Source organism: Microcebus murinus, chromosome 32 (genome assembly GCF_040939455.1).
Source record: "Microcebus murinus isolate Inina chromosome 32, M.murinus_Inina_mat1.0, whole genome shotgun sequence".
NCBI classification, from domain to species: Eukaryota; Metazoa; Chordata; class Mammalia; order Primates; family Cheirogaleidae; genus Microcebus; species Microcebus murinus.
Window position 1 is genome coordinate 236,102 of NC_134135.1, and position 138,792 is coordinate 374,893.

A 138,792-nucleotide genomic window follows, 5' to 3' on the forward strand; every position below is an offset into this window, starting at 1 on the left:
CTGCACAGGTCTCTCGCGCTCTGTGTCCAGAGTGCAGAGCCCGCCTGGCAGAAGATACCCACGAAGGAAGCTGCCCTTAGCTGCTATAAGGCAGAGAGTCTTTACATCTACCACCGTCCTGTTTCTTGTGGCTGAGCCTTGGCTCTAAAGTTTCTGCCCCCCCCCCCCCCCCCCGCATTGGGGGTGGAGCTGAGATCAGAACTGTTCTCATTCCTGCCACTTATCTCCACCTGGGTAATTAAAGAGACAAAAGGCAGGGATAGGTGGGTTCCATTGACTGCCTGCCTGCTTCTGGTCAGTCTTTGCGCTCTGTGTCCAGAGTACGGAGCCCGCCTGGGCAGAGCTTCGCCTCGCGGGAGATTCTCTTTAGTGGCTATAAGGCAGAGAGACTTTATGTCCACCACGCTCCAGTGTCTTGTGGCTGAGCCTTTGGCTCCAAAGTTTCTGTCCCCGCCTTGGGGGCAGAGCTGAGATAGGAACTGTTCCCATTCCTACCGCTTATCTCCACCTGTGCAATTAAAGAGACAGAAGAAGGGGTTCCCTGGGATTGGCTACCGGCCTGCCGGCTTCAGGCCAATCTCTATCTGCACAGGTCTTCTGCGCTTGGTGTCCAGGCCCTGGAGTTTGCCTGGGCAGAGCCGAGCCTTGTAGGAAGCAGCCTTTGGTGAATACAAAACAGAGAGACATTACAACCCACACACCCTGGTGACTTGGAGCTGGGCCTTCGGGTCCAAAGTCTCTAGCCCCGCCTCGGGGGTGGAGCTGAGAGAGGAACTGCTCCAGTTCCCGCCATCTATTTCCACCTGTGTAATTAAGGAGACCAGCAGGAAGGGTAGGGTAATTAGCTGTTTCCCCTCCGCTACATCTCTGACTGCTGGCTCCCCAGTGGGTTGAGAGACCTGCAGACACCACCCCAGCGAAGGCTGCTGACAGAGAGCAACTCCACCTACTGGCTCAGAAACTAAACAAGACGTGTGAATACCCAAACGAAAACCTAAAGGAAAGAAACAACAACCGAGCAAAATGGGAAGAAATCAGCAAAGGAACTCCGGAAATATGAAGAAACAAACGGAAAACACACCCCCAAAGAGGAGCACCAGCCCTTTAGAAACAGACAACAACCAAAACCTGGCAACTAAAATGACAGAAGAGGAATTTCGAATGTGGATCATAAGAACACTCACTGACCTGCAACAACAACTCAATAATCAACACAAAGAAACCACAAAAAGCCTCCAGGAAATGGAACAAAGGTTCAACAAAGAGATTGACACAGTGAAGAAAACTTTAACCGAAGTCCTGGAGATGAAGAATCAACTCAGGGAACTACAAAATACTGTGGAAAGTCTCAAGAACAGGGTAGATCAAGCAGAAGAAAGAATCTCAGAGATTGAAGATATCACCTTCCAATTAAATAAATCAGTCACAGAAATACAGCAGAGAAACAAGAGAAAAGACCAAAGCCTACAAGAGCTGTGGGATTATGTGAAAAAACCTAACGTGAGGGTCATAGGGTTAGCAGAAGGGGAGGAAGACAACACTCAAGGGCTGGACAAGCTTTATGAAGACATAATAGAGGAAAATTTCCCAGGCCTTGCTCAAAATCTCGATATACAAGTTCAAGAAGCCCAGAGGACCCCTGGGAGATTCAATGCAAACAGGAAGACGTCACGTCATGCAGTCATCAGACTGACCAAAGTATCAACTAAAGAGGCCCTTCTAAGAGCTGTAAGACAAAAGAAGCAAGTGACATACAAGGGAAAGCCAATCCGAATAACATCAGACTTCTCTAATGAGACTTTACAAGCAAGGAAAGACTGGGGGCCCATTCTCACTCTTCTGAAACAAAACAATGCCCAGCCTAGAATCCTATTCCCTGCAATACTAAGCTTCATATATGAAGGGGAAATAAAGACATTCCCAGATAAGCAAAGCCTCAGAGAATTCACCAAGACAAGACCAGCCCTACAAGAAGTTCTCAAAACAGTGTTACACATGGAACACCATAATAGAAACTCACGAATATATAAAAAAAAAAAAAGCACCCAAAGATTAAAGGCCAGACATCTCTATGGATCAAGAGAGAAATCAAAACAACAACATCCAACCCAACAGAATGAACAGTAATCTACCTTACCTATCAGTTCTCTCAATAAATGTGAATGGCTTAAACTCTCCACTCAAGAGACATAGGCTGGTTAAATGGATAAGAAAATACAGGCCAAGTCTATGCTGTCTTCAGGAAACACATCTAACTTGCAAGGATGCATATAGACTAAAAGTAAAAGGGTGGAGATCAATATTGCAAGCAAATAGAAGCCAAAAGAAGGCTGGTGTGGCAATTCTAATTTCAGACGATTTAGTTTTTAAACCAACAAAAGTAGTGAAAGACAAAGAGGGTCATTATATAATGGTGAAGGGCACGCTTCAACAAGAAGAGATAACAATTTTAAATATATATGCACCCGACTTAGGTGCACCCAGATTCATAAAGCAAACCTTACTGGATCTAAACAAATGGATTAATAGCAACTCCATAATCACCGGAGATTTCAACACCCCACTGACGGCTCAAGACAGATCCTCCAAACAGAAAATTAATAAAGAAATAATGGACTTAAACAAAACTCTAGAACAATTGGGTCTGACTGACATCTACAGGACATTCTACCCCAAATCCACTGAATATACGTTCTTCTCATCAGCTCACGGGACATTCTCTAAGATTGACCATATCCTAGGACACAAAGTAAACCTCAAGAAATTAAAAAAAAATAGAAATCATACCATGTATCTTCTCAGATCACAATGGAATAAGTGTAGAAATCAACCCTAACAGAAACTCACATTTCTACACAAAAACATGGAAATTAAACAATCTTCTACTAAATGATTACTTCATAAATGAAGAAATCAAGACAGAAATAAAAAAATTCTATGAAGAAAATGACAATGGAGAGACAAGTTATCAACTCCTCTGGGACACAGCTAAAGCAGTTCTGAGAGGAAAGTTTATCTCCATAAATGCCTATAACCAAAAGTCAAAAAGATCACAAATAGACAATCTAATGAAACGACTCAAAGAGCTGGAAAAAGAAGAACAGACCAGCCCCAAACCCAGCAGAAGGAGTGAAATCAACAAGATCAAATCAGAACTAAATGAAATTGAAAATAGGGAAGCTATTCAGGAGATTAACAAAACAAAAGGTTGGTTCTTTCAAAAAATAAACAAAATTGACACGCCACTGGCTAAGCTAACAAAAAGCAGAAAAGAGAAATCTCTAATAAGCTCCATCAGGAATAAAAAAGGAGATATCACAACTGATCCCAAAGAGATACAAGATATAATTTATGAGTACTACAAAGATATTTATTCACACAAACTGGAAAATGTGGAGGAAATGGACAAATTTCTAGAAACACACAGCCTCCCTAGGCTCAACCAGGAAGAAATAGATTCCCTGAACAGACCAATCTCAACAGCTGAAATAGAAACAGCAATTAAAAATCTCCCTAAAAAGAAAAGTCCCGGTCCAGATGGCTTCACACCCGAATTTTACCACACTTACAAAGAAGAACTAATACCTATCTTGCAGAAACTATTCCACAACATCGAGAAGAATGGTAACCTCCCTGACACCTTTTATGAAGCGAATATTACTCTGATACCAAAACCAGGAAAGAATCCAACAAAAAAAGAAAACTACAGACCAATATCCCTAATGAATATAGATGCAAAAATTTTCAACAAAATCTTAGCTAACCGAATCCAGACGCTTATCAAAAAAATAATCCATCATGACCAAGTGGGCTTCATCCCAGGGATGCAGGGATGGTTCAATATACGCAAATCTATAAATACAATTCACCACATAAACAGAAGCAAAAACAAAGACCACATGATTCTCTCAAAGATGCAGAAAAAGCTTTTGACAAAATTCAACACCCTTTCATGATACGAACACTCAAGAAAATAGGCATAGAAGGGACATACCTAAAAATGATACAAGCCATTTATGACAGACCCATAGCCAACATCATACTGAATGGGGAAAAACTGAAAGCATTCCCACTTAGAACCGGAACCAGACAAGGCTGCCCACTATCTCCACTTCTATTCAACATAGTACTGGAAGTCCTGGCTACAGCAATCAGAGAGGAAAGTGGAATTAAAGGTATCCAAATAGGGGCAGAAGAGATCAAACTTTCACTGTTTGCTGATGATATGATATTATATTTAGAAAACCCCAAAGATTCAACCAGGAAACTCCTGGAACTGATAAATGGATTTAGCAAAGTCTCAGGATACAAAATAAATACACAGAAATCAGAGGCATTCGTATATGCCAACAACAATCAAATCGAAAACCAAATTAAAGACTAAATACCCTTCACAATAGCAACAAAGAAATTAAAGTACCTAGGAATATACTTAACCAAGGAGGTAAAAGACCTCTACAGGGAAAACTATGAAACACTGAGGAAGGAAATAGCAGAGGATGTAAACAGATGGAAATCCATTCCATGCTTGTGGATCGGCAGACTCAACATCATTAAAATGTCTATACTACCCAAACTGATCTACAGATTCAATGCAATACCTATTAAAATCCCATCAGCATTATTCACAGATATAGAAAAAATAATTTTACGCTTCGTATGGAACCAAAGAAGACCCCGAATATCAAGAGCAATCCTAGGCAACAAAAACAAATTGGGAGGTATTAATATGCCAGATATCAAACTATACTACAAAGCTGTTGTAATTAAAACAATCTGGTATTGGCACAAAAATAGGATTATTGACCAGCGGAACAGATGTGAGAATCCTGATATAAAACCATCCTCATATAGCCATCTAATCTTTGACAAAGCAGACAAAAACATACGCTGGGGAAAAGAATCCCTTTTCAATAAATGGTGCTGGGAAAACTGGATAGCCACTTGTAGAAGGTTAAAACAGGACCCACACCTTTCCCCTCTTACAAAAATCAACTCACGCTGGATAACAGACTTAAATCTCAGGTATGAAAGCATTAGAATTCTAGAGGAAAATGTTGGAAACACTCTCCTAGACATCGGCCTAGGCAAAGAGTTTATGAAGAAATCCCCAAAGGCAATCAAAGCAGCACCAAAAATAAATTAATGGGACATGATGAAACTACAAAGCTTCTGCACAGCCAAAGAAACAGTCATGAAAGTAAACAGACAACCTACAGAATGGGAGAAAATTTTTGCATCCTACGTATCCGATAAAGGGCTGAAACTAGAATATACTTAGAACCCACGAAAATCAGCAAGAAAAAATCAAATAACCCTATTAAAAAGTGGGCAAAGGACTTGAACAGAAACTTTTCTAAAGAAGACAGAAGAATGGCCAACAAACATATGAAAAAATGCTCACCATCCCTAATCATCAGGGAAATGCAAATCAAAACTACAATGAGATATCACTTAACTCCAGTGAGAATGGCCTTTATCAAAAAGTCTCCAAATAACAAATGCTGGTGTGGATGTGGAGAGAGAGGAACACTCCTACACTGCTGGTGGGACTGCAAACTAGTTCAACCTCTGTGGAAAGCAATATGGAGATACCTTAAAGCGATACAAGTGAATCTACCATTTGATCCAGCAATCCCATTGCTGGGCATCTACCCAAAGATCCAATGACACTCTACAAAAAAGACACCTGCACTCGAATGTTTATAGCAGCACAATTCATAATCGCAAGGCTGTGGAAACAGCCCAAATGCCCATCAATCCAAGAATGGATTAATAAAATGTGGTATATGTATACCATGGAGTACTATTCAGCTCTAAGAAACAACAGTGATATAGCACATCTTATATTTTCCTGGTTAGAGCTGGAACCCATACTACTAAGTGAAGTTTCCCAAGAATGGAAAAACAAGCACCAGATATATTCTCCAGCAAACTGGTATTAACTGAGTAGCACCTAAGTGGACACATAGGTACTACAGTAATAGGGTATTGGGCAAGGGGGGGAGGGGGGGTGGGTATATACATACATAATGAGTGAGATGTGCACCATCTGGGGGATGGTCATGATGGAGACTCAGATGTGTGGGGGAGGGGGGGAATGGGCATTTATTGAAACCTTAAAATCTGTACCCCCATAATATGCCGAAATAAAAAAAAATGCCTAATATCAAAACATCATGCTATAAACCTTAAATATATGCAATAAACAAAAACAAGAAGAAACATTTCACATCCATTAGTACAGATACCATAAAAACTAATAAATGACAAATGTTGACATGGATATGGAGAAATTAGAACTCTTGTGAGTTGCTGGTAAGAACAGAAAATAGTGCACCTGCTACAGAAAACGCTACAGTGGTCCTTCAAAAAATTAAAAATAGAAGATGATATCACCCAGCAACTCCGTTTCTAGGTATAGACCCAAGAGGAAGGAAACAGCGACTTGTGCAGATTCTCATGCACCCATGTCAAAACAGCATTATTCAACATAACTAAAATGTAGAAGCAGCCCAAGTGTCCATCTACAGATGAATGTATAATCAAAAAATGTGTTATGTTATATTATTGAACCTTAATAAGGAAGGAAATTTTGACACATGTTGAAACATACATGAACCTTGAAGACATTAGCTAAACAAAATTAGCCATTCACAAAAGTACAAACAGTGTATGATTCCTCTTTTCTGAGGATCTAGAATAGGCACATTCATAGACAAAGACAGTAGAAGGCTGGTTGCTATGGGCTGGGGTCAGGATGGAACAGGGAGTTATCATTTAACGGTACAGAGGTTCACTTTGGGAAGATGAGGAAATTTCTGGAGACCAATGGTGGTGATGGTTGCATAGCAATGTGAATGTACTTAATGCCACTCACCTGTATACTCAAAAATGGTTAAAATGGTAAATTTTTGTCATGTATATTTTCCTATAAATTAAAAAAGCAGCCAAAGATTTTATCAGCCACCTCACCAAAGAAGAAAGATGGATGGCAAAAATCACACGAAGACATTTTCAACATTATTTGCTATAATGAAATTACTGATTAGAACCAGAATAAGGTAGCAGTTCCTACCTACCAGAATGGCTAAAGAAGAAAAAATGAACAAAAAGAAATTTTTTAAAATCCTTATAATATCAAATGCTAATGAAGATGTGAAGTAACCGGAATTTATATCTGTTGCTTGGCGGGAATACAAAATAATGCACATACTTTGGAGAACGATTTGGCAATTTCATGTAAATTTAAGCTTACACTTACCATATGACCGAGCAGCCTCACTCCCAGGTATTTGCCCAAGAGAAATGAAAACCTATGTTCTCACACTCAGAAATCTGCATGTGATTATTTATAGCAGCTTTATTTCATATTCACCAGTACCTGGAAAGAATCCAAGTGTTCCCAGCTGATAAATGTACACAAAACAGGGTCCATTGAAACTTTACCATACCAGTCAACAGTTAAAGGAAACAAAGTATCGATACATATGCCCAATGGCAAGGATGACCCTCAGTTGCATATGCTGAGTGAGTGAATCCAGAAATTAAAAGCTACACTGCGTATGACTCCATTTATACAGCACTCAGTAAAAGCCATATAAATAGGGAGGGGAGAAGACATCAGCATTTTTTTCAGAGACGAAGTGTGGAGGGAGGGTTTGACTACCAAGGCAAGGCAGGAGGGAACGTTTTGGGTAACCACACTTGTCAGTGTCTCAGCTGTGCTTGTGAGTATATAGCTGTGAATATCTGTCAAACCTCACAGAATTGTATACGATGAAAAGTGAATTCAGTGGTATCTAACCTTAAATGAATTAAAAATCTAAAAATCATAAGATGCCACTACAAAAATACCTCCTTTCCACGCTACAGGGAAGTGAAGCATTAATGGGGAAGAAGTTTCTTCTGCGAACCTGTGATCGCCCTTTTGTTTTGCCTGAACTTGCTGCCTGGTTCTCACTTTGGAGATGTCAGTGAGACTTTGCAAATCAGTGCACCGGAGGCCGTGGAAAAACTCCACATGCACATTTCTTACAGAACACCGTGCTGCCACGACACGGGGCAGCCCCACCAGTGTCCCCAGCCCTGAGGCCGGATGCCACGTGTGTGGTGAGGACCTGAGCTGTGGATGAGGCTGTGGATGGGGGCACCTCAGGGGCAGGGACCAGGTCGGTGGTGTTTCTTTTTGTCTCCAGCCCCACAGACACACGCATGCTTAGTGTGTGGGGAATAAATGAATGAATGAATGGCTTTCACCTTCACTGTTCCTAGGAACCCTCTTCATTTCTTCACCCCAGACACTCACACAGGCCCTACAGAATCCTACATCCTGCAGAACCCACCGCTCCATGGGACTAGAGGAGGCTGGGACTCTGGGACCGGGCCAGGAGGGACCAGCTCCCTGGTGGAAACTGGCGCACAGAAAAGCACCGTGGGGTGGAGGACCTCAGACCCTCACGGGTGCCCCTCGCCGCAGATGTCCCCAGAGGTCCTGGTCCAGGTTCTGCTCTGGTGCTCGATGGAAGCTTCCAAGACGGGAGGCAGGACACAGATTGCGCTGCTTCTCCGTTCCTTCCTGGGCGGGTCTCTGGGGTCTCTGGGACCCGGGGTTTCCGTAGCTCTGTGCACAGGTCATGAGCTCTGACCACTTGTGGTCCGAGTTTCCTCTTCTTTGAACCGCCGAGGTCTTGTGCTCCTCCGCAGCTACACGCAGGTCCAGCAGCGCCTGCCTTCCCCTTCTCTGCGGGCACAGACAGCCCGGGAACCCTCCGCCTCAGAGATGCTGCCCCGCCTGCTGCTGCTCGTGCTGTGCGCAGGTGAGTGGCCGCGGGGAGAGGGGCCGCGGGGCTGGCCCGGGCTGACCCTTGTTTCCCCACAGGGGCCCGGGCTGACCCTTGTTTCCCCACAGGGGCCCTGGCTCAGGATGCGAGACTCCGGCTGGAGGCGCCCGAGTCGGTGGCGGTGCAGGAGGGCCTGTGCGTCTTTGTGCCCTGCTCGGTCTCCTACCTCCAGTACGGCCGGACTGACTCTGCCCCAGCTCGTGGCTCCTGGTTCTGGGAAGGGGCTGATATACACCGGGACGCTCCAGTGGCCACAAACGACCCAGCTAGGAAAGTGCAGGAGGAGACCCAGGGCCGATTCCACCTCCTGGGGGATCCGGGGAGGAACAACTGCTCCTTCAGCATCAGAGACGCCAGGAGGAGGGACAATGGGTCGTACTTTTTTCAGGTGGAGCGAGGAAGGATGAAGTGGAGCTACGTAGAAAACAAGCTCTCTGTGCATGTCACCGGTAAGGTTTGGGCTCCAGGAGCAGCCACAGGGGGAGGAGGTGGGAGCCGCAGGGCAGGGCAGGGCTGGGACCCCATCCTGGGAGGGGCTGGGGGTGAAGCCTGTCAGGGGAGGAGCTGGACCAGAGCCTGAGTCCTCTCAGGACCGCACCTCGGACCCTCCCTCCTGACCCTGCGTGTCCCCCTCTCCTCCCTAGCCCTGACCCACACGCCCGACATCCTCCTCCCGGGGACCCTGGAGTGCGGCCACCCCAGCACCCTGACCTGCTCTGTGCCCTGGGCCTGTGAGCAGGGGACGCCCCCCATCTTCTCCTGGATGTCAGCTGCCCCCACCTTCCTGGGCCCCAGGACCACCCACTCCTCGGTGCTCACTCTCACCCCACGGCCCCAGGACCACGGCACCAGCCTCACCTGCCAGGTGAAGTTCCCTGCAGCTGATGTGACCACGGAGAGAACCATCCAGCTCAACGTGTCCTGTGAGTGTTGGGCAGGACACCCTGGTCTCTGAGGGTGTGGGGAAGACAGCGGGGGCCAGGGCCAGGGACACTTGGCAGCTGTGATCTTGAGGCCTGGCTGAGTAGGGGACTTAGAAGGACACAGCTCAGACATTTCAGCGGCTTCTGGGGTAGAAGAAGAATGCCTCACACCCCTGTCATCTAAAAGGGAAATCCTTCTTCCTGCCCTAATATTCCAAAGAACCCAGTGATCAGTGAGACCCTAGGAGACGGCACGGGGGGAGGCAGGATGGAGCCCCTTTCCTGGGCTGTGGGAAGCAGGGCCTCTTCCAGCTCAGGGTAGGCCAGGTCCTTCTCACCCTGGACGCATCCTGGTGACCAGAGACCTCCTTATTGATTCACCAAATGGCCCCTCCCCATACTGAGCCCTATGACCCCCTGAGCATCAGTCCCCATAGCCCCTCCTTCCCCTCTGACTCCTCCACACACCCTCCTCTGTCCCCACAACAATCACAGGATAACATTCGCAAGCAAAACCATCCTTCGAGGGCCTGTATGATCTGTCTTCTGACAACTCCTCCAGCTTCTACTTCTTATTTTCCCCCAGTACTTTTACATACTTCTGAACACATGATACAGTCAACTAGGCAAAATTCAAAATGCACTGGGAGTCTGCCCTGCCCATCCTCCCCAGAACCAGCCAGTGTCCGTACGAGCTGCTCTGAGCCTCGTCTGTGCACCTGAAGGATGTCACATGTGGTGTGACATCAGTAGCCAGACTGTCCTCATTCCCCTCTGGGACCGTGTGGTGTTCCACTGAACGGATCAACCCCAATTCTGTATGCATTTTTTGAAATGGAAAATCATGGCATTAATTTTATTCTGGCAAGAGAAACATTGCCATGGATAATCTCATGTGTCCTTCTACAAGTGTACGGCTAAGTCTGCGGGATCAGCAGACTTTTATTTTCCTAAAAGCAAAATAGCTGGATCATATGTTACGATGTTGAGAAATACGGCTAAATTGTTCTCAGCCAAGGGTGAACATATTTATATTCCCAAAAGCAAGCGGTGACAGTGAGTGTTTTTCTCAACCCAGTGTGGAATGAAACCTTTTCATTTTTGCCAGTATCAGGTAAAAATTGGTATCTTCAGATAATTTTTTATTTATGCATATTTTTAGTTGAGATGAAATTCACATAACATTAAATTCACCATTTTAATAATTTTAAAGTGCATGATAAACATGGTTTTTAGCACATTTGCAAAATTGTGCTGTCATCCCACTGTCTAATTCAGAACATTTTCGTCATCCTAAAAAGAAAGCCTGTACCCATAATTCCATTGCCCCCATCTTCCCCTTGTCTGGCAAACACCGTATCTGTTTCTGCATCTATAGATTTGCCTATTCTGACATTTCCTGTAAATGGAATTGTGCCAAATGGGGCCTCTTGTGTCTTCTTTCACATAACATAATGTTGTCAGGGTTCATCTGTGTAGTATGTATGGGTACTTCATTCCACTTAAGTCTAAATAATATTTTATGGATAGACCATATTTTGCTCACTCATTCATCAGTTGATGGAAATTAGGGTTGTTTCTACTTTCTGGCTATTATGAATAATGCTATAGGGAACATTCCTATACAAATTTTCATTCATACCTATGTTTTCCTTCCTCCTGGGCATATACCTAGGAGCGGAATTGCTGGCTCATATTGTCATTCTGTGTTTAACTCTTTGAGGAAATGCCAGAGTGTTTTCCACAGTTGTTGGCACCATTTTGCATTTCACCAGCAATGTATGCAGATTGCAAATTCTCCACATTCTTTCCAATGTTCTCATTTTCCTTTTTAAAGAGAATTTTAACAGTATTGCTTTGTATTTTCAGTATGCATTAACATAATGATGAAGGATATTGAGCATAGCTTCATGGACATATTGATTATTTATATCTTTTTTTGGAGAAGTTTTTACTCAAGTCCTTTGTTCACTGGTTAATTGGGTTATTTGGGTTGTTTGCAATTTGAAGTGTGTTTTTTATATATGCTGCTTGCTTGACTCTTATTAGATATCTGACTTGCAAATATATTCTCCCATTCCATGGGTCTTTATTGATAGTGTCAGTTGATGAATAAAAGTCTTACATTTTGATAAAGTCCAAGTTAGATATCTTTTCTCTGTCTGGCCACTAAATATTAATAGTCAGGGCGTTGTTTGGGGGGAGGTCTGGGCTGATGTGGCCCCACTCTAGGGACACATGAGGGTCTGGGGAACCAACAGGGCGTTGGTCACTGGGAGAGGAAGGACACGGGACTGTGGTTTCCCAGGTGAGGCTGCCTCATGGCACTCTCCGGCTGGGCAGTTGGGGCCCGTGGCACAGGTGGGTCTGGTGGCCACTGGGACGGTGGCTGTGAAGATCCTGCTCCTCTGCGGCTGCCTCATCTTCCTCAGGTGAGCACTGCCACAGGGATCCAGGGGGCGGGTGGGCAGGGCAGGGCACATGATGCTGAATTCTGGAATCTCAATACTTGGGGTCCTCGAACAGTTTAAGGGGCCTAGAGCCAGGCAGGAGGCTGGTTTGCTGGTGAGGACTCTACCCAGGCCATTTGTGCAAAGCCTGTGTGGGTCCCAACCGTGGGCCTAATGCTGGGGTGGGGAGGTTCCTGCTGTCATGGAGGGGTCTTGGGGGCTAGACCTGCTCTCTCCTCCAGTCCCCTCCTGCCCCTGGCAGGGCCCAGGGAGGTGAGGCTGCTGCCCTCTGCACCCTGATCTGCCTCTGCTGACAGGCCCTGGTCTGTTCACGCAGGGTGAGGTCCCCCAGGAGGAATGTGGCACAGGCAGCAGTCATGGAGAATGTATACACTGTCATGAGCTAATCCCTCAGGTGAGTGACGTGGGCATCTCACCCTTCAACATCCCGCTGGACACCTCCCCCATGGTGTCCTCCAGGATTGCTCTGTTCAGTATGGCCAAGGCTGAGCCACCTGGCTCCTCCTTAAACTTGTTTCTCCTGCTGGGACCCCCCCCTCCCACTGATGGCAAGTGGCCCCATCTCTGTAGCCAGAATGTGGGTGAGGTGCCCCACCTTGACCCCCCTCCCCCACATCCATGAGTCACTCACTGTTGTCCCTCCTTCTCCTGAGCACGGCTCATCCCATGCCCTTTTCTCCACCCACGCCTCCGTCTCTCCCCAGCACAGGCCTCCAGACTGGGCCTCCAGATGTGTCCTTGTCCTGCCCCGCGCAGTGTGAACGGCCATGCCTCCCCCATTGCTGGAGAATGAGCTGCAAACACCACGGCCGGGACTGGGTCCTCGCAGGGTCTGTCCCCTGCTGGACTGTCCTCCTGATCCCTCCCTTCCCTGCATCTCCCAACGTGTCCCCACAACCCACTGGGCCAAGTCCTCTGCGATCTGACACTTTGCATGTGCAGTTCCTCCTCCTGAAACGCCCTTCCCTCCCCACCCCTATCTCTGCCAGCCCTGGTCACCTGCAGGCCCCGTCTCCACTGCCATCCAGGTGTGTGTGTGTGTGTGTGTGTGTGTGTGTGTGTGTGTTGTATGATACAAAGTGGAGGGTGACATCCCTTCATTCATTTATAGATTTTTTTGTTAACTATTACTGATCACCTACTATGTGCCAGCATTATTGTACATGCAGGGGGTTCACCAGTAGATACAGTGTCACAAATCTCTGTCATCATAAGCTGTTGTTCTGGAGACTGGAAGGATAAGAATAAAATTGAATAAATAAAGAATATTTGACCATGTTTGATGACAATATACTTTTAGAGAAAAATAATGCATAAGAAGGAGAGCATGACACAGTGGGGACAGTTTCCGTGTGACGGTGTGAGGAGGTGGTGTCTGGGCACAGCGTGAGGGCGGTGAGGAGTCAGGCTCTGCCTGTGAGTCAGGAACAGCGTCACAGGAGGAGGGAAGAGGGAGCAGCGAGCGCAGTGCTCAGAGGCAGCGGCAGGCCGGGTGCTGGGGACTCTCCAGGGCCCGTGTGTGACAGCAGAGGAGGCAGGAGTGGGGAGCAGGGGGAGGACGGGGCTGACACCCAGGAACCCGGAGCCTTTGGGGACAGCAGGGACAGGACTGCACTTGCACCGTGACAGGACCTCGGCTGCCCTGGTCAGGGAGACTGGGAAGGCGCCATCATGGGGAGGGACGGTGGCTGCAGCAGGGGGGCGGGGCCGGGGTGAGCACGTGATTTGGGACGTGTGGAAGGTCAAGTTCACAGGGTTTCTGATGGTGGGCGTGGTCAGTGAGGGGACGGGAAGACTCAGATGATGCCAGAATTGTCCCCTGAGCTCCTAGAAATAAGCAGTTGTGTTCCATGCAGGTCTGCAGGGAGGAGATATTTGAGGGGCAGCGTTAATTTTGAGGTGTCACTTGCTATGCAAATGGGGACGTCAGAAGGACGACTGGATGCAGTGCAACACATGTGCCTGGAGTGGGAGCCTGCCGCTCTGTAAAAGACATCGTGAAGACAGCCAAAGGAAAAGTTACAGATTGGGAGAAAATATGTGGAAACAGGTATCTGATAAATGACTTGTATCCAGACTATGTCAAAGACTCTCAAAATAAAACAATCAATGAACAACAACAATAACAAAAACCCAGTTTCATAAAAACAAAGAAAGCAGCCACTCAGCAACCAAAACACAAAAGACTTTTAAAATGGACAAAGGGTGTGTATGACATTCCTAGAAAAATACACAAATGGCTGATAAGCATATGAGAAGATGTTTAACGTCACAAGTCGCTAGGGAAATGCAAATCAAAACCACAATATCGAACATCAAGTTGTACGCCTTGGACATGTACAACGGAAAAACAACAATTAAGAAACAACCACAGTGAGAAACTATTTCACACCAATTCTAGCAATTTCATATAAATATAAACTTACACATAGCCTGTAGACAAACACCTGACTCCTAGGTATTTTCCAAAGAGAAACAAAAACTTGGGTTCACACACAGAAACCTCTGTGTGCATATTTATAGCACCTAAAACTTGGACACAAGTTATTTCATCGTCACCTAAACTTGGACACAAAATTAATGTTCTTCCGTTGTTAAATGTGTACAAAATGGGGATCTATGGAAACAATAGAGTACTAGTCATCAATAAAAAGGAACAAACTAATGATTCATACACTCGATCTCATGGATGACCCTCGAAGGCATTATTCCAAGAGAATGAATCGGAATTTAGGCTGCATTTTTTAGTGATTCCACTTATATGATATTCTGTGAAAGGCATATCAGCAGGGATGGAGAAGTGATCAGCATTTTTTCAGAGATTGAGTGTGGAGGGTGGTTGACCACCAAGAGCCAGCAGCGGGGATGTTTTGGCTAACAGCACTCTGCAGCATCCTGACTCTGGGTCTATAGCTGTGTACACCTGTCAGACCACATAGCACTCCATCGATAAAGAGCGAAATTGACAGTACCTAAAATTTAAATGCACTAAAATTAAAAAAAATATGAAATGCCACTACATTCTCACTACAAATGATAAAATATAAATGACTGACGATAGCAAGAGTTGATGAGGTTGTGGAGCTACTGGAATTCTGGGGCATGGCTGGGAGGAGTGGTAAAAGTCCAAACCATGTGAACAATAGGTTGGTAATTCCCACTAAAGTTAAACATACAGGCAGCCTTTGATCTAAGGATTCCTCTTCTTGTGTATACTCATGAGGATAAAAACATGTCTGTAAAAAAAAAAGACTTGTACTTGAATACCTATAGCAAAAACTGGAAAATCCCAAATGTGTATCAATACTGAATAAATAGAAGACTATTGTACACCCATACAATGAAATACTACTTAGCAATAACACATGATTAACTACAGGCACATACAACTTGGTGCACTTTCAAAAATATGCTGAGTGACAGAATCCAAACACAAGTGAGTAAATCGTTAAAAAATTCTCAAATAGACTAAACTAATTCATCACGAGAGACAATAATCAGGAGTTTCCTGGTGCAGGAGGTGAGAAAGGTAAGCTGCAAAGAGGTTCAGAAAAGTCCTTGGCATGATGGAAACATTATATATCTGGACTGTGGTGGTCATAACAGGGCTGTATACACTTGTCAGATCTCATGGAAATATGCACTTCAAGTGGGTGCACATATAATTTATATATATTTACATATATTTTCATGTGAATTATATCTAATAAAGTTCATTATATAAACATAATGAGGCTCACATCTTCATATTTAACCTTCCAGTTCATGAACATGATAGGACTTTATGGTTAAAACTGAATATACTGGATTTTATATTATGCTCTACATTTCTAACACTTAAAAATAATTTACTAAAAAGTATATTTTACTTATTGAAGACTAAATTCCTTATCTATCAAGTGAGGATAAAAATAGCTCTCTATATTAGTAAGGATGAATGAGACACTACTATGTATCAAGGTTTTACCACCATATTCTGGAAAATACTATTATGTCTTAGGTATAAAGGATTTGTTAGATGCATACTGCATAGAGTGAGATGGAAAATCATGTGAGCTGAACCTACAATTTTAATTTCCTCTGTACGTTCCATTCATATTGTCAAGAAATACCATCTTATTTATGAGCCACACTTGACTGTGGAAAGCAGAGTTTTACAAGAAAGGCAGTGCTAATCTGTAGTATGATGATGCCCTTTAAAAAATCACTCCTGTCTACACTGTAGCAAATTGCAGCATTAATACAAAAAAAGTTTCTTCTGCACTGGTCCATGGAACCTGAGCTCTCCCATTATTTTACATGGAGATGCTGCACGGTTCTTATTTCAGAGATGTGTCTGGGACTTTGCAAATCAGGGCACTGGCTGCTAGGGAAAAAAAATTCCATATCCATATTTCTTAAAAATACATACGCTGCCATGACACAGGGCAACCCCACCAGTGTCCACAGCTCTGAGGCCAGAGGGCGCGTGTGAGGACGTGGTGAGGACGTGAGCTGTGGACGGGGGCACGTCAAGGGCAGGGACCAGGTCGGTGGTGGCTCTTTTTGTCTCCAGCCCCACAGACACACGCATGCTCACCATGTGTTTGGAGAATGAATGAATGAATGAATGGCTTCCACCTTCACTGTACCTAGAAGCCCTCTTCATTTCTTCACCCCAGACATTCAACAAGCCCTACAGAATCCTACATCACCCAGGGCCAACTGCCCCACAGGTCTACATGAGGCTGTGACTCTGGGAACGGCCAGCAATGACCAGCTCCTTGATGTAAACGGTGGTGCCCAGAAAAGCATCTCAGAGTAGGAGGACCTTAGACATTCACAGGTGTCCCATTCCTCAGATGTCCCCAGAGGTCGTTGTCAAGGCCCTGTTGTTAGAGAGAAGCTCCGGGATGGGACACAAGATGCAGCCTCTGCTCCTTCTCTGCTCCCCTCTGGGCTGGTGGCCGGGATCTCTGGCCCTGGGTTCCAGTCTGCTCTGCACAGAGGGCGAGAAGCTCCGGCCACACATGAGTCTGAGCTTCCTCTTCTGCCAAACTTTGGAGTCTCACTTCCTCCCCAGCTTCCCGTGGGTCCTGCTGCCCTTCCCCTCCACTGTCCTTCCCCTTCTCGGCTCGCACAGGGACCGCAGGAACCGTCCGCCTCAGAGATGCTGCTGCCGCTGCTGCTGTCCCTGCTGTGGACACGTGAGTGGTCTTGGGGAGACGGGCCGCGGGGGCTGAGCCAAGCTGACCTCTGTTTCCCCGCAGGGGCCCTGGCTCAGGATCTGAGATATCAACTAAAAGTGAAGGAGTCAGTCGGTGATGGTGCAGGAGGATCTGTGTGTCCTTGTGCCTTGCATATTTCTTTATCCCCCAAAGTCCCCCTACGGAATCAACTATGTTTATGGCTACTGGTTCTGGGAAGGAGCCAAAGAACCCCAGGATGCTCCTGTGGCCACAAACAACCCAGCTCGAAAAGTGCAGGAGGAGACCCAGGGCCGATTCCACCTCCTCGGGGATCCGGGGAGGAACAGCTGCTCCTGAGTATCACAGATGCCCGGAGGAAGGACAATGGGTCATACTTGTTTTGGGTAGAGAGGGGAACAACGAAATGGAGTTACAAATCTCCCCAGCTCTCTGTGGGTGTGACGGGTAAGCCTTGGGCTTCTGGGGTACCCACAGGGGAGGAGGTGGGGGGGCTGCAGGGCAGGGCTGGGCTGGGACCCCGTGCTGGGAGAGGCTGGGCGAGAAGCCTGTCAGGCTCAGGGGGAGGAGCTGGACCAGAGCCTGAGTCCTCTCGGACCCTCCCTCCTGACCCTGCGTGTCCCCTCTCCTCCCCAGCCCTGACCCACACGCCCGACATCCTCCTCCAGGAGACCCTGGAGTGCGGCCACCCCAGCACCCTGACCTGCTCTGTGCCCTGGGCCTGTGAGCAGGGGACGCGCCCCCCCCATCTTCTCCTGGATGTCGGCTGCCCCCACCTCCCTGGGCCCCAGGACCACCCGCTCCTCCGTGCTCACTCTCACCCCACGGCCCCAGGACCACGGCACCAGCCTCACCTGCCAGGTGAAGTTCCCTGCAGCTGATGTGACCACGGAGAGAACCATCCAGCTCAACGTGTTCTGTGAGTGTTGGGCAGGACACCCTGGTCTCTGAGGGTGTGGGGAAGACAGCGGGGGCAGGGCCAGGGACACTTGGCAGCTGTGATCTTGAGGCCTGGCTGAGTAGGGGACTTAGAGGGACACAAGCCCTGACCCTCATGCATTTCTCTGGCTTCCAGGGCAGGGCAGCAGTGCCTACCCTCATCTCCCTCCCCCTTCCCTCGCCCAACTAAAGAGGGAAATGCTCTCTTCCTGTCCCAGGTGGTCCACAGAGCCCACCAGTTGGTGTCTCCCTAGGAGACGGCCCAGGTAGCCTCTGTCGGGCTGTTACTGGTGTAGGGTCTGTGCTGGCTGTGGCCATGGCTGGGCTTTCCGAGTCAAATGGCTGCAGGACAGGCCTGCAGTTGGACACACAGGTAGCACCATCAGGTTTCTTGGTTACGGACATCTGGAGAGTGACCAGCAACTTCCTGTCTTCGTATCACGAGTGATGTTCTTCATTCCTCCCTTCGCTGAACAACTTGGGGGCATTTTGAAATTGACTACTTGTTAGAGCAGTTTTAGGTTCACAGAAAAATTTAGTGGAAGGTGAAGAGTTCCCGTATTCCTTCTGCCCCGACAATGTGCAGCCTCCCCATTATCAATATTCCCTGCCAGAGTGGGGCATTTGTTACGATCAGTGAACCTACATGGACACATCATTGTCACCTGAAGTCCACAGTTGGCGTTAGGGTTCACCTTTGATGTTGTATGTTCCTTCTCCCGTCATTCTACCCATCACAGGCCCTCAGCATGGAGGATTCCACGGGCTTTGACAAATGCATGACATGCATCCACCTCAGTAATATCATATACGAATAGTTTCATAGCCCGAAAAATCTCTTTGGGGCATCATTTTATCTAATGTTAATCCCTGAGCCCATAGCTCTGAGCTCTGCCCAAAGACCAGTGCTGTCTCCACTGCCTCTTCCCTTCGAGAACGTCATCCCGTCCCCTTGCTGGAGAGGTGGCACCATCAGGGCAGGGACAATTCCCAGGCCCCTGAGTAGTGCTCATCAAACTGTTGCCGTGTGGTGCTCAGAGACACATCCCCTGCTCTGGGTGTTGGGAGCTCAGGAGGCACAGCCAGGCAGGTCCAGGAGAGCTGCCCAGGTCTGACCGAACGCTCAGAGACCCACCTCCCTGCCCACCACACGTCCAGCCCCTCTGGAGTCACAAAGCCCCTCTGGAGGCACAAAGGGGTTAGGGGCTGTCTCTGGGTGTCTGGTGCCTGGCTCTGTGGTGGTCAGAGCAGGAGAACAGTGTCCTGCAGTGTAACAGCTCCGTGAAGGACAGGTTGGTGGCATGGGCTTTGGCTGGATTGGTTTGCTGCAGGTCGGTGGCGTGGGCTTTGGCTGGATTGGTTTGTGCAGGAAGGTGCGCGGTTGGCGCGTCCTCTGCCATTTCCAGATACCCGCCATCCCCTGGAGAGGCAGTCTCTGTAGGGTCAGCAAGACCCCAGCTGCCAAACCATCAGAAGCACACGGTTAACGCACCCCTAAATACGCTCCTCTTACTGGGTTACGCGTCTCACTGGTGGCACTCTTGTCCCCATTGCCCAACTTGAGACCTGCCCCATGCAGCCCAGTCCTCTGTCTCCTCTTCCTGTGCCATGTGCCACACGTGTGCCTGAGCTTCTCCTGAACACAGCCTGACACACCCTCCCTCTGAGCCAAGCCCCGTTTTACTCCTCATCCTGCTGCAGCCCCACCTCCCACCTCCCTCCCCAGCCCATGAGTGTCCCCTCCCTCACAGGTCATTGTCCCCTCACTCCGGAGATGCAATGCACTGCTTCTCCACACTGCTGGACCATGAGCACCCACACAGCTCGGTCCGGCAGTTGGAGCAGGAAATCCAGGGTCACCATCAATGCTGTGCCCCACACTCGCCTCTCAGCCACCTCAAGCAGAGCAAACTTTCTGCATCTCAGGGTCAGTGCTCAGCCGGCCCCACTCCTCATGTGACTACCTCCACCTGCCACACCCTGCTCGTCCTTCGAGCAAAGACTTTCGTGAACGTACTCAACTCTCACTATAGTGCACACCACCGTGAGGGTCTGGCTCAGCAATCACCTGTTCCTTCTGCAAATACCTATCTGCTGCCACTTGCCAATCATTCTAGGTGCTTGTGCCACTCCTGTATTTCTGAGAACACATATTTTACAAATGTAAAACATCCCAGCTATCAAGTTCTTACCTTTATTGGGGAGTGGGATGAAAATGGTGAACAAGTGAGTCGTGCAAATACAAAGGAAACAGGCAGGAAGTGAGTGCTATGGCAGGAAACGAAGTGGGAGAACAGGAGGGAAACTGGGGGCTGCAGAGGTGCCTTTGAGCAAACATCTGTAAGAAAAGAAAGAGCGCAGCGTGAGAACTGAGTCACTGAGGACTCCAAACACAGGGCAGTGCACGCCAGGGCCCTTGAACCAGAGCGCGTCTGACATGCAAAAGAAACAGAGCTTAGGACAGTGTGGATAGAGCAGAGTTGTGTGTGGGGTGGGGACTGAGTGACGGTGGGTAGGGAACGAACTTGCAGAGACTGGAGGCTGCAAATATTGCAGGGCCCTGCAGGCCACCATAGTCGTTTACACGTTTTAAACAGAAGAGTGACGCGAACTGGAACTCACTTCAATGCTGCAGTGGGAGAGGGCGTGTTGTAAGGCGTGCAGGAGAGCACAGACCAGGTGGAGGGACACCCAGAGATCAGAGAGGTGACAGACTTAGTCCTGGGCAAGTACGATGAATCTCCTGTGGAGAGCTTGGGCTCTGGATACACCTTGAAGATGAAGCCACCAGTATTTGCTAGAAGTGACAGTGCACGGGAGAAAGGAGCAAAGATGGCTCACGGCTTCTGCTTGATGGGTATCACAGAGGTCAGAGGTGGCTCCACAGGTGTCCCGGGATGTCATGGATGTTCGTGGATGTCCAAGATGACTCCACAGATGTCATAGACACCAGAGACGATGTGACTGTGGTTGCCCAAAATTCAAATTTAAGGAACTGATTCATCAATGACTATAATTGCCAACTGTGTAGCAGGAGTATATTTTCGAGAGTGGATCAAACGTCATTTTGGTTACTGTAAACTTGAAGGTGTTATGGGACATCTAAATGGAGATGGCAAGTAGAGGGCAAAAATGTGGCGTCCAGGAGAGGGGTCTGCGTAGGAGACTCCTTGCTGTGTGGGCAGTGCACTTCAAGGTCTGAAGGCGGATGAACCCACATAGGAGAGATGGGGTCCACATAGCCTTGGGACCTCCCAGCATTTAGCGTCAGGGAGATAAGTTGGAAACAGCAGGAAGCCTGAGAAGGAGTGGCCGTGCAGGAGGAAGGAATGACCAGGAGGGTGCAGGGTCGGGTCCTAGCGGCCAAGGGGAGGGTGCAGGGTCGGGTCCTAGCGGCCAAGGGGAGAAGGGGCTTCAAGAAGCAGAAACTGGTCATTTGTTTCATGTGCTGATTCTTCCAATAAGATAAGATATGAGAAATGACGGTTTGAACCTAATCAAGTGGTGTTATAGCTGATCTTGTCAAGAGCAGATATGTTTGCCTGGTGGGGGAAGATCTCTTAATTAGAGGGAGTTCAAGAAAGAACGGGAGGAGAGGCTGTGGAAACTGTGATGGCCAAGGACTCCTTTGACAAATGTTGCAGTGAATCTAGAGCCAATAAATGGGGCTGCAACGGGAAATGGTTGGGCTCTACATCTCCGCTGGTTCAGGCAGCGTCTGCACTGTCTCCCATCACATCATGTGCGTCGATTTCTACAGGGCATTTCACCTCTCGTGGTGACTGTGTCCCCACGGCTTCCTCACCACACTGGGAGCTCCGCAGGACAGGGTTGGATCTGTTAAGACCTTTGTTCTTCTACTCTGTACTGTTAACCTGCATGGTACGAAATTTTGCAGTTGCATGTTTATTACCAGTCTGCTTCTGTCTTCATCTCCTTCAGTGCTGGAGGTCACAGGGCCACCTCTGCTTTGCTCCCTGCCTGTGGATTTAGTTCCCAGCACATGGGAGGTCTCAGAGAGCTCTGGGGTTCAGTTCAATAAATGTGCTACCTTGGGAAGTACCTAACTTCCCTGAGACTTCCTTTCCCTGTCTGTAAAATGAGTAAAATAATAGTGTTTTCCACATGGGTCTGTGTGAGTGTTCAGGAGAATTGGAAATCCATCAATAAGTGCTCTGTGTGTTCGTTAACTGAATAACTGGGACCGTAAGAAAATGTTTGATGAAAGAATAGAAGAGTGAATAAAGGTCCTCTCAGAATCAAACTCATTTCATGGACCCTCTCTGCCTTCTCCTGGTCCACCTCCCTCTGCCCTTCTCTGTCCCCCTTCTCTCCTCTCCCACAGGAACACCAGAAGATGTCCAAGTGCCATGGCTCCACTAACGCATCAAGCTCTTTGGGGGCCGCCTCCACCGTGGGGATGGAGGAGGAGCTGTGGTTTGCCTCCCTCAGCTTCCTTGGGATGAATCCTTCAAAGGGCACCTCCAGCTGCTACTCAGAGATCAGAACTAGTGAGGAAGTGGCAGGAGCACTGGACTGAGCGAGAAGACCCACATCCTCCATGGGAAAGGCCAAAGACTGACTCTTGGAGATTTAACACCCTACATGAAATAACTTTATAGACTGCATGTGAGTTACCTGTTACATTGACATTACCTTAGATCTTGTTATCAGAGAGACTTGGGAACAAATCTGTGTTTTCTCATTTGCTAAGAGCACGACAACCGGTGAGCTACTTTCCCCTCTGTGTCTCAATTTCCTGCTCTGTAAAATGGGTGAACGATGTCCTGTCTCACAGGTTGCTATGAGGGCGAAATAGAGGTGCACATGGAAAACACCTGTCCTAGTGCATAGTGAGAGTGTCCTGCCTGCTGGTTACTTCTCCCTCGGACAGAAAGGAGTGAGTGACGCTTGGTTCAGAGGCCCAGTGTGGACAGTCACATTAACTGCACCAGCAACACGTCAGAGTCACTGGCTGCTCAAAGCCCCACCACTGATCACGTCCCGGACTTGGTCTCCAACACTGCCACGGTCCACTTCCGAACCTTCCCGTCTGATGCTGCCTGTCTCCTACCAGAATTTCAGCTTCCTTTATGTCCTCTCACAGGTAAAATCACATAATAGCATTTGGGGAATTTTCTAAAATGCAGAGCTGACCATAGTCAAAATACTGCCCTAATTCCTGAATCCAAAGAATAATTTGCAAGTTTCTCAACATGAGATTCTAGGTCAGAGAAGGGCAAACCTTATTTGTAAAGGGCCAGCGAGTAAATATTTTAGGCTTTGCAAGACACAGGTGTCTGTTGCAACTCTGAGACTCTGCTGCTGCAGTGCGAAAGCAGCCATAGACAATGGCAAATGGATTAATGACATTAATGGGCCATAGACAATGGCAAATGGATTAAAGACATGGCTGCTTTGCAACAAAATGTCATTTGCAAAACCAGGCAGCCCACAGGCTGTGGTGTGCTGACCTCTGTTCCAGGTTGGTCTGAATCTCACCCGTCTACTCCTCCATGGCCACCTCTGACCCTCAAGCCCTTCTCTGCGGACCCCGTTGTGACGCTTCCCTCCCCGTCCGTGCACCATGTCCCCCTCCAGGAAGGCTCACTACCGGGTCCTCATCAGGCTAAAACCTTCCCATCCTTCAAAATGAGCTCCAAGTGGAGGTGTAGGTTCAGCCAGCAGAGGGACATATGGGCTTATCATATTCTTGCTAAAAACCCTAATTAAATAACAAAACCAGTTTAAGCAACAACAGCCCCAAATTCACCAGCAGCACCCAAGCCATGACAGAAGTGAAAGCATTACGCCATAAGCTCGAAATGCCTTTAAACAAACACATGGAAGATTCTGGGGTTGCTTAAAAAATGCCTGATGCCTGAGCCCCACTTCCTTAACCACAGAAAGAGTGGTTGAGTGAGACTTCCGTCTGTGACAATGGCAGGCTCTGGTACGGATCAGCCTCCCTGATAAAACCTTAGACGTTGACCGTTAGACCTCTGATCCAGATGGGGTGGCATCGGCCCACTTTTCCCCCTGCGCCTTTCCTCCAAACACAACCATGCGCCCTGTCAACGGGCCCGGACACAACCACGGGAGAGCTCTGAGCAGTGGTTAGAGGGAGGAGAGCTGGTTTCACACCCCAGGACTGGAGGAACAACACAGAGACCATCATCCTGTCTCCCCTGACCCGCCACCCACCCACCCGAGGAAGGACACCCAGACCCACCACTTCCCAGCCCTGACTCAGCGACACGAGGCAGGTGGTCTCATTAGCCTCATTCCTGTCCTAATGGGGTGAATGGGGAGCCGCTCTGACAGCATCGCTGAGTCTCCCATCACTGGAAGGGGGATCAGTTGGAGCCAGAAATACGTGGCCATGAGGTGCTGTTCTTGCCTTTCAGGCCTGACACTGTCCTCTTCTGCCCAGGGACATTGAAACAGTGCATAGAGCTGGAGAAAGGGACCCTGTCACAGTGTCTAGATTCCTGACCCTTGGATTACTCCTCTGTCAGACCTGAAGTCTAGCCCCTCACTTTCAGGGTTTACTTTTATTCTTCTGTGAGGTTGCTGTGAAGCAAGACAGGTACAGAAGCAGCACAGAGACCAGTAAACAGAGAGTCTTAGCCAGCACATCCTCCTTCCCTGTGGCTCCGCCCGGTGGGGCAGACAGACAGTGTCCATAGGCGGGACATTGCCTATGAGTTGACAAGAGGAGGGAGGAAAGGAGCTGGAGAGACAGCCCAGCACCACCTACTGCTGCTGTCTGTTCCCGCCCTGACACCATCCATCCCTCTTCCGCTGGCCTGAACGTGTCCCACCCTGACCCTCCTGGGCTAGCAGTGGACCGGGAGCCTCTGAGGTCAGGCCCTCCTGCAGAGCTGGCAGGTACTTGAGCTCAAATTACAAACAGTGACAGCTCCCCTGCCTGGGTCTTCCCAGGGCCAGAGTGTGTCCTGGTGGGCGGAGCATCTTCCCTGGGGGTGGGGCAGAGCCTGGTCAGACTCAGTGTAGAGGCAGCAGGAGCCCAGGAAAGGGGCTAGTGACGTCCCAGATCAGGGCAGCTGGTCAGAGGTGTCTGAGACCCTCCAGGGAGTGTGTCCATCCTCATACTTGGGCTCCTCACCTCCTGTGGGTATTAACTAGGGATCGGGGCAGTTCTGGGGCAAGGACAGGAAACATGGGCATCCCCAGTAACTATCTGGGACTAACAAAGCTAGTTTGGAACATCATTAGTAAGAAATCATTAGTCACTCCAAGAGGGGTCCGCATGGCATTTCACAGCTATTGCAAGACCAGGGAAGAAATAAGGTTTCCTTTTAATGTCGTAGCTGCCCTGCCATACACCCCCAGAAACTGCAAGGCTGCTATTTTTCTTTCTCCATCTGAGTTGATTTGCACTTTTTCAGTCTGGAACACGTTTTTCCTCTTTCTATGTTTTCTCGAATTTCTGTCTGGAGCCTTCCGGTCCAGGAAGGAAAAGCAGAGATAGGTATACAGTATTTTCTTTACCAAAATTAAAGCAGCACTTCCTGCAAGATCCTGCAAGATCCCACCCCACTTTCTGTCCAGACGCGCCTTCCAGTTCCTTTCTAGCCCAGGCTGTTTAAGCCTCACAGTCACAAAGTGGCAAGTATTCTGGGTCCTGCCGACAGGGCACTGAGGCCTAGAAACAGGAACTTCATCCCCCCAACGTGCTCCTAGGGATGCCTCTCTTTCTGGTCCTCACCCTGCTCAGGGGCACTCACCTGGGGACTGGCTTCCTCCTCACCTGTGGCCTCTCCAGGATCTACTACACCAGGTGATCAGCCCTCTCCCAAAGGTGACCCCTTACCCAAGTCCTCCAAACCCTAGAACAGGCTCGCCAGCTGATGGCCCCAGAGCCAGCCTTTTCAGGCCTGACAGACTACTGGATTTCCTGGCGGGGTTGGAGGTTTCTAGAGAAGGAGGGAGGAGAAGAACTGGAGTTCCTTTCCTCCACAGGACAGAAGATCCTGGACATGGGAGCCCAATGGGAAGGGCCAGATGGGGAAGACATGGCCATTATCTCCCGAACCTCTCTCCCCACTCCTGGCCCACCTCGGTCCGCCAGGGAAGCACTTTGTTGATTTGTCTCTGCCTCTACACAGAAAAACAAACTCCTACTTGCCTTTCAGGGTTGGTCTCCAAAACTATTTCCTCTGGTTGTGCACGCGCAAAGGCAGGGAAAGGAAAGGCAGAGATAGGTATGCAGTATTTTCTTTACCAAAATTAAAGCAGCACTTCCTGCAAGATCCTGCATGTGTGGATACTTGTGTGTATACCTTACTGGGGATTTGGTAAGCCTGTCCATCAACACATATTTGTCACCTACTGTGTGCAAAGCAAGTCCTAAATGCTCGGGACAGATGCCCCTGGGACTCATTTTCCGAGGTGGAGATGTCAACACACAGTTAAGGAAACTTCTCCTCGTACCTGTTCCCTGCCCACCTCCAATCCTGCCCTCCACAGAGGACATAGAGAGAATTCTGAACACCCAGTGGTGTCACTTCTCTGCTCCCTTTAGGGGCTCCCAGTTGCCCAGAAGGAAACAGGCAAAATCCTTAAGATGAGCCCGGATGTCACAAGGTCCCTCTGACTTGGCCTTGAACATGGCACACGCCACGCAGCAAATGGACGCAGAGAGGTGAACACAAATGTCTTCATTTTATTCTATTACAGGATACTTTTCCTAACAAGGGTAAAATCATGACTCACATGCAAATATAAAATTAGCATGTTAAGTCTTTTAATTCATGGGCGCCAAGCTCCACCTGCCTCGCCGATTGGCTACAGAATAGACCTGTGGGCCGCTGATTGGCTACGGGTAGACCTGTGCGGCTGCTGATTGGCTGCGGAATAGACCTGTGCGGCCGCTGATTGGCTACAGATAGACCTGTGCAGCTGCTGATTGGCTACAGATAGACCTGTGCAGCTGCTGATTGGCTACGGAATAGACCTGTGCGGCCGCTGATTGGCTGCAGCGTAGATGCGGGCACCGCGCGAGGCAGATGGGCGAGACCCGGCGCGACTGTCCTGCCCCTCGCGCCGCCCTCCCTGCGCCTCATTCCTAAGGACCGCTGCTGGCCTGGGAACGCGAGGCAGCCACAGGTCGGTTAGGCCGCCAGTCGGGCTCTCCGGGCTGTGAGGTCCCCGCGAGCCCCTTGGTTGGACAGAGACCAATTCTGGATCCGCCAGACGGGGAGACTGAGGACCAGGCAGTCAGGTCGCCAGGAGCCCTTTGTGAGCCCATCGGCCCGTCGCTGCCGCGCCAGTCACCCGGCCCGCGCGGAGGACAGCCAGTGGGTCTCCGGCCACCAATAGCGGACTGTCGGTTAAGGATCAGGTGAGTGTCCTTATGAGTCAGTGGTTAATCGCCTTGTAAATCAGTTCATCAGATAATCCGCCCCTTGATAGCCTGCCCTGCTCATCGGTTAACTAGGCTCCCACTAAGCCTCTTAGTTTAGTCCCCTCTAAGACGCTCAGGCCTTAGTCACACAGTTATCCCGTGTGTGCCAGTTAATCAGTTTAACAGTCTGTCGTCATCAGTTTCCCTACAAAATTTGTTTTTCCATTAGGTTGAGTAGGTCAGTCATTTCTAAGTCAGTCCTTCCCTTAGAAAATTGGAAACACCTTGGTATCACTCACACCCTGCTATGGAAACACACAGGTGGAAGGTAAAGCTGAGTGACCCTCCGAGAAAATTATAAGTGGGTGCGTGAGGAGGCATCCCATGTATGTTCTAAAGCCTGGCAGAGAGGAGCAAGAAGAAATGAGAGTTTTCCAGCTAGACTGATCCTTGTATCTCAGCAACAAACCCATGTATGTTATAGATGAGGAGATAAAAGGAAAGCCAGAGAGGGGGAAGTAACTGACCAAGGTTATTCTGTGATTTACTGTTAAAGCCTGGGCCGGGACCCAGGCAGGGCTCCTGCCAACACCCAACATGAGGCTTTAAATTGGAGAGGGGCAGTTAAAAATGGCAGTGTAAAAAGAAGGTGGTTGTACAGTGTGAAGGAGAGAAGCACGTCATGCCCTGGTGGCCTGGGCAGCATCTTTGTTATGAGAGAAGGGAAAGGGCAATCGGCGTTGACACGTGGAGGTTAAGGGCAAAGGCAGAGAGACCACTCTGAGGGGTCCTGTAAAGCATGCAGAAACACGGGATAGGAAAGGAAAGGGCGAGTTCCAGAACGCTGGGAAGGGATTAGAGGCTGTCAAGAGTGGCCCCAAATCAAATGCTAACAAGAGAAAGCAGGTGATTTAATAAACAGTAACTAACATTTATCAAGTGCTTGCCATATGTGAGGCTCTGCCCTATGAACTCATTGAATCCTAACCACAACCCTGCACGATGGGTGCTGTTACCACCCACGTCTTGCAAATGAGCGAACGGGCCTGAGGAGACGTGAGCAGCTTGAATGTTATAATATAACTAACCTTCACACCTGGGTGATTTGACTTGAATTAAAAAAAAAAAGAGAGAGAGAGAAAGAGAGAAGCTGGATGTCTGGATTTTTTAAATGAAATGTCCTGATTTTTAAATGTTATCCCGTAAAAAAGTTAACTTTTAAAAGTAAGCATTTAGTAGGCCAAACAGATTCTATCTATGGGTCAAATCCAGCTAGGCTACACAAAGTTGTAATCTCTGAAGCAGGCTGAGAGTGAGGGAAATGGCTTACCTAGAATCTCCCAGGAAGTGGAGGCAAAGATTCGGTCTTCTGCCTTCTGGTCAACTTCCAGGAAGACTCTAAGTATACTGTGTATCACTTAAGGTCGTAGCTGAAGATATCTGCAACTCACATGCTGTGCAATTTGCAGATCTTTTCTTGCATATCTTACCAACCCTATGTGGTAATCAGGGCTATCTGATTTATTCCTATATTTTATTCATGAGGAAGTGGACTTAGGAGAATAGATTTTGGCTATACTTATACAGCAGTTTGTAAGGCAAACTGGAATCATGGAAAAGACTACATTTGGAGTCAAAAGTTGAGTGTGAAATCCATCAGCCTCGTGGCTGTGAGCCTTCGGAGCAGTCACGTCCTTCTCTGGGGCTGTGCCTTCCTCTGTGAGGTGGTGATGGCGAGATCTGTCTCCCAGAGCTGTTGAGAGGATTAAGTAAGATAAAATTTCAAAGTCTCTAGAGTTGTAAATAGCAAAGGTAGTTTCTCATTAGGTGTTAACTAAAAAGTAGTTACCGGTCACAGCAGCACGATTCAGCGATTCATAACTGAGTCATAATAGCCAGAGTGGAAACAACCCAAATGTCCATCAGTTCATGAATGAATAAACAAAATGTGGCATATCCATACAGTGGAATATTGTTCAGTGATAAAAATGAAATGAGGACTGATATGTGGTACAACATGAATTACCCTTGAAAACATGCTAAGTGAAAGAAGTCAAACACGAAAGGCTACATGCTATATCATTTCATTTATCTAAAATGTCTAGAATAGGAAAATTAATAGTTACAGAAAAGTAGATTAGTGGTTGCTTAGGACTTGAGGTTGGGGGTGAGGCTTGAGGGAAATGAAGAGTTCATGTTAAAGGATACCGGGATTTTTGGGGAGGGGGTGATGAAAATATTCTGGAATTAGATAATGGTGATGGTTGTGCATCTTTATGAATATGATAAAAGGGCATGAGTTGTATAGTTTAAAGTGATGAATTATATGGTATATGAATTATATCTAAATAAAAAGATTAGCTATAAAAAATAGTTGCCAGTAGAACCGTGGCTAAATAAAAAACAAAAATTCTAAGGAAAACTGGACATTCACATGCAAAAGAATGAAATTGGACACTTCCTTAATACCACATACAAAAATCAATTCAAAATGGATTGAAGATGTAAATATAGGACAGGAGACTGTAAAACTATTAAAAGAAAACATAGGAAAAAGTCTTCTTGACATTGGTCTGGACAACTTTTTGGACATGACTGCAAAAGCACAGGCCACAAAAGCAAAAATAGACAAGTGAGATTGCATCAAACTAAAAAGTTTCTGCATGGGAAAGGAAACAGTCAGCTCTGATTAAGAGACAACCTACATCGTGGGAGAAAATATTTGCAAAGCATAGATCTGATAAGGAGTTAATATACAAAGTATATAAGGAACTCAAACAACTCAATAGCAGAAAAAACAACAACGAAAAAAAAACCTGATTAGAAAAATGAGCAAGGCCCTGAAATGCCTTGCATTTCTCAAAAGAAGACATACAAATAGCCAATGGGAGTATGAAAAAATGCTCAACATCACTAATCATTAGAGAAAAGCAAATAAAAACCACAGTGAGATCCCACCTATGCCTATTAGAATGACTATTATCAAAACAACAAAAGATAACAAGTATTGGTGAGGATATGGAGAAAAGGAAACCTATACTGTTGGTGGGAATGTAAATTGGTATAGTCATTGTGGAAAACAGTATGGAGTTTCCTTTAAAAAAATTAAAAATAGAACTACCATATGATCCAGCAATCCAACTTCTGGGTATATATCTGATGGAAATGAAATCAGTATTTTGAAGAGATATCTGCACTCCCATCTTCGTTGCAGCATGATTCACAATAGGGAAAATGTGGTGCCAACTTAAGTATCCATCAATGAATGAATGGCAAGAAAATGTATATATCACATATACACATATGTTTGTGTATATCAGATATACACAAACACATACAGCAGTTTCTCAAATAATGCCATTTCATTCAACATCATTTTGTTATAACATTGATAAGGAAAAAAAAATTGATTCTTAGCTGGGGCCGCTGTCTGTGTGGAGTTTGCTGCTGTCCTCTTGTATGGTAAAATTTATTTCATTATACATTGTTTCATTAAAGTTCCCATTTCCAAGAACCTATCAATGGTGTTAAGTGAGGACTTACTATACACACATACACATACACACACACACACACACACACACACACACAATGAAATATTATTCAGCCTTTAAAGAAGGAAATCCTGCCATTTGCAACAACATGGATCAACTTGGAGGACATTATGCTATGTGAAATAAATCAGACACAGAAAGAAAAATACAACATGATCTCACATGTGGAAACTAAAAAAGTCAAACTCATAAAAGCAGTGAGTAAGTAGAATGGTGGTTGCCAGGGACTGAGAGGTAGGGGGAATGGGTAGGTGTTGGTCAGAGTGCAAAGGTTCAGTTAGGGAGGATGAGCAAGTTCTAGAGCTCTAATGTACAGCCTGGTGACTATGGTTACTTTGGTTACTTCTACTGTACTGTATACTTGAAACTTGCTAAGAGAATAGATCTTTTTTTAAATTATTTCATTATATTATGGGGGTACAGATATTGTTAGGGTTACATATATTGCCCCTGCCACCCCCCCACCGTGCCAGAGCTTCAACTGTGTCTAACCCCCAGGTGGTGAGCACCACACCCATTATGTAAATATATACCCTTCCCCTCCTCCCCCCACCTGCTACCCAATAAAAGTTTTTTGTTTTTTTTTTTGACATTTTGGTTACCTTGTGTATCTTTGCCTCTCCCTAAGAAAGGTTAGAGGCATTCCCTTCCCTCCCACAATGCTCGCCACATCCCTAGGATGTGGGTCCCCCCCACCCCCGAATCCCTGGTGAGCACTACCACCATTTGAGCACCATAGTTTTAATCAGTCAGTACCAATATGATGCCGAGTAGATGTGGAACCCAAGAGAATAGATCTTAAGTGCTCTCACCACACCTAAAAAAGGTTAACTGTGTGAATTGATGATTACATTGATTTGCTAGATTGTGGTAACTATTGCATAGTGTGTACATATGTCAAAACATGTTGTATACCTTAAATATATATAATTTTTGTCAATTATACCTCAATAAAGCTGGAAATTAAAAATACTGAAAATTCTACTTCATCTTTTCCTTAACTACTGCTTTACCCATAGGTAAGCACTGGTATCAACTTATACCTCTTCCAGATCTCTGTATCTTTGTCTTATTCCTTCATGTATGTATATTTATGAATATATTATATATGAATATATAGGTATATATTTACATATAATACACACATATAAAGCTTTTACATAAATGACAAATTATCCAATTTTCATTTAAATATTATGAAATATCTCAGATGTATAGAAAGGCATAAAAATCGTATAACAGGAGCATTATATCCACCATCCAGCTTGAAACTGAGAACACTACCCCCACGTGCTCCCTTCCCCAAACACGTCTGCCACTCTCAATCGTAGAGATAATTGCTGTCTTGAATTTGGCATTTATCTGTGTAATAAGAAGGGATTTGACTTTGCCTGAAGAGAGGTCTTGTCTTTACCCTTGGCTCCTGGGAGATCCTCTCTAAGTTCTCGGAATGCCATGCCTGGTAGGAGTGCCTTTGTCTGCCCGGGGCCTTCCTTGCACCACACCGCGTGTCTACAGTGTGATTCGGAGCAGGGGCTGGCCACGCTAGGCGATTTCAGCAATGTGATTTGGAGTGGGAGCTGGCCATACCAGTTGGTCTAACTGTGAGATTTAGAATAGGGGCTTTGGGGCAAGTGGTACCCGTTCAACTTCAGGAGGAGCTGGATGTGAGATCAGCCACAGGGAGGTCGACCATGCCTGCGTGATGGAGGACTAACAGAAACCGGACGCCCGGCCGGGGTGAGCGGCTCTGTGGCAGTTGGCAGTGCTCTGTGTGTATCGTCACACGTCACCACCAGGAACGTGAAGTCATGCTTTCCGTGACTGCACAGGGAGAGGACACCTGGACGCTTTGTATATGGAACTTCCCTGGACTCTGCCCTGTGGGCCTCTTCCCTCGGCTGGTTCTTACCTGTATCCTTTCGTTGTAATAAACAGTAACCATAAGTGTCATGGCTTTCAGTGAATTCTGTGAGCACGTCTAGCAAATTACCAAACCTAAGGGTAGTCTTGGGGACCCAAAACTTGCAAATGATTTCAGAAATGAGGATGATCTTAGAGGTCCCCAAATCTGCAGTTGGTGTCAGAAGTGAGGGCAAGTGTGGACTGTCCCCTGCCTTTTCATTTGGCATCAGAAATGGGATTCACTGGGTCAGCCCTGCCTCACTGAAAGGTATGGTTTGGGAAGAGGAAGGACGTGAGGTCAGAATGACAAGTCTTTGATTCCTGAATCGCCCCGAGGCCCCCCAGTGTGGAAAGGCAGCAGTTCTGCAGTCAATCACAGGAGGTAAAAGTTACCAGTGGTTTTACATAATGGTGGATCCAACCCCCAAGGGCTGATTTGCTGGATGCATAAGGAAACAAGCTAAATACACAATCCCTTTGCCACTTTTATCTGTAACAGCTAAAATGAAAGTGGAGGAGGGGGTCCTGAGCTGGGCCACACTTGGGTACTGGCTAGTCCAAGCCATCGCTGCTAGCCTCAGGGCCACTGCTAACATGAAAAGTTATGCAGAAATGACAGATGGCAAAGATAGTTAGAGTGATTCACAAGAGAATGAGGAAAGACAAAGGGGAGCGTCAGGGGGATTCATCCAATCAGAGTGAAAACATATTAAAACACTTAAAAAATGAGATGAGTTAAGTGGACATTGAAGTGATCAAAACAAAGTTCTCAATGGAACTTTCTTGGAAATGGAGTGGACCAGTGGGAGCCCCAACATTGAAGAGCCCTAATTAATTCTGTTCTATTTACTCTAGTTTCAAGGAATTTAAAAAGGCAGGATGCAAATATTGCAATGAGAAAGCTGACCCCAAATTTGCTGAAACGATACACACATTATCTAATCAGGATAAATGGCAAAATGGCCTGGGTCCCTTGGCCCCACCCCCAGCTGAGGACACGAAGTCATACGCACATTAGTGGTAGAATGGTCAGGGGGTGGACAGAGACATTTCTGGGACTCCTTGACAGGGGAGCCCCACACATATGATTCCAACCTTATCATGCATTCACATGCAACCTATACACAAAAAGATGTCTAGAAAACTTATATATAAAATTCTGGTACTCTATCTTCTTCTAAAATAATATGATATATTTTAGAGATCTTTTCCAAATCAGAGCATGTAGATTTATTTTTTACTGATGCATAATACTCTAAATGTTCTATAGACATTATTGAAATTTACTTAACCATTGCTCTACTGTTGAATGTTTAGATTTTTCATAGCTTTTTGTTATGATACATAATTCTATATTGAACAATCTAATTCCTATGTCTTTCTGCATAGTGCATATTTCTATAAAAATATTAAGGGGAATTGCTAAGACAAAATGTATGTCTATTTAAAATCAACTCATACTGGGTAACAGACTTGAACCTTAGATGTGAAACTATTAGAATTCTAGAGGAAAATGTTGGAAATACTCTTCTGGACATTGGCCTAGGCAAAGAATTTATGGAGAAGACCCCAAAGGCAATCACAGCAGCAACAAAAATAAACAAATTGGACCTGATCGAATTAAAAAGCTTCTGCACAGCCAAAGAAACTATCAAGAGAGAAAACAGACAACCCACAGAATGGGAGAAAATTTTCGCAAGCCACATCTGATAAAGGGCTGATAACTAGAATCTATTTAGAACTCAGGAAAATCAGCCAGAAAAAATCAAACAACCCATCGAAAAATGGGCAAAGGACATGAATAGAAACTTACAAAAAGAAGACAGAAGAATGGCCAACAAACATATGAAAAAATGCTCAACATCTCTAATCATCAGGGAAATGCAAATCAAAACCACAATGAGATATCACTTAACTCCAGTGAGAATGGCCTCTATCAAAAAGTCCCCAAACAATAAATGCTGGCATGGATGCAGAGAGAGAGGAACACTCCTACACTGCTAGTGGGACTGCAAACTAGTGCAACCTCTGTGGAAAGCAATATGGAGATACCTCAAAGCGATACAAGTAGATCTACTATTTGATCCAGCAATTCCACTACTGGGCATCTACCCAAAAGATCAAAAGTCACTTTATGAAAAAGAACCTGCACTCCAATGCTTATAGCAGCACAATTCACAATTGCAAAGCTGTGGAAACAACCCAAGTGCCCATCAATTCATGAGTGGATTAATAAAATGTGGTATATGTATACCATGGAGTACTACTCAGCTTTAAGAAACAATGGTGATATAGCACCTCTTGTATATTCCTGGTTAGAGCTGGAACCCATTCTACTAAGTGAAGTATCTCAAGAATGGAAAAACCAGCACCACATGTACTCACCAGTGAATTGGTATTAACAGATCAACACCTAAGTGGACATATAGGAATAACATGTATCGGGTGTCAGGCAGGAGGGAGGGGGGAAGAGGGGATGGGTATATACAAACACAACAAGTAAGATGTGTAACGTTTGGGGGATGGACATGCTTGAAGCTCTGACTCGAGGGAGGAGGGGGGCATAGGCAACATACGTAACCTTAACACTTGGACCCACATAATACGCTAAAATAAAAAAAAAATTTAAAAAATGTTCTACATGCTTCCAAATTGACTTTCAGTGGTTTTGACTAAACCACTTTCCACTTCTACTATGACTTTTGTAAGCATTGGACATTTTCAGTCTTCTTAATTTTTGCAAATATGGTAAGGGAAAATGATCACATTCTGTGGCATCTATGGTCTTGCTGTTCTGCATGCCCTCATAAAAACAGAATAACTGTCAACACCATATCCTAGGGAGGATGAAATGGTCAAGATCTCTGCAAGCTGAATCATGACTCAAAGTTAGAAATCTGCTTTAAAAATTGTTTATGTGTTCCTGAGACATGTTGGTAGAGACATACTATAATGTTTACTGAGTGGTTGAAAATTGCTTCATGTGTTTTCTTTTATTGGAGTGAAGAAAGAACTTTGACCAGTTAATTCACTGAAAGATCAAGTGTTAGGGAATAAGTTGATTTGCTGAGCAAGGAGACCTCTCACCCAAAATACAACTGCAATTGGAATCACCACTTAAATAAGCTTATGATAATCTATTATTATTAAATATTCTCCCTAGCTTTTGATTATGAAAATCTTAAACATACAGAAAAATTGAAATTTAAACATTCATATATCCTCTGCCTGTATGCAACAATTGTTACCATCTGTTCATATTTGTTTCTCTTGCTCTCTTTGCTGTCTCATTTGAAAGTGAGTTGCAGCACATTTTGAAAATCACCTCTCGGGACTGCAAGTTGGTACAACCTCTGTGGAAAACAGAATGCAGATTCCTCAAAGAACTAAAAGTAGATCTACTATTCAACCCAGCAATCCCACTATTAGCTATTTACCCAAAGGAAAAGAAGTCATTTTACCAAAAAGACACCTGCACTCAATGTTTATTGCAGCACAATCCACAATTGCAAAGATGTGGATTCAACCCGGTTGATTCATGAGTGGATTCACCAATTCATGAGTGGATTCACAAAGTGTGGTATATGTATACTGTGGAATATTAATCAGCCATATAAAGGATGCATTAATGCCTTTTGCAACAATTTGGGTGGAACTAGAGTTATCCTAACTGAAGTATCTAAAGAATGGAAAAACAAACACCACATGTACTTGCTATTAAATTGGAACTAACGGATGAACACACATGTGCACAGAGGGAAGTAAAACTCCGTGAGAATCAAGCAGGGAGGAAGGTGGAGGAGGGGAAGGGCAAAAACCTACCTAATGGGTACAATGAACACTCTCTGGATGATGAGTACACTTACGGCCCCGATTCAAGTATACAAAAGTGATCCATGTAACCAAAAACATTCGCACCCCATACTATTTTGAGGAAAAAAAAAAGAAGAAATACCAACTGTAAATTTAAAAAATGTCACCTCTAAATACCCTGAAGAATAGTCATTTTCCCACAAAATGATATCATTTTCACCTCTAAGAATATTAACAACAATAATTCTGTAATGTTACCTAATATCCAATCAATATTCAAATTTCTCCACGTATCTTAAGAAAATTGGCTCAGGAGCCCCTTTGGATCACACTGTATATGTAAGTGTTCTATCGTTTTAGCATATTTTAGTCTAAAATAGCCCTTCCAATCTTTTTCCCCATGACATTGACATTTCCAAAAGTCCAAACAAGTTGTCTGCTAGAATGTTCTGTAATCTGCATTTCTGGGAGGAAAGTAATTCTACTTAATTCTACCCTGAGTAGGGAGGTCAGGAAAGGCCACATGTGGGAAATGCCCTTGAACTCAGCTTTGAAATTCACACAGGATGTGAACGTGGGCACAGGGCAACAGCAAGAGGAAACGCCGTGACAGGGGAAATGCTTGAGTGAAGGGGCAAGTCTGTTTAGGGCGAAACCTGGAAAGGGGGCCATTTCCCCTTTGGCATAGGAAATGCACAGTGGAACATCGGCACAGGTAAGGCGAAGTGTGGAGAGTGATCTGCAAAGCAGGAAAGTTTGCTTTCTTGTCGGCAAGAAAGGAAAAGCGGACTCTCACTGTGGGCAGCAGGATCTTCTTCCAAAGACCTGTCACATCCGCCCCATGCCTGCGTGCCCGCAGCCGCGCACCGGCTCAAGTGTGCTGTGCTTTCCAGTCTCCGCAACCGCCTCTCGCCTGCCGCCCGGCGGCCCTGCCACCCCTCCACGCCACTTCTCACTGGGCCCAGGGGAATGTTCTAGACACTCAAACCTCCTGATCCCGTCCCTCCGTGGTGCGCGACCCTTCGTGGGTTTCTCTCAGCTTTAAGGGAGAACTCAAAGGACCTGGCGTCCGAGGCCCCCCAGAGGGTGTGGGCGCCGGGAGGGAGACTGGAGGGGGGGAAGAACAAAGGAGACGTGGTGCTGGGGCTTCGCAGGGGGTCAGACGGCGCCTCCCTGTCCCTGGTGCTCGTGAGCATTTCATCCCATGTTCCTGCTTCTCCAGGCGATCAGGCTTTGGGGTGGCCAAAGAGATGGCAGCCCCTGCCTTCTTGCTAAGAATGCCTTCTGCTCTCCCTACCCCCACATCCTCTTCCAGCTGCCCATCGCCTCACCCCTTCTGAACTGCACGGTCCTGATGTCAGAGCCGGCCTCCCAAAGAGGCTCCGCTGGCCCTGGGAACTGCTGCCGCCGCCAATGGGGGCTCCCCTGCCCCAGCTGGGTAAGAGAGACTCCGGGCCGGGGCAGCTGGGGCGGCCGGGGGCTGTGGTGCCATGAAGAACGAGGACGTAAGGGCACAAGTACCAGATAATCCATGTGGATTCGACCCCGTGTGCCAGATTCTGGCAGGGCCGGAACAAACAGGTCTGGAACAAAGAGCAGACCAGCCAGGGAGTAGGGTTGAGAGCGAGGGTGGTGGTGCAGTCGGGGGCGGGAGGATAGGGGAGCACAGGGAGCCGTTTCAGATACGACCAGAGCCCTGAAGGGAGCCAGTGTCCAGCGTTTGCACAGCTTGCTTTCTCAGATGGGAAAGACAGCCCGGAGGGTGGCAGTGGAGGGGCTGTGCATCACAATCCCCTGCAAATTCCCCAAGATGCCCCCCCCCAAGTGGCCTAGCAGAAGAGACCAAGATCAAGAGCTCCTGGTTCGGAGGAAGTTACCCCTTTCTGCCAGTAACCTCAACCTCAAAGAAAAAATATGTGAAAACTCTAAAGACCAGTTCCTTATTGTTGAGGACCCTGATGAAGGTGACCATTTCTTATTAATCCATGATACTCACCCAATGGTCAACGTGCCCTCCCTATTCTGTGGAGAGCAAGGCAGTTTTAATCTTCTTATCCGGAAGATGCCATAGCTGTCTTGGCTTCCAGTGAATGCTCAGTCAAAGGCCACTTGGGACTGGCAGGAAGGAAATGGAGAAGGGAGCTCTATTTATCGAATGGGCAACACCTTACCGTGCACAGAGCTAGGGGCACTACGAGTCCTAGGGTGTTCATCCTTGCAGCAGTGATGGTATGAGATGGTCCAGTGACTGTCCCAGTGTTACAGACTAGGAAACAGCACCGAGAAGGGAAGTGCCTCGCCCAGCAACACCCAGACAGTAAGTGACGGAGGGAGAAACTGATCACAGAGCCTGAGGGGATGCTTGGGGATGGGAAGAGAAGAGGCAGAGCAGACCTCAGGCTTGGCCACCTGGACGGGGTTGCAAGAGATCACAGGCAGTGCAGCTTCTCAGGATGTGTACTCACCCTCCGTCTACAAGGTCCAGCATTCGGGTCCTGACCAGATGAGGAAAGAGGATAAAGAGGAACTGGTCTTTGAGCAAAGGCTGGATCCTGTGATCCTGTGGGCTCCCAGAAAGGCTTCCGAAACTCCTGTGAATAGCGACTGAAGAGAAGGCTGGGTCCTGGAGGAACCGGAGAGGGAGGTCAGGATGCCTCGCTGACTCCCGACCCTCCCTCCCACAGCTCCTGCCAGGCTGCTCCACTCCTCTTGCTCCTTGGAGCAGACGCTGCAGTGCAGCTGTTCCTTCCAGGGGGTCCCCATGCCCTCCGTGCAGTGGCAGGTGGGAGGCGCCCTCGTGGGTGTGAATGGCACAGACGACAGCCCCCAGGTGACGTCCACCACGCTCGGCCCCTGGGCCAACAGCACCCTCCGGCTGCCCGGGAAGCCAGAAATAGGCACGAGACTTCTCTGTGAGGCAAAGAACGAAAACGGAACGCACGCGTTGAGCATCCTCCTAATGTCAGGTGAGGCTGGAGGGGCGGGTGTCTGGGTGAGGACGGGGAGCGGGATGGGGTCTGGCCCCGGGAACGGGGGAGGGAGCAGAGCTTTGGCTCCAATGCCAAACTTCTCAATGCTCCAATTCCAGGTTCTCTGGTTTCTCAGAACTTCATGAAAGGGCTGATCCAGGGTGTAGTGTACGGAGCCACTGCAGTCACATTGCTCTTCCTCTGCCTCCTCCCCCTCCTGTGAGTACCAGGGGCACGATGCACCTGCCAGCCTGTCCCACAGCCTGCGCCTGGCCGGCCCTGGCTGTGGCGAGGGCACAGCGAAGGCACAGATGGGACCCTGCCCCCAAGCTGCCCAGGGTTTAGAAAAGGAAAGAGGCACCCAACAGTCACCACCACCAGGGCCATCAGCCATGAAACAGGCCCAGGGGACAGACCCTCGCAGCACATGTTGTAAAGGAGGAAGCCTAGGAGGGACTGGCAGCCCCGGAGAGGCCAGCAGAGAGTCCCCCAGGTGCCGTCCGCGGGGGCCTGGGGGCTGAGGATGCATGGACATGGCAGGAAGCAGTACACACTGAGCATCCCCAAGCCAAAACTTTGAAATCAGAAATGACCCCAAATCCAAAACTTTTTGAGAGCCTACATGACACCTCAAGTGGAAAATTCCACACCCGACCTTATGTGATGGTTCAGTTCATGCAAACTTTTTTTCTTACACAAAATTATTAAAAATAGTGTATAAAACTACCTTTAGGCTAAGGCGTATATTAAATATAAATGATTTTTTGTGTTTAGACTTGGGTCTCATCCCCGAGATATCTCTTTATATGTAATATAAAGAGAAAATATTTGAAAATATTGAAAATATTTGAAATCTGAAACACTTCTGGTCCTGAGCATTTTAGATAAGGGATACTCAACCTTTATGTGCACAAGTCCAGGGGCATGTTGGAGACATGTCCAGTGTCTTTGTATAGTGTCAGGTGCATGGAGAGTGACAGGTAGTGGCTAAAAAATGAGGTTGAAAACGTTCTTGGTGTTGGTTCACAAGGAGCCATGAGCTCGGCTGGCCATGTTGGCGAGAGGCCCAGGGCGAGCGGGGCAGGGCTGCGGGGAGCCAGGCCGGAGAGTCGGCAGTGGAGCCTCCGTCCAGCCCCGACGGCAGCGTGGACTGAACCTGTCATGGCCCATTTACAGGACAGAGGATGAACACAGAACATAAAACACAAATGCAGAACACAAAGAAAAACACAGACACACGTACAAATGGGTGACTTGAGTGATAATACACCAGGTCAGTTTTATTTTTATACTCTAAAAGATTAAAGTTAGTTCCTTGTACGTAACCACCTGGTCATTGCAGCAATGGCCATAAATTCCGGAATAGCCTCAGGGAAGCAGACGTCCCCTGACTCAGAATCTCAAGGTGGTTGCTCTAGGCACCAGGCATAGATAAAGGACCGAGATTAGCAAGGATGGGCAAGGAGAGCCACAGGGGGCATTTCTCATCTCCAGATTCTCTTAGGTTGACCCCCTAAGATCTTCGGCTGAACCCCAGCGGCTGTGCCTGGCTTAGGTCGCCCCTCCCTTGAGGGGGTCTTACCCGGCATTGACTAACCAGCCATCTTATGGGGTGTATGCAGCAATCACAGGAACAATATGTTTATCTTGTGGCCTCCAGACCCCCAATGCCGAGGGGCGGGGCCGCTCTTTCTACTCACAGCTCAGGTCCTTTGTTATGCCTCTAGGCAACACCTTCATTTATCACAAGGACCTTGTCCGAAACAGATTACTTTCAAACACTCTGGGCAGAACACATACATTACTCACTAACTTTAATTCTTGAACTAGGAAAATATATGTCAGTCCCCTACAGAACCCTTGGCTGGGGCCACGGGAGACAGCTGGGAGGGGAAGGAAGAGCTTGGGGTGGGACACAGTCCAGACAGCGAGGCCAGAGTCTGGGGCTGAGGTCCCTGCAGGGAGGAGCCAGGCCTGAGCTGGGGTGAGTGATGAGGGGCAGCCAGAAGTGTGGGACTTGTGGGGGAGAAAGAAGAGGAGCCAGGTGGCAGGGCAAACTGAGGCGCTATTTTCAAAGTATCATCGCTGGACTTAAAGACCAAGAACAATCTCTTCATAGGCTGCAGGGCCCCTTCATAGCTGACCTCATCTGAGCCCTACGGCCTGATTAATAGGGTATCCCCATTATATAGGGTGTGCAACCAACTCCCAGAGAGGGTATGAGGCTTTCCCTAGATCACACAGCACACTGGAAGTGTTGTTGAGGCTCTAAACCAGAGCTCCTGACCAAGACCAGAGCCCGTGTGGGGACACAGGGAGGTGGAGATCCACAGCCAACCAGAAGCTCATTTCCTTAGAGTGAAACATGTCAGAATGAAGCAGGCAAAGAAAACTGCAGTGATCAGAGCAAAGAAGAGCCCTAAAGTCAAAGCCAGCCAAGAACCCGAGATGTCTCTGAAGCCTAAGGAACCAGGAAAATCCACAATCGCCCCGTCTCCTGAGAGACAGGTACAGGTGCGTCCCCCTCGTGTCTGGAGTCTAGTCTACCAGAATAAGGATCCTAAGATCCACGGGGACAGGAGGGCACAGTGTTCTGAAGGAGTTACCATCCTCAATCTTGTAGGACAGCTAACTGCCACAATGTGCTTTCAGAGCATTTTATGGATGATGAAGCTAAGACCCAAAGAGGGAAAGAAGGATGAAAATTAAGATAAATAATTTAAAGGATAATTAGAATCAGCAATTTACATACCGCACGCACACATGCTCACACACACACACACACACATACCAGAGCACACCGAATCCCCACTAAGAAGGGGTTTAGGGGACCCCTGGCAGCAGCTGTGGCATCATCAGAGAGGAAACCGAAGGATTTGGTCTCTGAGCGTATGGCAGGCAGGGTCAGCACGGTGTAGACACCACAGGCCCAGGTCAGCCTGAGGTGCTTGGAGACCAGGCCCAGCCCAGGGTACCCCTTCACTCGCCCGTACCCCACACCCTCAGCAGGGCTTGGTGGAGACAGTGCCTGGGGGTGCTGGGCCTCACTGTTGTTCATGATCCTCCAGGATCAGAGGTGCCCTGCCTCAGGCCCTCCTGGCCTGAGGACCTAGTGTCCTTTTGTGTATAAACCGTGCATCTGTTAAATTCCACCAATATTTCCTGCAGTATCTCCTCATCTCTGCCCTGGGCAATGCTGGGGTCTTAGAAGTGGGTCAGACCTAGCCCTCAGACAGCAGCCAGGCTGGGGGGAAGGTGCTTCACAGGATGAGGGCTGAGCCAGGAGTTACGGTGGCACAGAGCGGGGAGGGACCGAGCCTGCCCGAGGAAGTCAGGCCAGACGTCGCAGAGGAGTCCAGGGAGCAGTTGGGTGTCTCTCGGGGTGCATGGGGGAGGACCAGAGGGAGAAGGTAGGAGTGCAGGCTGCACCCACGGGCTTGCTCCATGTTGCTTTATTCTCTGCTCAAAGGGGTTTCCCTTTAAGATTTGGGTACCTCAGCTCTAGAGCCATTTCAACATCCTTTTTTCTTTGCCCTGTTCCACACGCCCACCCCTTCCAGGAAAAGCAAGATCAATGATCCAGCTAAGCCTGTGGAAAGTACACCATGCTGGAGTTTCCATTATCCCTGGAATCACAAAAGCCCCCCAAGTCCGTCAAGCCCCCAGAAACCCTGGGGTCCATATTAAACCTGGAGCCCCAGGGTGATGTCAGCTCAGAAAGCCCTCTCAACCCTCCCTGCCCCTCACGCTCGTTCTCTGCTGGAAAAGGGCTGCTCTTGGGCCTGGTTTTAGAAACTTGGAAGGCAAAGTCTGTGAGTTGCGGTTCGGATTAGCCAGCAGAAACACGCCTCGCCAGGGATGGGGTCAAAGGAAGGAAAAACGCATGTGAGACCGTGAAATGGGTCCCTCTGGAAGCTGCTTTTGAGCCCCACTGTGTGCCGGTGCCTGGGACGCACCTGCAGGAGCACCAGGCTTTGAAGCCGTCACACTCGGATGGAACCCCAGCATCAATGCTCTGTGGCCGTGTGCCTCTGGACAAGGCCTTTCACCCTCCCCAAATGCCAGTGTCTTCACAGGACGTGCGCCTGCGTGGGGCGAGGGTGGAGAAAAGGCACTGCCACGGGCTCCGAACGCCGAGACGGGCACCAGGGCTGTGTCTCTAGGACCTTATCCTGATGCCCTTAGGATGTACGTTCCACAAGAGCAGGGACCTTGTCTGTCTTGTTTTCTATTTGTGTCACCAGCATCTGGAATGATGCCTCAAATATAAAAAGCTCTCGAAAATGTTTGACAAATAATTGATTGAGTGAATGGATTATAAGCTGTTGTAAGGTTTGAAGCAAGAAAGCAGAGTGACCAGATATATGGAGAAAGATTCATTCATTCTCTCTCTCTGTCTGTCTGTCTCTGTCTGTCTGTCTGTCTGTCTCTCTGTCTCTCTCTCTCTCTCTCTGTCTCTCTCTCCATATGCAGAAGAGCTAAGACTGGAAGCAAAGACCCTAATCAGGAGGCTGTTGCAGTATTTCCGGGCCAGGTTGAGAGGCAGGCATGCAGGGAATGAGAAAGGGATTCTGACGTCAGACTGGACCATGGCTGTGTCTTGTTCTCTCAGAATGGACGACAGCCTCCCTGCTCACTCCAGGGGCCAGTAGTTTCCAGAGGGTGGACAGAGGGTCGTTTCTTGGGCAGCACTAGCGAGCGCAGACGGTGATCTCGCAGCACCAGGGAGATGGTCGTCTTGTACTCGGGGTAGACGTTTCTATCAGCCCCCACAAGGATAAGCTCCTCTTGCATGCAGTTTGCATTTCGCAGAGATATGAGCACCCACTATGTGCTGGATAATCAGCGGAACAGGCAAGACCACGACATGCATGGAGTCGTGGTCTACACAGGTGTGCAGACAAGGAAGAAACACACACAGATTTATAGTGTAAAATGTTGGTGAGTGCTAGGAAGAAAAAGGACAGGATGTGAGATAAAGCACAGGACAGGGACCTAGCGTGGATTACAGAATCGGAGAAGGGCTCTCAGAGCAAGCGGCACTGTGTTGAGAGCTATGGACTATTAGGAGCTGGCCAGAAAGCCGGAAAAGCACATTCCAGGCTCTGACTTGGGAGAGGTTTGGCGGGTTCAAGAGCTGGAGCTGGTGGTGGCTGGAGCAGAGTGAAGACCAGCTCCTGTGGGGCCAGAACTTGCAGAGCTCGGGGGTCTGGTGAGAAGTTTGGGTTTTGCCCTCACTGGCGGGGGTGGGAGTGAGGGGGGTGGGGGGGTATTTCCGCTTATGCTTTGTGATTTTGAAAAGTGGACTCATATTCAGTGTGGCTTTATCTATGAGAATCGTGTGCAGCAAAGGTTTTGAGTTGAGGATAGAAGCCTCTGTAATAGGTTTGGCGTTTGCTTCTCTAAAGCAACCAGTTCTCCGGGAGGGACAGGCGACAGGGGGACACCGGGCGGGGGAGAGGTGGCCGCGGTAGATCTGGGAAAGGCCAGGCGGGTGAGACCAGGAGAGGGATGGGAGAGGGGATGAGGACAGGGTTGGGGTAGTTCAGAGATGGGTCCGGGGGGAATGGAGACCTGGGGCTCCCCGGTGAGGCTGGCTTTGCTGGTGACAGCGGCCTCGGGTGCAGGATGGCAACGAGGGGGTGCACGGTGACGTCGGGCGGCCCTGGGGTCGAGCCCCGGGCGTGTCGCTCCTTGATCCCTGGCTCGCCTGCTCATGGCGCTGGGTTGACGGAGGAAAGTCCCTTAACGGCGAATCGCTCGGTGTCAGAGGGCTGGCAGGGCTTAGAACCACCTACTCAAGGAAAACGATTCTCCCAACGTCCCGGCCCGGGCTGAGAGCCGGGGGCGCCCGCAGCGTCGGTTGCGGGACCGGCTGGCGCGCGGGGCGCCGCGAACCGTCGGCCAAGAGGTGAGGACGGGGTGCCGGGCCCTGCCGCGCAGGCACCGCCATTCCTGCGTGGGTCCCTCCGCCCGGCTCACCCCGAGTTACATCAGTCGACTCCTCTCCCTGCAAAAGTGGGTTCGCCAGTTTCTATACCAGTAAATCAGCCCGTCGGTCACCTGGGACACCCGGCAGAAATTCGGGAGGATGTTTGGTTTTCAACGAAATCATGCGGAGGAAGGCCCAGGCTGGACTCCTCTGAACGCGAAACCGGGAGGTACATTTCAAAGAGGCCCCGATCTTTTAGGGGGTGGGAAAAGAGGTTGCCTTGAGCCAGCCAGCCCTTTTACTTGGTAACAACAACCCCTGGTTGCACCAAGACCTGCCGTGGAAGGTTAGACTAGGAAGAGATTAGACTTTTAGAGTCTAAAGGACCCTTGGATGTTCTGCAGTAAACCCCACCCATTTTACAGATGGGGAGAACGAGGGGGAACCAGGGAGGGGACAGGACGTGCCCAGAGTCACCCAGGGAGTTGCCAGCAAAGCCCCAGCGGGCACCAGCCCAGAGCTCCTCCCAACCTTCTGTTTGATGTTGAAAATTGGAGGAGGAGGAGGAAGAGAGAGGCGAGGAGGAAGAGGAGGAGGAGGAAGGATTTTTACAGTGGGGGTGGGGGGAGCACAGAAGTGGGGTACAATGGAGAGAAAGGACTGGTTATCTGGAATCCTAGGGAGCATCTTCCTGGCGTGAGAACGAGGGAGAAAGTCCTTATGAGAAACGGAAACCAGAACGGAGAAGCAGAGGGCTGGTTCCGGAACCAGATGTCACTGGGAAGAGATAATAGTCAAGAGTAGTCCCAGGGGACCCAGGCAGGTGACGAGAATGATAAACACTTAACTCAGTGCTTATTTTGTGCTGGGATCTGTTCTGAGAACTTTACGTGCATTAACTCATTTAATGCTCCCCCAAAATTCTAGGAGATGGGTGCTGTTGTAATCTATAGTTATAAGTGAGAAAACCAGGGAAACCCAGAGAGGGGAAGCAACTTGCCCACAGTCGCACAGCTGGCAAGGTGGGGCCGGGCTTAAACGCGGGCTGGCCGACTCCAGAGCCTGCAGCCGTAACCACTGGGCTCTGAGCAGCAGGGAGGGCAGGGATTTCTCTCTTACCCAAGAGTAGGAAAATATCTCCAAGATTGGAGGTTCAAGTAAGTCATGATAATAACAACATCATTACCATTTATTGATTACTATGTGCCACTGTAATAATTTTTGTGTTTCTGTATATTAATATATTATTTAATCCCTACAATAATCAGTTGAGGTAGGCTCTGTTCTGATCTCCAGTTTGCAGGTGAGGAAACCATGGCCCAGCTCGTACAGGGGTGAACAGTGATTAAACCTGGGAGATGTGGTGGCGCCCATACCCTTAACCACTACGCTGGAGTGAAGGGCTTTTCGGGCCCTTGAGAAGAGGCCCTGTCTACCCTGTCCACTATTGACCTAAAAATCATGAAATCCATAAATTTGGAAAGGAGAGCTTTATTTCATAAAAAGGGTTGCAACCTGCAGGCCAGGAAGCAGAGCCTTTGGCTGGGACCCAAAGCAGGCGCCTCCCTGGAGCAAGGGTGGGACAGGAGTTTCATGCTAAATGGATTGGCCAAATACACATGTTCAATAGGTTATAGGAGGGGTTATGAATATTCATGAAGGATGGTCATTTGCATGCATGGTGAGCCAACATGTTATATACATCCATATGTCTGATGGTTACTTTGGGGTGAATGCTGAACATTTAAATGCTTCCCATTAAGCTCTATGCAGCAAAAGGTGAAGCAAAGGACACAGGCACCTTGTGCGCAGCCTCTGTAAACCAGCCACAACCAGTCTGTGGAAAGGAGAACTTTATCATGATCGTATGCGTGGTATGCGTGGTGAAGCCAGTCGGCTGCCTCGTGGAAACCACAAGAAGAGAGGGGAGTCCGGCTGTGACGTCCAGTGATTAGCTGAAGTCAGTGACAGAGCAGGGCCATCACTGCTCTCCTGGGCCGGTTTCTGTTCAACTCTCAGGAAATAACCTGGCAAATGTCAGCGAGTAACCGGGCACACTGAGGTGTGGCTGGCCTCCCATGGTCTGGAAACTTAAGGTTTCTCTGGGGTCTCCTTGGCCAAAAGGGGTCTGTTCAATCTTTTGCGGGTGCTTAGGATTTTATTTTTATTTTGCACCACCAGTCGTAGTCCGGGAGTGGTGACAGCTGAGGAAAACAGAAACTCTAGATAGTTTGTGGCTCGTGAAAGTGGAGAAAGAAGAGGAAAAGCCCCAGAGAAGTGGAAATCCATGACCAACAAGAGGGTCTCCCATCCCCAGGAGCGGAGGGAAAACAATGTTCGCAGGCTGTCCAAACAGATGGGCCCGGGGCACCTCATCAAATTGCCACCCATTTCAAAGTAGAGCAAGAAGGAAAGGATGATTACCTATTCACCGAAGACTGAATCGCAAGGGGAAGGGCCTCGGACAGCCTCTTCATACTTACTGAGATCCAGAGTTGGTACAGAACCGCAACAGAGTGTTTCCCGTTCTGGGGGACTCGGGAGAGCTCTTCTAGGGTCAGTCGGGGTGAAGGGTGATGCCCAGGCAACATGAGCAAGAACCCCGAAGGATAGGGACTTATAATCATTACAGTCCTGATCCTGGCCAGAGCTGCCAACACCCATGGAATTTCCTAAGTGACAAGAAAGATCAAGGTAGTAGGAGTGCCTCTCATTATCCATAACAAGCCCCTTTTAACCACACCTGAGTTTTATGTTAATGAGGTGACTTTCAGAAAGCCCTAATAATGGGGACTGGTTGCTAGGGAAACCAGCCTTGCGATTGGAGGGTTAGAACTTTTAGCTCCACGGGGCCTGACCTCTGAGGAGGGGCTGAAGGTTGAGTTGATCCTCACTGGCCACTGATTTAAATAACCATGCCTACATGATGAAGCCTCCATAGAAAGCCAAAAGGACGGGGTTGGAGAGCTTCCAGTTGCTGAACACAGGAGGGTGGCCCTCCTGGAGAGGGCACGGGCCCTGTCCCCTCCCCCACACCGTGCCTTAGGTGTCGCTTCCATGTGGCTGTTAGTGAGTGGGATCGTTTGTAACAAACTGGTAACCTAGTAGGTAAATTGTTTCCCTCAGTTTTGTGAGCCATCCTAGCAAGTTATCAAACCCCAGAGGGGAGCATGAGAACCTCTACCCTGTGACCACTCTGGACAGAAGTTGGAGGTAAGCTGGGGACCTGCCACTTGTGGTCAGCGTGGGAAGAGGGGGGCAGTCTTGTGGGACTGAGTCCTTAACCTGTGGGGTTTGCACTAACTGCGGTTGATCTCAGAATTAAATCGGAAGGTAGAACATAAAATTGGTGTCCATGGAGAACTGGGGAATTGCTTGGGGTGGGAGAAACCCCCCACTTCTGGGCACAGAAGTTCTGTGTTGAGTGTGAGTAGTAGAGGAGCAAACACACAGTTCGGCTTTTCCTATACAGGAGGCTAATCCGAATAGTAGAGCCCAGGACCACGTGCCTTCCCCAGCCCCAAGCCCCAGGACGCTCCTTAGACTAGCTCTTGGACTCCGCTCCCATCGCATTTCTTCCTGCCTTGAATTCAGACGTTTTGTTTGCAGTGGGAGTGGCCGTCCCGCAACCCTGAGGTGACAAGCAAGAGGGAAGGACCAGGAGAAGCAACAGCCCCTGGGCCGGTACTGTGGCTGCCAACCTCCCAGCTTCTGATTACGTGAGAAAAATACATCCCTATTTGTTTAATCCATTAAAAGCAGTGTTATTTGGTGATTGTAGCCAAAATTATTTTAAACTGCCTCAAGCCCTAAAAACATCTAAGATCAAGAAAAATAGCAACATCAGAAGAGAGAAAAAGAAATCTGGAGGGAGGGGGCCTGCTTCCTTCCCCTTAGGATGTAACAAGCTGCAGGAGAGCATCCCTGCCACCCTAACAATAACAGAAAGCCAAGTCATCTGCAGGATAATGAGTCTTACAGAGTTAGCAGGGAGCTGAGGCTGCCAGGCCACAGAGCTTGCTGAGCTTCCGACAGTGATAAGCCCCTCCAAGGAGAGCAGGAACCCAGCAACTGTTTCATCCTTGGCAGGACAAGGGAGGAAGAGGAGATCATCATAAAAGAAGACAAGAAAAAGATTCAGTTGTGATGAATTCTTAAAGACTGACTATTGGCTCGGCACGGTGGCTCACGCCTGTAATCCCAGCACTCTGGGAGGCCAAGGCGGGCGGATTGCTCGAGGTCAGGAGTTCGAGATCAGCCTGAGCAAGAGCAAGACCCCGTCTTTACTATAAATAGAAAGAAATTAATTGGCCAACTAATATATATAGAAAAAATTAGCCGGGCATAGTGGCACATGCCTGTAGTCCCAGCTACTCGGGAGGCTGAGGCAGGAGGATTGCTTGAGCCCAGGAGTTTGAGGTTGCTGTGAGCTAAGCTGAGGCCACCCCACTCACTCTAGTCTGGGCAACAAAGTGAGACTCTGTCTCAAAAAAAAAATTAAACAAAAACAAAAAAGACTGACTATGACCCAGCAGGACAGTTTAGCAGGACAGTTTTAGAATAACTGAGAGTCCTGGATGCAAAGATTGTCCACGCTGACGGGCTCTTTCCACTGGCCTCCACCAGGTGATCAAGGGAAAGACTGAGGGCCAGGCTGGGGGCTGGGGAAAGCAGCCCCTCCTCCCCCCATGGTGACGTGCATGAAAGCCTAGCTCCTTCCTCGACCTTCCTTTCAAAAGAAACAGAAGCTTACACCTCTGGGCATAGGGCAGGAAACCCTCCTGCTGCCAGGGTCTAAGCGGAGATCCACAGCTGCTCAGGAGGAGCAGAAGCAAAATCCATCTGCCTTTGGGGGAGGAATGGGCAACATTTCCACACCCATGGCTTATGCAAAGACCCCGCCGGTTCTGGAGAAGTGGGGGGAAACGCTACCCTGCCCAAGAACCCCAGAGATAGAAGGCAGAGGAGGCTAAGAATGCCGAGAAAGCCCGGCCTCTGCTGGGCAGACACCGATGCCCTCCTAAGTCTGAGGCTGAACCGGCAGAAAGGAGCCCCTCCCCGCCCGCCCCGAGCCTGGCGACAGCAGCCTGTTGCTGGCGGAAGGACCAGAGCATGAATGGAGCAACCCACCGGGCCAGGTACACAGGGATTGCTACAAGAGGAAGGTGGAGCATGAATATAAAAAATAAACCCTTCAGCTCTCCCCAGCCCCACACTAAGAACAAAATAGAAGCAGCCCCCTCCTGGAGGGATTTAAGTCTATGATACGGTGAAAATAACTAACTCAACAACAAAATTCATTCCCTGATCACCTTCTGGTTAGATTAAGTCAACCTCCCACCATAAGGAGGCCCAAAGAAGAAGTGTGCCTTTTTCTGAGCATGAATACTATTTACCTCAGTCTTCACTCTTCTTCTTCACCTATTATCTGTCATTTAATCAAAATTTGAGATAAATAGTAAAAAACAAAAACAAAAAAACACCCATTTTCCAGAGATAAGTCAATAGACCCAGAGCTGGAGACGATTCAGTTTTTGGAACTATAGTATCTATGAAAAAGGTACAACTAATGCCATGCTTAATGATGAAAGGCTAATTGTTCCCATCTAAGACCAGAAACGAGGCAAGGATGTATACAGGCACCCCTATATTCAGCATTGCGCAAGAGGTCTTTGCCAGTGTGGTAATAATGCAAGAAAAAGAAATAAATGGCATACAGACTGTAAAAGAAGAAATAAAATTGTCCTTATTCACAGATAACATGATTTTCTACATAGAAAATCCCAAAGAATCTGCAAAAAAGCTACTAGAATTGGTGAGTAAGTTCAGAAGGGTCGAGATACCAACTGGATATCTATATGCTAGCAAAAGAAATAGAGGTTGGTGGAAATGTTCTGTATCTTGGCTGAGATGGTGATTAAATATGCACATTCATTTGTCAACATACGTGGAACTGCACCCATAAAATGGATGCCTTTTATTAGACATAAACTGAACCTCCATAAGGATGAGTTTTAAAAATCTTTTCAGAGCCCCAGCAGACTTTGATTTGCGCTGCATGGATCAGAACTGTGTCACGTGGCCACCCCCACTGCAAGGGAAGCTAGGGAAGCTAGTATTAGTGATTTCCTCCCTAGTGGCACCAGCAAGGGGCAGCATGGCTGGGAGTGTCCCCTGGGTGAGCCGGAAAGCCGTGCCGGGGACAGAGAACGGCTGAGGCTCCAACTCAGGCGACCCAATTCCAAGTGAACCCTTTTCACAAACCAGGAAAAAATTGTGCTTGTTCGTCCCCCCCCAACCCCCAGTGAATATTTATCAGACAAGGACCCTTCTCAGCACTGTGGAGGACACAAAAGTCTATTCGATGTAGGGCTTTCCCTGAAGGAGTTCACTCTTGAATAGATTTCCTGGAAAGACATCCCATCAGTTCCCCAACTTGCATGACAGCCACGCGCAGAGGAACCTGGCAGTGGGCTGTGCTGTGGTAGCAGCTCCCCAAGGCGCCGGGGAGCCAGGCTCCCTGTGCTGCTCTCAGCAACGCCCCCAAACCTCTGACTTTCATCAGTATGGTTACCTCATGATCGCCAGGTGGCTGCTCCACCTCCATAATCACATCTGCCTTCCAGGGAGGAAGGAGAAAGCAGTGGTGCTGCCAGTATCAGAAAAGCAGAACTCCCCAAACTCTCTCGCCAATAGCCTCTTATATTTGGTATTTTAAGTAGACGAGTCTCTCAGCACATTTGCTTAATAATAAATCCGGCAAAGTCAAAGGTTTTAGTTCTGCATTGTTCATGTGGAAGAAGAGAAGAGTGCATTTCCTGCAGACAGGGATAGAACTTAGGAAAACAGAGGTGTCAGGGACAATGTTGTTATTACCAGATCAAGAAATCAACTAGTAAGACAACCCATCAGAATTTCGTTTTGGAGATCGTTTTCATGAGACAGGGAATAATTTCTAACATCTTCGGAGTCTCATAAGTCCGCTTTGTTTAAATTGTTCTCCCAAGGGCAGCTTGAACATTCATAAAAAACTACATTGCAGAGCAGAACATAAATGATATGCTCACAAACATTCTGAGTTTTGCACAGCATCAAAGCGGATTCCTTGAACCATGTGATGACACAGAACAATATCTTCTGATTTACTGCTTCAGGGGAAGGAAACATTTGCTTCTACTCTTCTCTGGTACTCACGTACTTTATCATGAAAACTTACTTTTTTATAAACCAGGCCCTGGAATTCTGTTAGCTAGTATTATATGCAAAAAGAAAAAAAGCCTTCAGAGCTCAATTATGATGGCAAAAAAAAAAAAAAAAAAAGGGCATGGAGGCTGAATAGGCCTTTATTTGCTGATAGTAACTTGGTAGAATTTTTATTCTACTTGGCTCACCCCGGCCAGGACTGTGCCACGTGGCCACCCTATACAGATGTAAAAGACATACAGATATTTTTTTTCCCCCAAAGTTGGGACTTGATCGCCTGAACAAATCTGCAATACTGAGGAGGAAGGGGAGGGTGGACATCGGGCAGGCAGCTCTCAGGGGCCACCAGGGTCGCTGTCCTAGAAGAGACGGGCAGACGGGGTGTGGAAGCCGGTCTGAGGGGGGAGGCTCCTTCCTGGTTGTGCAGGCCCGGGAAGGAACTCCCAGGAGAAGGTGACCCTTGACCTGGACTTGGAAGGAGGGGAGGGTTTGGATGTGGCGGAGGACAGACGTGCAGAAGGACGCCACGAAAAGTGGGTGGCCTGAGTCATTCAGGGGTAGGATGTGGGGAGTGTCTGTAGAAATGGTACCTTTCTCTCTTTGCCATGGAAAGAGTGACAGGGGTTGGGGGCAGGGGGCAGGGGAGAAAGAAAGCATGGGGCAAAATCATGGAGGCCTTCGAGTGTGAGGCGGGGGAGTTTGGAGTTGATGCCGTCAGCCACAGAAACGTTTGTTTTTCAACTACCCTCCTAAGCATACGTGGCCTTCTCTCCACCCCCCGTAGCTAAGGTTCCAGCCAGCCTTCGTCATCTTTTTCCTGGACCGTTGCCGCCTCCTCAGTGCAGACCCTCGGAGACCTGCAGAGCACCCGAGCCTGTGCCCCGTGGTTCAAAACCTTTCCGTGATTTCCGTGACTTCCCCACTGACCTGGGGGGGAGCCCAGGCCCCCGAACCTGACCAGAGCTCAGGTTCGTGCTCTACCACCTTATGTAAGCCCCTTCGGTTTGCTCACCTGGTCCATGGGGCGTGCCCCTTCCACACAGGGAAATACAGTGACGGGCCTAAAGAACAGTCGCAGACAGTCAACACTGCAGAGTAGGGGCAAGAACCGTGGACCAAGATTCATTAGAATGCAACTTACTAATCGACAAGAGGATTTCTGATTTTCCATTGTATCACCAGTGTTCAATAAATATAAATCTTTGTAAAAAAAGTGAAGTAAATGGCAATGGAAGTAAATGGAAAAACAAGCACCAGATATATTCTCCAGCAAACTGGTATTAACTGAGTAGCACCTAAGTGGACACATAGGTACTACAGTAATAGGGTATTGGGGAGGGGGGGAGGGGGGAGGGGGGCGGGTATATACATACATAACGAGTGATATGCGCACCATCTGGGGGATGGTCATGCTGGAGACTCAGACTTGTGGGGGGAGGGGGAAAGGGCATTTATTGAAACCTTAAAATCTGTACCCCCATAATATGCCAAAAAAAAAAAGAGTTAAATTATCAAAAAAAAAAAAAAAAAAAGAAAGAAAAAAAACACCCAACAATACCAATCCCAGGCGCCATAGATTATTGGGAGGGTGGGGGTTTCCAAGGAGCTAATGGGTGGGGAGGCGCTTTGCAACCTGGAAACACCGGGCAGCAGGGAAGTGTCCGTGAGGGCTCCTTGTCCCCAGCTCCTCCTCTCTCCTGTAGACCTGACTCAAGATCCCGAGCTCCGCATCCCAGAGATTCTTGCGGCTGGGAAGCCTGTGACCTTGAACTGTGCCGTCTAAGGTACCTGCAGAGAAACTGAAGCCTCTTCCTCTCCCGGAAAGGGCCGCCATGTCCACCCCAGGCGTCCCCAGCAGCTCCCCTTCCTCGGCGCCGCACCTCACCCCGAAGCCCAAAGCCCAAGGCACCACCCTCAGATGTCACTTGAACTTCTAGCTGACGTCACCAGAGGCAGCATGGACAAGCGCCAAGTGGACTGTGAGTGCTGGCGGGCACAGGGGAGAAATGATGGGCCCAAGAGAAAGGCCTGGGTCGCGGCGGGAAGAAGGCTGGGGAGCAGTCATGTCCTCCCCGACCTCTGGGGGCTGAGAGGCCAGGGATAAGAGCTGACCCAGGGTCAAAGGCAGAGGAGGAGAACTGCTCGGAGTCCCCTCTGGACTTCCAGAAAGGCTTCCTGAAGCTCCCTGTGAACAGCAAATGCGGAGAAGGCTGGGTCTCGGAGGAGGTGGGGAGGGAGGTCAGGATGCCTCGCTGACTCCCGACCCTCCCTCCCTCAGCACCTGCCAGGCTGTTCGACTCCTCTTGCTCCTTGGAGCAGACGCTGCAGTGCAGCTGCTCCTTCCAGGGGGTCCCCACGCCCTCCGTGCAGTGGTGGATGGGCAGTGCCCTCGTGGACGTGGACAGCATGGACAACGTCCGCCGGGTGACCACCACCATGCGTGCCCCATGGGCCAACAGCACCATCAGCCTCCTCGGGGAGCCAGAAATGGTCATGAGACTTCGCTGTGAGGGGGAGAACCGATACGGAATCCATACTTCCAGGGTCTTCCTGATACCAGGCGAGCATGCAGGGGCCTGGTGATGGGGTGAGGATGGGCACGGCCAGGGGAAAAAGTAGAGCTGTAGCCCAGACTTCAAAGCCTCCAGAGAAAAGCCACTCTCCTTGCCCTGATTCCAGATGAGAACTCTGCTTCCAGCGTGTTCAGGAAAGGCCTGCTCCAGGGCGTCGTGTACGGAGCCATCGCAGTCGCACTGTTGCTCTTCCTCCTCGTCCTCCTTGTGTGAGTATCGAAGTTCAGATTCTTCCACAAGCCCTTCCCAACGCCTGCTACATTCATCAATGTTATTTCCTTTCTCGTACTTTCTTCCGCTTTATTTTGCTTTGTCTACCTTCTTCAAATGGACTCTTATATCATCAACTTTCTGCCATTTTTCTTTTCTAATATTTGTGTTTAAGGCTATAAACTTCCCTCTAAGCACGACTTTAGCTGCATCTCACAATTTTAATATAAGTCATTTTATTATCATTTGGTTAAATAATATTTCAAATTTTCATCGTGATTTTTGACCCATGAGGTTTTCTAAAAGGCAGATCAATATTTTCCAATAGTCCTCTTTTTCTTATTTCTAGCTTAAATCCAAGAAGGTCAGAAAATATGCTATGCATAATTTCAAATCTTTATATTATTTATGGCATATTTTTTGCTTAGTTTTTATAAATATTTCATGTGGGCTTGAAAAGAATGTGTATTCTATACTTGTTGAATGAAGTATATATGTGTGTGTGTGTATACATATATACACACACACATATATTCTTTAAATTGAATTTGTGAATCATGCTATTTAACTCTCTATTTACACTGATTTATTTGCCTCCTTGCTCTAATGATAAGAGAATGTGTTTTAAAATATCCCACAATGATTGTGGATTTGTCTGTTTCTTCTTGAAATTCTGTCAGTTTTTGTTTTACATATCTTGAGGTATGTCATTAGTTTCAAGTCTGTTTAAAAATGTGTATATCTTTCTGATATCAGACGCAGTTTTTCTTCTTCATAGTCCATTTTTTCAGGAATTAGTATAGCTCTGCTAGATTTTTTTTTTTCTTATCACATCTGCTTTTAATCTGAGACTAAGATTCAGATATATGTTTTATAAACAGCATATAATTTGACTTTTTTCAGTCTGGTAATCTTTTCATTGGATTTACTTAATATAATTACTATTGCATCTGGATTTGAATATGCCATATAGTTTGTTTCTTATGTTTTTTTCTTTCTCTTTTCTTGCCTTCTTTTGGATTGATTATTTTTATAATCCATTGTTTTTCCTATTAGTTAAAAATTAGGTGATTAAATATTTTCTTTATATGTTTTTACTGATTACCCAGAAATTACAACATGTGTACTTCATTTATCAAAGTCCAAATTAATTAAAACCTCTATTCTCCTTACAGATAATAGAAAGATCTCGAATTAGTTTAACTCTGTTTTCCCTCCTCCCAACTCCCATTCTATTGACATGCTCTAGGCCAGGGGTCTTCAAACTTATTTTAAACAGGGGGCCAGTTCACTGTCCCTCAGACCGTTGGAGGGCTGGACTATAGTTAAAAAAAAAAAACCTATGAACAAATTCCTATGCCCACTACACATATCTTAAAGTAAAAAAACAAAAGGGCAAAACCACCCGCATGTGGCCTGTGGATCGTAGTTAGAGCAGGCCTGCCTGCTCTATGGCATTTTATCAGTTCTACTGTGCAAGTTATTTCACATTCTGTCACGTCTGAAACTGAGATATGTCCTACACTCGATGGTCATTTACGGTTGCTGTTGGTCCCACGTGGCTGTCCTAACACAGTTGTCTTTGCCTGCACGTGAACGACCCCAGTCGTGGCTGTTCATCTTGGGTCGAGCGTCGCAAACTGAAAATCTGACATCCAAAATGTTTCAAAATCCAAACGTCTTTGAGCGCTGACACGACACTCTAAGAAAATGCTCATTGGAACATTTGGGGTTTTGCATTTTGGGATTTGGGATGCCCAGCTGGTAAGTATAATATAAAATATTCCACAATCCAAAAACGCTTCTGGGTCCCAAGCATTTCAGATCAGGGATACTCAACCTGTATCACTTTAATTGAGTTATGTGTTTACTGATGTATGTTTAATTTATTGCCTTTTCAAACATTTTCAAAAGGATTACATTATTAGATGGTCCTGCGTGCCAGGCCCCGTGGGGCAGGCAAGGGGGAGACCAGCTGCAATGTCAGGAAGTGCCCGGAGGAGAGCAGGGAGCTGGGAGGGGGGGAGGGCGTGGGGGGCAGGCTTTAAGTGTCTGCTCTGAGACCCAAAGGAGCACACGGGGGCGGGCCAGACGGAACCACAGCTCCTGGAGGGGCAGAGGTTTGGTGAGTGCAAGAGCCCAGCAGGGCCAGCGTGGCTGGAGCTCAGGGCCAGGGCCCGGACCGGGCAAAGCCTCAATGGCTCTGGTGACAAATCTGGGTTTTGTCCTCACTCATGGAAGGTTGTTTCCTCATGTGCTTTGTCACTTTGGGAGGTGAGTTCCTCTTCAGTGGGACTCTACCTGTGAGCCTTATGTGGCCAGTGTGGTGGGTGGGGCCTTCCTAAATGGGGGTTTTGTGTGAGTTGCCCAAGAGCCTAGCAAACCTGAAGCAGTTTGCCTTCCTTGCTCACCCTGGGGCTCTCTGATCCAAGTCTCTGTGAATGGAGGCCCATGGCCTCAAATTCTAAAAAGAAAAAAGTTTGGCTGGGCGCGGTGGTTCACACCTATAATCCTAGCACTCTGGGAGGCTGAGGCAGGAGGATCCCTTGAGCTCAGGAGTTCCAGGTTGCTGTGAGCTAGGCTGACACCACAGGATTCTACCCGAGGCAACAGAGCAAGACTGTGTCTCAAAAAACCAAAAATTCTTTTCAACCCAGAGCCCAAGCGTAAATAGATACGCTTCCTTGTCATTCTCTTAGCCAATGATGATATTGTTTATTCTAGTGTCCCTTGATATGGGGGTGTCAGATCCAACTCCCCACCTGCTGTGGACCCAAAGCCTTGTGGTCCCTTGTCACTGGACCATGTACCAAATCCCTGATTAGTATGGAGAGAAAACCCCCCTTCTCACTCGACCCAGCAAAGTGCAGCCAGCCCCTACCCTGTGTGTGCACCCCTGATTCCATCCTGTGCTCCCTCACATCCCAGCCCTACCCTGTGTGTGCACCCGATTCCATCCTGTGCTCCCTCACATCCCAGCCCTACCCTGTGTGTGCACCCCTGATTCCATCCTGTGCTCCCTCACATCCCAGCCCTACCCTGTGTGTGCACCCGATTCCATCCTGTGCTCCCTCACATCCCAGCCCTACCCTGTGTGTGCACCCCTGATTCCATCCTGTGCTCCCTCACATCCCAGCCCTACCCTGTGTGTGCACCCCTGATTCCATACCGTGCTCCTTCACATCTCAGCCCCCACCCTGTGTGCACCCCTGATTCCATCCTGTGCTCCCTCACATCCCAGCCCTACCCTGTGTGTGCACCCGATTCCATACCGTGCTCCTTCACATCTCAGCCTCCACCCTGTGTGTGCACCCCTGATTCCATACCGTGCTCCTTCACATCTCAGCCCCCACCCTGTGTGTGCACCCGATTCCATACCGTGCTCCTTCACATCTCAGCCTCCACCCTGTGTGTGCACCCCTGATTCCATCCTGTGCTCCCTCACATCCCAGCCCCCACCCCGTGTGTGCTCCCCTGATTCCATCCTGTGCTCCCTCACATCCCAGCCCCTACCCTGTGTGTGCTCCCCTGATTCCATCCTGTGCTCCCTCACATCCCAGCCCCTACCCTGTGTGTGTACCCCTGATTCCATCCTGTGCTCCCTCACATCCCAGCCTCCACCCCATGTGTACACCCCCGATTCTACCCTGTGCTCCCTCACATCCCAGCCCCTACCCTGTGTGTGCACCCCTGATTCCGTCCTGTGCTCCCTCACATCCCACCCCCACCCTGTGTGTGCACCCCGGATTCCATCCTGTGCTCCCTCACATCCCAGCCCTGTCTCCGCTGGGTGATGCTGTCATCAGCATTGGGGGCATTTTTGTGGAGGGAAGGTTTTCAGACAGGAAATGGGGGTTTGGATCTTAGTCTGTCAAGGCAGGAAGAAGCAAGGAGAGGCTTGCCCTGTGGGGTGGGACGAGGTCAGGTGAATGTCAAAGCTCCCTCCGGCTGCTCTGAGGGGTGCAGGGCAGAAGGGCCGGCCCTGCAGAAACCAGAGTGAGCGAGGAAGGGCCCCAGCTGTACGGTCCCTGGTGTGTCCTCACAGCAGCACTGCACGGCTGCACGGCTGCACGGCTGTCAAAAGGACCAAGGCGACGCTTCGTGCACTGGCATGCAGGAATGTGCCAGAAATATTAGGAGAAAAAAGTGCCAAAAAGGATCTGTCCAAAAACAAAAAGTGTATACTTTTAGACATTACATGGTTGCAAAAGGAAGGGCACAGTCATGAAGGGCCACCAGGCTGAGGGACTGGGACTCTGTCCTGGGCACTGGGGAGCCATGGGAGGGCTGTGAGCAGGGAGGGGCAGGGCCGGTTCTGGGGCCTGGTGGGGGGCAGACTGGAGGCCGGGAGGCCAGGAAAGAGGCTGAGGAGGGAGTCCAAGCCAAGAGAGCAGGGATTCAGATGCCATTTCATGGGGGCGGGGCGCGGTGCTGGTCACAGAACCAGCAGGTGGAGGGAGCCCGGTCTTCTGGTCCCCGGCCCAGGCTCCTTTGCGGAGCCGGTGAGGGTCAGGCTGAGCACAGCGTTCACCACAAGGCTCCTTGCCCTAGAATGAAGATGCTTAAATGGTGGCAGGAAAATCAGATTCTCAAGACCGAGGAGGCCTTGATGCTCAAGAAACCAGAGCTGCAGGAGGAGCCAGGAAACCCCCAGGAATCTGAAGCTGCAGCCCCACCAGCTGGGGCGGGAGGTAAACCCCACGCCCAGCAGTCAAGCCGCACACTGCAGGCCCCGCCCACCCGCCACTGGCGGACGCCCAGGGGGGCTGGTTAAGAGAGGAGACTCCCAAGCCCCCACCCCATGCACTGGCCAGCGAGCCCTGAGCCCCAGCGGCTGCGCGGATGGTGAGCTTGCCGCAAGCTCTCCCGCCTTTCCGAGGCTGCCCTGGCGCGGAGCTGCAGGCTGGGCCTTAACTGGGGTTCCTGGTGGGGGTTGCTCGCTCTTCAAGACCGGGTCCCCCAGGAGCAGGCCGGCGTGCGCTGCCCGTGGGAGGGCCCTGCGGGCCTGGGGAGGCCGGCGCGGACACTGGAAGTCCAAGCTCACGGTGCAGGAGGCTGGGTCGATTCCTTCCGAGGCCTCTCTCCTGGGCCCGAGGACGGTGCCTTCTCTTCCTGTGGTCTCCCTTCTGTGCGCGTCTGTGTCCTAATCTCTTCTATGAGAGCACCAGCCACATGGAGCACGGCCCACCCTAGGCCCTCATGTAACCCTAATTCCCTGCATCGAGACCCCATCTGCAAATGTAGTCGTGTCTGAGGCACCAGGGGCCAGGACATCAACATAGGAATGTGGGGAGTCGGGGACACAGTTCAGCCCATAACAGAGGCTTAAAGGGGCGGGCTGGCCCCTCCACATGGGGGTGCCCAGAGAGGGGGGGGCTCGCCGGGCCGAGGGACAGCAGCTCTGGTTCTCCGCAGTCCGGGGCTCCTGAGACAGAAGAGTGTAGACTTGCGGACTCCGAGGCGGGTCACGACCCACTTTCGGGCTCCGGCCCGGCTGGGGCTGCGCAGCCTGCAGAGCACCTGTGACGCCTCGCCCTAGACACCAGACCTGGAGGCCTGCAGCCCGGCTCCTGCCCGGCCACTCGGTGAGCACCCCGGGCCTCCGGGTGCCAGGCCTCACGTTAGCCCACGCAGGGACACGCCTGGCACCTGCCCCCGAGGGCAGCAGGCAGGCGACACACGGAGCAGAGACGAGACACGCCAGGACACGCCAAGGAGGCAGTGCCAGGACACAGGCTGCTGCCTTTGCTGCCGCACGGCCACTGTGAGCCCCAAGTGACCACGGACCGAGGCCAGCCTGACCCTGCCTTCGCGGGGAGAGGCAGTGAGAGTAGGCGGGAAGTGGCTGAGACACTAAAGGACCCCAGGGGCACCTCTGCAGGACATTGGGGATCACGAGGCCCCACACTCCACACACTCCACACTGTGCAAACAGGGAAACTGAGGCTCACCACGCCTCAGGCCACACAGCAAAACTGCAAGCTGCTTGGGACTCCTGCGTCCCCGACCGCTGGCCCTGCGGTGGCCGCCCTGGGCCCGGACACTTTCTCCCGACCTGTGAGACTCTGGTGCGAGGCTGCAAGCGCCAAGCCCACGGAGGCCAGCAGGGAGCAGTGTGAGCCGGCTGGCCTGGTGGGCCCCTCCTGAAGGGGGCGGCCAACACCGGGAACTCCCCTCCCACCCCCTCCCCGCCCTGCTGGGGCATTGGCAACACAGGGCCGCTACTGCCAGCTCCTCTAATTTTTTTTCATTTTTCAGAAGGATCCAGAGATCCTGATTTCAGTGTGAAATTTCTTGATTCAAATGCATTGGTAATTTAGAATGTGTTTTTATAGGCAAGATTGGTTGAAGTCGGACCTCTCATTTGCACACCTGATCAGAACAGAAGCCTAGAGCAGAGGGGACCCCTCTTTCTTAACCCCCCTACGTTGCCAAAGGCAACCAGAATCCCCAGGCACAGGAAGAAGCTTGGGTCTGGAAGGACGAAGAGGGTCCCCAGGTGGAGAAGGAGGGTCCGGTGTTCACTCGTGTGGCTGCAAACGTCCCCAGAGCCCCCATGTGCCAGGCCCCAGGCAAGGGGTGCAGACAGGAGTCAGGCCCGGGTCCTGCCCATGGAACTCCAGGCCGTCACAGCCCCGTGTGGTCAGGCCTCCAGGGAGTGGGGAGCTCCTGGGAGATAGGGGCTGACAGTGGGGAGGGAGGGTCGGACGCCACCTGGGGGGCAGGCATTGCCTCCTGAGCAGGGAGACTTGCAGGCGGGGTGACGGCAGGCCGGGTGCAGGGAGCCCCAGGACCAAGGCAGGAGGCACGGGGTGCTCAGAGCACTCCCACAGGGCGTGCTCAGTGAGAACTGAGCCAGGCGAGGTGTCATGGGCTGGGCCTGGGCAAAGCTCCCCTCAAACAGGCCTCGACTCCCACCCAGCCCACCTGGGAAGGGGAAGGGGGAGCCTGTCCCTGGCGGCCAGTTTCCCCTCGGGCTGAAGCACACACACAGCGACGGTGTCCCTGAGCCTGGCTGCAGAGTCCTGATGCCCCACCAGCCATAGCACCACTGAGAGAGAGCAGGTGTGGTCGGTCATGTGTGGGCAAACGTGGCACCCACGTGGGTGGGCGGTGGGGAGGAAGTGGCTTGGAGCCAGCAGCAGCTCCACGAGCAACGATGGGCTGAAAAGTGGAATCGTCTCCCAAGAAGTGGTTACGGGGCTGAAATCTCTCCCCAGAGTCAAGGGAAAGACACACGAAGGCACTCAGGGTCAGACAGACAGACAGACAGGGCTCCAGTCCCAGGCTGCGTGCGTCTGGGCAAATTGCCGAGCCTGTTGGAGCAGGGTCAAGAGTCAGACCTGAAGGGCAGTGATGCAGCTCCCGGGAAAACCCCTGCAGAGGGCCTGGAGGAGCCTGCGGCAACCTCTGAGCAGACACGTGCTGACGCCTGCTGTGTATGGGGTCCCCAAGGCCACCCTCAGGCTCAGTGATTCATTAGGACTCACAGCTCAGCAAAGCTGCCGTCCTCACAGTGATGTTTTATTGCAGCAAAAGGACACAGACTAATATCTGCCACTGGAAAGGATGCTCAGGCAGAGTCCAGGACAGACTAGGTGCAGATCTCCAGCTCTCCCTCTCCCAGTGGCAAGTGACCCTGGAACTGCCTGTCCAAGTAGGGCGCTCTGTCACAGGCAGCTGAAAGCATCGGAACCGACATGGCCTCCCACACAGAGCACCTTGCGGGAAGGCAGGGCAGGTGGATTCGGCACCATTCCGTGTGGAAGGAGGGGAGGGAACTGCTGTGGAGGACGGCAGGGGCAGACAGGTGCACCCCCGCTCCCCACGCGGGGTGTGCCAGGCCAGGGCCGTGCTCTTGAACTCGCCAGGGTCACCCTCCAGGACCAGGTCCCCTTGTCGTCCTGTCGCTCCTACCCCCCATGGCACATATGTAAAAATATAAACGTGTCCCTGGGGAATGAAGACCCGGCGTAAGCAGAGTCGTCCGGGTGCAGACACCAGCGCCTGGGAGGTTCCCCAGAACCCCAGTTGCCGTTCAGCAGTCGGTCTTGGCTGCGGGGGAGGATTCCTGCTCCCGGGGGTTGGGGATGCAGAGGCGGCCGGGCAAGCGGGCTTCTGGTCCCCTTGCGACACCCACTCGGCCCCTACGGAGAGGCGGGAAGAGACTTAAGCGCTGAGAACGCCAGCCCGGGCGAGGGCTCCACCCTCACCGTGCCCCGCCGGGCTCTGCGGCCTTGGAAACAACTCCAGACACAACCGGATTCCGCCCGCGGGCAGGACCGCGGGACCTGCGGGGACAGCCACCCTCTGTCCGTCCCTCCCTCCCTCCACCGCCACGTGGGGCACACTGCTCTAGTTCTGGGGGGCTTGGATGACTGCCGGTATCTCTCAATTCTCAATTCTCTCTGTACCCTCCGCACCGCCCGACGCCCTGACCGTCCTGCGTGCCGCTACCTCGCCGGACTCCGCCTGGCTTTGAGCGGCGCTCAGAGCGGCCGGAGCGCCTGTCCGCACGGGCTGCGCCTGCGCCTCCGCCCGCCGCTCCGCCCGCCGCTCCGCCCGCCGCTCCGCCCGCCGCTCCGCCCGCCGCTCCGCCCGCCGCTCCGCCCGCCGCTCCGCCCGCCGCTCCTCCTCATTGCGGTCTGGGTCTCGGCCTGAGCGTCACTCCTTAAGAGCGGCTTCCCCCAGACCAGCGGCTGCCAAGGGGTGAGAGACAGGGGAGGAGTTGACTACAAACCGGATGAGGGGATTTTGGGGAGAAGGTGAACTGTTTTGTGCCTTTTTGTGATGTCTACCCAAGTGTTGTCAGCACCCAGACCTGTGCACCAACAAGAGGATATTTTTACCATAAGTTATACCCCAAGCCCGATTTGAGAATATGAGCAGTGCAGACACTGCGAGTGCCGATCAGCCTCACCCGAGTAACTGCAGGTTCACCTACGCCTGATTCAGTCCCTGACCCGCCCACTCCCCCACATCCCTGCCTGCGGAGATCAGAAGTGCGTTCTGCTCAGACTGTGCTGGACCAGTGAGGGGAGACGCTGTGCCGGCCGGAGCGCCCAGCAGCGTTGTCACAGAGTGGACGAGGCAGGTGCCAAGACAGCTCCCGGGGTGGGGAGGGGGGTGCCCAGGAGTTTGTCTTGCAGTGGCCGGCTCAGACCAGCTCTGACTGCTTTAAAACTGCCGTGGCCGCCCTTTGCTGCACTGGAACACTGAAACCCCCACCTAGGGGAAAGCCGATGTCATTGCCGTGACTTGGTTGCGTGGGGGGAGGTGCAGGGCAGCAGTGCTCTTAGGTGCGTGCGATTTGTTTCCCTGTGAGCAAGCAAGGACACAACGTAAAGCCCTGAGCCGTTCACTGGGAAGGGAGTCAGGGCAGCGCCACCGGGTGGGCAGAGGCGGATCCCGCACAAAGCAAGCGCCTGCGGAAGCAATTCCTGTGACCCCCAGGAGCGGGTGCCCTTGTAGGTGACCTCTAGACAACCTCATCTAACTCGTCCAGCTGGACTTGCAGGGTCATTCTTTGGTCTCTCCACTCCCTCTCGGTTTGGGGTGGTTTTCCTGCACTGTCCTGGGATTTTCCCAAAACAACCAGCCCTTTATTACACTAAACAATGAATTCAGCTTCGTGTGCTTGTGGTTGAGACACTGAGTGACAGTCACACCATCCCTTTGATACTTTAGGTGTGTGCTTTGAAACCAGCAGGAGTGTTCTCCAAACCTGGGGCCCTCCCAACCTCTTTGATCGTCAGTTGCACCCCACTAGCCAGGAAGACCACTCGACCCTTTTCCAGATGCGCTCAGTGTTTATTTGGTCTGATTCTCCATGCTCCGAGGCAGGACGGACATGTCACAGAGACTGAGGTCCTGTGTCTTGAGGGTCACGCCAGCCATGAATGCGGCGACCAAGCTACGCTGGACACAGTGTCATCACTGCCGCTGGGTCTTTGAGAGAATCAGGACTCATTTTCCGTCTCGGAGAAGGAACTCCCAGAGCTTGCCCGAGAAGGCAGCTTTTACGGTTCCTCCATCAGAAGGGGGGGGAGGGTTTCATGTCTTCAGTATTTCCACCAATACCGGGTCTCTCTGTCAAAATCGTACCAATGGCTACTAATCAGGAGTCGGGGCTTGAGCAGCTGCAGCTCCTCCAGCAGCTTTTGCACCTGCACAGGGTACTGGGTCTTGCACAGCCTGGGGAGGGAAGAAGACGACATTACTCCATGGCTTTGCTTTGCACTCCTCTCCCTTCCGCTATGTTCCTGGAGACCCCCGTCGAGGATCTAAAACCTTTTCTTGTACTGTTACAGGGCAGCAGCACATCCCCAACAGAATAAGAGCGAATCCCCGCGTGCAAAGGCACTCTCAGGTGCGCCAGGCACCCTTCGAGCCTTGCTGGGCACCTGCTCCCCACAACCACCTCAGCAGGCGTGCGAGGTCACCCAGTCCGCCCTCGAATTCCTTCCCGAGAGTCGCTTTCATTCCGGGTCCTGAGACGGGGTTTGGAGGTACAGTGGGTCCTAACTTAACACAGTTGACATGTTCTTGGGAACTGTGAATTTAAGCAAAACAACATATAGCAGGTTTTCCAGTAGTGTTGTTTCCTTAGAGTTGTTTTGTCATGAGGAAAAAAAAAATTGGCTGTGTTATGCATGGTTTTGCGTAAAACCGCAGTTTCCCAGAGCCTATGGCAACGTTGAGGGAGGCTTGCTGTGCAGCGACAGGCGAGGCCAAGCCCCACCCTCGCCAAGCTCACATTCTAGAAGAGCAGAAGGGAGCGGTGCTGAAGGGGACACACAGGATCATGCTCGTTTTACAGATGGGGACACACGCCCAGGGAATGCCAGTCAGAAAACCCAGGGCTGCTTCTGCCCTACTTCGACCTCCAAGTCTGGGGTCACCGTCTGGCCCTTCCTCCTGGCCACGCGGCCTCAGGAGCCGCTGTTCCAAACGCGCCCCTCCGGCACAGCGCCCTGCCTTCTCCGCTCCGCTGGTCGCTGTGACGGTCCTGTGCCGTGTCGCCATCTCAACTCCATCGAGCCATGTTGCCCAGTGTGTCTCCCCTTCCCACCCTCGCCTTTCCCACCCTCCTGCCCCTCTCGGACCCCAGGGTCCCCCGAAACCACGCTGGGGTCCTTCTTGGCTACACCACGTGCCAACACTTGAACCCTGGATGAACCCGGCCGCCGCAAGCTGACCGCGCTGGACACAGCAGTCACGACCAAGAAAACTGCTATCGACATGAACGTCCCTCGAGCAACCTCAAACAGGCTGCCAATGCTGCCGCCTCCTGTCTTCCTAACAGCGTTTTATAGCAATCCCCCCGGTTATAGCTACACTTCCTCGCTCTAGACAGCACCCTTAACTTGTATTTTAACTATGAACATGAGGCACGAAATGGCAGATACTTTGTCTACCCTTTAACGCAGAAACCAGTGGAGGAACCATCGTTTTCTCAAAAAGGAAACCCCTATTCTTAAAGGACAGTCCTGATCCACTTCCTGCGAACCCCACCAGCCCAGCGCTGGTCAACAGGGCAGCCCCCGCCAGCGGACCTTGCCCCTCAGCCCCGGCGTGTTCTGACACCGTCTCAACAAAAGCCTCTTGACTTGCGCCTCCAACACCCTCCAGCCCCGCCCAGTCCCTTCTCTCTCCTCCTGTGCAAAACTTTTCTCAAACAGCTCACACCCGACATTTCAGTCTTCACTCCGCCCCAGCCTGACTTCTGCTCCTCACCACCCTGCTAGGACTGCAAGGGCACTGGGCCCCGAGGACCACCGTCAGTCCCTCATCTCGAGCCACCTCTCGGCAGCAGCCACAGCGGCTCCATCTTCTCTTAGCGTGTGATGCCGCGCCCCACCGGCTCTCTCCCTTGAGCCCTGCTGCTGCTCCCCATCCTGCCGCTGGCTTCTCCTTCTCATCTTCCGATGACCAGAGGCAGCACTGTAGCAGTTAGCGTGTTCCTGGCCCCGCCTCCACGTGTCAGCCTGTCAAGTTCTCGTGACCTCCCTGGGAGCCGTGCACCATAGCACAGATGGTAAAGTGGAGACACCGAATAAGAAAGTAAGACACGACCCCAGCCGGCCAGTGCGGGTCCAGAGCTGACCACTGTCTTACGTGGCCCCTCAACTCTGAACTTCTGGGGGGCTTCAGTCAATCTCGCCAATAATCCCTGCTTCCTAGGGATCGAGACCAATGGCTTTAGAAGTCTGTCCCCTTATGCTGATGGCGCCAAAAATCGTATCTCTAGCTTGGACCCCTGAGCAGAGCTGTATACATGAGGAGTTATATCTTAGCCACTTACAAACCTCTTCTTCGTAGCATTCTGGGAGGCCGAGGTGGGCGGATTGCTCGAGGTCAGGAGCTCGAAACCAGCCTGAGCAAGAGCGAGACCCCTGTCTCTATTATAAATAGAAAAAAATTAATTGGCCAACTAATATATATAAAAAAAATTAGCCGGGCATGGTGGCGCATGCCTGTAGTCCCAGCTACTCAGGAGGCTGAGGCAGGAGGATTGCTTGAGCCCAGGAGTTTGAGGTTGCTGTGAGCTAGGCTGACGCCGCGGCACTCACTCTAGCCTGGGCAACAAAGTGAGACTCTGTCTCCAAAACAAAAAAAACCCAAAACACAAAATAAACAAAACACCTTTTCCTGGATGAGTAGACATCACACTTTTCAAAACTCACTTTTGAGCCATATAAAGCCTAACATCTGCCTCTCCCGCGTGTTCCATTTCGGCGACTGGCACCTCCGTCCTCCACCTGCTCACATCGGGCACCCGTGTGCGGTCTGCTGATGCTCTCTGCCGGCTGGACCACCACACCCACCGCCTAGTCCTGCCCGCCACCCTGCCCCTCCACTGTCCTCAGCTCGGGCAGCACCGAATCCTGCAGGTCACCCTCCACCAGGGAGCCAGAGTCGGCTCCCAGCAACCGACCACGTGCTCTGCGCTGCTGGCGTCATGGTGCCGGCAGCTCCCACCACGCCGTGGGCTCTGCTCGGCCTGCCACACGCGCCAGCAGCCCCTGCCTGCCTCTCGACTCCTCTCTCGCAACGTCGTTCCAGACACACTGTCCCAGGGCAGGAAACCAAAGGGCAAACTCACCCCAGGTCTTTATTCCTAGACGGTTAAACCCTCAGAGATCCAAGTCTCCACTTAAAATGCCCGGTCTTCCAAGGAGCCGTTCCTAAAACCTCCGGACCACACCAGGCTTGCTGCTCTATGTCCCCACATCACACCCTGCACTTCCCTTCATGGCCCTGGTCTCCATGTACATTGAAGCGTGTCTAAATCCTTCGCTGGATCACACTTTCCGTGGGACTGTTTTTGTCACTGCCTCCCCTGGACCTGGCTTGCGGATCGAAAGGATCCTGGAGGTGCCGGTTGCCCCTATATAACACAGCCTTGTGGGAAGGCACTCGACTCTCTGAGGGCGAGTCCCTGCACCCAGGAGAAAGAGGAGGGGAAGAACACACACTCCCATTTCTCTTGGTCGCTGGAACGGCTTCCTCCGTGCCCAGGACTAGCACGTGGCGGGGCTGGGACGCGAGCCCAGGCGCACGGCCCACGGCCCTGCCGCGCCACCTTCTCCACTCGCACTCGGAAGGTGGCTCAGATTGGAAGATGGTGCTAGAAAATCCGATGTCTGTAGTCTTTATGGGGTAGGGGTATTGAGGGGAAAGACGATCGCCTGCTTCTTAGAACGCAGAAAGAACACGGGCGTCTGCGGCAAACATTACGCTACGTTACCGAGGTGAAATTCACGTGGTGGAACTGAACCAAGCCGAGGCGGACAGTTCAGCGGCATTTCACTGTGAGTCGTGCAAACACCACCTCCACCTGGTTCCCGAACATTCTCGTCTTCCCACGAGGAACCTGAACCCCCCACACAGCTGTTTTCTGCTCCCCTTCCCCACTCTCCAGCCCCCATGGCGTTGCCTACTCCGGACGTTTCATAGAAACGGACTCGTGCCTGGTCGGTCCTCACTGCAGCCCGGTCAGTGCTTGGCCCCGGCTAGGCTGAATGGTGCGCCCCCCTGTGGACAGACCACGCTCTGCCCGTTCACTCACCCGACGGCAGCGTGGCCCGATTGCACTTTTTGGCTACTGTGAGTAATGCTTCTGTGAACACACACACGTTTGCCCTTGACTGTCCCTTCGCCATTCTTCGGGACATCTATGTAAGTGTGGAATTGCTAGATGATACGGTGATTGTCTTGTCAACCTCGTCTTCTGTCACTTCTGCTCCTTCCCTCGCTCCGGGCCCGAGGCTCTGGGAGTCTTTGCCCTCGAATCCCTCAGACAGAAAAGGGCCTGCCTCGTCTTCATGCAGCTGCCTTGCTCTCCAGGGCTCGGGTCAAATACCTGTTCCTTAGTGAGAACTCTGACCACGCCATCTAAAGCCATCCTGCATTGAGCACTCTCTCATACTACATAGTTTCTTTCTGAGTACTTGCCACCTGTGGTCATGCTAAACATAAGTTTTTAATTGTGATAAAATATATAACATAAAATTGACTATCTTAACCATTTTTTTTTTTTTGAGACAGGATTTCTTTTTATCTCCCAGGCTGGCAATCATAGCTCACTGTAACTTTGAATTCCTGGGCTCAAGGGTACCCGCCTACTGAGTAGCTGGGACTGCAGGCACACCTGGCCAATTTTTAAATTTTTTTATAGTGACAGGGACTTACTATGTTGCCCAGGCTGGTCGATGAACCCCTGGGCTCAAGTCATCCTCCAGCCTTGGCCTCCCAAAGTGTTGAGATTACAGGCGTGAGCCACCACACCTGGCCACTAACCATTTTAAAGTGTATAGTTCAGTAGTGTTAATTACAGTCACGTTGTTGTGCAGCCATCACCCCCATCCATCTTCAGAACTCCTTTCATCTGTGAAACTAACACTCTGTACCCACTAAACAATTCCCCAGTCTCCCCACCTATCCCCTGGAAACTACCATTCTACTTTCTGTCTCCATGAATTTGACTATTGTAGGTACCTCATATACATGTGGAATTCACACAGTATATGCCTTTTTATGACTGGCTTATTTCACTTGGCATAATGACCCTCAAAGATCATATATATTGCAGCGTGTGTCATAATCTCCTTTCTTTCTAAGGCTGAATAAAATTCCATTACATGTATATACTACATTCCGTTTATTCATTTGTGCATGAACACCTGGTTACTTTCACTTCCTGTCTGTCCACATCCCCCAACCCACCCAAGAAAGCAAGCTCCATGGTACCAGGCACCCTGCCTCTATCTCCCAAACCCTGGTCTCCCCAGCACCCAGCAGTGCTCAGCACACAGTGGGCACTCGTTGGTTGTACAAAGATCTGGTTGCAAAGCCCCTCTCAGCTGCTCTCATAAACCGCTTCTCCACCAACTAACATGACCGTAAGAGAAGGTTTGCGTCTCCAAGGACAATTGCCTGGGACTTACCCAATTAACTGCAGATTGCAGATGGGGTGTGCAAAGGCTGAGCACAGCTTCACCATTCCTTCGGGACTGAAGCTGTTCTGCGCCAAGTTCAGACTGGTCAGGCTCTGGTTGCAGGTGAGGGTGGCGGAGAGCGCCTCGCAGCAGTCGGAGGTCAAACTACACGACTGCAACCTGCAGGGTCAGGACACCCAGAAAATGACCCCAAAGAGCAAGGATGGCACCTTTATTCAACCCAAATGAATTTCACCTCGATGTTTAAAAAAATTAAAAAAAGAAAGTGGTAGGCTCCATCCCTAGAGTTTCTGGTTTAGGAATTTCCGGGGAGGGACTCACATATTTGCATTCCTAATGCATTCCCAGGTGACACCACTGCTCTTGGTTCTCACTTTGAGAGCTGGATGCCTCAAATTATGGTTGTGGAAAGAATGAAAGATGAAGGCTAAGAATGCCTGTAACAAAGGAATGCAACAAGGAACGTGGGGAAAGACTTGCTGAGAAAGTGACATTGTTTCTGAAACTCAAAGACAAGGAGAAGTAGGCTAGGAGAAGGGATATCCCACTGTATACACCAACGTGCGAAACTGCGCCACCCCAGGCTGTGGACGGAGCGGAGGGGCACAGCTGAGAAAGAAACCGACCGGACGCCAGAGCGCAGTCCGAGGCAGTGGTATGGAGCGAGGTTGGACATTTCAGGCCGTATTAAGGATTTAGGGTTTTATCTGAAGAGCAACAGAAAGCCAAGGGACGACATTACATGCAATAATGGCATTGTAGAGGAATGTTCTGCTATTTTGGAGATTTATGTGGAGATATTTTCGAGGCAGAATGTCAAAAATACATAACTTGCTATGAAATAGTTCATCAGAGAAAAAAATGCTGATGAGCATGTAAACTAGGTGGCGGACATACAGGTTTAAGTGTCTTGGTTGTTCAGGGCTGTGCATTTTGCAATTCTCACCACAGAGTGAGAAGCTGGGGAGACGCAGCTCAAGCCGTTTCAGCCACCTGTAGCTGGGCGGCGCGATGGGACTGAACGGAGGCTCGCTTGCTTGCTTTTCAGTTTTGCTTCTAAAATAACGTCTAAGCATTTGTAGAGACAGAAAATGCCCAGTAGGGAGGGCTGAGGATCAAGGCAAGGGGCAGGTAAACCAATGATGGTACAAGGTGCTGCGGGAGTCCAGAGGGGTGACGTTAGTGACGGCAGGGACAGTACAAGGTGTTGCGCAGACAGGGGCTGTGGGAGTCCAGAGGGGTGACGTTAGTGACGGCAGGGACAGTACAAGGTGTTGCGCAGACAGGGGCTGTGGGAGTCCAGAGGGGTGACGTTAGTGACGGCAGGGACAGTACAAGGTGTTGCGCAGACAGGGGCTGTGGGAGTCCAGAGGGGTGACGTTAGTGACAGCAGGGACAGTACAAGGTGCTGCGCAGACAGGGTCTGTGGGAGTCCAGAGGGGTGACGTTAGTGACGGCAGGGACAGTATAAGGTGCTGCACAGACAGGGACTGTGGGAGTCCAGAGGGGTGACGTTAGTGACGGCAGGGACAGTATAAGGTGCTGCACAGACAGGGACTGTGGGAGTCCAGAGGGGTGACGTTAGTGACGGCAGGGACAGTACAAGGTGCTGCACAGACAGGGGCTGTGGGAGTTCAGAGGGGTGACGTTAGTGACGGCAGGGACAGTACAAGGTGCTGCGCAGATGGGCACTGGGAGTCCAGAGGGGTGACGTTAGTGACAGCAGGGACAGTATAAGGTGCTGCACAGACAGGGACTGTGGGAGTCCAGAGGGGTGACGTTAGTGACAGCAGGGACAGTACAAGGTGCTGCGCAGACAGGGGCTGTGGGAGTTCAGAGGGGTGACGTTAGTGACAGCAGGGACAGTATAAGGTGCTGCACAGACAGGGACTGTGGGAGTCCAGAGGGGTGACGTTAGTGACAGCAGGGACAGTACAAGGTGCTGCGCAGACAGGGGCTGTGGGAGTCCAGAGGGGTGACGTTAGTGACGGCAGGGACAGTACAAGGTGCTGCACAGACGGGGCTGTGGGAGTTCAGAGGGGTGACGTTAGTGACGGCAGGGACAGTATAAGGTGCTGCACAGACAGGGACTGTGGGAGTCCAGAGGGGTGACGTTAGTGACGGCAGGGACAGTACAAGGTGCTGCACAGACAGGGGCTGTGGGAGTTCAGAGGGGTGACGTTAGTGACGGCAGGGACAGTACAAGGTGCTGCGCAGATGGGCACTGGGAGTCCAGAGGGGTGACGTTAGTGACAGCAGGGACAGTATAAGGTGCTGCACAGACAGGGACTGTGGGAGTCCAGAGGGGTGACGTTAGTGACAGCAGGGACAGTACAAGGTGCTGCGCAGACAGGGGCTGTGGGAGTTCAGAGGGGTGACGTTAGTGACAGCAGGGACAGTATAAGGTGCTGCACAGACAGGGACTGTGGGAGTCCAGAGGGGTGACGTTAGTGACAGCAGGGACAGTACAAGGTGCTGCGCAGACAGGGGCTGTGGGAGTCCAGAGGGGTGACGTTAGTGACGGCAGGGACAGTACAAGGTGCTGCACAGACAGGGGCTGTGGGAGTTCAGAGGGGTGACGTTAGTGACGGCAGGGACAGTACAAGGTGCTGCGCAGACAGGGGCTGTGGGAGTCCAGAGGGGTGACGTTAGTGACGGCAGGGACAGTACAAGGTGTTGCACAGACAGGGGCTGTGGGAGTCCTAGAGGGGTGACATTAATGATAGCAGGGATGGTACAAGGTGTTGCGCAGACAGGGGCTGTGGGAGTCCAGAGGGGTGACGTTAGTGACGGCAGGGACAGTACAAGGTGCTGCGCAGACGGGCTGTGGGAGTCCCAGAGGGGTGACATTAATGATAGCAGGGATGGTACGAGGTGCTGCGCAGATGGGCACTGGGAGTCCAGAGGGGTGACGTTAGTGACGGCTGGGACGCTTCCGTGTTGCAGAGGAGGGGCATGCTGGTGCAGATGATAGTCGGCTTCGTGATAGAAAGCGTAGAGCTTCCCTGTAAATGGCTTCAGATTTATTCATAGGGGCAGGGCCACTCGTTACATACCAGGAAGAAGGTGGGCCCCGAATGACTCCAGAGGGTGCGGCCGTTTGAAGTCATGGTTTCAGGGAGTGGGAAACAAGCAGGGAAGATGTAGCGCCGGGGAAACAGCCCTACGTCAGTGAGCGCTGACTGCGTGTGACCAACCCGCACCTGTGTAGTTTTGCACCTGCCCCTCAGCGACCTAGGAGGGAGGGGGAACCGGCGCACAGAGAGCTGAGAGCAGACGGCACTTACAAGACTGGTAGAGATAGCAGAACACAAAGCAAGAGAAACAGACAGAAGCTAGGGACGGGACGTGGCCCGTGGAGAGATGTGGGGGACACGGAACGTGGCCGGGAGCTTGGACCACGTGTGACTCAGAAGGAAATGGTCCTCAGAGCACGCCCTGCGCCCACGACCTTCCCGGGTGTCGGGAGGCGCACGAGCCGCGCACGCGGGGTGCACGGGCAGCACTCGGCGCGTGGCAGCGAATGTCACCTTCTAGAGTAGTTCACAGCGCTGCGCAGCCACTGCCTGTCTAGTTCCAGAACATTCTGTTGCCCCGAAAGGAAGCCCATACCCGTTAAGCTGTCCCTCCTCCGGCCCTGGCAACCCCTCATCTACTGTCTCCATGGATTGGACCATTCTGGATGTTTTCACAGAAACGGAGTCACGCACTATGTGACTCTGTGTGTCTGGCTTCTTCCCCTTAGCGCCGCATTTTCAAGGGTCGCCCGTGTTGTCGCGTGTGCACACGCCATTCCTCTTTGCGGCTGAGCCACAGCCCAGCGTACGGGCCCGGGTGATTCTGACACTCAGTGCGGCTCTGAGAACCGTTTGTGCGATCACTGCTTCTGCCCCTCCCCCCACGGGCCGTACATGCCACGATGCCATACATGGCCACGATGCCACCCTCACCGCACGCGTGCGCCAGCTGGCACCACGCCCAGCACATGGGCTATGCCATAAGGACCTGAGGGCTCTCTACCTCCAGACGGCGCTCCGGCCCGGGCACCTGCTGTCCCACTCAGGTCACACGCAGGCGTGGAGCTGGGACTCGTGCCCAGACCCGGCTCTGCCAGGGTGTGTCCCGCCTAGCGTGAGGGAGTCACGAGAATGTTAACTTTGTCCAAGCAGCTTCACGCTTGCGCCCCCCGCCCAGCCCTCGCAGGTGACCCCAGGGTTACCCGAGTCTCCTCAGAGCGCCCGTCCCGTGCCTCAGTCCCTCGAAGAGCGCCGCAACCCCACTGTCGCCCACGGCGTTGAGGGCCAGGTCCAGGCTCTTCAGGTGTTTGCTTCTCGCGACCACACTGGACAGGTCCCTGCAGCAGGCGGCGGTGAGGCGGCACCCCACCAACCTGCGGACACGGGCACCTGTGTCTGAGGCACGCCAGGACCGCTGACGGGGACTCCCCTGTCCCTCCCTGACCGAGGGACTCCCCTGTCCCTCCCTGACCGGGGGGACTCCCCTGTCCCTCCCTGACCGGGGGGACTCCCCTGTCCCTCCCTGACCGGGGGGACATCCCCTGGCCCTCCCTGACCGGGGGACTCCCCTGGCCCTCCCTGACCGGGGGACTCCCCTGGCCCTCCCTGACCGGGGACATCCCTGGCCCTCCCTGTGAGTCTCAGACTGCGTGGTATCTATTGGGTCAGGAAAGGGTGGTGGTGGAGGGTGGAGAAATGTTGGATGTGATCGATAGTATCTTTGGAAAAAGAAACGAGCACCCAGAGTTTGTTTTCTGCCTGGAGTTTGCGCCAAGATCTCCCGACGGGAGGAAGAGAGGAACGCAGCGTGAGCGAGTGGAAGCTGCTCGGCCCTGGCCAAGCGGCAGAGCCGACGGGGAGAGCGGCGCCGGGGAGTCCCGAGACACAGACGGGCCTGGGTCTGACGGCGGGCGTCTCCGCTCTCCTCCCAGGTGGGGCGGGGTGGCAAGCCCCGTGACACGCTGGCTGGTCTGTGAGTAGGCGTGACCGGAGCAGTCTCAGAGCCCCTCGTCCCTGCCCTCAGTGAGCCGGAGCAGGACGACGCCCCCGGGCTGAGGGGTGCAGGGGCTCCGCCGTGAGGTCCCGCCTGGAGACCCTGGGGCCGGCCGGCCTCTGACACTTGGATGAATGACGCTCTGCCTGGGAAGAGACGCTCGAGACCCCACGTCTGACCCCAGACCCTGCCTGTGTGCCGTGACTTTCCTCCCTCCTCCCCCCCAGGCTCTGGGGTCTCTGCTCGAGCGCGCTGCATGTCCCTCTTCCCACCCGTCACGGAGGCCGCGGCGCAAAGCCAGGCGGAAGACAGGCTCTGGGTGCTCGTTTCTTTCTCCAAAGACACCGTGGATCACACCCAACATCCCCCACCTCCACGCTCAGCCCTTTCCTGAGGGAAAGATAGTCTCACGTTTGAATGCAACCCCAAAGAAAGGACACCTGACAGACTGAGACTGCTTCTCGGCCATGCAGAATAGGGCGGGGAATGCCAGTGTAGTTAGAACAAAGAGGGGAGTCAGTCCTTGGGGGCACTCGCAAGTCTGGACTGCGATCGACATTCAACTCCTTCATTACTGGGAAGGGAGCGATCTCAGAACGGCCCCATGCTTCGGTCCGTCAAGCCTGTCTTTGTGATTGATAAGAGGACTACCGAGCACACAAGGAGTGACAAGGCACACGTGACTAGCACACTGGGCACCCGCCGAGCGTCCGGCTGGAGGTGTTTGGCATCATAGAACACCATTTTGTGGAACACCATCTGTGTTTCATTTAGTATAATCTGCGCATCCTTAGACGGAATGCGATATTGAAGCCAAGGCTTTGGTCTCTGGGAGTCCTAGTTCCCGGCTAGGTACGACTGGTGGTGGGGTGACCACAGGAGATCACACACGCACTGTTCAGAGCCCTGTGCCTGCCACACGGCAAGTTGACCTGCCCGTCGGCCACCGTGGCTACTTTGTAAAACATTAAATGCACGTGTACGTCTAGGAACAACCCCAGGGGACACCCAGACTACAGACAGCGATGACTGAGAGGCTAGCGACATGTCCTGCTCATTGAGATCGTCCAGCTTTTCTGTGGTCTGTGGGAGGGTGGGACACTATTGGACAGACGCATTCCAAAGAGGGGTGAAGAAATTTGAGCCCAGAGGGAAAGAGGTGAAGAGCGAGACAAGGGCCCCCATTCCACGTGCAGAGGAGCAGCTGGCGGTCAGCGGCAGCAAGACCTCCTCCTCCGACAACCGGCAGGCTTGGGCACCAAGGGTGATTCGGAACTCAGGGTTCCTTCCCCACGCCCGTGGCAGCGCCAGCACGTCAGCTCACCCACAGCGTCCCCTGGCACGCCGCCACCCACGGACCCTGGGACTAGCTTTTGGTTCCATCCTGTTGACCTTCTAGGCCCCCCGGCCCGGTGCGGAAGCCCCAGCCCCACGGGGAACTCACTCCAGGTCCTGCAGCTGACACCGCGGCTTCAGCATGACCTTGCACAGCAGGCTCACGCCCTCGTCCTGCAGCGGGTTCCAGTTCAGGGTCAGGTGCGTCAGGCGTGGGCTCTCCAACATCGTGACCGCGATGAAGTCGCAGCTGTCCACGTCCAGGTGGCACTGGTTCAGTCTGTGGGGCGCACAGGGGAGGAGAGGGTCACACCAGCTCCCCAGCGTGACCTGGGCAAACGCTCGACTTCTCCCGGCCAGGCTGCTCCCGGGCCGGGGGGGGGGGTCGCGTGTGTTTAAAGCGCTGTGGGCTCAGACAACGGGCCGGTCACAAAGCACCTGGCACGGTGACTGGCATGACACCTGGCTGGATGCTCATCAAGGTCCTCGGACCTTCTTGTCCCCACAACGTTCCTACGGCTGCCATAACAAATGGCCACAAACGCAGTTGCTCACAACAGGTATTTGTCATCTTGCGGTTCTGGAGGTCAGAGGTCACGGCGTTGCAGGGCCGCCTTCCTCTGGGGCTGTTTCCTGCCCTCTCCAGCCTCCCTAGCCTGCAGGGCCTCGCCGAGCTCCACGGCCACGTCTCCTGCCACTTTGCTTTCTCTAGGAGGACCCGGTGACTGCACTGGCCACCCAGAGAATCGCCAGGGTAACTGCCCCTCGGCACGCTTAACCACATCCACGCGGCCCTTCTGCCGTGTCAGATCACAGTTACAGGTTGGGGCATCAGGACATGGACCTGTCTTGGGGGCGCGTCACTGTTCTCCCCATAAAAACCCAGCATCTCCCTGCCCGCCCTCACTGGGGACCCTGGAGCTGATCGTCAGGGAGCCACACACACTCGGGTTAGGTCTTTAACGCAATTTCTGGCCACACGTGTAACGTCAACACAATGTTTTGCTCATGTGAAGCTGTCATAGACTAACTGCTCAAGAAAGCGAAGTGAGCCCAGGCAGAGTAAGTGGGCGGGCTAGCTGGTCCTCTGCATCTGCAGATTCAGCCAACTGTGCATCAAGACTATTTTCAAAAAAAAAAAAAAAAAAACCCAAAATATGACAATAAAGATAATACAAGTAAAAGCACAGTATAACCATTTACGTAGCGCTGACATTGCATCGGGTATCCATCAGCAACAATCTAGAGATGGTTCACAGTGCACAGGAGGATGTGCATAGGTCATGTGCAAACATCTCACACGAGGGACGTGAGCGTCCGTGGAGGGAGTCTGGTATCCGTGGGGGAGGGTCCTGGAATCAACCCTCACAGATAAAGAGGGAAAACTGCATTGAACAGGAACAAAAATCTGTCTCACAAGCCAAAGATTCATGATAAAAGCGACTTGGCAGCACACAGAGGCAGATCTGTAGCAGCTACGCGGGCACCTTGTTTTACAGCAGCAGGAGGACTCGGGTCACGTCGTCTGTGTGTGTGGGGGGGTGCCCCTTGGAGTCACAACAGTCTGTGGCTGTGGCCTGGGCTGCCGCTGCCACCCAAAAGTCTCGTTTTTTATCCCCCCCACACCAGGATTTAAACTACGTAGAAATAGGAACCGCGTCAGTCTTTCGCCTCCGCGTCACTGGCGGCTCAGTGTGTGCCCACAGCAGGTGCTCAGGAAATACGTCCAGTCCTCGTTGTCCACGGACTCTGTGTTTGGGAGTTTTCCTACTTGCTAAACTTTATTGGTAACCCCAAAGTCGCCACTGGCGGCACTCTGGGCCTTCCGACACGCCCGAGCGCAGAGCAGGCAGTCTCCAGTCTCTCGTGTTCCGGCTGGGGCTGAACTTGTTCGGCTCACACCGTGACCAGTGTCCCTTTTGAGGGGTGTTTAGTGATGCATTTGTCGCTTTTTTGTGTTTTATGGTGATTTTGCTGTTTAAAACGGCCGCCGAGCGTAGCGCCGCAGTGCTGTCGCCGTGACATCCCCGACACGTGCCAGGTGAGCTCTGCTCAGGCACGAGCCACAGTGCTATGGAGTAAATAAGGTGCCACTGAACAGAAACACGCAAACAAGGCGAAGTATTTCATCAGTTGATGACAACGTGACCGGAGGCTCATAGAAACCTAACCCCACATCGCCCAGGGCTCAGTGTCGGCTAATTCGGTGTTCGGGGTGACTTTACAGAACATGATATCCTCAAATTACGAGAATTGGTTGTTTGAATGACAACTTCCCACTATAAGAAAACACAAATGCAGGTTGGGTGCAGTGGCTCACACCTGTAATCCTGGGAGCACTCTGGGAGGCCGAGGCAGGAGGATTGCTTGAGACCAGCCTGAGCAAGAGTGAGACCCCATCTCTACCAAAAATAGAAAAAAAATTAACTGGGTGTGGTGACACACTCCTGCAAATCCCAGCTACTCGGGAGGTTGAGGCAGGAGGATCACTTGAGCCTAGAAGTTGGAGGTTGCAGTGAATTATGATGATGCCATGACATTCTACCTGGCGCAACAGATTGAGACTGTCTCAAAAAAAAGAAAAACCAAAAATAAATAATAAAAAAACAAGGAAACAAAGGCAGAGGTGGAATTTCCAAGGTAGGATGAGATCTGGGAGCTGATCACCAGGACAGGGTCCAGCACACACCCAGTCCCTCCAGGTGATTTGCACGCTCCCCCTACTTTGAGCTTTAGCACACACAAGACCATGCTATTTGCTGGAAAGTGATGAAGCCCCCCCCCCTGGCCCCCCGTGAAGCAAGTGTGACTCACATCAGCTTCTGCAGACCGCAGCTGGGCAGCCTTATGGATATGCACAGCAGGGCCATGCCCTCGTCCCCCAGGTGGTTGTTGGACAGGCACAGGTGCGTCAGGCTCCGGTTTCTGGCCAGGGCTGTGGACAGGGCACGGCAGCCCACAATTGTGAGGCTGCAGCTCTCCAACCTGCAGGAAGAGAGCCCCGAGGGGAAATGAGGAAATGAGGGGGGGGTCTCACCTCCCCTCCTCTGCCAGGAGGGGAAGAAACATCACCCACGCTGACCCGTCCTTGCAGATGGATGGCGAGGTCACAGCATGTCTGCCTCTAACTTGCAAACTCAGCTCCAGAGCTCCAGCCCCCAAATACCCTAAGTCGTATCCTGGGTGCTGGCGTCTGCCAGTCATGCGGGGAACAGTGGGCGGCGTGCACCTGCTCTCCGCTGCTTCTGCCACCCACATGGCCTGTGATGGAGGGCTTTGCCGAAAAGAGCGAGTTTCCTATTTAAAAGTGTGACATTTAACACATCACGACCTTTAGACATAAGCTAGACATAAGCTCCATCTATTTTGCCAAAGCTTGAGAAGCTTTTTATGCAGCTTCGAAACGATTCCAAGCGCTTACACAGTTTGCTGCACAAGTGACATTTGCTGCAACAAGAACTTGGAGCGAACTTTCCCTGGCGACCCTTCCCTGCCATGAGAACGTGACCAGACCTCAGCGCATCCCATGTGAGAGTTACTGACCTCGACTGCCGGACTCCAAAACACGTATAAACCTGAGAGTTTGACAACCGTGGAGAGCTTGGGCTGAGGCAGGCTACCCTGTTGGCTGCTTTACCGAGGACACCCCAGGCTGTGACGGGCTACACCCTGTTACCGTTCCCGCTCAGAAGCCTCACGGCCAACACCAGGGTCCCACTGCGGTGTCCGGGGACCTCAGCGTCGTCACGGGTCTCCATCGTGTCAGTCGAGCCAGTTTCTCCGAGAGCCGCCCACGTCCACCGTGAAACTGAATTAGACGGTGCGCTCCACAGGGGCCGCTTACTCCGAATTGAGCGACTCGACTTTAGTAGTTTTTGAGCTCACTTGCCATGGGCTAATATACCACGTCTATCGAGTGTGTTCCTGGGAGGTTTGTTCTGGTTCTCCTCCCTTTAAGCATTGCGAGCCTAAGGGAAAAAATTCTTTGTGTGGCAATCGACTGACTTGTGGAATCATACTTTGATCATCTCCCTCTTTTAGGCATACAAAACAGAGCTATTTACTTGAAAATAGGTTGAGTGGAGCCTCTGCCAGGGTTGTGGCAACGTTAAATGCATCAGCATAGGTGAAAGCCTTAGCACAACATGTTGCAAATAGCGCATGGTAGCACGGTTAGCATCACCGGCAGTGATTTCTTCTGATGAAGACATGCTGGCTGGGTCAGACGACGGACAGAAAGGCGAATTGACTTCTACAGAGATTCCCACTGCCACCACCCACCCTCCTTTAAAGGGTAATTTGTGCTGCAGGTTGAACATTCCTTGTCTGAAATGCTTGGGACCAGAAGCATTTTAGATTTCAGGCTTTTTTGGGGGTGGGGGTGTAATATTTGTATTATATTTACTGGCTGAGCATCCCTTGTCTGAAAATCCAAAGTGCTCCAGTGAGCAAGTCCATTGAGCATCATATTTCAGTGCTCAAAAAGTCTCCCGTTTTGGAGCATTTCAGATTTTCGGATAAGGGATGCTCAACCTGTCCTTTTTTTTCAACTGTTGCCATGACTTCAGAACTAATGTGACATGCCCCCGCCACAGCATGCCCTGGAGCGTGGGAGAGCAGCTTTGTCCGGACCAGGGGACGTCAGGAGGGAAGTTCGCAGGTGACGGCTCAGTCCCTCGGGTAGCACACTGCAGCTCACCTTTAGTTCTGCCTTTTTCTCCCTGTGGGACCTCAGACAACAGACTTCCTTCCTCTGGACTGGGTTTTCCTCATCCGTAAATGGGCTGAGCACAGGCGCACCTGGCAGGTGGCTTGTGGCATCAGAGTTGATGGGATTAGAGCACTCGGCAGAGCCCGGGGCTCAAGGATGCTGAATCACAAGCTATGACTCTGGGATTTCTGCACTGGCTTCAAGAAATTAAGGAAGAGAGACCAAAACCATGTAGATACTGGGTCCAAACAGGTGAGAATAGAAAAAGGATGGATGACAGAAACATAGCATGAAAATGTATTCATTAATGACCCAAACAGGGTATGGAATGGTCTCGCCCAGTCTATGGAGCCGACTCTGGGTCCTTTAGACAGTTTGTTATGCAGCTTTGAGAGGATTTCAAACACTCATAGTTGGTGACGTGAATGACATATGTTTTGTTGTGATAAGAACACGGAGTGAACTCCCCCTTCCCTGAAAGAATGTCATGTTGTACCTTATGTCATACCACATGTGAGTTATTGACCCCAACTACTGGGCTCCAAAATACCGATAACCTGAGTTTGACAGACGCAGTGCTTCCAACAGAATGTCTAGTGGTGATGGAATATTCTAGATCTATGCTGTCCAATATGGCAGCCAATAGCCACAAGGTTACTGAGCACTTGGCATGTGGCTAAGGCAATGAAGTAAGTTTTAATTTTATGCATTTCCTTACCTTGACATCTAAACAGCCACACATGGCTGGTGGGTCCAGTATTAAACATCGACCACATTCAGCCAGGTGAGAACTGGAAACCTGTGCTCAGGGTCACGAGGGCTGTCCGGAAAGTACCCAGCCATGCACCCATTCTCCTTATATTAGCAATGGCTGGACACTTTCCAGACAGCCCTCACATGTTTTGAACCAAGAAGCATTCTTAAAAAAAAAAAAAAAAAAAGTTTGAGTTACGAGGAAATACTTAAAAAGCCAGAAAACTCACCAAAAATAATCCAAATTCCAAGGGACACTTAAAGAAAAACCCAAGCTGCTGGAACAAAGAGCTTCTTCAGAAGCTTTAGTTACTCCAGCAACTCTGGTGTTGGGCCAAGATGGAAGACGGCCCAGGGCTGTGCTGTCCAGGGTGGCCCCGAACACCTGCCGTGGGTCTAGCACGATCCAGAAACTGAACTTGCAAATTTAAATATCGCTGGCCACACCCGACGGGCGGTCAGCACATCCGATGGCACAGCTCCGCGGAAGCAGCCAGCGCTGCGAGTCCTGCGGGGCCACCAACCACGCGCTCCTGTGCTCCAGTGACTGGCTCTCTATCACGTCCGCGTCTGTCCGCAGGGCCGGCGACAGCGCCTGCTCCGCAGCTGTCCCGGGCGCGCAGCGAGGCGAGCGCGGCTGCACTGGGCTGGGCTCAACAAGCGTGTTGTAAAGGGCTATTGCAGTTGCTGCTTCTTCCCCGACTGCCTCGTGGGGCACGTTACCAGCCAGAAAGTGACATCCTTCTGAACCGCCAGGTGCCGCAGATGCAGAACCTCCGTGTAGGCACTTCCGCCAGAACGACGTGCCTGGGGCTGTCCCCGCCAGCTGCCTCTTCTCCGCAGGAGGAGGTGGGAGTTTTCTGATGGCGGTTCTGGGTGATGCGCTCTGCTCAGACCCTCCTCGGTGGGCCAGTCTGCACCCAGAAGACCAGCTCCGGTCTGCGCTTTGGTGCACTTTTGGTGCACCTGCTCCGGTCTGCACTTTTGTGGGCAGAACTTGGTCTTGCCATTGAGTTCTCCGAGTGACCGGGCAGGTAAGCTTGTCCATGGTAGAGTGGAGCACTCACCAACCCACGTGGCCACACACACCGGCCTCGTGCTCCAAGACAGCTTTATCTGGGAAGGTCACCGATTTCCATTCACTGCCTCCTGCTCCCAGGTTTACATTCAGAGTTCAATAGCGAGGACAGATGTGTTCTATGGGTCATTCCTGCTCCCAGCACCAGGGCCCTCCCCGCCAGGCCCGACTCCCACCTTGCGCATATGCACCTGCCAATCCCCTCCCTCACGGCTTGGGGACCTCAGCTGAGACAAACCCAGTGGCAGGAGTGGGACTCACGTCAGCTTCTCCAGGGTGCAATCCGAGTCCTCCAAGGCCTGGAAGAGAGGCTTCACACCCTCGTCCGTCACCTTGTTCCCCGACAGGCCGAGGTATTTTAGGCCGGTAAGGACTTGGGAGAGCATCAGGTAACCGGCGTGGTTTAATCCACAGTGATCCAACCTGCGGAGACAGGCAGTGTGACGCACAGCCCTGCCCCGGCCCAGAGCAGCCCGCTGCCCCGCTCTGTGCCTTCCCTCCCCTGGTCTTCATGCCGTTCATTTCCATATTCAGGTTTGTCAACTGTCACCTTTATGGAGTAAGCTGGACTTACTGCCTTAAACGGTGCCCACCCTGCCTCACTCCACTCCTTATTCAACATTACTACGTTCATAGCCGCGATCACCAGCTAACACTCCGTTTATATTTACGCTTGTTTACTGCCCGTCTTCCCGCCTAGAACACGGCACCTCTGCGAGGGGGAGGCCCGGCTGGCCTGGCGCCTGCTGCAGCTTTAGCAGCTATGGCAGTGCTGGTACACAGCAGGCACTCAGCATTTGCTGACGGGCACAACCTCCTGCAGCAACTGGCAGTGTTTATAAGAGCTGAGTGTGGACGTACCTCACGAGCCAGCAATTCTACCCTTAAGCCTTAAGCCTCTATGAAGCAAGTAGGTTAACATCTTTGTGACTCAGCTTGCCATCTGGAAGATGGGGCTAGCGCTGCTACCGACCTCAGTGCTGCTTGTGAGGACTGGAACATTAGAACTCCCACCAGGCACTCGGGCAATGCTGCCATGGGGCAGAGGCTGACAGTGCGAGCCTGTGTTTGCTTCCGCCGGGACACAGAGCTGGACTACGTTGTCCAGCCTGCCTTGCAGTGGGCATGGTCACATGACCCAGTGCCAGCTAAGAGAATGTGAAGGGAATCCGAGTGAGGGATTTGAACTACCTCCATGCCAGGCTCATAAAACTCTCTGCTCTTTTGAGCTGAACCTCTAACACGCAGCAGGATCTGGAAGCTGTGTTAACACTAGAACCCTAGAAGCCCCGCTAGCCTGAGCATAGGACCAGCCCCCAAGCCCCACTGGCCTCAAACCATCTTCTTACATAGGCAAGAAAAACTTCTCGTTACAGAACCGTCATACATCATCAGCTGTGTTTGTTGCAGGACCCAACTAACAATATGCTAGCACATGGAAACAATATGATTTTCTGTGTTGCATTCCAGACAGAACCTTTAGGGTCCTCCAAACATACATGCTCATGGTGTGTGTGTGTGTATGCACAGGCAAGAATTTGTTTTATCTCCCTGTGTGGCCTGTGAGCCCGTGAGAGCAGGAACCTTGACTCACTGGCTAGCACATCCCTGGAACCTGTTAGAGTGCTATGAACATTATAGATCCCTGCACTTGCTGAATGAAAGAAAATGCCAACTCCCCAATGTGATACTCAGTTGAAACCCCACACCATGTGGCCCAATCTATATTTCAAAACCATTTCCCATTTGGAGGGTTAGCCAATTATTCCATCCCTCCAGCCAATAAATATTTGGTGGCATGATATGGGCCAGGTGTCGGGAACAGAGCAGTTCTAGGTGCTGGGAACGTAGCAGTGAGGGAAATAGACTGATACTCTTACCCTTATGAATCATTAGAAGTTAAACACACACTTCCGGGACACTGGCAGGCACCTCCTACCAGGTGACCCTGCACTTACTCCCCTTCTTGGCCCCAAATAGCCCCTCTCTCTCCTCTGACACGTGTGTCTTATTTATTCTTTGCATACAACTTTCAGTTATCCTATTTGTGAAGTAGGGAGAGAGTGGGAGACGGGGGGTGGGGGGGCGGCAGCCATCCTGTTTGTTCCCAGGGAAGACATAAAACCCACATGAGGTTGTGCAAACATGTGTGTTTCCATCCTTCAGGGACACCTATGCTTTGGCCCACTCCCTCGAGTTACATTTCTGGAAGTGCAGTTTCCCAGTTACCAGGCAAAAGCACACATGGTGCAAAGCAAAGTATTCCTCAACAGTTGACGTGTCAGCTAAGGAAGCTCCAAGCAGGGGTCCCTGTTTGTCTTGGATTACCATAAACATTGAGGAGAAGTGTCTTTAGACCAAGCTAATCTAATTGACCAAGCGCATGCCCAGGGTTTGCAAACTGCAGTAAGAACCCCAAACTGGAAACAACCTACCAAAATCTCCCTGGATAGGCGAATTGTTAGACTAACTGTGGTGTATCCATACTCTGGAATAGCTCTCAGTAATGGAAAGGAACGAACTGACACATGCACAGCTCGGATGGATCCAAGGGCTGATTGCACGAAGCCAGTCTAGAGTAGTGATGCACTGTATTGACTCTATTTTTATAGCACTGTCAAAATGACAAAAATCGCAGAGATGGAAAACATGCGTGGTGGCCGGGATTAGGAATGGTGCGACTACAAAGAGACAGCATGAGGGTGACATCACGGTATCTTGTGATACTGTGTGCATTACACAAGTCTACGCACATGATAAAATGGCACAGAATGAAGTACAGGCACTGTGCCAGTGTCCATGGCCTGGTTTGTAGATTGTGTGGTAGTTATGCAAGATGTAGCCATTGGGAGAAACTGCCCGGAGGGTACATGTGACCTCTCTGAAATATTTTATTTTTTTTATTTATTTTTTATTTTTTTATTTTTTTTCATTTTTTTTTCTTTTTCTTTTTCTTTTTTTTTTTTGAGACAGAGTCTCGCTTTGTTGTCCAGACTAGAGTGAGTGCCGTGGCATCAGCCTAGCTCACAGCAACCTCAAACTCCTGGGCTCGAGCGATCCTTCTGCCTCAGCCTCCCGAGTAGCTGGGACTACAGGCATGAGCCACCATGCCCGGCTAATTTTTTTTTTTTTTATATATATATCAGTTGGCCAATTAATTTCTTTCTATTTATACTAGAGACGGGGTCTCGCTCTTGCTCAGGCTGGTTTTGAACTCCTGACCTTGAGCAATCCGCCCGCCTCAGCCTCCCAAGAGCTAGGATTACAGGCGTGAGCCACCGCGCCCGGCTTTGAAATATTTTAATTTTTACGAAATGTTGCAAGTTATTTATGGTGATAAAATATTAACAAAATTTACTGTTTTAACTATTTTTAAGTATACAGTCCAGTGGCATTGAACTCATTGTCATGCAACCATCACCACCAGAGCTTTTCCGCCTTCCCAACTCTAGTGTTTTCACAACTTTTGGAATTTCAAAATAAAAATAAAAACAAGCAAATAAACAAAAGGCATAAACCCTGAGACTCACCTCAAAGACTCCAGGAAACATTTTGGATGTTTTAACGTTTCACATACTTCTTTTACATCTGTATCGCTCAGGTGGGTACTTCCCAAGTGGAGGTATTTTATGTGATGGTTGCTGATAAGAGCAGGCCAGAGAAGGTAGAGACCAGATATAATCTGTGTATCTTTGAGTCTGTGGAAGATGTAAAAAATTGAGACGACTTACACGCTGGTGACATTTAGTTGCATCCTTATTTTTCCTTCTCATTCTTTTCCTGTTCTTTCGAGTTTCTAATTATTTGTATTGAATCTTAAAGCAACAAACATTCGAGTACCTAGGATGTGCCAGACACTGAGAATAGACTATTAGACAATACTAACAATCACTCCCTGCCTTTTGTGGGGCCTAATCTAGTGGGAGAGACATTTGATAAGGAGTAGAACAAAAGAATTATGTGTGAGCATGAGATAGAGAGTCCATTGAGAATGGGGCAGAACCACAGAGACACACACAGTCAGTGACTGCATTGAATACTGCAGGCAAGCCTACCACAGTGGCGTTTGTGTGTCTAAGCATACAAAAACTGCAGTAAAAATGCGGTACGATAATCTTACGTGACCACTGCAGTCTTATGGTCCATCACTGACCAAAAAGTCATTATGAGATTAATGACTTAAATCCCTTTGTACTTCCCTGAATCTTTTGACCATGATCATGTATTAATTATTAATACTATTGTATTAAAATACAGGGAGGACACAGATTAAGGCAAATTATAGTCTACAATAGAAGCTAAAATAGGACAGCTAATGGAGTGGAGGCTGTCGGGTAGGGGAAAACATTTAAGAGAAATTACGTTTGGTGTAAGATTTAAGGCGGACAGGGAGTTGTTATTCTGGGATCACCAAGTTTCTCGGTACATCTCAGCTTAAGGAAACTGCTTAGAGAAAGAAGGGCAAGGAGGGGAAGGTGTTTGTAACCAAGAACTTGACTTGCTCTACTCTTGGGCATCACATGGACTTCACTTGGTCTTGGAGGGAGAAGTAAAGAGTAGAACTTTTGCATGAAGTAGAACCAGCACTCCATACCTCCTGCTCCAGGGGCTTGGCACAGTGTCCTGGGTTCATATATTTGCTACCTTATTAATTAACCTAAAAGCATCACAAGAATCATGCATTTTGATCTTGTTATTGCGTCATGTTCTGTTTGCCTGAGATGAACTTCCCTCACTTTTTCCCTACCAGCCAACTCCTACTCATCCTTCAAAACCCTGAGTCAATGAACCTGGTTCAGTAATCCCTTCACAGAGTCTTTAGTCACTTTCCATTCTGTGCTTTTGGAAACTTTATTCCTGTATCTTTCATAGAACATGTTTGAGGGGGTGTAGATGGGTCTTCTCTCAATAGGTGGAGAAGGGCTGTGGGGGAGGGGTGAGCGACAGGAAGGGATTTTCTTACATTAGATTCTGTATTGTACAGGTTCGACTCTTCAGCATGGCGCAGAGTTTCCTCAAGGACAGTTCACTCAGGGTGCTGGCGCCCAGGTCCAGTTGCTGCAGGCTTGGGTGGTTGCAGAGCACACGGCAGAAAATTTCCCACTGCTGATCGGCGAAGACCTTACCCGGCACCCTGCGTCAGGGAGAGAAACAAACGTGTGCTTCCATGGAAGGGACTGTAACACGAGCTGCGTGTTGGGGGGGGACCAGCCTACAGAAGACACACAGATGCTTTAGCGGCTCCGAGGCCCATCTGGTGGGCACCACGCTGTGCCCCGCATGGCTGGCTCTGCAGCCACCCTACATCGTGAACGTCCTGATGCCCCAGGGGGTGCACTAGCACAATAGGGGCTGCCAGCTCTTGAATCAGTTGCTTGCTTAAACTCTAGCTCCCCCTGAATGTAAAGTGGTGCGACCACTATGGGAGACAGTATGGCGCTTCCTCAGGTAATTTAAAACAGAACTACCACAGGACCCAGCGACCCCACTTCTGTGCATAAACCCCAAAGAACTGAAATCGGAAGGCTAAAGGGATATTTGCTCTGCCACGTCCACTGCGTGATATTCACAACAGCTCAGACGTGGAAGCAACCCAAGTGTCCATCGGCGCATGAATGGAGGAGGAAAATGGGGCACCACAGTGGAACGTTATTCAGCCTTAACGAGGGAAGGCCTCCATTTCTGACAATACGATCCAGTCTGGAGGACACTATGCTCAGTGACACCAGCCAGTCATCGAAGGGCAAATACTGCATGATTCTCTTTATGTGAAATATCTGAAATGGTCAAACTCATAGAGGCAGAAAGTAGAATGGTGGTTTCCAGGGGGGAGGGGACTCAGTCGCTGTTCGGTGGGCACAGAGTTTCAGTGGCGCAGGGCGGGACAGCTGCAGAGCTCTGCGCCCACGTGGCACCTGGGTCAGTGCCGTGCTGCAAACGCGAGCATCGGTCTCCTGCTCACTGGCTGCCACGCCACCTGAGCGTGCACGTTCCCACCTTTGCGAACAGAGTGCTGACCTATCTCACAAGTTTGCCCTGAGAATAAATAAAAATGAAACTAGAGTACATCAGGCCAAGTGAAATCAACCAGGTATACAGAAAAAACAACATTGCATGATCTTACTTATGTGTAGAATCTAAAAATGTCAAACTCTCAGAAGCAGAGAGTGAAACAGCAGTTACCAGAGGCTGGGAAGGGCAGAGTGGGGAGATACTGGTTGAAGTGTATAGAGTTTCAGCTAGGAGGAACAAGTTTTAGTGATATTAACTAGGACCAGTGTGCTATGTAATATATAACAGTGTATTATTTTAAAATCGCTAAAAGGGCAATTTAAAAATGTTCTCATCACAAAAATCTTATGCAAAGGTGAGGTGATGGATATACTAAGTAGCTTGATTTAATTATTCTACAATGTATACATATATCAAACCATCACACAGTACCCCATAAACATATATGTTTGTCAATTAAAAAGAAAAAAGAAAACAGTGGTAAGTAACAGTGCTCATTCACACACAGTAGCTGTGATTTTTGTGACTGTATGTAAACATAGCTAGCTCAGGGCTTAGCCTGTATTTGTGCCCATTTTCGGCCAATCTACAGGAAAATGGCCAGGTTGTGGACACCCCTGGCTATGGACGGGACAGAACGAGGCGACAGGCAAGATGTTTTCTTTCTGCACCGACATAAGCTCCTCCTCTAACAGAGAGGGCTTCACCGTGTAATTGTTTTCTGACCGAGAGTCACTGTCGTTTTACCAAGGCCTTAGCATATACCAGGCGTTGTGCCGGACTCCATCTGTGAGAGAATTTGATGCTGTTTTAAACCCGAGGGTGGCGCCATTTCCCCCTTATTTTAGATGGTCACAGGGCTTGTAGGCAGCAGAGCTAAAATTACAAATCGGGTTTTTCCAGCGTCCTTTGCCAATATGTACTGGCAGTTGGTTTAGTTCCGAATCATCGGCCACTCTCTGTGTTAAGTGCCAGGCGTGGTTCCTACGTGCTTTAGCTCCTAACAACCTGGTAGGGAGATGCCATTACTGCTGTTTTACAGATGAAGAAACAGAGGCACAGAACAGTTAAGCAACTTTCCTGAGGTCTCACTGCTCAGAAGTAGCTGGCCTGGGATTTAAATACTGACAGGGGGGTAGCAATGTCCGTCCGTCTGTCCGTGTGTGTGTGTGTGTGTGTGTGGTGTGTGTGTGTGTGTGTGTGTACTGGGGTCTTGCTATGTTGCCCAGGCTAGACTCTAGTTCCTGGGCTCAAGTGATTCTCAGCCTCCCAAGTAGCTGGGACTACCAGTGCATGCCACCACACCTGGCTAAATTGATCTGTGTTTTTCTGTTATTTTTTTCAAGAGATGAGGTTTTCACCATGTTGCCCAGGAGGCTGGGGTACGGTGGCTATTCACAGATAGGATCATAATGCACTGCAGCCTTGAACCCCTGGGCTCAAGCCATCCTCCTGTCTCAGTCTCCCAAGAAGCTTGAGCTATAGGTCCGTGCCACTGCTCGGGGCTAGCTCACATTCCCGGCTGGTGTGCTATGGCGGGTAATGATGGGCGTTAGACAGCCCAGGGGAGGGCATTTTCCAGACCTGCACTCTTCAGTGTGCACCAGCTACATGGGGCTATTTCAATATAAATAAGCTGAAAGGGAATACAATTAAGGTTTCACCTCCTCAGTCTCACGTTTCGAATGCTCAGCAGGCACACGTGGGCTGGGGCTACGCTACTGGACAGGAGCGGGAAACATTCTTGTCCTCGCAGAAAGCTGTGTGGGACAGCCCTGCTCTGGGGCCCACAGGGCACAGCAGTTCGGACATACGAATGATCATCTGACAGGAGCAGCCTTAAAAAAAAAACCTCACATACTCCTGGGTTTCCAACCCAGAGCCTTCCCTTGCACAGTCGTGGGGGAAGCCTGGCAGTTTGAAAGAGCTTACTGGCCGCTCACAAGGAGCTGAAGTAGGGCCCGTCGTTCTAGCCACCCGGACCACATCTGGGTCATTCATCCTGAAAGAATTACCTGGGACCCTGACGTTTCTGGGAGTCTTGTCAAACCCTAGCAACAGGCTCGGCAGACGGTACAGAATAAAACCGCAGGGGACTTACCACCGGGGAATCACAGGCCAGGCCTTTCTATCTGTTGGGATCATCTTTCTGATATCCACCCGAAGTTTCCGTAAATAGGAGCAACGCTGGAGACAGAAAGACGACACTACTAAGTCCATTTTCTGGTGAAGTGAGAGGTACACATCTTGGAAGCTGCTTAACGCCGAGCGAACAAATTCTTCATCTTGTGTCTCGAACAGACAGTGGAAGGAGTCCAGGACGTCCACTGGGACGGCATAATGGCCCAACAGCCCTAACAGGGAGACCCAGTACAGGAGTCTCTGCTTTATGGCCAGGGGGACGGGGCAGCCCAGCAGCGCCTCCAGGGCCTGCAGCACTTCCTTGCTCATGAGGCCAAACAAGAAGCGCTTCATCTGGTACAAGTGGAAGTTGAAGCCTGTCTGTTTAAGCTCCATCAAACTCCTTATCCTCTCAGTGAAGAGCGGGCAGAGGTTGGGCTCCCTTTCCAGCCCCTCCAGGACGTAGTACAAGGCGGCGCAGAACTCCTGGAGGCTGAGGTGGAAGAAGGAGTAGTAGCCCTCGCAGTGGCCGTCGCGGAGCAGCACGTCCATGTGGAACACGGCGGCCAGCTCGGACTCCCGCAGGCCGTGGACCGTGAGGTCGTCGCTGTCGAAGGCGGACTTCATGTCCCACATGCCCTCCGCGGCCATGCGGCACAGGTTCTTCAGCACGGCCCTTTCTTCCCGGTTGAGGCAGCGCGGGGCCTCCTCCCGCGGAGTGAGCTGGTAGAACACGAAGGTGGCGTACAGCCCGGTGAAAGTCTGGGAAATGGGGGCGGCGCGCCCCCCGCCCGCCTTCCGGCGCTGCAGGGCCGCGCACACCAGCGAGTGCACGGTGACGTCCTGGCACTCGCCCCACAGGTCGCAGCTGTCCATCACACGCAAGATCTCCGCCCTTTCGTGCTCGCTCGCGACGTGCTCAAGGAATAACTGAAACCTTTTTTCCGCCGAGATCCCGCCAACCAGCAGGTAGCGGGGAACCTGGACCAACGACTTGAGCGCGCCCATGCCCACGTTGCTGACGGTGATTATGAGGGAGGACGCAGGCAGCAGGGCTTTCCTCAGCAGACTGTGTATCAGGACAGGGGTGGGTTGCTTCTCGGCCCAGTCTCTACAGAGCCTTGTGTCGTCATTGAGGTCAGAGTCCAGGTCATCAAAACTGTCAACAATAAACAAGAGCTCTTTGGGTTGGGACATGATCTCCGTCACCGGGGCCTGGGAGTCCGGCCACTCCTTGGAAATCAGCTCTGCAAGACTGCTCTCCCTCCTCCGTAGCAGATCTCTAGTGTGGAGAAAGAAGGCGTAGGAGAACATGCTCTCGTAGAAGTCACCTTGAGCCCAGCGTAGCATGATCCTTCTCGCCAAAGCTGACTTCCCGATTCCCGATTTTCCATGCAGAACCACGGTGTAGGGCCGGAAGCCCCCCTCCTCCATATCGAAAATGCCAGACAGCATCCTTTCCATATCCGTCCAGTCAGCAGATTTTTCAGGACTATGGTCAACATCCATCTTCTTGGAGAATTTGGTCATCACGTGGCGCATGTAGTCCCACCTGTTACCTCCTTGGTCCAAAGTCAGACCAGAGAGGGTAGAGGAAAACAGCAGGAAAGAATTTGAAGGAAGTCTGGATTTTAGTAAAAATAGGACAAGACAAAAACCCCGGACCCAGAGTCAGTGGGTGTGCCGAGCCAGACAGGCCCTGTGCACGGGTCTCTCATTACTTCCCAGCCTCGTCCCCCTCTCAAAGGCCACTTCCTCAAGAGCGTCTGCTGTCCCTTCAACCTGACACACTGCATACTTGCTAGCTTATTGTCTCCAATGGACACTAAGCACAGACTTTCTTGCTCACTGCGGATCGTCAGTATTTATGACAGTGCCTGGCGCACCCTGTGAGAACTCATTTATTAAATGAATAATCTATGCCAAACACTTGTATGCAATCTCAGAGACAGAAGCCGGGGCAGCTGAGAATGTGTGCGCCATGGCCCCAGTCCGACGCCTGAAGGCCCCGCACACATCACGCACCGCTCTCCTCCCCAGGCTGCACTGGGGAAATGCCCCCGCTATGTAAGGGGGAGGCTGGGTGCGTGGGGCACACCTGTGATACTATCACTTTGGGAGGCCAAGGGAGGAGGATCACTGGGGTCCAGGAGTTCAGGACCAGCCTGGACAATGGTGAGACCTGACTCCACAAAAAATAAAAAAAAAAAAAATAGCTAGGCATGGTGGTGCATGCCTGTAGTCCCACCTATCTAGGAAGCTGAGGCAGGAGGGATCACTTGAGCTCAGGAATTTGAGGTTACAGCGAGCTGTGATGACACTATTGCACTCTAGCCTGGGAACAGAGCAAGAGTCTGTCCAAAACAAAAAAAAATGGGAGCATATGCCTCTGAGTCAGACAGACTCTGCCCGGATCCAAGCTCTACCCTAGGGTATCTGTGTGATCCCGGACGAGCTGCTGTCAGAGTCCCCGCCTGAGGAATATTTAAGAATGTGCATCCAACATTCATTAACCACATTTGCCACCTTGGCAAACATGATAAGTGGTGCCTATTATCACAACCATAATTCTTTCACATTACCTGTTTTACTTTTATCCCAACATTTATCACACACAATTCTTTCATGCATGTAATTATTGTCTAGCCCCTAGAATACAACATTAGCTCCATGAGAAAAGTAGCTTCAGCCTCTTCAACTGTCTCCGATATCCAATAGGCACTCAATGAACATGAAAATGATTCATGTCCTGGGACCTTAAATTTCCTGGTACTACCAGTATCTTTTATTTTTTCTTTTAAAAGGCAGTGGCCAGGTGTGGTAGTACACACCTGTTGTCCCAGCTACTTGGGAGGCTGAGGCGGGAGGACTACTTGAGTCCAGGAGTTTGAGACCAGCTTGGGCAACTTAGTGAGACCCTATCTCTACTGGAAAAAAAAAAAAAAAGGCAGTAGGACTCTCCCTGTACTAATGTGTAATTATTAACTGTATACAAAATTTCTATGCAAGAGTTCTAAACTTTATACTTCATTACTGTATCCTTGGTATATGTGGGAGGTTAGTTCCAGAACCCCTCAAAAGGTTCAATGTTCAGGTCCCTTATATAAAATTAAGCAGTATTTGCAATCTTCCCATATACTTTAAATCATATCTAGATTACTTATAGTACCTAACACCATCTGCAGATCATTCATGTGAATTCGATGTAGTACTACTTGGCATGTGGCAAATTCAAATTTTGCTTTTTGGAACTTTGCAGCATTTTAGCCCCAAATATTTTAAACCTGAAGTTGGTTGAATCCATGGATGCAGAACCAATAGAATCAGAGGGAAAGCCATGAACAAACCTGCATTAAAACCGAGGAAGCACACCTTGAGATAAGCCTCTATTTGCTGAGCTCAGACTGACATGCTACCCTCAGACGGACAATTGGCTCAACGACTGGACTGTAGGTTTTTATAGAGGGAGGGAAACCCCAGGGAGGCAGTCTACAGTTGAACCTGGGCTTTTTTGGTCCTTTCTCAGTCTCCTCTTTTTATTCTATGGATTCAAGTATTGCGTCCATGCTTAAGCGTTCCGAACCTCTCCCTAATAACGACTTCTTTTCTAAAATTCCAGGCTCATATGTCTAAGTCACCACCTTAAGGGGCCACAGGGACCTCAAATTCAAAGCTTCAAAAACTTGTTTCATCTTTTATCTTCATCACAAAACATTCCTTCTCTTAAGTTTTTTATAAATGATAACTAGGGAAAAGCTTATGTTCATGAATTTACTTTGGAAGAGATGTTGTGCTCATTTCTTTTTATATAAACCTAATTTTAGTTCATATTAATCCTCTATGGTAGTTTGTTCATAATATCAAACGGGGATATTAATACCTCTTTTTACAAGGTTAGTGTGAAGGTGTTATGACAATCATAAGACATGGAGAACAGCGCCTGGCCCATGGTAAGTATTCTAGAAATGCTACCAATATTTGTATTTATTATTATTAATCCCAATTTAAACTATTAGTTTTTCAAATATTGGTTGAATAAGTGATTAAGTAACCCACACAAGGTCAACACATGTTGTAAAGGTAGAATAAAAGCCCAACTTGAAGTGGCTTCTGAGCTTGAAATTTTAGCAGCGCCATCCATCAGAGACTGCTTAAGTGGAAATGTGGGAGCAATTCCTGAGGCCTTTTTCTCAGAACCCCACCACCTAGTTATACTAGTCTTGAAGCAGTTCCTGAAGCCTTTTTCTCAGAACCCCATCACTTAGTTATACTAGTTTTGGAGCAGTTCCTGAGGCCTTTTTCTCAGAACCCCATCACCTAATTATACTGGTTTTATATCTTGAATATCTCACACAAATCAAATCAATTGAATTATATGAACATGGAGAACAGCATCATTCACTATAGCCAAAAAGTGGAAAGAACCCAAATTTCCATCAACTGAAGAATGGATAAAGAGAATGTGGGTTGCCCATGCAATGGAATATTATTCAGCAACATAAATGAGGTGCTGATACATACTGCTCCATGAGTGAACTTTGAAAACATGCTATGTGCAGGAAGCCAGTCATAAAGAGCCATATATCATATGATTCCATTTACACAAAAGGTCCAGAATAGGTAAAGTTTTAGAGATGGAAAATAAGTTAGTGGTTATCTAGGGTTCAGGGGGTAGGGAGAAAATTGGGAGTGACTGCTAGTGGGTATGGGGGTTCTCTTTGGCAGAAAGAAATGCTTCATAATTAGTAGCAACAGTTGGAAAACTGAATATGCTAAAAGTTACTGAATTGTATACTTCAAAAGGGTAAATTTCACAGCATGTGAATTCTCTCAATAAAAAATCCTCAAGCAGCATTTCCTCAGGGAAGGCTGCTTCAACTTCCTTGACCTTTCAACTCCCATCCCACATAACCTCAGCACCTCAGATCGTACCTTCATTTCTTACCTTGGCTTAATTAACATAAATCTGGGCTATAAACATCATGAAGGCAAGAAATATGTTTTTCTTGCCAATATGATTCTATCACAGTTCTTTGGTGGTAGGTATTCACTAAACATTGGTTGATAGAATTAAGAAAATAATTACTACTAGTACTCAAGTAACTTTGAACAAATCACTTGACTACTGTTGGCTGTGAGGTTAGCACCTGTCAGTCAAATAAGCTTGTACTTGATGCTCAAGTCCACTAGAATCATGGGTTCTTTGGAATTTGTTTTCATAAAATCTGACCGATTATTATCTCTCTGACGGAGATAATACAGGGAACATACATAGATAGCTCTTTCCATGGTACTTATCAAGAGCTCTTAGGGAAAGGATTGACAGAGACAAATGAGGAGGAAGATAGGGAAAGTGGAACCCCCACCCCACCACTTAAACTACATGGATTTCTTTCACCCAGCTTCCTTCCAGGATGGCAACAAATGAATAAATCTGTTTTCTTCACCTTGTTCTTTTGTCTCTGCTGCTGTGGAACCACCTTGTACTATAGGTTGTGAAGTTTCTGGAAAAGAAAAAGGAGAAGAATAAACATACTTATGTTTATTATCTAAATCAGAAATGTCAGACATCCCTAAAACTCTTCAGATAAGCTTAGTCGTGCCATACTTAATCTTCGGCTAGTTTGGACTAAGGCAACCACTGGCTCAGCAAATGGGGCAAAGTGTACTAGTACAACAGGCAAAAATTCAACATTGAAGGTATGAGTTATAGCCTTATTTCTCCTCTTTACTCCTAGGATATCTTAGAGCTTGGTGTGGTGATGCATGCAGTATTCCCAGCTACTTGGGAGGCTGAGGCAGGAGGATCACTTAGGCCCAGGAGTTTGAGGCTGTAGTGAGCTATGATGGTGCTTGTGAATAGCCACTGCCCTACAGCCTGGGTGACAAAGACACTCTGTCTTAAAAATTAAAAAGAATTAAGGATCTTGAATCAGACACAGGATTCAAATGTGAATTCTGTCGTATATTACTCAGCAACAAAAAATGGAAATGCTGATACATGCTTCAACACAGATGAATTTTGAAAACATGCTCAATGAAAGAAGCTAGTCATGAAAGGCCACATATTTATGATGATATTTATATGAAATATCCAGAATAGGCAAATTAATAAAGATAGATGACAGATTAGTGGTCATCTAGGGCTCAGTGGGAGAGGGAATGGGAGTGACTGCTAATGAGTCTGACTTTTTTCTTCGGGAGATGAAAATGTCCTGAAATTAGGTGTGGTGATGGTTGGATGACTCCACAAATATTCCAAAATCCATCAAGTTTTATATTTTAAAAAGGTAGACTTTATGGTATGGGAGTTATCTCTCAATTAAAAAAGCCTCAAGCAACATTTTCTCAGGGAAGTCTGATCTTATTAATACTTCCTTGACTATTCAAAATCCCATTTCATACAGCCATAGCACCTTGGATCATGCCATCATTTTATAACTTTGTTTACTTAATATAGAACTCTGGAGTATCTATGGAGTATCATGGAGACAAGAAATAGTTTTCTCATTGTATATTTCCATCACAGTTCTTTAAGTGGTAGTTATTCACTAAATACTTAATAGAAAAAAATTAAGAAAAAAATCTAACTTGACTTCTTTCATTCCATGTTTAGAACCAGTCAAACAAGCTTGTGCTTGATGTGTGATTGCACTGGAATTATGGGTCTTAGAATTTGTTTTCATAAAAAAACTCTTATACACTACTGGTGGTATTGTAAATTCATATCACCATTTTGGAATATAGTATGGAGGTTCCTCAAAAAGCTAAAAATCACCATATGACCCAGCAATTCCACTATGGCTCTATACTCAAAGGAACTGAAATCAGGATGTGGAAGAGATGTCTTTACTTCCATGTTCATTGTGGCATTATTCATAATAGCCAAAATATGGAAACAACTGAAGTGTTCATCAGTAGCTGAATTTTAAAAATGTAGTATATATACCCAGTGGAATACTATTCAGCTTAAAAACAGAAAATTCTATCATTTGTGACAACACAGGTGAACCTAGAAGACATCATGGTAAGTGAAATAAGACAGGTGTAGAGAACCAAATACTGTGTGATCTCACTTATATAATGGGGTCTAAAAAAGTAGAACTCAGAAGCAGAGAGTAGGATGGTGGTTACACAGGGCTGGGGGAGGGTGGGGAGACAGTAGACAACAGGTAAAAACCTATAGTTAGGAGGAATAAGTTCTGGTCTAGTGCACAGCAAAGTGGCTACAGTTAATAATAATGTATATTTCAAAATAGCTGAAAGGAATTTAGATATTCTCACTACAAAGAAATGACAAGTATTTGAAGTAATAGGTGTGCTAATTAGCCTGATTTGATCATTGTACAACGTATACACATACTGAAACATCACATTGTAAATATATGCAATTATTTCCCAATTGAAAATTTAGCTGTAAAAAACTAGGTAATCACAATGGAAAGCATGGCACTGTCCGTGGTGCTGATCTCAAGAGCATTGAGGGAAGGTACGGACTGAGATGAATGAGGATGAGGAAAGGGAAAGTGGACCCCCTGCCACCTAAACTACTTGGGCTTCCTTCACTCAACTTCCCTCCAGAATGGCAACAAGTGAGCGAATAGATTTTCTTCACCTTGTTTTTCTGTCTCTTCCTCTGAGGTACCATCTATTTCCATAGCTTGTGAAATTTCTGAAAAAGAGGGGAGGAGAATAAGTTTCAACATGTTTAGATTTATTATTCAAATAAGAGATATCCAGACACCCCACAAAACCCTGAGATAAGCTTTGTCATGTTATATTCCATCTTCTGACCACTTGGGAACATGGCAACCATTGACTCAACAAGGAGGAGGAGTGAACTAGTACACTTAGCATGAGATTCAAAAATCAAAGGATTCACAATCAAAATTATTTCTATACACTAGCAATAAGCAAATGACATTAATAAAACTATTCCAGGCCAGGCATGGTGGCTCACACCCGTAATCTTAGCACTCTGGGAGGCTGAGGTGGGAGGATTGCTTTAGGTTAGCAGTTCAAGATAAGCCTGAGCAAGGGGCGAGACCCAATCTCTACTAAAAATATAAAAATGAGTGGAGTACAGTGGCTCATGCCTGTAGTCCAAGCTACTTGGGCGGCTGAGGCAATAGGATCACTTGAGCCCAGGAGTTTGAGGTTGTAGTGAATTATGACGCCACCACTGCACTCTAGCCAGGGCAACAGAGAAAGAATGTCTCAAAAAACAAAACAAACAAATAACAATTCCATTTACATTAGGATAAAAATATTTATGAATAAAAATTGAAATGTATACTAAAAACAATATATAATTGAAAGAAATTGAAAACAAACAAATGCATAAATGCATAAATAAATGCAAAGACCATATGTGTTCATGTGGTACTGGCACAAGAATACACATACAGATCAATGGGAGATAATTGAGAGTTCAAAAATAAACTCATGCACCTAAGATTTCACGTAAGAGTACCTAGGAAATTTAATGGGGCAGAATAGTCCTTTCAATACATGTTCCTGGAAAAATTGAATATCCACATTGCAAAGCAATGAGAATGGACCCTCTACCTCATGCTATACTGAAAAATTAATTCAAAATGGATCAAAAATCTAAATGATTTTAAGAGGTATGACTATAAAATACTTAAAAACATATTGGTGCAGGGGGAGGATGAAAAATGATGGAGTAAAAGTGACCTCTTGGTTTTCTGCTCCCAGAGAAAAGGTGAAGAACTTGATCTGCTATGCATGAGTGGATTGCTCCCCTGCAAGAAGAGCATTGTGAAACAGCAGGGAAATAGGGTGGGGTACACAACACAGGAAAAGAAATGGTGAATGGGAGATAGGATCGCAAAGTCTGGAGAGTGAGAGATAAACAATAGAGAATAGAGCATGGCATGGCTCCACCCACCCAGCCAGCGAGTGTGATTTGACCCACAGGAGAATACCCTGCTTCCCCACTGACCTCCACACCCACTCAGACAGGGATCCGTCTGAAGTTCGTGCAAAATCATGGCAGGAGACATTGGGATTTGTGGAGAGGAGGCAATAGTAGGAAGCATCTTCAACTCCCCAGAGCTCTGTGCTAGGACTACACTGGGCAAGGGATGGACTGGTCTAGGCTACCACTCAAGGGAGTTAGGAGACAGGCACCTCGCCTCTGGCAGTCAGCAGGACTGGAACAACAGAGGTGAACACTGAAAAGGGGACTCTATCCTGAGAACTGCTGTGAGTGATTAGACTGGCTCAGGGCAGGTTGGAAAGTGCAAGACCTCTTGCCAGACAGGAGCAAGATTGTGGTAGGGTGGCACACAAGAGATGACAGAACATCCTGTTGACTCAGCTCCCTAATCCAGCATCCACCAACTCCTGAATAGTCATCCCTAGTGCTAGCGCTCAGTAGGTGGGTGGCCACAATTTTCAGTGTTCACAATCCAGATGGTGTGTGGTATGCTATGGTTTGGGGCAGCACTCTTCCTCCAGCCCAGGGACTCTTGTGAAAGGATCCACCCTTCCATGACTATTGTCAACTAGCCGGGCCCATTTTGATGGGTGAATTTTGAGTACTTCCCCAGTTGTAGGAGGCTAACACCCATGGGATTCACAGGTGCTGGGGCACTGGGTGGACTTGGGCATCACCCTTCCCCATAGCACACTGACTTTCACACTGAAAGTGGTAGCCTCCAGGTAGGGAGAGGCAAGAAAAACCACTTTCCCTGTGCAACTGGAATGACTCTGTGGGGCCTTGGCACAGATCAATAGTTGACAACCCAGTGACTCCGCCTATCAGACCAGCTTAGGTCATCCAGTAGGATCATAACTCTGGGGCCTGGTCTCCACATCCAGGCTGCTGCCAACATGGGGTTCACAGTAAGGGAAGGAAAATCCTGGCCAGAGGCCACAGCAGGTGCACCAAGTAACCCCTCCCATCAGGAGCAACCTCCCAAGTGTAAAGGAAGAACCCTGAATAACATTAGCAGCTCCCCCTAGCAGCAGATCATGTAATAATAGAACTATACACATCCAGGATAGTAAGCAGCAACTGCAATCTGCCTTGCTCCTACCACCACTTTAATGGGGGATAGGGTCCAAGTAACCCTTGAGAGTGGCCAAGACCCTTCCTAAAGATTGGGGCACTAATATTCCTCACCTGGGGACCAGAAACCAATACAGAGACATCAGATTACCTAAACAACTGGCTCTTCCACACAATCTACAACCAATAATAGAGAGGGTAACCCCACAGCTCAACACAGTGCCCTCCATCTCAAGCTATTAGAGGGCAGTGGAGTATACACACAGGTGTAATTAACCACATGGGAGTTTAAGCTGGGAGACCAAACTCATTAATATACACTGGTAAGAGGTTAAGACAGAAGGTCAGAGGTAACCCAACTTGCCAAAAAACCTCTAAGGCAATACAAGACCAGCATGCCTCCTCCCACCACTGTTAAGGAATGTCCACTGGGGGCTTCAAGTTAAGGGCACAAACCAGTCCTAGCACTCCCAGTTCTTAATTACCCTGATAAGAACGAACCAGAGAGAGAACACAGGGAATATAAAAGAAATCAGGGAGAAATGTCGCCCCCAAAATAAATCATGAGACCCTTCAAATCAGATACTAATTCAAATCAAATGATTAAATTGATGAAGGAAGAATTCCAAATATGGGTTGCAAAGAAATTCAATAGAATTGAAGAGAAAATAGAAACCCAAAGAAACCACAAGAACACTACAGGAAATGAATGAAAAATTCTCTAAAGAAATTTAAATATTATGGAAAAAAAACACAAACAGAACTCTTGGAAATGAAGGAGGCATTCAAGGGACTTCAAAACACAGTGGAAAACCTTAAAAATGGAATGGATCCCATCACACAGAGGATAGAATCTCGGAGCTTGAAGATAATGGTTATGTGCTAAACAAATCAGGTGAAGGGAAAAAAAAAAAACAGAAGCAGGAAGCAAGAGCAAAACAAAAGTGTGGGATTGTGTAAGGAAACCAAATATAAGAATTATAGATATTCCTGAGAGAGAAGAAAATATACAAGGGCTGGCAAATATATTTATTGGAATACTGGAGGAAAATATGCCTGGCCTGGCCAGGCCAGAAACCTAGATATCCAGATAGAAGAAGCACACAGAACTCCTGGAAGACTCAACATGAAGAGGCAAACAACACATCACATAATTATCAGACTGACCAAAGTAAACACGAAAAAGGCAATCCTTCAAATAGTAAGAGGAAAGAAACAGATAACCTACAAAAGAAAACTTATCAGACTAACTGCAGACTTCTCAAATGAAACCCTACAAATCAGAAGGGACTGGGGACCCATCTTCAATCTTCTTAAACAGAACAATAGTCAACCTATAATTATTTACCTGGCAAAACTGAGCTTCAACTATGTGGGAGAAAAAAGACTGTCCCAGACAAGCAATCACTGATGGGATTTGCAAAGACCAGACCTGCTCTGCAGGAAATACTCATATCTGCATTATACATTTAACAGCACAATAGACACCCACCAAATTAAAAACACTCAAGAGTTAAAACCCAGAACCTGGATTCCACAATGGTTCAAGAGGTCAAACAACAATAAGAACTTACCCAACAATATGAACAAAAATCTACCCCAGATATCAATCCTCTCAATAACTATAAATAGCTTCAATTATCCTTTGAAGAGACAGACTGGCTGAATGGATAAAACGTTATAAGCTGAGTATCTGCTGTCTCCAGGAAACACATGTAACCCACAAAGACACTTTCAGACTCAAGGTCAAGAATTGGAAAACAAACTTTCAAGAAAACAGAAACCAAGGAGCAGGGGTAGTGATTCTGATTGCAGACAGCATAAATTTTAAAATAGCAAAAATAAAGACAAAGATGGTCACCATATAGTGGAGAAAGGAAACATCCAACGAGAAGGCTTATCAGTTCTCAATATCTATGCACCAAACACAGAAGCACCAGATATATAAAGCAAACCCTGTGTGAACTAAATAGCATGACGAACAGTAATGCCATAGTAGTGGGGTATTTCAACACCCCCCATCTGAAATGGACAGATGCTCCAAACAAAAAATAAGCAAAGAAATAATAGACTTAAACAGAGCTCTAGAACAAATAGATCTAACAGACATCTACAGAACATTGCGCCCTAATAAAGCCAAATATACATTCTTCTCATCACTTCATGGAACTTTCTCCAAAATCGACCACATCCCATACCACAAATCAGACTTCAACAAATTAAAAAATAGAAATTATACCTTGTGTCTTTTCAGACCATAGTGGTCTAAAATTAGAGATCAAATCCAACAGAAATTCTTACCACTTTACAAAGTCATGGAAATTAAATAATGTATTGCTAACTGCTGAGTGAAGAAAGATTCAGATAGGATCAAAAAATTCTTTGAATTAAATGATAACAGGGACATAAGCTATCAAAACCTGTGGTATGTGGTATTTTTCCTGAGAGGAAAAATAATAGCATTAAATGCTCATATTCAAAAGACAGAAAGCTCACAAATCGACAAACTAATAAACTGTCTCAAGGAACTGGAAAAGGAAGAGCAAATTAATATTAAACCTACCAGAAGAAAGGAAATAACTGAGATTAGAGCAGCACTAAATGAAATTGAGAACAAAAGAACTATACACAAGATCAATAAAACTAAAAGCTGGTTTTCTGAAAAACAAAATTTATAGCCCTCTTGCTAGATTGACAGGAACTAGAAAGGAAAGGACTTTAATAAATTCAATCAGAAATGAAAAAGGAGAGGTCACTACAGACATCATGGAAATACAAAACATTATCTTTGAATATTATAAAAATCTATATGCCCCAAAGCTACAAAATATGGAGGAAATGGATGAATTCTTAGAAACACACAATCTCCCTAAGCTCAATCAAGAGGAAATAGAACTCCTGAACAAACCAATATCAAGCATAGAAATTGGAGCAGCAATTAAAAATCCCCCCCCCAAAAAAAAGGTCCTGGACCAGATGGAGTCACACCTGAATTTTACCAAACATACAAAGGAGAACTCATATCTACACTGCAGAAATTATTGCAAAACATTGAGAAAGATGATATCTTCCCCAGCTCATTATATGTTGCCAATATCACCTTGATATTAAAGCCAGGAAAGGATGTAGCAAAAAAGAAAACTACAGACCAATATCCCTCATGAATATAGATGCGAAAATTCTCAATACAATTTTAGCAAACCGAATCCAACAGCACATCAAAAAAACAATTCACCACGGCCAGGTAGGCTTAATCCCAGGGATGCAAGGCTGGTTCAGCATATGCAAGTCTATAAATGTAATTTACCACATAAATAAAAGAACAAAGACCGTATGATTCTCTCAGTAGATGAGAAATAGCATTTGATAAAATCCAACACAATTTTATGATAAAACCCTCAACAAAATAGGCATAGATGGGACATTCCTTAAAATTATTAAGGTCATAGATGACAATCTCATAGCCAATATATTGAATGGGGAAAAATTGAAAGCACTCCCACTTAGAACTGGAACCAGACAAGGTTGCCCACTATCCCTACTTCTATTCAACATAGTGCTGGAAGTCCTTGCCAGAGCAATCAACCAAGAGAAGGGAATTAAGGGGGGGACATCAGAAGTCAAACTCTCACTCTTTGTTGATGATATGCTATTATACCTTGAAAGTTCCAAGGATTCAGCTAAGAGACTCCTGGAATTGATAAACAAATTAAGTTTCAGGATACAAAATAAACACACAAATTAGTGGCATTCATATACAACTGTAACAGACAAGCTGAAAATCAAATCAAAGACACAACATCTTTCATAACAGCATCAAAAAGTTTAAATATTTAGGAATATATTTAACGAAGGAGGTGAGTGGTATTTATAGGTAGAACTACAAAACACTAAGAAATTGTAGACGATGTGCACAGATGGAAATCCCTACCATTCTCATGGATTGGCAGAATCAATATTGTTAAAATGTCCATTCTACCTAAAGTGATCTACAGAATTAATGCAATCCCTATCGAAATTCCACCATCATTCTTTACAGATTTAGAAAAAAAAACAATTGTACACTTTGTCTGGAACCAGAGAAGACCTCATATAGCCAAAGCAATCTTAAGCAAAAAAAAAAAAAAAAAAAATGAGGCATGAGTCTGACAGACTTCAATCTTTACTATAAGGCTATAGTAATCAAAACAGCATGGCACTGAAACAAGAACAGAGATATAGACCTTTGGAATAGGATGGAGATCCCAGATATAAAACCATCCTGATATTGTCATCTAATCTTTGACACAGCAGACAAAAGTATACATTGGGAAAAAGAATCTTTATTCAATAAGTGGTGCTGGGAGAGCTGGATATCCACATGTGGAAGACTGAAACTGGATCCCCACCTCTTACAAAAATCAACTCACAGATAACAGACTTACACCTAAGGTGTGAAACCTTAAGAATTCCAGAAGAAAATGTGGGGAAGACTTTAGACATCAGCTTAGGTAAAGAATTTATGAAGAAAACCCCCAAAGCAATCAGTGCAGCAACAAAAACAAACAAATGGGGCCCGATCAAATTAAAAAGCTTCTGCACAGCCAAGGAAACTGTTGTTAGAGTGAATAGACAACCTACAGAATGGGAGAAAATATTTGCTTTCTACACATCTGATAAAGGGCTGGTAACAAGAGTCAATATAGAACTTAAAAAAAAAAAATCAACAAGAAAAAAAAAATCAAACAACCCCATCAATAAATGAGCAAAGGACAGGAACAGAAACTTTTCAAAAGACCACAGAATAATGGCCAACGAACATATAAAAAAGTGCTCATCATCTCTAATCATTAGGGAAATGCAAATCAAAACCACAACAAGGTATCACCTAACTCCATTGAGAATGGCCTCTATCAAAAGTCGCAAAATAACAAATGCTGGCATGGACAAGGAGAGACTGAATCACTCATACACTGCTGGTGGAACTGCAAATTAGTACAACCCATGTGGAAAGTAATACAGAGATACCTCCAAGAGCTAAAAATAGAAATACCATTGGATCTAGCAATCCCACTACTAGGCATCTATCCAAAGGGGTAAAAAAAAGACATTCTATAATAAAGACATCTGCACTCAAATGTTTATTGCTATAATTTACATAATTTAGCATAATTCACATAATTAGCATAATTTACAATTGCAAAGATGTAGAAACAGCCCAAATGCCCATCAATTCATGAGTGGATGAATAAAATGTGATCTATGTATACCATGGAGTACTATTCAACAACAACAAACAATGGTGATCTAGCACCTCTTATACTATCCTGGATAAAGATTGAGCCCATCCTTCGAAGTGAGGTATCACAAGGATGGGAAAACATACACCAAATGTACTTGCCATCAAATTGGTACTAACTAATCAAGACTAAGGTGCTCACATGGTGGTAATACTCACTGGGTGCTGGTCAGGTAGGGGTCATGGGGGGTGGCAAATGGAGCGGGTGGGGTGGGTAAACCCACAGCTAATGGAGACGGGGCTCACCGTATGGGAGAAGGACACACTTGTGGTCCTGGCTTGAGTGAGGCAAATGCATTTCATGTAACCAAAATGTTTGTATCCCTGTAATATCCTGAATTTAAAAAAATATATTGGTGTAAACATGATATTTAGTGAGGCTTGTTTTTACAATGGCACCAAGAGCACAAGACATCAAATCAATTTGCCTTTATAAAAATTAAAACCTTTTGTGCTTCAAAGAACACTATCAAAAAAGTGAAAAGATAACCAAGAGAATGGGAGAGTATATTTTCAAATTATGTATCTAAGAGTCTAGCATCCAGCATAAAGTAGTATTAGAACTCAATAATAAAAATGGGCAAATGATTTGATTATACTTTCTCTGAAGATATAAAAATGGCCAGTAAGCACATGAAGATTCTGAATGTGATCAAGGAAATTAAAATCAAAATTACAACCAAGTGATACAATGTATGTCAAGGGCTCAGCATGATGACCAGCACACAGTAAATCCTAAATAAATGTTAAATGTTTCAGTGAAATATTCCGTGAGGCAAAAAACAAAATTACTAGGAAATACTACTTTTTGACCACTAGGGTGGCTATAATAAAAAAAAAATACAGAGAGTAGCAAATGTTATTGGAGGCCCCATTAGTTGTTGGTGGGGATGGAAAATGGTACAGTCATTTAGGAAAAATAATTTGGCAATTCTTCAAGAAGTTAAACAGTTACTATGTCTTAAAAACATCAAGAAAAGTATCAGAAAAGATTACAGACCAATTCACTCAATCACAGATGCCAAATTCTAAACGAAATATTAGCAAACTATCTAGAAGTGTATAAAAATGTATTTTATGACATTAAGTCATAAGTATTCTGGGAACGTGAGAATGGTTTAACACTGGAAAACAATCTATAAATGCCATTCATTCTATTAACAAATTCAAGGACAAACCCCACAAGATTATTTCAAATTATGCAATGAATAAAATGGGCCTGAGGGATATTTTTTTAGAAATGTCCTAAAACTAGATTGTGGTGACAGTCTCCTACGTCTATAAACTTATTAAAAATCTTTGAATTATATCCTTAAGATTTTATGATATGTAAATTAAACCTCAAAGCTATTAAAAAAATAAACAGCTCTGCAAGAGAGCTTTTGTTGGGGTGAGGTACATCAGGAGCTATGTCTTAGGCAACACAATACGTTCAGTCTATTAGACTCTAAATTAGTATGTCAAGTAATAGATGAAAGGATCTACAGTTATGTAGAATTTGGAAGATCTAACACAAAGATGACAAACCAGGCTTTCTATTGGCTGACGCACCTTGGGCAAACCAGGCTCTCTGGGCGTCAGATTCATGTTACAATGGTGACTTCAAATCTGATGGATCTCAATGTTTAATTTTCTTTTGGTAATAGTTTTACTGAAATAAAATTTACAACTCACTCAATTCACCCATTAAAAGTGTACAATCTCATGGTTTTGAGAATATTCAGATTTGTGCAACCTTCACAATAAAACATTTTCTTCACTCCCCCCAAAAAAATTCTGCCAAGGTCTGTAAGTATGTTCGTTTCATGCCATTCCTAAGCAGCCATGTAATAACGTATAAAACCTGTGAAATACAATTTTATCTTGTATCTAGCATTCACCTTGTTAAGCCTAGATTTACATCACACTTTCAGCAAGGTATAACCTTTAGGATTCTGAGACTCTGACTTAGATATCAATTACTCAGACTTTAGCCTTGAATGGTGCTTTCCTATCCAGAGCCTGAAAAAACTATCAAAATGGAGGCGGTTTAGATTCCTTCTAGGTGTTAGATCTCACAGTCGACACTGGTTGTTGGGAGACTAGTGAGATAGTGGTAGTGTGGTTAACAGTGGGGAATGTGTGTTGTCTACGCAAGCCTGCATCTGCATTTCTCCCTGTATGTTTTGCCTTCGTTGGTTTGATCTTTTATTGGTTTTGCCTTTCCTGCCCCCATGGAGTGTGACCTTCAGGAATGCAGGGGGTTCACACAGACTTTGGCCGTGGACGTATTGTGAGTGCACAGAACACTGCCTTGCATGTGGTCACCGCTCAGTTGTGGGGGAACTGTATTGAATCTGGTTGCATACTGTTTCCCCCCAAAAACCCCAAAACAGGTTATTAGGAGGAGCTTATCCTAGTAGGGTCATAAAGTTACTGAAACTGAAGATGACAAGAACCCCATGAGTTGTAAGAAAGCCTTAAGGAGCACAGAACCCTCTTGAACTTGGAACAAGACCAGAATTACTAGACACGCAGAACCCACACAGTCAGCTAACGACAGGGAGTCTAGACTAGAAAGAACACCAGACTGTCAGAAATCACTGTTCTGCTCCCAGGGGTACAACTGCTCGCCATTTTTCCACTATGCCTATTCTCACCCGATCCTTCTTCCTTGCTTGGTCCTTGGTCAATCTGTATTGGCTCAGAATCTCCTGGTGTTTCAGCTGGTGAATGTTCTGCAACAGAGAAAAAGGGAGAATGGTTTCAAAGTCAGAGCAATTACCCAAGCCAGGGACGAGAGCATCTCGTTTTGAACTTGTAATTGTACCTTTTAGCCACAGTTTTGCTGAATGGCCTTGGGTAAGTCACGTAATGAGGTAGTGGGTTACAGCTATTAAATGTCAGGAGTCATCTTCAACACCTCGGAGTTCAGACCTAGTCAGTCAACTACTCACGAGATGCCTTCAATTCACAAGGCCCAACACTGACTATGCTTCTGATCAACTTGTTGCAAAAGATCTCTCCCAGTGTTTCCCAGGACGAGATCAGGGACCCCATGCACCCCATTTCTTATGCCAGAAACCTGGGTATCAACCTCGATACCAGATTCTGTTTTGTCTGCTTCTGAACCATTTCCCATCCCATTTCTACTTCTTTCGCTAACTGCTATCCCCATTCTATTCCAGGCCACCCTTTTTTCCCTCATGGGACACTAGAATGGCCCCCAAGTGGTCTCCCCACATCTATCTGAGACTCCCTCTGGGTCCCTCAACACTTTACCAATAGGGCTGAAATATGGACTTGATTATTTTACCCCCGCTCCTTTAAAACTACTAACTGCTTACACTAGCTATTATGATTACTTTCAAGGTGCCAGGCATGGTCCATGCCTCCATCCTCACCCCATGCTCATTCCCCATGGTCCGGCCAAACCCTTCTTAAAAGCTTCACGGTGCCTTATGCTGCCTTACGCTTGGAAGCTTGTACTCCAAAGTGCCCAGTTAGCTTGGCAAGTTAAATGTTTTTCTCTCCAAGCCTAAGGGCAAACTTCTAGGAAATGATTCTGGGCTTTACTTCCCTCTAGTCTGGCATAGGAATGTCCCTTACATTTTTTCTCTATATCCATTTTTTAAATTCCGTATTTTAAGTCTCCAGCATTTGACACATGAACATGTAAATATATGCTAAATAAGTGTTAAATAAGAATCTCATCTTTGTCACTTATTAGCTTATGGACTTGGTCAACATCCCCTATTTTAGCTTCTGCCCTGGGGGGCCTGTTCCATTGGGTGGGTTTGACAACCAAGGGCAGGGCACGTGAGAGTCTCAGGGTAGCGCTGACTCAGTAAGCGTCAGCTAGCACGGCAATGTTTATGCACTCATTTCCTGTGACTACTACTAACACACCTTCCACGCAGGGCATCTTCAAGGTTTGGAAGAAATATCCCTTCAAGTCCTCTGCAGCTGAAGCTGCAGGCTTTATCTGAACAGCTGATGTGCAGGTGTGTAACACATGTGGCCTTAAGGGCCAACTTGGCTGCTCAGTTATTGGAAGGTTTAAGTTTTCAGTCTATGGCTGAAGACAGACATTCTCCTGATAAAATTTAAACATTAAAGTTATCCTTTATTTTTATTTAAAAGTATTGTGGAGGTAAAAATGTTTTCGGTTACATGGCCTGTCATCCAGGTAGTGTTCATTGTACCTATTACATAGGTTTTTGCCCATCCCCCTGCTTGATTTCCACTGAGTTTTACTTCCCTCTATGCACATGTGTGCTCATCAGTTAGTTCCAATTTAATATTGAGTACATGTGGTACTTTTCCATTCTTTACATCAGGGGTCCTCAAACTTTTTAAACAGGGGGCCAGTTCACTGTCCCTCAGACCGTTGGAGTGTGTGCACTGTGGGCCTGGGATAAGTCAGCTGCTAAGCAGGACAGGCAGTGGTGGCAAACACACCCAGAGGGCTAGATAAATATGCTAGGTGGCCTGTATGTGGCCCTCGGGCCATAGTTTGAAGATACCTGCTTTAGATACTTTACTTAGAACTTTTTTTTAATGGTCTTTTCCCCTAAATACCCTAAGATAATCACCTAGTCTGATTTGAGTTCATTGCTGCAATATGGAGACCATCAGTCTAAGCAAGGCCAATCCTTCAATCTATCCCTTGAACCTCAGTTCTTCAGCCCAGGACTGAGTGACAGACCCATCTCCCACCCTCACTGAACTATCAGTGTTCTCAATAAGTGAATGAAGATTTATTACCCACTTTCTATGTGTTATCCCACCAAACCTTTACAACGGTACATATGATATCACAGCTCCTGTTCCAAGATGTGGAATCCAAGGGTCAGAATAAGATATGTGCCCAAATCCAGGAGTAACAAGTGACAGTTCCAGAACTCAATCAAGCTTGCTACTCATGCTCCAAATCCTGTTAACTTCAACTGAATTCCATCTGGGTAGAGGAATCATCTACCTGTTTCTCCTTCTGCATCATTTTACAGGCTGGAGACTACACTAATTTTCAGCCAGTGAGGATGACCAAGGAGTTACTTCTCATAGTGCAGGCTCTTGCTGCAGAGGTGGACACAATTACACAACAATGACACCTTCCCCATTCCCGTGAGAACTTGGGATCTGTTTTCTCTCCTGCCCCAAATTGTTACTCACTTTTCATCTCATCTTTTGCTTTTTCAGAGAGCGTTGGCAGGTTCATCTCTTCAAAGATGTTAATGGACATTTCCCAGGCATGAGGTCCTACATAATACTCATGCAAGAGGAAGGCTAGATGTTCCACATCGGCACCATCTACTTCAACCAATGGAATAGAGCACATTGTCAATTCTGAAGACTTTTTCTTCAGTAATTCCTTAAATGCCTGAAATTCTTCTTTGTCTAGCTCCTTGAGACACCATTGCAGTTCATCGATGGAAGAGGAGAGCAATTTGTCTTCTGCCATCCTGATGCAAGGTTGAAAGCTCAGGTTTTGGCAGAAAAGTGGATTCTTTGATAATGTGGAGCGAACGGGACCTGTGGGAAGAGTGAGAAGACACTAAATAGAATCTTGAAGCAAATTTTCAAGCTCATACAATGAACCTCAATCAACTCGATAGATGAGCAACATTCTCTGCTCCTTTTCAATTCTTCATAGACAAAACCATAGTGGCCATATCTGTCCTGTTACCATAATGTAAGTTCTGGCATATTTTGTTGTCTGTACTGTTAGTTGCCAAAACAGCATCTGGCATGGAATAAGATTCCATATACATGCCATGAAATCCTCTTGGCTAGGACATCATACTTAAGGACATTGGAGAGCTGGTTCCCACCAGTTACTAAGAATCAGTTTTTAATTTTTAGGTTAGTTGATTTCCATTATGCCTGTTAATACAATATCGTTTTATATAAACACAGGAAAAAATTTGGGTATAAACTAAGCTAATATTTGCAAGTTATCTGATGAATTTACATGGATTGGAAGAATTATATTGTTAAAATGGCCATACTGCCCAAAGCAATCTACAGATTCAATGCAATCTCTATCAAAATACTAATGGCATTCTGTGAATAGAAAAAATAAACTATCTTAAAATTTGTTTGTAACCACGAAAGACCCCAAAACAGCGATAACAATTCTGAAGAGAAAAAATAAAAGCTGGAGGCATCCTACCACCTGACTTCGAAGTATAATACACAAAGCTATAGCAACTAAAACAGTATGGTACTGGCATCCAAGCAGACACATAACCCAATGGAACAGAATAGAGGACCCCAAATTCATGTATTTACAGCCAACCGATTTGGGGCACAGAGAATCTATGCTGGGGGGAAACACATTGTCTTTAATAAATGGTGCTGCTAAAACTGAATATCCATATGCAGAAGGATAAAACTGGACCCCTAACTCTCCCTATATACAAAAACCTACTCAAAAAGCAGATTAAAGACAAATATAATATCTGAAACTAGAAAACCATTAGAAGGAACCATGGGAAAAATGCTTCAGGTCATTGGTCTAGGCAAAGCCTTTATGGCTCAGACTTCAAAAACATAGGTAACAAAAGCAAAATAGACAAATAGGATTATGTCAAACCTAAAATCTCCTGCACAGCAAAGAAAACAACCAACAGAAGAAACAACCTGCTGAACAGGAGAAAATATTTGCAAACTACTCATGTGACAAGGGACTATTATGCAGAATATACAAGGAACTCAAACAACTTAATAGTAAAACACTAAATAATCCAGTTAAAAAGTGGACAAAGGATTTGAATAGACATTTCTCAAAAGACATACGAATGGCCAAGTATATAAAAAATGCTTAGCATCACTAATCATCAGGGAAACGCAAATTAAAACCACAATGAGATATCATCTCACCCCAGTTAGAATGGCTAATACCAAAAAGACAAAAAAATAAATGCTGGCAAGGATGCAGAAATAAAAGGAACTCGTTATACACTGTTGGTGGGAATGTAAATTAGTACAGCCATTCTGGAAAACAGTGTGACTGTTCTCAGAAAACTAAAAATAGAATCATATGATCCAGCAATCCCACTGCTGGCTATTTATCCAAAGGAAAATAAATCAGTATGTCAAAGAGATACCTGCACTCCCATTTTTATTGCACTATTCCCAGGAGCCAAGATATGGAATCGACCTAAGTGTCCTCAGTAGACAAAATGGATGAAGAAAATGTGGTATATACACAATGGAATACTGGTCAGTCATTTAAAAAGGAAGGAAATCCTATCATCCAAGGCAACATGGATGAGCCTGGAGTATATTATGTTAAGTGAAATAAGTCAGGCACAGAAAGATAAATGCTGTATGTCCCCACTCATACGTGGGAATTAAAACAATTTAAGCTCATGGAAGTAGAGAGTAAAATTGTGGGCATGAGAGGCTGAGAAGGATGGGGAGAGGATGGTTAATGGATGCAAAATTACAGCCAGATAGGACTGAGTCTGGTGTTCTATGGCAAGGTACAGTGAATATTGTTAACTTATTATATATTATCAAAAAGCTAGAAGAGGGGGGGTGGAGCAAGATGGCAGATGAATAACACCGCCAGACAGAGTGTCTCTGCAGAAAAGACAGATTCTAGCAGAAATTAGAGGAAAGAAGCAAGAAGACGAGCATACAGCAGACGAGGGCCGGAAGAAGGGGTACCTGAGACCCGGGGAGACTCCACGGGAGGAGGCTACGGAGGAGAACTGGAGGCTGAGACCACCAGAGCAGCCCGGAGACCAGCGGCGAGGGTAGGTGGATTTGCTGTCCCCCTCCCCCCGCATTTGGGACTGCTGGTGGGCTCCCCAGCGGGTGGAGAGACCTGCGGACATCAGCCCATAAATGGCCGCTGCCAGCCAGCGGTGAGCCTGTAGCAGACGTGGCACCAGGTTCCCAACTTCCTCTGGGCACCTCCGTGTGCACAGAACCGAGCCGCGCAGCAGGCGCCATATTGCCCCCTCCTCCCCTCCGCCGACCCTACCCGTGGCTGCCCAGAGAGACAATACAGCCACCAGCCCTCCGACCTTCCCTTTTGGGACCCTACAGCTGACTCAGGGGAACTCAGACTGTGAGCTCCCTACCCGCCCACCCTCCCAGGTGCTGCTGGCCCGGTGTTCCCAGGAGAACGGTGCCGACTCAGAGGCTGAGAGACATAGACTCAGCTTGGGCTCCCTGTGGGTGAATTGGGACTGGAAATCCTCTCCCTGGTGGGGATACAGTTTGAACTCTGGGACCCAAAGGTCGGACCTGCAGACCAGATACCCTGCACCAAGGGCTAGCATTGCCCAGGGCACAGAAGGGTTATACGTGAACAGCCTACTGAGGTGTGTGTGCCTCCAGTGGTGGATCGGCGTCCTAGAGGGCAACCCTCCTCCTCCGAGGAGGCCGTGCACCCAACCCAGGTGCCGTTCCTGTGCAGGGAACCTCCTCGCCGGCATCACATCCGGGGAGGCCTGGTGGCTTATGGTCTGGCCTGCTGGCAGAGGCCCAGGAGTAGCTGCGGAGTTGGGGAGGGTGGAAAGAAGAGAGAGGCCCGCTCCAGACTGCGGGTCTCAGACAGCCCCACCCACACACCCAGACTTTCTGGCTGAGTGGGACCATTCCAGCCCCGCCCTGACAGCTTTCCCTGGAAGCATAGAACAGAACTTTGACCCCTGCTAACTGCCTAAGGGCAGGCTTACCCAACCCAGCTCCACCCAGAACAAGAGCTGATAACAGGACACAAAATCAACAGCATAGCCTGTTCCTCCAAGCAAACGCCACCTACTGCCAGGAACGGCATCTTGTACAGCCTTTCCATGGCACCCACTGACTCAATATACAGGGAGTGGTCCAATCTCACCCACAGACACCACCTAACGCCTCAGAAACTAAACAAGGTGTGTGAATACCTAAACAATAACTTAAGGAAAGAAACAACAACTGATCGACATGGGAAGAAATCAGCGAAAGTACTCAGGAAATATGAAGAACCAAACGGAAAACACACCCCCAAAGAGGAGCACCAGCCTCCTAGAAACGGACACCAACCAAAATCAGGCAACCAGTATGACAGAAGAGGAATTTCGTATGTGGATCATAAGAACACTCACCCATCTGCAACAACAACTCAATAACCAACACAAAGAAACCACCAAAAGCCTCCAGGATATGGAAAAAGAAATAGACACAATGAAGAAAAGTGTAACCGAACTCCTGGAAATGAAGAATCAATTCAAGGAACTACAAAATACAGTGGAAAGTCTCAAGAACAGGGTAGATCAAACAGAAGAAAGAATCTCAAAGTTTGAAGATAACACCCTCCAATTAAATAAATCAGTCACAGGAATAGAGCAGAGAAACAAGAGAAAAGAGCAAAGCCTACAAGAGCTGTGGGATTATGTGAAGAAACCTAATGTGAGGGTCATAGGGTTACCAGAAGGGGAAGAAGACAACACTCAAAGGTTGGACAAGCTGTTTGAAGATATAATAGAGGAAAATTTCCCAGGCCTTGCTCAAAATCTTGATATACAAGTTCAAGAAGCACAGAGGACCCCTGGGAGATTCAACGCAAACAGGAAGACGTCACAACATGCAGTCATCAGACTGACCAAAGTATCAACTAAAGAGGCCCTTCTAAGAGCTGTAAGACAAAAGAAGCAAGTAACATACAAGGGAAAGCCAATTCGAATAACATCAGACTTCTCTAATGAGACTTTACAAGCAAGGAGAGACTGGGGCCCCATTCTCACTCTTTTGAAACAAAACAATGCCCAGCCTAGAATATTATTCCCTGCAAAACTAAGCTTCGTATATGAAGGAGAAATAAAAACATTCTCAGACAAGCAAAGGATCAGAGAATTCACCAAGAACAGCCCAGCCCTACAAGAAGTACTTAAAACAGTGTTATGCACGGAACATCATCATAACCCACGAATATAAAAACAACCAAAACCCAAAGATATTAAAAACCAGATATTACAATGGCTCAAGACAGAAATCATAGCAACAACATCCAACCCAACAGAATGATTAGTAATCTACCTTACCTATCAGTTCTCTCAATAAATGTGAATGGCTTAAACTCTCCACTCAAGAGACATAGGCTGGCTGAATGGATAAGAAAATACAGGCCAACTATATGCTGTCTTCAGGAAACACATCTAACCTGCAAGGATGCATATAGACTAAAAATAAAAGGGTGGAGATCAATATTCCAAGCAAATAGAAGCCAAAAGGCGGCTGGTGTGGCAGTTCTAATTTCAGACGATTTAGTTTTTAAACCAACAAAAGTAGTAAAAGACAAAGAGGGTCATTATATAATGGTGAAGGGCAAAGTTCAACAAGAAGAGAGAACAATTTTAAATATATGCACCCAGATTCATAAAGCAAACCTTACTGGAGCTAAGCAAATGGATTAATAGCAACTCCACAATCGCCGGAGATTTCAACACCCCACTGACGGCTCAAGACAGATCCTCCAAACAGAAAATTAATAAAGAAATAATGGACTTAAACAAAACTCTAGAACAATTGGGTCTGACTGACATTTACAGAACATTGTACCCAAAATCCACTGAATATACGTTCTTCTCATCAGCTCACGGGACATTCTCTAAGATTGACCATATCCTAGGACACAAAGAAAATCTCAAGAAATTCAAAAAAATAGAAATCATACCATGTACCTTCTCAGATCACAGTGGAATAAAACTAGAAATCAACCCTAACAGAAACTCACATTTCTACACAAAAACGTGGAAATTAAACAACCTCCTACTAAATGATTACTTCGTAAATGAAGAAATCAAGACGGAAATAAAAAAATTCTATGAAGAAAACGACAATGGAGAGACAAGTTATCAACTCCTCTGGGACACAGCTAAAGCAGTTCTGAGAGTAAAGTTTATCTCCATAAATGCCTATAACCAAAAGACAAGAAGATCACAAATAGACAATCTAATGAAACAACTCAAAGAGCTGGAAAAAGAAGAACAGAGCAACCCCAAACCCAGCAGAAGTAGTGAAATCAACAAGATCAAATCAGAACTAAATGAAATTGAAAACAGGGAAGCTATTCAGGAGATTCATAAAACAAAAAGTTGGTTCTTGGAAAAAATAAACAAAATTGACAGACCATTGGCTAAGCTAACAAAAAGCAGAAAAGAGAAATCTCTAATAAGCTCCATCAGGAATAAAAAAGGAGCTATCACAACTGATCCCAAAGAGATACAAGATACAATTTATGAATACTACAAAAATCTTTATGCACACAAACTGGAAAATGTGGAGGAAATGGACAAATTTCTAGAAACACACAGCCTCCCTAGGCTCAACCAGGAAGAAATAGATTCCCTGAAAAGACCAATCTCAACAGCTGAAATAGAAACAGCAATTAAAAATCTCCCTAAAAAGAAAAGTCCCGGTCCAGATGGCTTCACACCTGAATTTTACCATACTTACAAAGAAGAACTAGTACCTATCTTGCAGAAACTATTCCACAACATCGAGAAGAATGGAAACCTCCCCGACACCTTTTATGAAGCGAATATTACTCTGATACCAAAACCAGGAAAGGATGCAACAAAAAAAGAAAACTACAGACCAATATCCCTAATGCATATGGATGCAAAAATTTTCAACAAAATCTTAGCTAACCGAATCCAGACACTTATCAAAAAAATAATCCACCACGACCAAGTGGGCTTCATCCCAGGGATGCAGGGATGGTTCAACATACGTAAATCTACAAATGCAATTCACCACATAAACAGAAGCACAAACAAAGACCACATGATTCTTTCAATAGATGCAGAAAAAGCTTTTGACAAAATTCAACACCCTTTCATGATACGAACACTTAAGAAAATAGGCATAGAAGGGACATAGCTAAAAATGATACAAGCCATATATGACAGACCCATAGCCAACATCATACTGAATGGGGACAAATTGAAAGCATTCCCACTTAGAACTGGAACCAGACAAGGCTGCCCACTATCTCCACTTCTGTTCAACATAGTGCTGGAAGTCCTGGCTACAGCAATCAGACAGGAAAATGGAATCAAAGGTATCCAAATAGGGGCAGAAGAGATCAAACTTTCACTGTTTGCCGATGATATGATATTGTATCTAGAAAACCCTAAAGATTCAACCAAGAAACTCCTGGAACTGATCAATGAATTTAGTCAAGTCTCAGGATACAAAATCAATACACAGAAATCAGAGGCATTCATACACGCCAACAACAATCTAATTGAGAACCAAATCAAAGACTCAATTGCCTTCACAATAGCAACAAAGAAATTAAAGTACCTAGGAATATACTTAACCGAGGACGTAGAAGACCTCTATAGGGAGAACTATGAAACACTGAGGAAGGAAATAGCAGAGGATGTAAACAGATGGAAATCCATACCATGCTCGTGGATCAGCAGACTCAGTATCATCAAAATGTCTATACTACCCAAACTGATCTACAGATTCAATGCAATACCTATTAAAATCCCATCAGCATTCTTCACAGATATAGAAAAAATAATTTTACGCTTCGTATGGAACCAAAGAAGACCCCGAATATCAAGAGCAATTCTAGGCAACTAAAACAAAATGGGAGGCATTAATATGCCAGATATTAAACTATACTACAAAGCTGTAGTAATTAAATCAATATGGTACTGGCACAAAAATAGGAATATTGACCAGTGGAACAGATGTGAGAATCCTGATATGAAACCATCCTCATATAGCCATCTAATCTTTGACAAAGCAGACAAAAATATACGCTGGGGAAAAGAATCCCTTTTCAATAAATGGTGCTGGGAAAACTGGATAGCCACCTGTAGAAGGCTAAAACAGGACCCACACCTTTCACCTCTCACAAAAATCAACTCACGCTGGATAATAGACTTAAACCTAAGGTATGAAACTATTAGAACTCTAGAGGAAAAAGTTGGAAACACTCTCCTAGACATCGGCCTGGGCAAAGAGTTTATGAAGAAGTCCCCAAAGGCAATCAAAGCAGCAACAAAAATAAATAAATGGGACATGATCAAACTACAAAGCTTCTGCACAGCCAAAGAAATAGTCATGAAAGTAAACAGACAACCTACAGAATGGGAGAAAATTTTTGCATCCTATGCATCCGATAAGGGACTGATAACTAGAATATACTTAGAACTCATGAAAATCAGGAAGAAAAAAATCAAATAACCCCATTAAAAAGTGGGCAAAGGACTTGAACAGAAACTTTTCTAAAGAAGACAGAAGAATGGCCAACAAACATATGAAAAAATGCTCAACATCTCTAATCATCAGGGAAATGCAAATCAAAACCACAATGAGATATCACTTAACCCCAGTGAGAATGGCCTTTATCAAAAAATCTCCAAACAATAAATGCTGGCGTGGATGCGGAGAGAGAGGAACACTCCTACACTGCTGGTGGGACTGCCAACTAGTTCAACCTCTGTGGAAAGCAATATGGAGATACCTTAAAGCCATACAAGTGAATCTACCATTTGATCCAGCAATCCCATTGCTGGGCATCTACCCAAATGATCCAATGACACTCTACAAAAAAGACACCTGCACTCGAATGTTTATTGTAGCACAATTCATAATTGCAAAGCTATGGAAACAGCCCAAGTGCCCATCAATCCAAGAATGGATTAATAAAATGTGGTATATGTATACCATGGAGTACTATTCAGCTCTAAGAAACAATGGTGATATAGCACATCTTATATTTTCCTGGTTAGAGCTGGAACCCATACTACTAAGTGAAGTATCTCAAGAATGGAAAAACAAGCACCAGATATATTCTCCAGCAAACTGGTATTAACTGAGTAGCACCTAAGTGGACACATAGGTACTACAGTAATAGGGTATTGGGCAGGTGGGAGGGGGGAGGGGGGCAGGTATATACATACATAATGAGTGAGATGTGCACCATCTGGGGGATGGTCATGCTGGAGACTCAGACTTTTGGGGGGAGGGGGGGAAATGGGCATTTATTGAAACCTTAAAATCTGTACCCCCATAATATGCTGAAATAAAATTAAAAAAAAAAAAGCTAGAAGAGGATTTTGAATGTTTACAACACAAATGTTTGAAGTGATAAATATGCAAATGACTCCAATTTGATCATTATACATTGTGTCCATATATTGAAATATGAAATTTCACCTTATTCCATATATACATACAATTGTGTATCAACTAAAATAAAAGGAAAAAACTGCAGCCAATATACTTAGTGGGAAAACTTTGTTTTGGATAAAAAAACCGGGATCAACAAACTTCCTGAAAAGAGCCAGGTATTTTAGGCTGTGTGGGCTGTTTAGTTTCTGCCACTTCTGCTCTGGTGGGTTGAGAGCAGTCAGATGATATGCAAATGAGGGAAGCTGTTTCCAATAAAGCTCTATTTATAAAAACAGGCAATGAGGTGGATTGGACCCATAAGCCACGGTTTGCTGACCTCACAGAGGGAATCAGACAAGAATGTTAGCTGTCAGTATTTCTGTTCAGATTTTTTTTAAAAAATATTAGTTTTAAAGTTTTAATTATGAGTACATAATAGCTATGTATTTTTATAGAGTGTATGTGATGCTTCGATACAGGCTTATACTGTCTTCACTAGTATTTATATTCTGTATTGCACTATTATATTTACATTATTTATATCTGGTAGGAAAGCAATCAGATAAATGAGAGGTATAAAGGTAGAAAAAGGTAGGTTTAAAAAAAAATCAACATTTGTAGGTGTGTGTATGCCTAATAAAGCCAAGAAAATTGCTTCAACTATTATAAATCATTTGAAGTCATTAAATAGGGTTAGGAAAAGATATGACTAAAATCCCACCCTGATTTTAACAACCAGTTAGAAAACAATGTGAGATAACATTAATAGCAACTACAGAGATAAACATGTTTGTAAAGATGTGTTTTAAAGCTTTAAGATGCTTCTGTCAGACAAAAACCTTAAGAAAAAGTGTATTTTCAGCATAATTATTCTTAAAGTAATCAGTATATCATTCAAGAAGTTCTGCTGCTATTTTTATTGGGACAAGCAGCTCATTAATGTTCTTATAAAAGGCCAAAAATAGATCCCAAAATTCTGAAGAAAACTGAAATTTACTTCCTTGATAACTAAGCTAGACTTCAACATCTATGATAGAAAGTCACCATTAGGGTCCAACATAGTGGATGTGCTAAATTTTCAAATATTTGTATTTATTTGAGCTCATGAGTTCCTACTTTATATTTAATCCCCAATTAGCAGATGGAACAGAATGTCTCAATATAGTATAAACAAGACAAAGAAGATTACAAATTATTTCAACATATTCCCTTTCCCTTAAAAAAAAAAATTAAAGCTTTCCTAGCAAAAACTGGTATAAATAAATTTGAAGTATATGACAAAGATACATTATATAAAGAGTTCTTCCAATCCATGAAAATGCTAGTTTATTGAAAGGATTTCAGAAGTTCAAAAAACTCTGGATATGGCCTTTAAATGTACTTGAATTAAAAATTATTGATACTGTAAGAATGAAAATGTGCCATGTTTGACATAATGTCCATGATGCTTGATCATATCTGTTGTGCTATGGGTGTTGGAGAAGATGTTTGTGTATTAGTGGAAGCATAAACTGGTGCTATGTCTTTGGAGGACAATTTGGCAAAATTTATCCACTTTAAACACATTAACTACCATGTGAGTTGTATTTAACTCACACTAGTTTTGAGCCCAGAGTCTTGTGAAGCATATGTAACTCACATGTCTCTTCCCTTCACCTAGGGAGCTGCAAGATCTATTTTTCAAGTTGCATATAACTTGCAGAAAATAAGAAATAAAATTCATTAAATTAGTAAGGATCATTTTGTTTTTGAAGTTTTTATTCTATTTTCATAATAAAACCCCGTGGCCCCAAGGAAAAAAATTATTTCTAGTGTGCCCATGTGTTAAATGCAAATATCATTAGAAACAGCCTTGTTTAAACAGCGAGACTGAAGACCATTAAGAACTGACCAATAACAGCTGGGCTAATTCAAACAATGAAGTACTCTGCATCCTCAAAAACCCTCAACAATCAGACCGAGAATGTGCCTCAGTCCATAAGATGTTTAACGCTACACACATGCGGGTAAAGTATCTTTGGGTGATGGGTGGAAAATGAGTACTGATCTTGGGGAGCAGGAACTAAGTGGGGACAAGGAAAGGACATTTCACTTTACACCTTCTCATATTGTTTGCTTTTTCAGATTAACACTAAGAGGCACCTCCCATTAAAAGAAAAAAAAAACAACACACTTTAGTAGAAGCCAATAGACATAGATGCATTTCACTAAAACAGCTGAGATAGTCTCACCATTACCCATCCAGCAAAGACCAAAAAACCAGGTGCGGATAAACATTGACCATGGGACATTGAGGTTTATGTGTTGGTTGCTTAAAACAGAACTGTAGCAAGAAAATAAGCTTTCCCACACTTTCTCATGAATACTTAGAAATAAGTATTTTTTCCTTTACCATTTTTTTTCCTAAGAACATGTTTAAAAGGTTACATCTTTACCACAGTAATTTTGTAGATTCCCCACCCCCAATTTAACAAAAAACACCTGGATACATGGAGATGACAAAGGAAGCCAAATATTGGGGTAAGCAACTAAACTAAGGGGAGGTTATTTAAATGAGAATGAGACTCATGTCTAAACACTTTTATAAGCACAGTTTGAATTAAACATTTGCCTCGCTGCACCAAACCATCCACTGTAGGGGTTAGAGAAACATGGCTGTAAAAAGCCACAAAACCCTCAGAGGTAGGTAATAAAAAGGATCAGCATGGTCAGGGAACATTGATTTTAGGATGAGATGACTGAGCTAGTTCATATTCTCAGAGCTAAGAATAAATGAAGGTAGAAGAAACAAAGAAGAGACAGTGAATGCAACCTCTTTTCTCAGTCCTTAGGTGACTCACAGCAACTCACCTAAACTTTATGTAAGCACGTCAGTGTTTAAAGTGTGCTGTTGTTCTTACTGCATGGTCCAAAAACTGAGGTCCTGTGAAGTTGAATAGGTTTCTGTTTGGGGGGAAAAGCACTTTACCACACACCTGATTATAACATCCCATCTTTCTTTCCCCCAAGACAGAATGGTGGGAACTGGTAAATCAAACCGGAAAGACAAATGGATGGGGCTATAGCTCAGGTGGAAGGATTAACTTGGGTTAGGCACTTTCTCTTGTAAAACTGAGTGAGGAGGAGGGGTTGGGGAGAAGGTAAAGAGATTATTCCAATCCAGGCAGGACGGGGGGGGGGGCGTGTAAATTAAACCTGGTGGTTACGGTTATTTTCTGAAGATGAACGCTTTCACTTTGTCTCTAAGCTTCCTCTCTATCCCTGCCGCTCCTGCCACACCTGCCTCCACAGGTGTCTCGAAAGATTTGAGAGCAGCAGTTAAGATTATAGGACTCAAAATCAATTAGACCCGGTTTGAATACTGATTTGCCCCTTGCCATCCTAGACAAGCCATTTAACTTACATGTGGCTCAGTTTCCTCACTTTGCAACCAGGACAAACACCAGCCTGGGGATTATTAGCATTTCAGTGAGTCGGAGTTAACATTAACACAATTAACACAGTGACACCTTGGACTCCCACCCAACATGGACCAGGCATTAGCTGATCCTGACGTTTGAGTCACAGTGCCCCCTGCTTTGTCCTCTATTTTATTTTTTTAACTTATTTTTTATTTCGGGACAGTCTGGCTCTGTTGTCCCAGCTAGAGTGCAATGGTGTCACTGTAGCTCACTGCAACCTCAAACTCCTGGGTTCAAGAGATCCTCCTGCCTCGGCTTCCCGAGTAGCTGGGACTACAGGCACCATGCTTCACTAATGTTTTCTATTTTCAGTAGAGACAGGGTCTCGCTCTTGTTCAGGCTGGTCTTGAACTCCTGACCTCAAGTGATCCTCCCTGCCTCAGCCTCCCACAGTGCTAGGAATACAGGTGTGAGCCACTGCACCTGTCCTGTCCTCTGTTTTAGACCTAAAGTCTGGAAAGGGTGAGGGATTTACCTAAATACCTCAGATGAACAGGTTTTGGAGGTGGGCCTTTTGAGGAAAATGCGGCAATTGGACTTTGCTCTTTGAAGGGATCCTTTGGCCCCTGGCTAGCCCAAAGGGAGAGGGTGGGGAAACATAGGGCCCAGCAGATTGGTTCTAATCCCCAACAGAGAAAGAAAGGAGAGAGAGCAGGAACGAGGCAGGAAAAATACCGACTCGCGTCTCACCTCCAAGATCAGATCCCACTCCCAGGCCAATTGGCAACAATAGAAACATAAAAAGGCTCTGCCCGGCTCCACGCCCACGTGCTGGTGGCCTATGGGGAGAGCGGAGCCGGTGACGTCGTTGCTGCCCATTGGCTGCAACGGGCTCTGAGTGGCCAGGCCTGGGTAGAAGAGGAACAGGTGCTTTCTGCCCCTGTAGGCACCACTGGCAGGTGCTGCTCCTGCTGCTCCTGGTAGAGATGCCTCACTTACCCTTCACACACCTGTGATCAGACCCCTGGGATGGCAACCACATTCACCTGGTTGTCCTGGAGCAGACTGTGTGTGTGAATGTCCTTAAATTATGCAGCCTGCAAGTTGTACTTGACAGTAAAAAAATTATTTTATTGTAAATTAACAAATTATGATTGTATATATTGATAGGGTACAATGGGATGTCATATTTACACAATGTGGGATTATTGAATCAAACTAATTAACACATCCATCACCTGGAACACTTATTTTTGTGTGTGTGTGTGGTGAGAACATTTGGAAGTTACTCTCTTAGCAATTTTGAAATACACAACACATTGTTTTTAACTATAGTCACCCTGGTGTGCGATGGATCTCAAAACGTATTTCTCCTGTCTGAGACTGGGCACCCTCTGACCACCACCCCACCCCCTCCTTCTCCATCTCCCAGCCTCTGGTAACCACCATTCTACTCCCTTCTTCTTTACGTTCAATTGTTTTAGATTTCACATATAAGTGAGATCATGTAGCATTTATCCTTCTGTCTCTTGCTTATTTCGTTTAGCACAATGTCCTCCAGGTTCATCTGTGTTGTCAGAAACGATGGGATTCCCTTCTTTTTTAAGGCTGAATAGTATTCCATTGTGAATCTATACCACGTTTTCTTTATCCATTCATTTGTTGGTGGGCACTTACGTTGTTTCCGTATCTTGGCTATTGTGAATAACGCTGCAATGAACATGGGACTGTAGATACCTCTTTGACATACTGATTACTTTTTTTTTTTTTTCTTTTAGAGACAGGGTCTTTCTCTGTCACCCAGGCTGGAGTGCAGTGGTGCAATTAAAGCTCACTGCAGCCTCAGGCTCCTGGACTCAAGGGATCTTTCTGCCTCAGCTTTCCAAGTAGCTAGAACGACAGGCACATGCCACCATGCCCGCCTAATTTATAACTTGTTTGTAGAGATGGGGTCTCACTATGTTGCCCAGGCTGGTTTTGAACTCCTGGCCTCAAGTGATCCTCCCACCTTGGCCTCCCGAAGTGCTGGCATTATAGGCATGAGCCATCACACCTGGACCATAATGATTTTACATCCTTTGGGTATATAACCACAGGTAGAATTGCTGGGATCATATGCTAATTCTATGTTTAGTTTTTTGAGGAATTTCCATGCAGTTTTCCATAATGGCTGTACCAACTCGCATTCCCACCAACAGTGTACGATGGTTCCCTTTGCTCCACATCCTCGGCACTTGGCATCTGTTGACCACTGTTTGACATTGCTGCTGCTGTTTTTCCATCTTCTTTCTCCATAAAACTCCCTTGCCTCGATTCCCTATGAACTAACCCCCAGCCCCTTCTCAATGCTGGATTTTATTTCTTGGTCTTTTGTATGGGCTGCTTTTATGCCTCCCATCCCTCATGTCAACGTGCCTCATGGAACTGCCTTGACTGCTCCGTCTTTCATGGGCTTCCCGGCGACTAACAGCAAACCTCCCCCTTCCCTCCAGATCCCACCTTCAGCCACCCCGACGCACCTGCGGTGTGCCCCCTCCCCCCGCGCGTGAGAATGGACACGTGGGATTCCGAGTCTCGTGTCCTGACACCAGCGTGGGCCCGGCAGGCAGGGAGCCTTCCTGTTTGTCACCAAAGGAATCTTCCCCGGCCTTTCCCTGCGACCCTCTCCCCGCGCAGACAGCAACAGCGCGCCCCGCGCCTCCAGCGCCCGCGGGGACCTCGGGGACCTCGGGGACCTCGGGGACCTCGCAGAGCGTTCGCTGACGTCATCCGTTGTGATGGGCCGCAGAGCTTTGTCGGTTGTTTTGTCTAAGTATGTTTGCTGTCACTTTAAATATTTTAATTACTAATTCATGATTAGTATTGAAAACTGAAGAAATAAAAAACATACACATAAGAAATCAAAACCACCCATTTCAGTATATGCATAACATATTACATATATGTGCCCCCTTATCTTACATGTGTGTATATATGTGTATGTAAAATTTAATAAGTGTACATTTAATCTATATCTGTTTTTATATCTATACTTATAATTGGAATCAGGTTTTTTCATATTATAAGAACTTTTAACATTGATAAATTATTTTTAATGATGCATAATACTTTATCACATGGATCTACTATTTGACCTAATTATCTTCCTATTGTATGTTTAGATTAATTTAAATTTGTCACTATTTTAAATAAAGTTGAAGGAGTGTCTCCTTCTAGTCATACTTCCACAAGATAAGTGCTTAGACAAGCATTGATTAATAGATCAGATGATGTGGAACAAGAAAAAATGTATTTTTCTACCATAAAAGTACCATATAATTTTTTTGAAAAATTAATATAAAATCAATAGAAATAAGAAAAATGTCACTTCAGTTGCTTAGCTTGGAGGAAATCATTGCAAAAATTTTGATATATTTCCTTCATGCCTTTATGTAATTATGTGGAAGATATGCAAATATTTTTGCCGGTTCAAAAACAGATTTTCCTATTATAAAGGTAATTTGTACACCCATATTCATTGAAGGTAGCAAAAAGGTAGAAGCAGGCTAAATGTCCATTGATGGATAAACGGATAAACAAAATGTGGTATACACACACAATGGAATATTATTCAGCATTGAAAAGGAAGGAAATTCTGACACACATTACAACATGGATGAAACTTGATAACATTATGCTAAATGAAATGCCAGTCACAAAAAAATACTGTATAATTCAACTTACATGAGGTATTTGGAATAAAAAGTGAAATTCACAGAGACAAAGTAGAATGGTTCTTGCTAGGGGCTAGAGGAAGAAGGAACTAGAGAGTTAGTGATTAATTGGTATAGAGTTTTAGTTTTTCAGGATGAAAAAGTTCTGGAGACGGATGGTGGTGATGACGGCACAACAATGGAATGCACGTGACACTGCTGGACTGTGCACTTAAAAGTGGTTAAGATGGTAAATTTTGTGTATTTTGCACCATTAAAAATAAAGGATTTTATGCTCATTGTAGATAAATCAGAGAATGCAGAAAAAAACATACTTAAAACCTCATCACTTTGCAATTAACAGTTTAACATTTTAAGATAATCTTTTATGTCCATATAAATACATCAGAAAAGTGTGCAAATCATAACTTTTATAAGGCTTGATGAATTATTTTAAAGTGACCATCAAGGTCATAAAATAGAGGATTGTGGTCATGGCCCCTCACAATCTCATGTCCCTACCTCCACCTGAAAATGTAACCACTATCCTGATTTCTCCACCACACAATAGTTTTACCTGCTTTTGGATGTAGATAAAAACAATCACAGAGTCTTTTGTGTCTGTCTTCTTTTACTGCACATCTCTCTGTGAAATGGATTCATGCTGATGCAGTTGCAGCACTTCATTCATTTTCACTGCTGTGTAGTATTCGAATGCATCACTATTTATACATTGTATATTGGGCATTTGGATTGTTTCCATTTTTGTATAATATGAATAATGTTCTCATAAACATTCTTCTATGTGTCTTGTGTTGAATATATGTATGTATATTTGTTGCATACATAACTAGGAGATGAATTGTTAGTGCATTGAGCATTGATATCTTCAACTTATTTATTACATTCTAACAGACTGTCAGGTGGCTGTATCAATTGACACTTGAAGAGCAATATATGAGTGTTCTAATTGCTTCATATCCTTGCCAACATTTGACAATGCCAGTCTTTCTAATGTCAGTTATTTTGGTGGTTTTGTAATGGTATCTTACTTTGGTTTCAATTTACTTTTGCTGATGATCAGTGTAGTACCTTTTTATGTATTTATTGGCCCCGCAGATATTCTCAGTAGATAAACAGATATGTGGAGTATGTGTTTAAACCTTCCATCTATTTTTAAAAATTTAGTTATCTGCTTCTTAATTTCTAGATGTTCAATTTATTTATTCTGGATACAATTTCTGTATCAGATATGTATATTACAGATATTTTTTTCCTAATCTGCCACTTGCCTTTTCACTTCATTAATGGTGTCTTTTGAGAAACAGAAGTTTATACTTTTGATGAAGTTCAGTGTATCAGTTTTTATGCTTTTATGGTGAATTCATTTAAAAATTCTATTTGAGAAATTTATGGTCATTAAGGTCTTCTGATAAGTTAACTTTTAGAAGGCATAGCATCTGTCCTTTCATATTTTGATTTGTAAGATACTTGGAATTAATTTTGCACATGGTGTGAAGAAAGGATTAAGATTTCTTTTCCCTATATGGATGTCAAATCAACTTAGCACCATTTGTTGAAAATACCCCCTTTTCCCTAGTCTTCTGCAATGTCAGATTGTCATAAATCAAGTGATTACATTTATGAAGTTGTTTCTGGACTATGTTATGTTCCTTTAACATATTTCTCTATTCTTTATTTAAATTATTTACAGAAAATATACTGTGCTAGCTATTCTTAACTCTTTTCACTTCTACATATATTCTAGAATTAGCTTCTAAATTTCCATGAAAGTACTTTGGGAATTTTTATGATGATTGCAGTAAGTCTATGAATACAATTGAGGAAAATTATCATCTTTAACTGAGTCTTAATTATTCATGAAGTTGCTATTCATTTATTAGACATGCTTTAATTTTTAAAAATGTTACTCATGGGTCTTTTGTGTAGAGAGCTTGCACTTTCATTAAACTTATTACTATTTGGGTTTTTTAATACTAGTGTAAGAGGAATTTTGTTAACCTTTTAAAAACTACTTTCTAATAGCATACAGTAATGACTTTTATCTTTGTGTAGAGTTGATGTGTACAAGAGGACCTTATTAAATTCACTTAATTCTATGTTTGTCTATTCTTTGCTTGTCCTATGTGTGCAATCACATTGTTTATAAAAATGATAGTTTTAGGAGAGGGCGGAGCAAGATGGCGGACGAATAACACCGCCAGACAGAGGGTCTCTGCAGAAAAGACCGATTCTAGCAGAAACTAGAGGAAAGAAGCAAGAAGACGAGCATACAGCGGACAAGGGCCGGAAGGAGGGGTACCTGAGACCCCGGGAGACTCCACGGGAGGAGGCTGTGGAGGAGAACTGGAGGCTGAGACCACCGGAGCAGCCCGGAGACCAGCGGCAAGGGCACCACCTAACGCCTCAGAAACTAAACAAGGTGTGTGAATACCCAAACAATAACCTAAGGAAAGAAACAACAACTGATCGACATGGGAAGAAACCAGCGAAAGAACTCAGGAAATATGAAGAACCAAACGGAAAACACACCCCCAAGGAGGAGCACCAGCCCCCTAGAAACGGACACCGACCAAAATCAGGCAACCAATATGACAGAAAAGGAATTTCGTATGTGGATCATAAGAACACTCACCCAGCTGCAACAACAACTCAATAACCAACACCAAGAAAACACAAAAAACCTCCAAGAAATGGAACAAAGGTTCAACAAAGAGATTGACACAGTGAAGAAAACTTTAACCGAAGTCCTGGAGATGAAGAATCAACTCAGAGAACTACAAAATACTGTGGAAAGTCTCAAGAACAGGGTAGATCAAGCAGAAGAAAGAATCTCAGAGCTTGAAGATAACACCTTCCAATTAAATAAATCAGTCACAGAAATACAGCAGAGAAACAAGAGAAAAGACCAAAGTCTACAAGAGCTGTGGGATTATGTGAAAAAACCTAACGTGAGGGTCATAGGTTTAGCCGAAGGGGAGGAAGACAACACTCAAGGGCTGGACAAGCTTTTTGAAGATATAATAGAGGAAAATTTCCCAGGTCTTGCTCAAAATCTCGATATACAAGTTCAAGAAGCCCAGAGGACCCCTGGGAGATTCAATGCAAACAGGAAGACGTCACGTCATGCAGTCATCAGACTGACCAAAGTATCAACTAAAGAGGCCCTTCTAAGAGCTGTAAGACAAAAGAAGCAAGTGACATACAAGGGAAAGCCAATTCGAATAACATCAGACTTCTCTAATGAGACTTTACAAGCAAGGAGAGACTGGGGCCCCATTCTCACTCTTTTGAAACAAAACAATGCCCAGCCTAGAATATTATTCCCTGCAAAACTAAGCTTCATATATGAAGGAGAAATAAAAACATTCGCAGACAAGCAAAGGCTCAGAGAATTCACCAAGACAAGACCAGCCCTACAAGAAGTACTTAAAACAGCGTTATGCACGGAACATCATAATAATAATCCACGGATATAAAAACAACCAAAACCCAAAGATATTAAAGGCCAGATATTACAATGGCTCAAGACACAAATCATAGCAACAACATCCAACCCAACAGAATGATCAGTAATCTACCTTACCTATCAGTTCTCTCAATAAATGTGAATGGCTTAAACTCTCCACTCAAGAGACATAGGCTGGCTGAATGGATAAGAAAATACAGGCCAAGTATATGCTGTCTTCAGGAAACACATTTAACCTGCAAGGATGCACATAGACTAAAAATAAAAGGGTGGAGATCAATATTCCAAGCAAACAGAAGCCAAAAGAAGGCTGGTGTGGCAGTTCTAATTTCAGACGATTTAGTTTTTAAGCCAACAAAAGTAGTAAAAGACAAAGAGGGTCATTATATAATGGTGAAGGGCACAGTCCAACAAGAAGAGATAACAATTTTAAATATATATGCACCCAACTTAGGTGCACCCAGATTCATAAAGCAAACCTTACTGGAGCTAAGCAAATGGATTAATAGCAACTCCATAATCGCCGGGGATTTCAACACCCCACTGACGGCACGAGACAGATCCTCCAAACAGAAAATTAATAAAGAAATAATGGACTTAAACAAAACTCTAGAACAATTGGGTCTGACAGACATCTACAGAACATTCTACCCAAAATCCACTGAATATACGTTCTTCTCATCAGCTCACGGGACATTCTCTAAGATTGACCATATCCTAGGACACAAAGAAAATCTCAAGAAATTTAAAAAAATAGAAATCATACCATGTACTTTCTCAGATCACAGTGGAATAAAACTAGAAATCAACCCTAACAGAAACTCACATTTCTACACAAAAACGTGGAAATTAAACAACCTCCTACTAAATGATTACTTCGTAAATGAAGAAATCAAGACGGAAATAAAAAACTTCTATGAAGAAAACGACAATGGAGAGACAAGTTATCAACTCCTCTGGGACACAGCTAAAGCAGTTCTGAGAGGAAAGTTTATCTCCATAAATGCCTATAACCAAAAGGCAAGAAGATCACAAATAGACAATCTAATGAAACGACTCAAAGAGCTGGAAAAAGAAGAACAGACCAACCCCAAACCCAGCAGAAGAAGTGAAATCAACAAGATCAAATCAGAACTAAACGAAATTGAAAACAGGAAAGCTATTCAGGAGATTAATAAAACAAAAAGTTGGTTCTTTGAAAAAATAAACAAGATTGACACGCCGTTGGCTAAGCTAACGAAAAGCAGAAAAGAGAAATCTCTAATAAGCTCCATCAGGAATAAAAAAGGAGATATCACAACTGATCCCAAAGAGATACAAGATACAATTTATGAATACTACAAAAATCTTTATGCACACAAACTGGAAAATGTGGAGGAAATGGACAAATTTCTAGAAACACACAGCCTCCCTAGGCTCAACCAGGAAGAAATAGATTCCCTGAACAGACCAATCTCAACAGCTGAAATAGAAACAGCAATTAAAAATCTCCCTAAAAAGAAAAGTCCCGGTCCAGATGGCTTCACACCTGAATTTTACCATACTTACAAAGAAGAACTAGTACCTATCTTGCAGAAACTATTCCACAACATCGAGAAGAACGGAAACCTCCCCGACACCTTTTATGAAGCGAATATTACTCTGATACCAAAACCAGGAAAGGATGCAACAAAAAAAGAAAACTACAGACCAATATCCCTAATGAATATAGATGCAAAAATTTTCAACAAAATCTTAGCTAACCGAATACAGACACTTATCAAAAAAATAATCCACCACGACCAAGTGGGCTTCATCCCAGGGATGCAGGGATGGTTCAACATACGTAAATCTATAAATGCAATTCACCACATAAACAGAAGCAAAAACAAAGACCACATGATCCTTTCAATAGATGCAGAAAAAGCTTTTGACAAAATTCAACACCCTTTCATGATACGAACACTTAAGAAAATAGGCATAGAAGGGACATACCTAAAAATGATACAAGCCATATATGACAGACCCATAGCCAACATCATACTGAATGGGGAAAGATTGAAATCATTCCCACTTAGAACTGGAACCAGACAAGGCTGCCCACTATCTCCACTTCTGTTCAACATAGTGCTGGAAGTCTTGGCTACAGCAATCAGACAAGAAAATGGAATCAAAGGTATCCAAATAGGGGCAGAAGAGATCAAACTTTCACTGTTTGCTGATGATATGATATTGTATCTAGAAAACCCCAAAGATTCAACCAAGAAACTCCTGGAACTGATCAATGAATTTAGTAAAGTCTCAGGATACAAAATTAATACACAGAAATCAGAGGCATTCATATATGCCAACAACAATCTAATTGAGAACCAAATCAAAGACTCAATTCCCTTCACAATAGCAACAAAGAAATTAAAGTACCTAGGAATATATTTAACCAAAGAGGTAAAAGACCTCTACAGGGAGAACTATGAAACACTGAGGAAGGAAATAGCAGAGGATGTAAACAGATGGAAATCCATACCATGCTCGTGGATCGGCAGACTCAATATCATCAAAATGTCTATACTACCCAAACTGATCTACAGATTCAATGCAATACCTATTAAAATCCCATCAGCATTCTTCACAGATATAGAAAAAATAATTTTGCGCTTCGTATGGAACCAAAGAAGACCCCGAATATCAAGAGCAATTCTAGGCAACAAAAACAAAATGGGAGGCATTAATATGCCAGATATCAAACTATACTACAAAGCTGTAGTAATTAAAACAATATGGTATTGGCACAAAAACAGGAATATTGACCAGTGGAACAGATGTGAGAATCCTGATATAAAACCATCCTCATATAGCCATCTAATCTTTGACAAAGCAGACAAAAACATACGCTGGGGAAAAGAATCCCTCTTCAATAAATGGTGCTGGGAAAACTGGATAGCCACCTGTAGAAGGCTAAAACAGGACCCACACCTTTCACCTCTCACAAAAACCAACTCACGCTGGATAACAGACTTAAACCTAAGATATGAAACTATTAGAACTCTAGAGGAAAAAGTTGGAAACACTCTCCTAGACATCGGCCTGGGCAAAGAGTTTATGAAGAAGTCCCCAAAGGCAATCACAGCAGCAACAAAAATAAATAAATGGGACATGATCAAACTACAAAGCTTCTGCACAGCCAAAGAAATAGTCATGAAAGTAAACAGACAGCCTACAGAATGGGAGAAAATTTTTGCATCCTATGCATCCGATAAGGGACTGATAACTAGAATATACTTAGAACTCACGAAAATTAGGAAGAAAAAATCAAATAACCCCATTAAAAAGTGGGCAAAGGACTTGAACAGAAATTTTTCTAAAGAAGACAGAAGAATGGCCAACAAACATATGAAGAAATGCTCAACATCTCTAATCATCAGGGAAATGCAAATCAAAACCACAATGAGATATCACTTAACCCCAGTGAGAATGGCCTTTATCAAAAAATCTCCAAACAATAAATGCTGGCGTGGTTGCGGAGAGAGAGGAACACTCCTACACTGCTGGTGGGACTGCAAACTAGTTCAACCTCTGTGGAAAGCAATATGGAGATACCTTAAAGCGATCCAAGTGAATCTACCATTTGATCCAGCAATCCCATTGCTGGGCATCTACCCAAATGATCCAGTGACACTCTACAAAAAAGACACCTGCACTCGAATGTTTATAGCAGCACAATTCATAATTGCAAGGCTGTGGAAACAGCCCAAGTGCCCATCAATCAAAGAATGGATTAATAAAATGTGGTATATGTACACCATGGAGTACTATTCAGCTCTAAGAAACAATGGTGATATAGCACACCTTATATTTTCCTGGTTAGAGCTGGAACCCATACTACTAAGTGAAGTATCCCAAGAATGGAAAAACAAGCACCAGATATATTCTCCAGCAAACTGGTATTAACTGAGTAGCACCTAAGTAGACACATAGGTGCTACAGTAATAGGGTATTGGGCAGGTGGGAGGGGGGCGGGTATATACATACATAGTGAGTGAGATGTGCACCATCTGGGGGATGGTCATGATGGAGACTCAGACTTTGGGGGGGGGAATGGGCATTTATTGAAACCTTAAAATCTGTACCCCCATAATATGCCAAAATAAAAAAAAAAAAAAATGATAGTTTTATTGCCATCTTTACAATCTTATATTTATTATTTCCTTTTCGTGCCTTGTTGCACTGACTAGGACTTTCAGTATGATGTTAAATAGAAGTCGTGACAGTGAGTTTTCTTGACTCACTTTTTAGTTTAGGGGGTGAGCTTTTATTATTCTCCAATAAATATGATGTGAGCAGTTATTTTTTATAAGCTTTTTCTAAAATTGAGGAAGTTGCCATCTGTTATATGTTTGCTAAAGGCTTTTAAAAATAACAAATTGATGAATTTTATCAAATATTTTTCTGCATCCACTGGCTTGGTCTCCCTCAGTCTGGAATAGTTCCTCCAACTTTCCTTGTGTTCTTGATCTTTTGTATTACTGATGTGATGTGTTTTTCTCAGCACAACATATCAGGAGGTGCATGATATCATTTTGTCTCATTATTGGTGATGTTAACTTTGTTACTTGTTTAAGGTAATATCTTCTCTGTTTCTCCACTATTTTTACCATTATAATTCATATGTAATCTTCAGTGAGGTACTTAAAGATTTATTCAAGTACATCAAGTTTCCGCTTCCCAGTTTTAGCACCTACTGATGGCTTCTCTAACTTCATCATTTCTTCATTTATTTGTTCACTTTTTTTTTTTTTGAGACAGAGTCTCGCTTGTTGCCCAGGCTAGAGTGAGTGCCGTGGCGTCAGCCTAGCTCACAGCAACCTCAAACTCCTGGGCTCAAGCAATCCTGCTGCCTCAGCCTCCCGAGTAGCTGGGACTACAGGCATGTGCCACCATGCCCGGCTAATTTTATATATATATTAGTTGGCCAATTAATTTCTTTCTATTTATAGTAGAGACGGGGTCTTGCTCTTGCTCAGGCTGGTTTCGAACTCCTGACCTCGAGCAATCCGCCCGCCTCAGCCTCCCAGAGTGCTAGGATTACAGGCGTGAGCCACTGCGCCCGGCTTATTTGTTCACTTTTATCATCTCTTGTTGGTAATCTATTGTAAAGGAGAGTTTTACCCGTTTCCATTTCAACTACAATTAAATATATAAATTATTTATGTCACTGTAGACTCATGGGTTTTCATTTGAGGGTAATCCATTCATACCATTGTTCTGATGGCTAAATCATCCCAGGTTTGGTGAGCGGGAGCCGATTCTTCAGTCTCCTTGTCCCCAGTGCTGGTCCCATCATTCTTTAAGCACTTTGCTACTTTCTGGCACAAGATGTTCCAGTCTCATGTTGTACATGCCCAGCACCAACTGTGGAATCAACCCTTTTTCTAAAGATTTTTGGTTCATTTTAGTGAAGAATGATATATTTAGAAAATACCTGGGTGCCTGCTGTGCTTATTGTGTCTATGATGCCATTGCTTCTAGAGGTAACACAAAGAGCTAGGAAATACATGTGTGTGCATCTATACACACATTCATGTCCATCTGTCTACCATCATGAGTCCACACATGCAGTCTTGAACTCCTGGCCTCAAGTGATCCTCCCATCTCAGCCTCCCAACGTGCCAGAATTATAGGTGTGAGCCACCACACTGCCCCAGTTTATTCAATCTCAAACCACCACAGGGTGCCTTCTACTCAATCTGTTTTCCACCTTTGTAATTCCATTCCCCAATAGGAATTAACCAGTGGTGCATTAACCAGTGGTGGATCAACTGGTTAGGCTGGCTCTCAATACTCTTCAATGTAGTTACTCATTTCTTCAAGTCCAGAACACACAGAAGGTAGTTTCAAAATTGCTAACCATAATACTGTAAAAAGAAAACCTACTAGATTGAAGTTCATTACTTGTTCCTTTTTTAAAAATGGGAAGTTTGCATACAGTGAAATTCATATGTTTTATGCATAGGATTGAGAGAGATTTGACAAAGGCGGGCACCCATGTAACCACATCCCTGACTAGAGACAGACATTGTGTCATCTCAGAAAGTTCCTTTGTGCTCCCTGAAGTCAGTATGTGAAGACATAGCTGCACCCCCATGCTTATTGCAGCGCTGTTCATAATGGCCAAGGTGTGGAGTCAACCCAAGTGTCTGCCAGCAGATGAATGGAGAAAGAAAATCTGAGACACACACACACAATGGAATGCTATTCAACCTCACAGAAAGAAGGAAATCCCAGCATTTTTGACAACATAGATGAACCTGGAGGGCACTGCGTTAAATGAGACAAGCCTGTGAGAAGCCACAGTGCTTTCAAAGAGCCCCATGTCATACGATGGGCCACCAAGACTGGAAACCGCCGTCCTATTTTCAGCCTTGTTCTCCC

At 47.1% G+C, this 138,792-nt stretch overlaps 3 protein-coding genes, 2 long non-coding RNA genes and 2 pseudogenes across 5 annotated transcripts; 5 read left to right on the forward strand and 2 right to left on the reverse strand.

The window, feature by feature from the left end:
- The first annotated feature begins 8,782 nt into the window (after positions 1-8,782).
- LOC105862909 (myeloid cell surface antigen CD33-like) lies at positions 8,783-23,178 on the forward strand. Its single transcript, XM_075998972.1, has 9 exons — positions 8,783-8,819; positions 8,912-9,292; positions 9,488-9,766; positions 9,976-9,992; positions 12,110-12,198; positions 12,479-12,489; positions 12,534-12,631; positions 17,360-17,423; positions 22,712-23,178. The coding sequence occupies exons 1-9, from the start codon at positions 8,783-8,785 to the stop codon at positions 22,900-22,902; spliced, it is 1,167 nt and encodes a 388-aa protein (XP_075855087.1). The 3' UTR covers positions 22,903-23,178.
- Positions 17,459-22,795, forward strand: LOC142865755 (myeloid cell surface antigen CD33-like; annotated as a pseudogene).
- Positions 23,179-27,374: 4,196 nt separating the features above from the next.
- SIGLECL1 (SIGLEC family like 1) lies at positions 27,375-44,259 on the forward strand. The gene is made up of 6 exons (XM_012749526.3): positions 27,375-27,729; positions 38,320-38,442; positions 39,689-39,970; positions 40,093-40,192; positions 42,331-42,481; positions 43,534-44,259. Exons 2-6 carry the CDS (start codon positions 38,418-38,420, stop codon positions 43,549-43,551), a joined length of 576 nt encoding a protein of 191 aa, XP_012604980.2. The 5' UTR covers positions 27,375-27,729; positions 38,320-38,417; the 3' UTR covers positions 43,552-44,259.
- Positions 44,258-45,840, reverse strand: LOC142865758 (uncharacterized). The gene is made up of 2 exons (XR_012915889.1): positions 45,548-45,840; positions 44,258-44,857 (listed from the first exon to the last, which is right to left on the reverse strand). It is a non-coding gene; the product is annotated as an uncharacterized LOC142865758 (long non-coding RNA).
- A 15-nt stretch (positions 45,841-45,855) lies between these two features.
- LOC142865759 (uncharacterized) lies at positions 45,856-54,303 on the forward strand. Its single transcript, XR_012915890.1, has 4 exons — positions 45,856-46,134; positions 49,032-49,118; positions 49,515-49,624; positions 53,893-54,303. It is a non-coding gene; the product is annotated as an uncharacterized LOC142865759 (long non-coding RNA).
- Positions 54,304-54,717: 414 nt separating this feature from the next.
- Positions 54,718-62,193, forward strand: LOC105862908 (sialic acid-binding Ig-like lectin 11; annotated as a pseudogene).
- Positions 62,194-65,952: 3,759 nt separating this feature from the next.
- On the reverse strand, positions 65,953-116,462 carry NLRP5 (NLR family pyrin domain containing 5). Its single transcript, XM_075998973.1, has 15 exons — positions 116,448-116,462; positions 112,841-113,222; positions 111,575-111,658; positions 110,326-110,403; positions 99,988-100,044; positions 97,820-97,876; positions 92,353-93,934; positions 89,203-89,373; positions 87,770-87,937; positions 84,501-84,662; positions 80,512-80,682; positions 77,807-77,977; positions 75,572-75,742; positions 71,341-71,511; positions 65,953-66,085 (listed from the first exon to the last, which is right to left on the reverse strand). Exons 1-15 carry the CDS (start codon positions 116,460-116,462, stop codon positions 65,953-65,955), a joined length of 3,573 nt encoding a protein of 1,190 aa, XP_075855088.1.
- Between the last annotated feature and the right edge of the window lie 22,330 nt (positions 116,463-138,792).

Bases quoted from the DNA above. Each gene is read 5' to 3' on its own strand.
- LOC105862909 (XM_075998972.1), top strand. From the start codon at position 8,783: ATGCTGCCCCGCCTGCTGCTGCTCGTGCTGTGCGCAG. The intron at 12,632-17,359 runs GTGAGTGACGTG...CGGCTCGCACAG, and splicing joins GTCATGAGCTAATCCCTCAG to GGACCGCAGGAACCGTCCGC. The intron at 17,424-22,711 runs GTGAGTGGTCTT...TCCCACAGGAAC, and splicing joins GCTGTCCCTGCTGTGGACAC to ACCAGAAGATGTCCAAGTGC.
- SIGLECL1 (XM_012749526.3), top strand. From the start codon at position 38,418: ATGGGGGCTCCCCTGCCCCAGCTGG. The intron at 39,971-40,092 runs GTGAGGCTGGAG...CTCCAATTCCAG, and splicing joins GAGCATCCTCCTAATGTCAG to GTTCTCTGGTTTCTCAGAAC. The intron at 40,193-42,330 runs GTGAGTACCAGG...TCATTTCCTTAG, and splicing joins CTCTGCCTCCTCCCCCTCCT to AGTGAAACATGTCAGAATGA.
- NLRP5 (XM_075998973.1), bottom strand. The intron at 93,935-97,819 runs GTGAAGAAAACA...CTTTGGACCAAG, and splicing joins AGCAGAGACAAAAGAACAAG to GAGGTAACAGGTGGGACTAC. The intron at 84,663-87,769 runs GTGAGTCTCAGG...CTGTCTCCGCAG, and splicing joins TGTTTCCTGGAGTCTTTGAG to GTTGGATCACTGTGGATTAA.